Source organism: Rasamsonia byssochlamydoides (assembly GCF_041956645.1).
Source record: "Rasamsonia byssochlamydoides strain NRRL 3658 unplaced genomic scaffold VTN77scaffold_49, whole genome shotgun sequence".
NCBI classification, from domain to species: domain Eukaryota; kingdom Fungi; phylum Ascomycota; class Eurotiomycetes; order Eurotiales; family Trichocomaceae; genus Rasamsonia; species Rasamsonia byssochlamydoides.
The window spans coordinates 1-109,334 of NW_027192432.1; the positions used below are offsets into that span (position 1 = coordinate 1).

Consider the following 109,334-nt stretch of genomic DNA (forward strand, 5'->3'; position numbering starts at 1 on the left):
ATCGGCTTAAATGTCCTAATAAATAGTGCCTTTTCTTTTATATAGGAAAATATAATAGATTTTGTTGCAATAATCTTTAAGATTTTCGGTCGCGTTGGGCTGCAACTCTTGGCCGAGGACTGACCAGCTCGGTGGTGGATTACGTTACCGGCCACGCGCTTAGTCAGCTCCGTTGGCCCGTGCGCCCAAACCTCCTCCTACTTCCTTTCTCACCACCAAGTCGTCTAGTAAGAGAGGTTCAATATAACGGTTCTCAACGGCTTCATTCTTTCCCTTTCTAGTAATTCCCTCACTGAGCGTTGCCGGACGCGGCAACATTTCATTTTTTTTCCTTTTAGTTATTTTTTTTTGTACCAATGTTGCAAGCAAGCATGTATATATGACAAACGACATTATATGACATGACACGACATGACGTGATATACGAGGACTAAAAACGATAGAACGATCATCATTCAGAGTTGAGACAACATTAGTGAAAAGAAACTGGTATATGATTAGACTACTGCTATTCCGACTATCTCAGTATTCCATCCAATATTCCAGTAGTTCAGCATCGTATCAGTATCAGTGTTCCTTTAGCCAATCTGCCAGGTAGCCCCTTTGCACTTTTCACAGGGTTGATGATTGATGATAATAATGATAGCCTTCGTTGGTATAAATAAAACACGCTATTCTTCCAAGTATGTGCACAAAATCGAATAGATCGGTATTAAATCGTGTAATCCTGTCCAATCTCCTTGCAATATATGTGTTCTGTCGGGTGATGTCGATGTCGATGTCGACTGTGACGAGAGAGAGAGTGACATCGAAAATATGTGTCGAATTTGTACACAGCTAGGCGCTAGACGAATAATAACGGCGGAGGCCGTAAAGAATAGAGTAATGAAATAAAAGTCAGCTGCAACATGCTCAGACGAAGCTGACGGTCGTCCCCGAGATATTGACCTCCGCCTTATACATGCATCTCTCGTTGCTGTTGTTGCAGAACCCGTGGAACAGCATCCGGTCGCCACACCCGCACACCGTGCCTCCTCCCGGCGACGTCAGCCCGTAATCGCCCGTCTTCACCAGCTGTACCCCCGTCTTCGTATACGGGCCTGTAATTGACGAGGCTGTCGCGTAGCGCACGTCGTATTTCGGATCCGTGAAGCAATGCGTCGAGTAGAACAAGAAATAGGTGCCATCTTTCAGAATGAGATTGGGCGCCTCCACCAGAGGACCGTCGCTGTCGTCGCGATCAAGGATCTGCACGGCATCTCCCACCGGTGTGATGGCGTCATCTGCAACCTTCTGCAGCATGATCGGCGTCGGCACGAGCGGCGCCACGCCGTTGTTGCAGTTGCCGCCGTGGCCAATGCTGTTTCCGTCAATCTTGTAGACGACGTAGCGAGAGCCGTCTTTGTCGAGGAAGCCCGCCGGATCGATGGCGCCACCCTGGTCCAGGTGGCACGCCAACGGGTTCTCTTGTGGAATGTACGGTCCCTTCGGATCGGTGCCTTGTGAGACGGCGACACCCACGCAGTGATGTCTCACCATCTGCTTGGCCTCGCCGGAGTAATACATGACGTACTTGCCGTCATTCTAATTGAAATTCAAATTAGCATTAGCAAAGGACAATGATGAGGAGAGCGACTAACTCGTCGAATCACGTCAGGTGCCCAATGGTCTACATCCGTCTCCCAGCCCGCCAGCGTTGGCAGGGCGTCGACATCCAGCAACGTCCAGGTGTGAAAGTCTGGAGAGGTCGCTACCTGGATATGCTTCCCGTTGCCGTTGGTGCCAAAGGCATACCACGTCCCGTCCGTATGTTGGACGAAGCTTGGGTCGGGGAAGTCAGCATTGATGGCCAGCTGTGGCCCGGCGCGCTTCGTCAAGGGCGAAGCCCAGACGGCCGGGAGAAGGGCGGACGCCAAGGAGGAAAGAAATATCGCAGGCCGCATGTTGCCGGCCTCTCTGTGCAACAGGCAGAATAATAAACAATAAGAATGAGCGGCCACGCAAAGGAATGAGACGATCCTGCTGGCCGCGAGTCTAGAGATAGATATATCTGTGATGAGATTGTCTAAACTTGGTCGTCCATCGTGGGTTGTATAGCCTTCCCTTGCATGGCCTGCTCCTTCCAGATCAGGCGGGCGACTCCTGCTGCAAACATCAGGAGCAGCTCTACACATGTGATGGCAGTTCCGATGTCGGTTGTTGGCCATGCAGGAAGTATCCTGAACAGAGGTCTGTAGAACGCATTGAGCAGGCTGACCTCCGGAAACAACCGCCTCTATCAGTTATTCGCGATATTCTTGCGGCAACATTATTTCTCACGATTTAGCTGAAGTCGCTTCAGACCTCCACCGTTCGCAGAAATCTCTCTCCTCTGCCTCTCCTTTTTGTTGCCAAGTTGGGTACCTAGGTAGTTTCCGGATTACTCCTGTACTGCCTTGATCTTCAGGTGAGACTGACAGGCTATGCTCTCTTCATGGTTGCTTCCCCGCATCTCGTCAATAAAGCCAGCACTAAAATCAGCTGACTGGCCGTGCACTTTCATCAGCCATCAAGCAGCATCATCATTCGACATGCGATGTGTGAGTAATTTTGGTTTGTTTGTATCCTGACAGGGAAGCTGAGGTGCGACGCAAGGGTGAAAGGTGAAAGTGGAATATTGGCACGCGATGGGAGACCCACCAGTCTCGATTCCAGACAATGCCATTGTTCCTGTTTCTGTTCCAAGGTTGCTCCCTTGCCATGCCGCTTACGATCCCCGGTTCCGGCGCAGCATAACCGGCTGAAAAGAGTAATGATTAAAGTATCAGCCAGTGAGATCGTTGCGGCAGGAAAAAGTAACTTTGATATCAACTGCACATGACCAAGGGATTACGGACTGATGTCAGTAACCTCAGTTCGGCAATCAAATCTTCAGCCTTGCATGAGAAACGCTAGTCTAGTCTATTCTACTTTAGTCTAGTTCAGTTCATTATTTATTAGCCTTGCTGATCCACAAACCTGGAGACTCCATACACTAAGAGTCTAAAACTGTAGATCTTACTCCACACTAGACTAGGCAATAGTGAGCAATGACATCAGACGCAAACAGCAAGTCTACCAGACCGTTTACACTACAGATCATCAAACTATTTTTAGTCGAGGGAAGACAGGACTCTTTCGAGTCAAGTCACCATCCGCGACCCAAGACTGCCTAGGGAAGTATTAGTTAGGTAAATGAAATAAGATGCTGTCTGCTCATTTCCACTCGATACGAGGAAGACAGAAGAAGTATTGCCATAACCGCGAACATATTCCTAGGTAGGTACACTAGGTAGCATACAGAATGGATGACACAAAACACAAGCTTCTGTATTCATTATTTCATCAACAAAACAAGTTGTTTCCTCTTTTTCTTCCTTTTTCAATCTAGGAAACTGAGCAATGCACGCAACACAATATACTATAAGATAGATACACCCTACCATTCTTGTCGAAGACGTACGTCCTAGATAGGTGGGTAACTGGCCTTGTTTGACGAAAACGGCAATCAAAAATCCACCGAGTATCAATCCTAATTAGGTAATTATTTGGTCTTTTGCTAAAAGAAGAGGAAGAAGAGCAAAAAGAAAAAAAATAAATAAAAATGCAGGAAAGGAGAAAAAGAGAGAGAGAGAGAGAAAAGATCTTCAGTCCGTCTGGAAGTCTGGTTGTCACGTTACCTACCACCTAACCATGGCATGTGACCGTGACAATGACTATCTATCCATGCTAGAGTCAAATCAAATCAAATAAAATCAAATCAAGTAAAAGTATATTTATGAGGTAGGAAAGGTTTTTTAAAAAATAAAGATCAGTTTCGATAGCTACTCACCTACCTACCTTACTTACTTGGGTAGTACAGTACAGTACAGTCACAGTCGACTGACTCACTGACTGACCGGCTGACTAACTGACTAGATTGTATACATACTCACTGTTCCAAGCTATATACCTAGGTAAAGACCGAAAGCTAATGGAGAACAGGCTAGTCTCTGCAGACCTCTTGCCTTGATCTAACTTTCCTGGAAAAACAATCAGAATGAAGCAGTAACAGATGCAAATGCAATTAGAGCACGAGAAGTAGCAGGAAGCATGTATTCATTAAATTAATTCTCTCTATGAATGCTCATTAGCTAATATTAAGAAGGAAGTGCCTTGTTTTTTTTTGTTTTGATTTCATTCAGTTTCTCTGAAATGAGACAACATATGAGGCGATTGGATGGAGTGGGTTCTGATCTTGTTAATTAATGTCATATTGTTTGTTGTATGTGCTTGCTGATTACTCTTGTCGTAATCATCATCGTCATTATTCTCATCATCATCATCCAGATCGTCGATAGAATAGAATAGAGCAGGGCATGGAAGAAGATCGCTCTCTTCTCCTTTTTGATTGCTTGCTTGGTCATACTCAGTCCTTTATTTATTTACTGCCTCCTGCGCCGCCTTCTTCGCCTTCTCCTTCTCCTCGCGAATAACCCGGATCCAGGCCTCGGCGCCGGCAATGGCCACTTCCGGCTCCCGCTTGTGTCGCAGTAGATAGCCCTGAATCTCGGCTGGAGTGAACTCTCCGCTGGGGATCAGGGAAGCGAACTGCTCTGCGAGAGCGACGATCTCGGTTTTGGGGAGAGTCTCAGATGATGAAGATGAAGGGGAAGATGAAGAGGAAGATAGTGACGACCATGACGAGCGAGACGAGTGGCTTCCTGATCGAGATGGAGTAGGCTTGTGATGGCTCTTGTCCGGCGCAGCGAACCCATTCTTGACTCTGGCAGCAGGAAGGTCGCCTTCCAGAGGGGCGTAGATCGCCAGGAACAGATCCCTAATCGTGACACGATCCGAATATCCAAACGCAATCATCATATCCACCCGACCCGGTCGTAACAGCGCAGGGTCGAGCTTCTCGATGTGATTCGTCGTCATGACCAGGATACGCCCCTCACTCGAGGCAACTCCGTCAATAATGTTCAGCAGCGCAGAGAGCGAGATGCCCTGCGGAGTCTTGTTGTTGTTATTGGTCTTGTCTTCTGTCGCCGCAGCGTTGACTGGATTCTGCGGTGGCGCGTCGGATGCTGCGTTCTCTCCTCGCTTGTTCGTCATGCCAGCTGCGTCGACGTCCTCCAACAGCACGATGCATCGTCGTGGCAGGCTCTGAAACATGGCCGCGAGTCCGTCCTCGGTCAGAGTCTTGGAATTCAGACTGATGAGGTAGATCCTCAGATGCAGTGCTCCCGCAGCCGCGAAACACAGACTCGATTTGCCGGTTCCTGGAGGACCATACAGCATGTACCCTCGACGGTACGGGATGCCACGGTTGGAATACCACCGGCGAGTTCGCGGATGCAGGTACTCCTTCACGTCCTTGATGAACGCCTGCTTCTGCGCCTCATCCAGCACAACGGTAGAGAGCGGACGGGGCGGACGGGCCATGCACCGCACCCAGTCGTGTTCTGCATCCACAGCGTTTCTCTGTCCCCGATAGATGATGGTCTTGTTCCCATCGCGGTCGACATACTTCCGCTGGGCCTCACGCAACAGCTCCTTCAGAATGGAGGGATCACGTCCCAGACACTTGAGATAGAGCTTTTCTGTCGGGACTCCCCATGTGATCTGCTTACTGTCGTCCCGACTCCTGGTGAAACTGATCAAGCGATACTTGTACCAGAACCAATGCTGGCCCTCGGCGGGGGTGATGCGAAGGGGCTTCATCTTGTCGAGGTTGATTCTCCTCGCCCAGTAGTCATCGAAATTATCCGGCATGTCCTCCTCCGCATCGTCGTCTTCGTCGTCTTCGTCGTCTGAGTCGTCGTACCAGAAGAATAGGCTCCTCGTTCTGGTCCCTGCGACGAACCGGGTTGACCTTTGAGAGAATCCCTGCTGCGAGATCCAGTACATCAGGTAGTTGAACATCTCGTCATCCATGCGGATCTCGACCCGAGACATGAAGTAGCTGTCTAGGAGGTCGAAGATGCCCGAGATGCGGAGTCGCAGAGAGGCTGCCACTGTCGTCAGGAGAAACACCAGCGACAGGTAGGACGAGACGTCAATGTGCAGGTATGTCGAGAGAAGGCGGGAGACAATCGAAAACCCCGACAGGTAGAAATCCAGCAGGGGAATGCCTGAGGAGAGCATCGATGCGGGTGTCTGGAAGGAGGAGTTGCCGAAAGGGTCCATGATGGAGAAGTAGTATGGTAGCAATCCTCGTCAGGAAAAGAGACAAGAAGACAGGAAAGAAGAACCTTCCACAGGAAACTGCACAATTTATTATCAATGCGGCGTAACCTGCAGCAACGGTTTTGCCACGCGGCTGCCTAGGCTTGTGTGCCTCCAATGCATGGTGCATGACCAGTGTGCCAGTTTCAAAGATCATTGGATGAGAAGCACGACCAGCATTCTGTCTGTCCACTGAAGAAACAAGAAAAATCATAAGAAAGTAAGCATATTTTGAGTCGTCTGGATGATCCAGTCCGTTGTCGGGGAAAAGAATGGGTTTGGTTATAATGTAAACTGGCGCAGCCTCGCTGGTGCAGATTACAGAGGCTGGGCCAATCATGCTGCTACTATTAGCGCAGTCAGCCTTGGACGGTGCAGTAATGATTGCCAGTCGATAAGCGCTGACTTTGTGTGCTTTCTTTGCTATCAATTCTTGTGAATGAACAGCATGAATTCAGTATGATCGTAGAACTACAACCTATTATTCTATACAGCAAAGTTGATAGGATTCATGCCGCAGTAGGCAATCATCGAGAGAGTTCCAGTATCCATGGATCACTCTACTCGTATTGTACTCTGATTACGCCGCAGTTCCCCGCAGGGCTGAAAAATAAGATAAGCGCGAACGTGCCAGTGACAGCCTGGTCAGCCCCGCCTCTTCGGTTCAGTGCCTTGAGGCTCTAAGGCATGTCTCAGGTGATAATGCAAGTTCGACTCATGGGAAAACTGTGGCACAGCTGGATTCTAAGCCACCAATATCACCTAAATTTGGCCAGGCGCAAACCTGCTGTACACCCCAAACTCTGACATCACAGATGGCACGGGACGGCATAAGCCAGCGATTGCCTATTCTGGAGAGGCTGTACGGTCTGCAGTATATATAGTTCAGAGAATTTAATTGACACGTGTCTACGTAGGCAATTTATTTATGATATTATTTTTTAACTTTACTTTTACTTTTTTTTTTAAAAAAAACAAAAATCCATGTTCCTTTTCTCTTCCTATGACTCAAATGCCACTTTGACAGTGACCCTGTGGCCTTGCTTGTTTTCCTTGTGGAAAGAGAGAGTGGACCAATATACATACCTACAGTATACAGATCTTTTTTTTTACGTGAGAGTTTGCAATGCAATGGGTTGTGTACACAGCTGTTTACGTTTATTTTTTTTTTCCAGAATAGATGCATATTGTCATGTTAGTTGGTGAGACTCTTGCCTAAAAATAAAATAAAAAAATGAATATAGAACTGTTGTGGTTCTCGATGAAAATCATGGATCAGGGTATCAATCATATCACATTACTTCGCTAATTATGTACAGTACATCGAAAAGCCACGCAGCCACACAGATGAAGTTTCAACGTAGAGCAGACAGACCACAACGAAGCAAGAAATATTACAGGGCAGACCGAACTACCGCTGTACCAAGAATGAAATCAACGCCAACACGCCTTGCTCTATAGAATTCTCGACAATGATGATAGTTAATCACGACGGCGGTCGATTGTCTTGCTTCGACTGCCAGAGCTCGCTGACCCATTCCTCGAAGGACTGCCAGGTCTCCTTTACTTGAGTCCACCATGACGTAGGTTTCGCTTCAGGTGCATCTGTACCGCCGTCCGATGAGCCAGGAGACTCAGGAACAGAAGATTCAGGGGCAGGAGGCTCAGGGGAAGGAGACTCGGGCGACGGAGACGGACGCTCTGGAGGATCCTCCGGGCTGTCGAGAGCAGGCGCGTCTTCGTCGTCGTGCAAGCCGATCGGTCTCAAAGGAAGACGGAGCGTCCCATTGTTCGGAAGCGGCTTGACCCCAATGGAGTCGCAGATAATGTTGTAGACTTCAATATTCTCTGTGAATTGTCAGTACTGACAGGGCAATGCCTGCGCGTCATCAGCGTGAACTTACGGAAAACCTCCACCCGGCTGTTGGGCTGGTGAGGAAAGGCGGGCCCCCGCGCAATGAAGATGGCTCGCATGAGCGGGTGTTCGTGATCGTATCCGTGGATGCCTCGCGGACTGTAGACTTTGCCCGTCTCGAGAGCCTCTTTCGCATCGAAATCAGGTCGCTCAACCACCGCCCAGCCTGTCTTGGGAATCACCCACAAGGGGGCTATGCGTTCGTTGTTCGAAAAGTGATAGCGCTCGGGCATCGTCTCCCGAGTATACACTTCGATGCCATCGGAGAAATTTTTGGCCCTTTCGGCCAGCTGGCCCTGCAGGATTGGCAGATCCTCTGGCCGTTTCGGACGCAACCCTCGCAGTGGCCATCCATCAAGATGCTCGACCAAGTCCAAGTCAACCAAGTCTTCCAGTTGAACGAGTCTCCGAGTGGAAGTCGTGGCCATGCCGTGATCGGACACGACGACAATGTTGACGAGCTCGGTCAAATTCCGCGCCTGCAGTTCACGGAAAAGCTTGGCAAGCATATCGTCGGCGTTGGCGATGGTGCTTCGTATTTCGGTACTGTTGGGTCCATATTTGTGACCGGCAGAGTCAACGTCTGGCACATAGAGAGCGATCAACTGGGGCCGTTTCTTCTCATCCTCCGAGTCACTCTCCTCGCCAGGCAGATCGAGGAACTGCAAGATCCGATCGACTTTCCGGGACAATGTCTCTGTGCCATTATATTTATCGTAAAACGTCGGGTCAATACCATTAATGTGCGCTTCCGACCCGGGCCACATGTGTATCGCAGTGCGAACACCCTGCTTCTCAGCTGTAACCCATATCGGCTCAGCCGTCCACCACTTCGGCTGCGTGACAACATGCGGTTCGACAACAAACTCCTCTTGAAAGGTGGGATCCCAGAAACTATTGCCAACAATACCGTGACTTTCCGGATAGAGCCCCGTGACAAGAGTGAAGTGATTCGGGAATGTGACACTAGGAAAGCTGGGAAGCATGTATCTTGGCGAGACGCCTTCCGCGATGAGCGAATTCAGGGTCGGTGTAAGCCCCCGGTCAAGAAAGTCAGCGCGAAACCCGTCCAGTGAAATCAATATCGTCGTCGGTGCAAAGAGAGCTGTGCCGTTGGAGAGGAGGGGTTTCTGGACGTGAGAGGCTCGGAAATCGCCGGACGCTTTATATGCGCCCAAAACGAGGATAAGGAAGAGGACAACGATTCCGGAGAAAATCAGGGTGAACCGTATACATGTCGCCCTTTTTGACTGGAAAATGTCAATAACAGGCTAGGACATATTCTTGTTCCAGTGTCACCTTGTGATACTCCCACCCGTCCAGTACCTGACGGTCAAGCTCCGACGAAGGCGTGCGGCTCTCGGGGCTTTCATCTCCACGGAACCCCTCTTCCATCTCGAACATCAAATCCCCTTCCTGGTAGGGCTTGTTGCGATCATTTTCGCGCTCCGCTTTTCTTTCTTTCCGCCGGTGTTTCCTCCGCTCCCTTTTGCCTATCCGGACCTTACCGCTCGTCGGACTGAAGATTCGGCGCAGCCCACTAGCCGGACCCTTTCGAACGAGCAGCTTCTCGGTCTCCTCCTCCTCTTCAAGGACAGTTCGGTCATGTCGCGCGAGCTCCAGAGTCGACCGAGAGGCCTGCAAAATCTCGTCGTCTTCCGAGTCGGAGTCCTGCTCCGATAGTGATCTCAGCGACGAGACATCATCGTCGTAGCCACCGGGCGAGAGAAGGGAAGGACTGGATGGTTCTTGTCGCGACGGCATGACGGCGATTCCTTTCGAGTCGCCGCCAAGGGCTGGCTTGACGGGGATTCCTGACACGGGAATCTGTTTGTTTGCAGAGGAGCTGCTGGGGCGAGATGAGATGAGATGCGATCGAATGGTCCGGATCGTCATCGGATCTTACCATACGTGACGATAGCGTTTCGGATCCGCCCCATCCGCCAAGCCAGAACCCTGTATGTTACCGTAACTTACATACAAGCAGTATAGGCCTAGGGCTCCTTAACGACCTCCATGAGAAACTCCCCAACATAACCATATCAATTGCTCGAACATAGTCTCTCCGGCTTCAGTTCTGGTCAATGGACTATACAAAAAGAGAAAAAAAAAGAGTCGTACCCGGAGATTCAAATTAGACTACGCTATACGACCATTAATATCGATCGATGGCCATACGCAATGTGATGACATCTGTGTTTATTCTTCTAGTGGAAAAAGCAGTTTACCTTAGGTCTCAGGTGTGATAAGGAAAACCCTCTGACTGCTTGAGGGTGCCTTAAGGGCTCTGAATTTGGTCGAGACAACACTACACCGTTGCTCAATGGAAAAGCAGAAGTCGGATATAGCTGGGTCTATCCGTGACAGGACGCTTCTTCTATCCCTAGCATTATCCTGCAAGTCAAGACCAGAAATCCTGATTCTTTATCCCATGCCAACAGTGTTCGAGGTGCCATTTGGACCCTGACCTATCGTCTGGATGAGCCTTCACGTGGAAATCTAGAAGGACAACATCGCCAAATCCTTTGTACTGTATATTCACTACTACCTCTGAATGCTGGTAGTTAAATACTCGCCTCAAGCCTATAGCTAGCAGAAAATCGTCCCCTCCACACATGTTATACCAAAAGTTCATGCGGCCATCAACTTATATCGCACTTCCTCTTTAAACTCCTCTTTAAACACTATAATTATGGACCTCTTCTATATTATCGACATTGGTTAATGTCGACATTACTCCTCTTTGTCTACTCAACTATCATCAAAATCTTCTTTTGAATCACAACTTGGAAACCCACGAGGGGCTCGTTTCAAGTGCCTTGTTCACGCGGAGTTCGCTCAATCTCCGTTTTCCAAACCCCCGTCCGTACATACGAAGTCCAAAAGACGAGTCACATATAGTCTGCCGTCGATTTACACACCACAAGATTGTGCTCAGTTCAGATACCAGAAGTGCTGGTCTATTGATCCGAGCAAGATCCTAGTCGACGCTGTTATGCTCCAACGAAATTATCTCAACGAAACGGTGACTGCTTATCCGAGCAGAACAATGCAGCAATCAGGAGATTGTTAAGGGTACTCTTTGGAAAAGGTCTTTGATATCTTCAAGACAGGAGATTTCCGCTTGGAATGGTAGGATGTATTATCATTTTGTAGAGGATAAGGAAGCTAACAACTTATCTAGGTTTCTTTCAGAAGAGTCAGGCCAACAATGCATCTATATGTGCCTGGTTTGGACTAGCACTTGCTACTGTAATTATGTGGGCCAAACAGGTTCCGCTATTACAGGAAGAAGAAAGACTTGTTCAGCAAGGGAATAGCGAAAGGAAGTTCGTTCTCTTTACAGAGGTTCCCAAAGAATGCCGAGAAAGGACTTACTTCCAGTGCCTGCTAAGTTCAGTGAGATGTGGCACGCCTCTATCTTTCAGGCCCTACAACGAATACGCTTACTTGTCTTACTTGCTGCCGAAGAGAGCCCTGGTTCGGAGGGTGGACTGAAGGTGGCTTTTGTCTTCTGACAGTATACGGAGCCAGAGATTTACAACTATGCCGATAAGACAGCTAGCTACATGGCTTCTTATGTATCTTTCACCAGATCCAGATATACGACTCCATGCGACGAACTTCGTGAAGCTGATTCGCATCATCTATCACCAGAGACATAGTGTTGTCCAAACCTGGCTATGGCCCTCTTGGTTCGCATAGGAGGCGTGCTGTTTTTCAGACGGCAGTGCTCTACCACGCCCACGCCAAGCTAGTATCCTCGAAGCTTTGGCTGCAGACAAGATCCCTAAATACCGGAGAAATGCTCAGCTGATTACAATACATTATGGCAACCGTAACAGGCCGGGAGCCCTTTGGGGGAAGGAGCCCACCTGGAAATGGTCCAATACGCGCCTGTCCTGCTTATCCAGAGGATGGCCTCGGTCTCTACAAGTTCTCCCATGTGGCCTCTCTGACCAATTTTGACTGGGAGAAGCTTACCTACATTTCTGGAGTCTCGGAATACTTTGGCGATACCAGTTCTCTGTGGATGCAACGTCTTCCAATCTGCCAGGTCGTGCCAGATTCCGATGATGCTCCAGGATTTCTCTCGGCTTCTCGCTTCTGATCTGGGGACAGCACAAGCAAGCAGTCTGTCAGCTGTAGACTTTGAAGCGGCCAGCACGGTAATTGCTTCGGTGATAGATCTCATAGACACTGACTACCTGGATACTTATGACATGGGTATTATGGAACCATGGTTAACCAAATGGGCCACCGCATCATTAAAGGTCATGGTAGTCAGAGGCATCATTGATTCACTTTCATACTGTTTCCAGGTGCAAGCGCCGACAGCTGACGCGCATGGACCCGCACTACTCAATGCACAGTTCTGGATACAAGCAGCCGAGGTGCAGAACCTCATGCTTAAAAGAACTGAGGTAGAACGAAAAATCTCGCTGAGAGACTTCGATGGGCCTGAAGCCACGTGGCAGGGAACAGAAGAAGCCAAAGCGATATATGTGGTACCTCGCGATACGATCAGACCTGGACTTCTCATATACATACTCAGGCAGTTGCAGCACCACTCAAGAATACATTTTTATGCTGCTGCAGCGCAGAGAAACTGTATTGTGTGTGTGTTATTCCATCTTGTTGATTACTGTTGATTACACCTATACTAAGTCTTCATCAGTACTATGCCAGCCATCGGAGAAGAAATACGAAGCCTCAAACATCCCCAGAAGCGTTGTCGATGGGGTGTGGATTGTCATTACACCACCAGTTCCCAGCGACAGCCGGTTATATTGCTGGATCTCAGCACCAAATCGACACCAGCTTTGGAGACCTCCATACATGCATTTCACCATGTTGCAGGCTTGACCGTGCCATTTGATGTGGAGTACTTATTGAGAGAGTGAAGAAGACGATGTACCTTTTTCTTTTCTTTTCTCACTGACTCACTAAAAGTAAAGTTTTCAACAAGGGCGTTTGCCGTGTGAACAAACACCTGGATTGACCGATACGACGGAAAATCGTGGGATGGGTTAGGGTCACTCACTCCAGGACGCTGGTTACGAAAGTGTAAAGACACTGGCGAATTGGCTACATTGATAACTACATTTCATCAGAAGCTACTAATTATATAACCTTGGCACTCCGTGATACAAAACGGTACCAGACAGGTCTCTAGCTGTTGATTCTGAAACTACCCTTCCAAAGGGTAGTTAGTGCAAGAAATCGCTACCAGCATGATGCCGGGGGGACTCCGGTTTGGAGCGAGCGCCATGGAAGCCTTACAGGAGGCAAGCGAGTCTTATCTTGTCAGTAAATTTGAGAGCAAGTAAATAATTCTTGAAACCATTAAATAAATGAAAAGAGTGCTAATATAGTTATCAATGTAGTGGCCCACCTTTTGACAATTTATGCGTGCTGTGTGACCATCCAGCGAAAGGATATAGCACTTCTTTGGCACTTAAAGATACCGGGGTACATCTCACCCTCTCACCTAGTTTCCTTCTTTTACTACCTTTTTCACTTGATCCTCACATTAGTGACTCCATAATAAGTATCATCCTTAGTAACACTCATCATTTCTTTATAATATTAACTGTTTTATGGTTATCACTTAATAATATATTATAGAGACAAAATTCCTCAAAATGTGAGTATTTTATGGGCTTTTTAGTTTTCTCTTATATAACAGACTAGAGTAACATTCCTAATAGCTTCAGGGTATCCATTATTATATCAGAGACGAAAGGAGCATGTGAGGGACCTTGCAGCCTGGAAGGAAAAACCTGCAAATTGGGCTGCTGGTGAACAGGGGAGAATAATCGAAGACTATGCCGATATTGAGCCGAAACTTATCATGAAAAAAGTGACTGCAAAAGAAAGTAAGTTAATTTTAGTATCCTTACTTTTTTTATTGGTAACAAACCATAGTAACAATTTATAGATGCAGCAAACGAAATCAGATATTACCAGCGTCCAATCGTCAGCTTCATCATTACCCGTGCACCAGCCCCTACAGCTGGGTCGCCACAAAAGCTATTTGGGCATAAAGGGGGGCGCAAAGAACTAAATACTAAAATTTTTTTTTAAAAAAAAACTTCAGAGAGATGAACATACCTACTACTGGGATGATGAATTAATGAGGGATTTATAAAGCATAGATATTTTACTTAACAAATGAGATATTGGGCGTGAAGTTAACACCTTAGTTGTATTTTTGTCAAAATACGAATTTTGGCAGAGTGGTCACTATCGTCTGCTGTAAAGTCCCCGATCATGGGAGGTTTGGCTTGTAAAAAGCCTATCTTTCTGGTCTTCTCACATCTTCCTTGTTCTGTGTACGTACTGTACTAGATAGTTAGCCAGTCGATATGAATGTCTTTAAACTTTGACAGATTTCTTCTCCTCCTGTTTTGACTCTCTTATTCGGCTCTTATTTTTTTTTTACTTCGATTTTTCAAAAACCAGCCTGCTACTTCTATGTCCCGTTCGTAACCCAAAACATGATATTATTTATCTACATGTATGTATATGTACTACAATGTTATATCGATACCTTCACGTGATATGCAGAATTGAAGGAAAGAAAAAAAACGAAAAACCACTGGCAGTTCTGCAGCCTTCAGAGCCTCGCAGCTACCAAGGTTGACTGCCGAAGATTTCCGTATTTGAAGCTGGATCCTGGACGCTGCCATCTGGATTTACCGCGTCTCCCGCTTCCGGAACCAGACAGAGAGTCGAGAAGATTTCTCAGTACTGCCAGCATCAGATGACGTGCCCGACAACCTTGGTGCCGCAGAAATTTTCATCGCATTCTACATACCCATTTCAAATCGAAATTCAATGGCTTGGCTCGAGTAGAGTCCTTGCTAGTGAGGTCTCGCCTGTTTTAGAAGAGTTGGCAAGGCAAGCGACGTTGGCGTAGGATTCTGAGGAGTCAAGTCTGTACATACAGTATCTTCTTCAGCTTGCCTTCTATTTTTGATTCCTACCTAACAATTTTCGGTAGCAGGATAATTCTGAATACGGCAGATTGGACTGCATACAGTACAAGCAATTCTCGCGACCTCGCAAGCAATCGCAATTCCTCGGAATAGCCGCAGACAGCTGCTCTTCGCGGCGATGTGACTTTACCGGATCCAGGAAGCGAGAACGTTACCTATCGCAATGCTTGGCATTATGAATATTTCCTGTCAAGCAGACTTCCGTTCTTCCGCTGTCGCTCCCGGCTGGAATTTCCAAATGCGGAAATCTGAATAGTGCAGTTTGTGGTCACGTGATTATGCACTGTCTACCCTAATAATAGTACAGAGTACTAGGGAGGTAGATGACTGTTCTGGATGAGGTCTCCAGACGGTACCAGATCCACTGCTTCTGCATGTAATTGCCACTCATCGACGGTTCACCTGTCGAAAAAGTTTTCACCCAAACAGCTGACGACTTCCGCATTCGGCATCCCCGAACGGTTCCAGCTCGACGGCAACGCCAAACCATGGAAGACGACTGTAGCGTTCGCAAGAGTTACCAGAGAATCTGCTCTCGTTTTTGGGAAGTTCAGCGTTACATTGGGGTTTGAACTTCAGTCTATAAAATGGCGACTCTGACTCCCCTGCATCGTCCATCCTTTGTTTCCATTCTCCATCACTACATAACTCGTCAGCGTTCGTTCGATATATATAGATAATATACTTAATATCTTTGGGTACGTGTACCTGACACAAGATTGATCCAATTGACTCTAGACTGACTGAAGAAGTCTTTGTCTCCTTCTAAAGGGCAAGCCACTCGTTTCGTTTCCAACTTAGTTCCGTCGCTATCAGCTGGTCTCCTCGACAAGAAACAAAACAAAGCAAAGCATATTAAACTAAATCAATCACAATGCACTTCGCCGCTCCCGCTGTCGCTCTCCTCGCCCTCGCGGCTGGCCCTGTCCACGCCGGTAGCGCTCACAGCTACACCGCGCCGAAGTCCACCGCGCCGTATCCCTCGTCCTCCAAAACGAAGCCGCCGGTCACTAACCCGACTGCTCCTCCGCTGGCCACTGGTTCTCCGGTCAAGAATGGCACCTCGACCATCATCTATACCAACACCACTTGCCCGCACTGCTCCAAGACCACTTTCTATCCAAACCAGACTACTCTGACCACCATCACTGGTCCGGGCGGTGTTCCTACTCCTAGCACTATCGTCATTCCTGGCGGTGCTGGCGGTGCTGGCGGTTCTGGCTCTGGCTCTGGCTCCGGCTCTGGGAACGGTGGTGCTGGTGCTGGCGGTGCTACTCCTCCTCCCCCCAGCGCCTCCTCGACCTTCCTGCCATCCAACCCTGGCTCCAAGCTGGCTTCTCCAGGCGCTACCTACGTCTCTGCCGCCGTGCTCAGCGGTGTTGTTGGCGCGTTCATGCTGCTGGCTTAGACGGCAAACTTTCTTGAACCGAGCTTGTCTGATTGACTCTTGACTCTTTTTTATGTTAGTATGTTGGTTCTAATGTGATGGATGGATTGGATGGATGGATGGGTATTGGTTGGCAATCTATAGATGGAGTTCAGTTCAGTCTTATAGATTGAGTGGGATATTTCTGCTTTTTCTTTTTCTCGATGGAAACTGGGAAGGCAATTCGACGGACAAAAAAGAAAAAAAAAAAGCAACAAAAATATTCATATTGTCTATCGCTTATTTACAACAGTACAGTACCTGTTTGTTTAAGAGATTAATAGCTAATATATAATAGATATTATTACCTTGAGAAAATAAAAAAAATAAAAAAAAGGACGCAGTTATTGTGTCTAATCTGATCTGACCTCATCTCATCTTATATCAGACTGCCTTCCTGTAGCCTTGTAATTAATGTAATTCGATAAATGAACGAATAAATGATAACAACAGTCGTCGTCGCTAAAAGAAAAGAGGAGGGATGGATTTTCTCGATTCTGGTCAATAGTAGTCTACTATTTGCCCCCTTTGCCCGCAGCCCTTGTTATATCTTATGTTATGATGGAGGTTGTTGTTGTTGTTGTCGTTGTCCCCAGTGGAGTTGGCATGCCAGCTGCCAGCAATGAAGCAAAAAAGAAAAAAAAAAGAGACAGAGAGAGAGAGGAGAAAGAAACGCTAAGCTATAAAGAATAGAAGTTAACCATACATATCTAGTGAGGTGAAAGGGAAATTCAATTACGGTTGGTTATCATTATCATCAGGCTTCTAGGATCTGGCGAGTCGTGGCCATGATAATAACAGCTGAGTTGATGTATAGCCATCTTGTATGTATGTACAGTACATTAATTTTTTTTTCTGCAAAGCGTTCAGCAGCATGACACAGAGTTCAAAATTATATATTTTGTGTCTTTCATCTAGATGCTTCGGGTAGTGGGCAGAGCCAAAGAATGCCAACAAACCATCTATATTATATACATGAAAGATAAAATAAATGGACAACTTGGTTATTAGTAAAAAAAAATATCTTGATATCGATAGAAATTCAATGTCTTTTTTTCCCCTAAGAGAGGAGAAAACAAAACCCTATTTCTCCGAGTTCTTATGTACAGTAACTTTATATGGCTATGGCTACTGCTAGGCCTATGGTTCCTAACCTAACCATAAAGTGGTTAACTGCGTTAAATAGAAAATATATTGCATTGCCATTTTTACGAGACAAGCGAATCATAACTAATTCACTCGTCTGGCAAACTCTATACTGCAAACCTTGTTGTCTCTGTCGAAGACTTTTTTTTTTGTCCCGTTCAGCTAAAAAAGAGTGCCATAACATCTGCGTTTTAGCTGTTAACAGGATTTCTTCTGGTTGACAGTCGCCTTGTCCTCTAGATTTAGATAGATACTTTATGTAGATTCCACGTCAGATAACTACATGTATGTACATACATACCTAGATAAACATATTTTCATGGTGGAATTAGATAGAAAGTTAAATTTACCCCATGAGGTCATGCAAACCTCACAGTATAAATAGGTCACCATCACATCACATCAAATGCAACGTTCGTATAGTATGTATAAACTACTGGCATCAGAACATACAATAAGTCAACTCAATATAGCTACCTACTGCTGCTGCTCATCCGGATCGACTGTATTACAGCATTGCTCTACCTTCAAAAAAACTGTATCCTGCCCTGCATTTCTTTCCTTCCTGGGCTGTTTATTTTTTGACTATGGCTCCTGAGGAGGTTTCAGCCGGCGATCAACAACCACAATCCCCATCATCCTCCTCCTCATCCTCCGATTCCAATTCCAATAATAATAGCACTCAGCAGTCTCCCATGGCCTGGTCCGACCAACCCGGGGTGATACAGGGCCGAACGCCTCCATCCGGACGATCCAGATCCCGTTCGCAGCTACGGCAACGCCAACGCCAGCAGCTACGGGCGAGGTCGAGGAAGGCGAAAGCGGAGCGTCCATAGTAATAATAGCCTAACAAGATCTGGCTTCCGGCGACGGATTCATGCTGAATATTCGGGCAAAAATATGATGCAATGGAGTTTTGCCGAAGGTACATGTACATACCGTGAGGATGACGTTCAATCTGTCGAAGATATAGATCATATTGGGAGGCTAACGACTGCTCTATTAAAAGTAAATAAGGAAGATAGAAAAAGAACAGAAACTTAAATCTTTTTATAAGCCAAAAAACCCATATTTGGTAGATTTCTATTATCTTCCTTTGTCGCGGGTAGCTGTGGGCTTCATAGCCAGATCGCTAGCTTCCAAAACGCCGACAGTTGTTGTTGTTCCCAGCAGGGTGAGTGACATACCATGCCATTTAGGTGCCAGCAATGGTTCACAAAAAAGAAAAAAAAAAGGAGGCGCGGGTTTTAAAAAGAAGGAAGTGAATCCTTCACAGTGAAAGGGGAAACGAAACTCAATCACGGTTGGAAATAAGATTTAGTGTAGGTCGTCATCATCAGCAGCAGCAGCAGCTGTAGCTGTATCTGTAGCTGTAGGTTCCTAGGATCTGGTAACTATGGTAAAAAAAAAACTCTTGAGTTGATGGATACGTGATCTTCTTGTATAGGGCAACTGTTGAAAGTGAGAAATGGAATTTTGATCTCCTCTCTCCTCTCTCACCGGCCTAGGAGTCAATACCCATTCTTACAAGGAAGAAAACAGGTAGAGTGAGCGAGGAGGGTTCATTTTACTGGCAAGTCAGATCGATCTACTATATGGAACCACCGGGGTATCAACTATTTGAAAGAAAAAAAAAGAAATTTCAACATTATAATGAAATTAAACATATATAAAAATTTTTCTCCTTCCTAAACAGCTTTTAAACATCTAATGTTTATCAAAAAAAAATAACGTTTATTTTTTTTTAAAAAAAAAACCAACCACTAGAATCCCACGTTTCTCTATAGAATTTAATACTTCTCCATGGATTCTATCTAATTTTGTGGTGGAGAGATAACTATAAAGGTCATAATTTTGGAGAAGAAAAAAAAACTGTTCTTCTAGATTCTAATATTCAAATTCTCACATTTTCTGGTGGCCAACTGTTAGATAACTTAGTATTAGTTTATTATTTTAAACGTTTGCTATGGTAAAATAGTTGAAAAGCCATGATAAATGCTGATCAACCGTTTTTCTTTTCTTTTCTTTTTTTTTTCTTTTTTTCCTTTTTTTTTTTAAAAAAAAGCCCCCCCCTCTGGTGGTCCCATATGGTATCTATCTATCTACGGATTCCAAGGCCAAGCTGCCTGCCTGCCTGCCTGCCTGCCTGGGTGGGTATGTAGAGTAAGCTTTCATCAATCAATCTATCCAGGTACATTACGCTGCTGTCATTAATTGGCTATATGGACTCGAATTCAGAAAGAAAGAAAGAGAACTCGGGACAAACAAAGCTATGTAGTTCCAGTTCTGGTTGACATGCATGTATGTAATTCACCATTCTTAGACGGATTTTCTTCTTTTATACTGTACCACATTGTACAGTACCTGTATCATGTCATGGTCATGTATGGCCCAAGGCAAGAAGATACAGATATCTGTCTGTTTATTCTATATGCATCACTCATCAGCTCATCACTCCATTCGTTCATCTAGATATCTATGGATTACCACGGTACCAGCCGACATAGTGTATAACTAGCCATGATGATAGTTACACTGATTTTTTTTTCTTTGGGGACTGTAAGAACCAAATCAAACCAAACAAAACAAAACAGAAAGCAATATGGAACGCCATCAATGCAATAAGAGTAAGTGCAGTACATCAAAGAAGAAGAAGCATTGACAGGGAATAATGATGGAGACCAGCCATGGAAACAAAAATACAACACTTGTAAGGAATGTATCAAGAAAGGGAGTCCAAGAATGGAAACTAGCATGCTAACCAGGAACTGCTACGCAGTCAAAATCCAATTCCTCCACTCACACGCACATCCGCCCGTCCCGCCATCAATCCCCGACTCAGAATCGCTATCCGCCTCGCCCAGGTCATCAAAAATCCCCGGAGCAGGGTTGACGAGCTGCCCCCCGAACCCGCGGTCCTCCAGCTCCAGCTTCTTCTCGCTCGGAATGATGTGCTCGTTCGCGTCCATCCCGTAGCAGTACACCATCTTCTTGGACGCGTCGCCGCCGTGGCGATCGAGTTTGATGGACGCTGGGTACGGGAAGGAGCCTGGTTGGATGAAGTCGTTTGCAGAGGAGCTCGTTGCGTTGTTCGCTGTCCCTGTCGCTGTCGCTGTTGGTAGGGCAGATGATGTCGGGGTACCACTGCTCAGCAATGTCATCCCAGATACATTGGATGGTTGCGTCCAGATCTGCACCAGAAAGCGCGTCTGCGCCCAGGTACATCGTACTTCTGCCTCGTCCTTCGGAGAGCCCCCGTTCTGGTCAGCGGAGACGTCGTCCGTTCCGCTGTTGTTCAGCGGGGCCGTCGATTTGAGAAAGATCGATTTATCGAAATATGTGTAGAACCCGTAGTGCTCGGTTGGCAGGCCGCGGTTGTAGAGACGCACAGGCTGGGAGACAGGCAGCGGATAGAGCGTCGCAGCTGCAGCCGTCCCGTCAGATGCTAGGCTTGGATCAGGGATAATAGATGTCACATTGGGAAAGCTGGTTTCATTATCGCGTTTGAGAAGCCGGTAAGCAGGAGCTTCATCGGGAGATAGTACGGTGATATAGAAGGGCGTCTCTTCCCCGGCAAATGGAATGGTATTGTTGTCAGTCGTGTTCCCCAGGAATGTCTGATCAGCGATACTGGGAGGTGAAGGGGAAGGATTAAAAAGATCGTCCGTAAAAGGATCCCTTGCCCGCAGTACCTGTCCTGCCGTCATGCCAGCCGAACGTTTCCTTGTCCTCAAGCTCGACGCAATCGTCGTGCTGTTTGGATATGTGCCATTCCGGAACCGGATCTGAATCCTGAAGTTTGGCTGGTTCGCAGCGTAGGGCAAGTTCGCCGCTTGCTGTTCCTTTGGCAGCGCACAGCTCCACAGGGTCGACGGCTGAATACAGCCATTGTTTTCCACTTGAACTTCCGGTCCGGCGATGGTCATAATCCCCGTTGGCATCGGTGGATATCCCGTCAAATTCAACCACTGCGACTGCACCGGCGTCGCATCACCTTTTCTGGTAAGGGTTGTTGCCAGGACTATCGCGACCACAATTATGGCAAGACAGAGGCTGCTAATAGCCAGATACCATCGTCTTCTTATTCGCCCCTCGCGACCAGGTCGCCCAAAGCATCCTTTATTGCTAAAGGGCCCCCTACCACGCCAGAGACCTCCGATCTTTCTGCCAACGGCATCCTCCTTTTCTAGCCTTCGTCGCCGATTCTCGATTTTATCTCGTGCCGTCACAGGATGTGTTATGTCAGCTCTGGTGATCGGGACGGGCGCCGGACGTGGAGGAAGATCAAAAGTATGGTGGATGGACACAGAATGCTGCATCTGCGACATGGGAATCGACCCTCTGCTCATGGCCTGCTGCATTGCCGGGGATTCGGGCCCTGGAGAGTGTGGCTGTGGCTGTACTGCATAATCCGAGAGTAAAACTGCTCTATACCGGGGTACGGGTCTAGAAGCCGAGTATGGAGGGGGTTCAGGCGTGGAAACATCGCGTTCTTGCTGTGGAGTCGGCACAGCAGGTGCGTTTGACTCTTCCACGGCCGAACCTGAATTCTCAGTCTGAGTAGCATGTACAGGACTTTCCGTTGCCCGAGTTGCAGCAGTCACAGTCGGCCTAGGAGACTCTCTGGTATTAGGCACCGCAGCTGATTCAGCGACGCTTTGTGATTCCGGCTCCGCCTCAGCAGTTGATTCCGTTGCAACATCTGGAACAGATCTCGCTGTATCCTGAAAGAACGGATTATTGGGATTGACCGTATCTGATCCAGAGTTAGGATCTGCCACCAGGGCCAACCCTTTCTCGTCATGGCCATTTTCGTTCTCCATTAGCCCCTTCTCACTGCGATCAGCTATATTCTGCTGGGAGCCAGAGCGAATGCGACTGGCAGGGGTCATTGAGCAAACATGGTTAATACATTCGAAATAAGGCTCTTTGCTAAATAAATCGTGTGCACAAGCCTGATAATATTCAGCGGCCGAACCATGGAGCTCGTAATTTGGAACGACCACGTTCGGCGTTTCGAAGAAATTCCCAGACGTGCTATTTTGAGTTTCAGGATTGACGACAGCACGTTGTCCAGGGTCTGGCCATGACACTACCTCGGTCTGTTTGGTGCCGGTGCTTGCGGGCGTATCGGGAGAGAAATGAGATATCTCTTTGTCTTCCCACCACTTCTCGCTCGATTCCTTGGATGCTGCAGAGAGTGGAGGGACTGGTGGACGTTCGGTGCTGACAGGGGTTTTTCGGCTGGCGACTGTATTAGAACGACTTAGCAAGGGCGACAAGAGATACGTCCACCATCCTTGCGATTGATGCCTGTTAGCATCTGTGTTGACGCTCAGACGGTGGGCAATTTGCCTCTTGCTCTCGTTCGAGTATGATTGCCCTCGCACAGCTGATCTTGGGGTTTCGTCCTCATCAAAGACCGTGACTGTATCAGTCGAGAACGAACGTTGTTTTCGTGTCGAAGGAATCTCTTGTTTAGAAAACACCTGATCTACGCCGTCGCCTTTCACAAACGAATGGAATGCTGGAATGGCAGGGACAGGTGGAACGTCCTGTTCCGAATCCTTGGGACCAAAATGAGGCGTCGGTTGAGAGTATACGCTGGATGCTGCGCGCGGTTGACGAGGTTCTGTGTTATCAAACGTCCATGGCGCATTCTCTCTCGCCGGGGTTATTACTATGGAAGGCGTGACTGGTGTAGCCAGTTCTCGCGAAGTGGAATTGTCCATCATCTCCTTCCGGTGCAAGGTTTCATCATATGGAACTGTGAGCCCGATGACAATAGGCCCATCGGAAGGGGATAGCTCATACTTGTCGGGAGATGCATGTTGCAATGGCGGAGGCGGTGGGCTGACATGTTCCACAGAACTTTGTAGTCTGACCTGGTCGACAGGCTCATCTATCAACTCTTCGTATCCGTGGCCGGTCTTCTTCCGCAGAGCACGTTTGATCTTCTCCGCCGATCTCTCCTTCTCACGAGCCTTGGCCAGTGACTTTAAGTCATTGAGATCCACGAAAGCAGGCGCGGCTGCGTCGGTTTTCTTCTTGTCCTCATTTCGAGAGAAGTTCGTCACCACGTGAAGATTAGCAGGACGGTCTCTCTTCTTCATGATAGCACTTCGTCTTGAATTCGCTTTCCCCTGCTTGCCACCAGTGGATTTGCGTGCCTCGTGTCTGGCTTGTGAGAGATCTGCATACAATACTCGGTCGAATTCATCCTGGTCATTGGATTGGACGGATGCCATGTGCTTGGACGGGGCACCAAGTCGGGGTGCTTGACTGTCAGAGGTTGTGCTTCCCAGGCTGCTTGCTTCGGATGAGCACGTTGGACTTTCGACTTCATCGGTTATCGGTGAAGAGAAGGGAAATTTAGGAGCCTCTGGGGGCCGAAGGCTGGCAATTTGAGTGTTTATGGTCAGGTTCATCTATGTAAGAGTCGAGGAAGTCTGCTTTCAAAGGTCTGTTAGCTTAGTTGATCGTCTTCACGGTAGGCAATGTTACCATATGCAGCTCTAAGCGCTGAAATTGAAAATGTATTGCTCGTTGGAGGTGCAAGTTGGTTAGGTGGAGATATATATCATTGAACAAACATAAAATAATTTGGACGTAGCAGGAGAAGAGTCTTGAGAAGTGAACAATGAGATTAGTAGTGACTGACTAGACAATAGCAAAGAGTAAACAATAGAACAAAGACACAAAGCAATAAGGAGATCCTTATTGACAACAGCACAAAAGATGACTCAGCCAAAAGACAGCATTCACACAAAAATGTCAAAGATGAAGGAACAGCAGAAGGAGAAAACAAGCAGAAGGTGTGCAGGATGCGGACGATTCTGCAGCGCCCATTGCACACGAATCCCACTGCGTCTGCAAATCCCTGTCCGAAACATTTTTAGATCTGAGATGAGACATCATCTTATCCTGTCTGACATCGTGCTCCAAGAAGATTCATCATCAAAGTCTCCGATTGGAGCTCGATCGAGCTCTACTGCAAGCTGGCCGCCAGGCTAGACCTGGGCCATCTTCGAACTGGTGCAAACCATCGTGGACCGTGACCTCCTCTACGGAGGTTTCATCGCGTCCGTGTTGACGAGTGATCGCGTCAGGATATTGGCTGGCATTAACAAGTTTGATGATGTGTAGCCGCCAGTCCTCGGCTGCGATGTTGTTTGGATGAAAGAGCTGCGTGGATAGATGTTGATAGCGGATGGTGGGCAGTTAGTCTCTGCCAATCACCACGCGCTGGCCGCGACCAGGGACGCGACGCTAGACAGATACAGCCTGCCAGCGCTTAACTGCTGGATGCTGTGTGGCTATCATTTATAGATACAGTACGCAGACACAAGTGTCTAGATCCTTCAGATCGTGAGCTGATGCATGTGGAGGCATACCCAGAGATGGCAGATCTCAGAGTCCGGAGCTAAGGAAGGGCAACGATTGTACCTGGCCAATTTCTACAAGTCAAAAGTCTACTAGTCCATTATAGATTCTTTTCATCAAGCATTGAAGAGTCCGTAAATTAACCATCGTAACCGACGTCCTCAACATGACAAGCAGTTTTCAGAGAAACTCAGAGACCGCCAAAACAAGCCGGGTTCCGACCACGAACCAGCAGACCAGCCAATGACACGTACATGATAGATGATGACTTGTAATAAGCACAAACCGTGAGGATATCGAATCGCAAATGACACGCCGAGCCCATGTGAATTTTTCTTTTTGTACAGCCAGTAAGAAGCGCTCAACTCCTTAATCAACAGGGGGGAAACAGAAAGCACCCCCCCCCCCCCCCCCCTAACCGAGCCCGAAATCAGAAAAACAAAGTATAAATATGTGGAGGTTACTCGATTCCACTTGGGAACTGAGCTAGTGTCCGCCTGACGTGACACATAGTATGGTGCTCGTCATGGCTGAAAACACAACAAGATTTGAGACTAGAAGGAGGCGAAGTGTTGGGATAGCAACATATGCCTGGACAAGAGAGTCCCAACACCAGGATATGCAAACAAAAGGCACGGTTCAATGCCAGAGACGAACGAGAAACAGTATACAAAGCCTCCTCCATGAAGTATCAACGTCCGGGACAAGAGGATCAACCCCGTCAGTGGTTGCGAAAAACTGCACAGAGAAACCAGCGATTACATCGCTCAGGATAGGTTATCGATAGTACTACCGCCGATCTTCGGTATACTGCACCCCTTGCATGGGGGCCACTGAGCCGTTGATGAGAGGTGGCAGTGTGCGTGCCTGGTCCTGAGGCATTGTTGATCCTGAGGCGTAACTGGGGTACACGGGCGCTTGGGACTGCCCGTTCGTCTGCGCAGGCGGTCCCGCAGTCGGATGAGCATCAAAAGGTCGGTGCTGCCCGTTCGACTGTTGCTGCTGCTGCTGTTGTTGCTGCTGCTGACTGAGCTGAGCCCGGAGTTCCTCCACCTCAGTTCGCAAGACGGCATTGTCCCGGCGAACTTGGTTGAGCGTCTTCTCCAGTTGGCCGATATAATCGATTGCTAGTGACGACAAGGTTAGAATTGATGGATTTACCACCGACGGAAGCTCAAAACATACCTCGCGTTAACGTCTCCCATTTACTGGACTTGTTATTCTGACTCTGTGGAAGCCGCATTCGCAACATCTCGAAGCAGTCCTTCATTTCGCTACGACGCTTTCTCTCGGCCAGTTTATGCGTGATCCGAAGCTCTGGAGTCCGGCTGTAGGGGGTGCTACTAGAATGGGATTCGGAATCTCCCATCAGACCGCGCACTTGCTTATGCTGCAGGGAGTGGTGGTGCACATTCTGCGGCAGTTCTGTGACAGTCGGTCAGTCAGTCTATCGGTTTTACGATGTAGAGCGGGCATAAGAGAAAGTACCATGCTGGCCCCGAGGGAGGCGCGAATCCGTTGAGAAGATGCTGCTATTGAGAGATTCTGCAACGCTCCCCTTACGGGAAAACGGACCCGACGACTGGTTGGTCTTCTCGTTGGAGGAAGCTGAACTGCCTCGAGCAACATCAGGGTCTGGAAAGGCGTATGCCAGACCTGCCGTTGGGGCTTCGGCATTGTAAATCTCCGAACGAGGATTCGATGAGATCGCAGGGGCCGTGCGACCAGGGGCAAAGGGTCGGTGCTCGCCCGTCCGGGGACCTAGCGGAGAAAGAGGCTGGCCAGAGTAGCGGGGCCCTCGGTACGTGTTTGACTGACTGAAATCGGATGAGATGCCGCGTTCCCTTTGCAGTCCGGAAACAATCGAGGACTGTGACGCGTTGGTGCTGTGATAAGGGGAGGCAGGATTGATGGCCAAGGAGCTTATGCCTTGATTCATCCGGCTGTCTACGCTGCTGCGGCGAGACTCGGGAAGTTCGACGATGCTGCCTCGCTGGGAGGGAGCATCGAAATTCTGATTGATCGAGGGAAGTGTCGAGGGAGGCTGCGTAGCGGCAAAACCAGGGGACGGATGAGCGCCGGCTGAGGAAGGGGTATTGGATTGGTCGTTGGAGAAGGGCGACCGCTCAGATACACCAGAATGACGGTTCGGGGAGGTTTGCGAGGACGTAATAAATGACAAGGAATTGTAGTTACCCGTTCCATTCGTTGTGGTCGAGTACGTAGACGATCCTGCCGGGTCAGTATAGGCGGTGTTAGACGGCCGTACGGGAGACACACTTGCACTCTGAGGCATTGACCAATTGCCCGAGTCCCGCTCGAGCGTATTCAGAGATGAGCTCGCAGGTGATTTCTCCGCCGGAGGAATGCTCACACCGCCCATGTTGGCGGTGAGTGTCGAAATCGAAGGCAAAGTCTGGGTCGTCGCGACAGGAGCAGACTGAGGACCGGGTTTGGAGTCCTCCCACGGACGGTGGGCGACCGAAGATTCCATCTTCAAGACAGGAGACGACTGGCGCGCTGTGACGGTTGAAAGATAGTAGTCAATCTTCAAACAGTTATCTCCTCGGTCAGAAATTATTTCATGTTCGAGGCCCGTAATCCTTCCCAGATTTCAGGGACTCTTGACGGCGGGGAATGAGACGATTAGGAACGCAATCGAGCTCTGGATATATGTCCCAGGATGTCCCAAACGTAAATTTCCGTTTTCTTATGCCTTGACTCCTCCCTGGAGGAGTGCCAACAACACAACGCAAGCGGGAGTATCGATCCAACGCGAAGGTCTAGCCAAGTCGTCCCGACGATATAACGAAGCGCCAAGTCGTCCCGACGATATAACGAAGCGCCAAGTCGACTCGATTTTTCTTAGGAAAACAAATTACTGTTTGGGGAAGTTGCCTGATTCGAGCGTGTGCCCTCAGACGGCCGCGGAAGCCATGAAATTCAGCGAGGCTAGGGGGTTGGAGATCGTGGGTAGGAAGTACGGGTCGGGTCAAACAAGGAGGCAGAAGAGAAGGTCTCAAGGTTCTAGTTTGGTTGGATTGTTAGCAGGCGTGATTTGCAAGAAGCGCAGGAATTGACAACTAGAACATAATTATTCCTGCCATCACCTAGGAAAGCCGTCGCACCGCAGCAGTTCGCAGCGTACCTTTTCTTCGCACCCTGCACGCAACGAACCCGGGGGAGCGATGGCGGTGGCTTAGCGGCAATTGGGGCTTTGATCTGGTGAGAAAAAGCGAGAAATGGTTTCAGAGAGAGTTCATCTGGGTAGGTAGTAGGCAACTGGAGAGAAATGTCGAGCGCGATGGCTGAGCGCCTGGGGAGGCTGGCGGGCAGGTCTGAAGGGAGAGCAGGAAGTACACTTCCAGGGTCGGAGCGGAGGCGGAGGGCCAGCAGCCAGCGCGAGCTACTGCCAAAATAATCCGGAGCCAAGAGCTGTCAACGGAGGGTCTCAAGAGAGTGGAGCGTGGTTCTTATTTATGGAAGGGCATCCAGGAAGAGAGAGTGTGGACGAGGGTGATAATCAATAGTCAGGTCAATAATAGAGTAGGTCGCTGGGGTCAGTCGGCGGCGGCAAGCGAGCATCGATCGAGGACAGCGCAGAAAGGGTGAACAACAGCAGGCAGTCTGCAACCCCCCACAAAGTTAACCACCATGGCACCACCAGCGTCTCCGGCCGGTTACTCGTCCCCAATATTGGCTCGTCGATGGCATGCTCTGTACTTTATTATTTGCTACGATTAAATCTAGATCTCTCCCTCCCTCTCTTTCTCCATTGGCTTGCGAAGCCACGTTGGACGTATATACAGTACAATCAGAACAGGTCACTGTGACAGATCTCTCCCTCGTCATCGTTCAGTGATACTATCAATTTATCTGATGATCTATTGACTCGTGGCCATGACAGTTACTATTCTCTTGATCCCTGCCTGACCGATTAATCTCCCCGCCAAGGACGTCCTCTACACGGAAAAAGCCGACAGGTGGGATAGTCAGTTGGCCAGAGCTGACTGTCAGCACTTCGGATGACACAGCTAGGCGACTGTGGAATGGCCAAGCAACGGAGTGATGTGCACTACTGCGCGCAAATCCTCCCCGGTTGGCAGAAAACCACGAGGTTCGTTCTGGGGGGAAGGATTGCGGGCCCGGAAGAGGCGTGATGCCGGGTCCAGTGGTCCACTGGCTTGACGGAATTGCACATTCCACAGGACGCGCCTAGCGTTCACTACGGAGTACGGAGTAAAGGGATTTTTATTTTGGCCCCAGTAAAATATTAAGCAACTGCAGTCGAAAGCAGGTGGCCGCAGACACAGAGCTACGGGCCGTTCATGGTAGAACTTTTGACTAACCTATCACATCGACCTACCTGCCTCAAGTAACTGCCCTGCAGATCTACTCCGTACGGAGTACGGATACCCTGTGCAGAATCGATGTTCTGATGTCAGTACGGACTACGGAGTCTCCGTAACTGAGAATGACAAATTCATGGTAGTTTAATAGAGCAGTCTGGTCCGGCGTTGCAAGCTGCAACAGAATAGCGCCTGCAGGAAAGGCGCCAATCGCTCGCCAGCCACCTCGAGTGAGTCGAGTCGTCTTGTCGTGTCTCATCTTTCGACCCAAGGGGGAGAGGGGGCATCAGAAAGGCGTCTTGTTGGGTAACGTGGATTGCCCAAACGGGGGATCAGATCGGTGGCCAAACGCAGGGAACGTCCATTAGCGAGAAAAAAACGATGGCATGGACTGGAGAGAGCCGACTCGAGACACGAAAAAGGAAGTGGGCCCAACCGCCACTCGCTCGAAAATTGTGTAGACTGCTCCAGAAAAGGTCAAACCCCGACAGGGCTGCAAATGAGATGGTGTTGTGCTCAGTCATCCTCGCGCGGCTGCTGGAACGCACTACTGGAGAAGTCCCATGGCTCGATGAAGAATCTCGGCATCGGGCAGGGAAAAGGCACAGCCGACAAAGGGACTGTCTGGCGGAACTGGGGAGACAATACCCTGGCATATCTGTCCATCGATCGCATAGTCGCATCCAATGCAGGCAGATCCGATTGTCTTATTACTCCCGACTGTCCCATTCTTATCAAATCTCACTGCCTGATGCTACTGTCGATTCTGCACGGTACATCATCGTAGCACGGACCAGTTGGCGACGGAATTAGAAATTCTAATCGTGATTGTTTCCATCATAGGCGTAGCTGCCCAGCGCTGGCGCCCAGCCAGCGTCAGCAGAATTCAGAGTTCAGACCTCGAAGTCAAAGTCTAAGACACGCGGAGGCACAGCTTGCAGGATCTGAGTGCCACAATTCTTTCACGTGGCAACGCTGAGAGATCGTCTCCAGGGGGGTAGAAGGTAACTCCACCGAGTTCCCTGGACTTCCCTCCTTGCAGAGGACTGACCTTGGCATGGCCAGCAGTTGCAGGAAGCGGCAAGCCCAGCCTCTCCTTCGCATGGCGGGTGCCAACTGCCACCTGGCATCCCACGCTCCTTGCTCGACGACACGCCAGAGGAATGACATCCCAGCCAGTCAGTGGAATTTCCTGCTGACACGATAGTAATAAACACGCCGCTTGCGGTTGCGGAAGCGGAATTGATTTCACTGACCCACCGGATCCCCAAAATTGGGTGCAACTGTAACCTATCATCCTATGGATTGTCGCGACACATGGCGACCGCGCAGATCACGCCCACTAGTCAGGCAGCGGAGGGGATTTGCCGTTCCCTGGTGAAACTTCAAACCAGGGAAAAGAGAACTGGAGCAGTGGAGAATAGGACCTTTGACCTGCCTTGCAGGATTGACTCTGGAGTCTGGACGGAGGAGGGCGGGTGCCACAATCAAGCGAAAAGCCGTGGCAGATGACGGACACGAACTGGAGGGATCTGATCAGTCGCACAGATCACATCAATGAAATGTGAGGTCGACATCTCCTTGGCAATGCTGTACTGTACGAATATTATGATGGAGCACCAGACGCCACCTGCTGACCGCCTACGCAGATAGGTATATCGCAGGGATGATGGATGGCTAGCAAGAAGCCAAGAGCAGGTACCTAAAAGTAGATACCTGTCTATCTAATTGGTGGTAGACCGTAGGGCCAGGGCTCTTATTGCGGAGAAGGTCAGATCGACATGACATTATCGTTCGTCCTTGACAGGTGGATGTCTGACTGCAGATGATGATAGATAGATAGATAGATTTGAGGACATGCATCCCCGGATATCATATTCCTATCCTACTACTGTACGTAAGGGAACCAAAAATCTGTATCTATCCAACTCTTCGGTGTGTAAAGATCAAGAATAATATCATGCGTGCCAAGAGGCATACATACGGAGGACATGCATTCCTTTCTTTTTTTCGACAGCTATTTTTTTTTCTCACACGATACAAAGTCCTCCATAGATACCGCCATCTTATTAGTGGTCTTGGCTTCAATTCAACTCAGTTCAGTTCTCCAGTCAACAACACAACACTCCGCGGTCTTTGCAGGCAGCAGCAGTTCAGACTGCATGGTGTGTAACGTTACTCCAGAGGGCGATCAATGTTGTTCCCAGTAGTTACGTAGGTAGTTGTATCCCCATGAAGGAATTGTTGTAAAACAGTGGCTTTTTCCATGAAAGTTGAACAGATGTAGTTCGTGGATCTATCTCTGCGCACATGCTCATCTCGTCTCGGTGAGATAGATATCCATCCGCAGTCGGAGCCCCCGAGGACCCCGACTCGGTGAGTTAAGAAAGAAAAAAAAGAGTACGGAGTCGGAGTCTCCGTACGGAGTACTCCGTGAGTCTGTACAGCAGACGGGAGACAGGAGACGGGAGCAGGGAGCGGGCTGCATACTGTACTCCGTACTGTACTCTGTATGTACATACATAGACTCTTCTAGGCAGACACATTACATGATTTACATCTGTATGGTAAATCGAAACGTGCGTTGATATCAGATCAGATTTGTTTCGATGCACTGATAGATCTGCAAAACATCCATCGGACGCAAATATCCAATATTAATGGATGGATGGATGGAGGGATTCCCCTGCTTCTCTTCCCCCGCTTCGTTTCGCTTCCATTCCATTTCGTTCCTTTCCACGTGAGGTGAGTCGATGATCACGTTCATGCCTCCCTCGTCACGACTAATCAGTCAATCTACGTATATCGTATGATTGATTACTGTCGTGGCAGCTTGAAAGCTCTGTACATTATTATTACATATTCGTTCGTAACCATAACCATAACGGCATAACCACGACCATGACCACGAGTCCACGACCACATTAAATTGACCAGATGCGGCACACACGTGTGGCACTGCACGGAGATTAAATTGGAGCCAGCTGCCCATGCCACATGGCAAGTACAGACTCGATATTAATTAATATGATGATGGAAGGTGACGTAGCAATAAGCAAGCCAGTGAGTGCTACGATCTAGTATCTGCCAGCCTGTAGTGCACTAATTACTGTCTCTGTTAAATGAAGAAGTGGAGTTCGCACGCGTAGGTAATTAAATCAATTAATTATCTACGACTTACCTAGGTAGGTAGGTAGTAACAGCTTCAGTAATTATTACCTAACTTAGTCGATTATTTCTGACCGGGATATCCATGCTCACTCACTCGACCTGGAGCATCGCTCACTCATCCAATTTCACCCAGGTCGGTTAGGTTAGGTAATTAAGTGCACGGGACGACTGAGATAATAATAACGGAGTACTCCGTACGCAGAAGAAGCAGGTGATACCGAGGGAAAGAAAGGGGGGGAAACTTAAGAAGAAAAAAAAGTACCTAGGTACCTAGGTAGGTAGGTAAGAAAGGAAAACCTTAGAACCTTTTGACTAGCCTAGCTAAATTAGCCTAGGTAGGTAGCTTGCCACATGGCAAGTCACCACGCAGTCAATCACCACGCGGCGGGAATTTTTCTATCCCAGAAAAAGAAGACGGGATAAAAAAAATTCCAGCATCGGCAATCTTCTGAGATTAATAATGCCGATAACTGACTGACTGACTGTTTGATTGAATTGAATTGACTGTACTGTACTCCGTACTCGTGCAAATAATAAGATAGGCATAAGCTCAAACTCACTCATTTCATGCCAAAACAAAAAAAAAAAAAGTAGAAGTGACTGGTAAAGTCTAATGCCAAAACAAAAAAAAAAAAAAGTAGAAGTGACTGGTAAAGTCTAATGCCAAAACAAAAAAAAAAAAGTAGAAGTGACTGGTAAAGTCTAAGTACACTGTCACAACTCACGAGTCATCCGTGGATCCAGATCGTACATAAACAAAGCTAGCTTCTACCTAGCTCTCCTCCTCCTCCTCTTCATCCTCATCATCATCAAAAACAACCCCAACCTCACCCGTAATATCCCACCGGTCCCCCTTCGCCGCCGCACTGACGTATTTCACAAACTTGAGCGTGCCGCTGTCGCGCAGGACAATGCTCATCCGATTCCAGCCGGCGGCCGTGCTGAAGAGGATTCCGTCGTCCTCGCCGGCAGCGGCTTTGTAGATCGCTGGGTCGGATTTGGACTTTTTGGGCTTGGGCTTGGAGCCGTTTTCCGCTCCGTTTGCCTCGTCTTCTTCTTCGTCTTCGTCTTCTTCGTCGTCGTCGTCGTCGCCGGCCATGTAGATTTCGTAGCCGCCTACGGAGGGCTCGTCGGGAGTCTCCTCCTCCTCCTCCCCATTCTTCTTCTTCTCCGTGGGCTTGTCTTCTCCCTCGCCATTCTCTTCCTCCTCCTCCTCGTCATCATTGTCAACCTCCTTCTCCCATCCAGGAGTAGGGGTAAGACCGATCGTGAATTCCAGCCGCGGCTCCTCCCCGTCATAGCCACTGGCAAGTGTATAATCCTGTCCACGACGGAACCGCCGAGCCAGCAGATTGTAACTGGTAAGCCGATCCAGGCCCGTGATCTGAGACAGCCACTTCCGGAACGGCTGCGACGGGAGAAGCTCGGTCAGTAACTCCTGGATAGGCGACTTCGACTTCGACTCCGACGACGCATGGGGCTGCTGGAAGAGATAGCGGTGTTTGTGCGGCGGACGGGCAACCTTCCACTCCGTGCTCGATTCGATCTCGTCTGAGGACTGCGGCAAGGTGGCCTTTTCCTGCTCCTCGATGTAGGCCTTCACCCGTGCCGCGAACTTATCTGATAGCACACGCTCCAGGCTGAGTGAGGAGTCGTTGGCGAACGTCTCCGACAGCTCCTCCGCAATGTCGGGCGTCAAGTACGACGGGGCGATAAATTTGAGGAGAAAGTCGAGATCCGACTCCGTGAACTCGTTGTCGTCAGATCTCACGGCCTGCTTGCCTTTGCCCTTGCCCTTGTCCGCGGTAGCATCCTCCCAGTCCACCGGCTGAGGTTGGGGCTGGTCATAGATGTCGCCTCGTCCTTGAAGTTGTGAAAGGCTGCTTCGCTCCGCCAACTTCTCCTCCAGACCCTCCTCATATCCGTCTTCCCCTTCCTGCGGGATGTGGTACCATCCACTGATGGCCATGCGCACCCGCTTCTCCTTTCCTTTCTCACTTTCTGCCGGATGATACACTTCCTCAACGTCATGGAAGCTCTCGCCAGGCTGGACAGTGAAGAAACTGAGCTGGTTGAAAGCTGGGGGAATTGAGAGGCTATGGTCCGGGCTGGGGATCTTGATATCCTCCCCCTTCTCGTCTTTGACGGTCTTAGTCGGGTACAGTCGCAACGCTCCGCCCCATTCTGGGCGCCATGGCGTGTCTGGGTCCGTCAGATACAAGATGTAACTGAGACGCCGACTGCCAATGACATCGTCATGGCAGAGAAGGTGGCACCCTTCCGTGTAGACGTTGATTGCCATGTCCGTCTTGCGACCGCTGAGTTTGCCGGACCCGGTCACGGAGGCGAGATACTCGCGAAATTTCTCCGAGTAGAGCGCATCACGCAGTTGTAGGAGCGATGGAAGCCGCGACAGGGAGGCATCGTCCAACCCATCCAGATTCGCAAGGTCCCCCGACTGGAAGATCTTATAGATATCCGTCTCTTTCTCGGTGAAGGACAGGTGCTCTTGAATTTCCTGGCGCACGGAGCGGAGAAGATTGGGCTCGATCAGCGGGCAGATTACGCCGTGTTTGTATCTGCAAGAAGGCAGTGTTAGCAGGCGCAATTGGGCTGAATCTTGAAAATCAAGAATCCTGGAATAGAACAAAACCTACGGCGCCGAGTTCGCATATTTCTTGGTGTACTTCTCGAGCTCTGCCGGCTCGAACAATCCTTCGCGGAAACGCGCGATAACAGCCTCATTTGTGAGGGCCCGCTTTTTGGCCCCTGGGAGGCCATTAGCGTGGTTAGAATCTATGCTGTCTGTCTTGCGCTTCATTGTGCCTGTATCGAAGCCCTGAAAGGCGGAGCAGGATGAAGCCTTGAACTTTTTTTTTTGCGGAGGTCGGGCGGTGAGAGAAAATCTCTCGGAGATCCGGGGTCAGCCCTAAGGTGTGGCCTGATCTTGACAACCGCAATTAATTTACCTTCTACCTTACCTAAGGCATTTAATATTATTATTGCTGGCGAATTAGCATATGCAGGTCAACAAGTAGTGCTGCTAAGTAGCGGCAGGAGGCTTTCCTGGATCTAAGCTCGTCAGTGTCTATGCAGTCCTGATTGAAGGAGTATAAATCCATCAAGATTTACAGTATTTTGATCAAATCATCCCACACTATAATTACTAGCGGAATTGTGCAGTTACAGGTTTATCCACTTTCTCACCATTTGTGAGCTCGGACTATGCTCAAAGCTCATCATAGTAGCCATAGGAATCTCCGTAGTCCTCTTGTGTGAACATTTGGCTGTCATGCCTGCTTTGGCCTCGAGTGTCACCTTCTATATTAATACGCAGGCTAATAAGGTGAAGTTTCATATTTCGGCTGCCCCTGTTCTTAGTGCTCTTGAGGATGACAGCTGAATGTCACTTTCCAGATAAAAAAAATAGCCAGTCGGAGAGCACTCTTTCGGAACGTCACAAGCGGCGCATACAGTCCACGGGGATGCCGATTTCTCAGCGACTATGCCGAAGATGGGCATTGCAGGTTACAAGGACACATTAATAGCCAGGTCAAATATGTAAATGCGTCAATTAATTGTATTTTAATCTAGTCCGGCCAGGGACAGTGCTTTGCGCAGGGTCCGTCATACAGGCCTTGATCTTGCATAGAAAGGTCTGGCCAGCAATGTTACCGATATCCCTGCTTCAGTTCTTCAGGAGCAAGCGAGTGTCGAGCCATGCAGGTAGGTACGGAGTAGTCCGTAGTCAGTGTCGGGTCTTGTTGTCCACGGTGTGGCTGTGTCGATGTCTGGTGGGGTGGCAATAGGAACCCGGAAAAGCCAGTCTAATCGTATGATGTCAGCAGCAGAATCAACAGCAGATATGATGCTTATCTAATTGGCATTAAGATAATATAGACGATTAGGAGATAGCCATCGTCCCGCATAGATGATGGATGTTGTGAAGCTTCTAGACAGCCTGATGAATAAGATGGCATCATCCTGATTATCTTATCTCGCTTGGCGCCCGTTTCGCGGCGGGGATTGCATTGTTTGCCGTCGGTTCGCCATCAACATCCACCTGCATACATATCGCCTCCCTGCACTGCTTTAGAGACTTCTCGTCTCATCCCTATGCTATCCAGTATCAGACGGCGGGAATGCGATGGAACAGTCCCAGGAAGAGATCCCAAACAACGAGCGGCCAGGCACCCCGCCACGCCCGCCGTACTCGCCAGTGACGCCGGTGTTTGCGCATCTGGAGACGGTGTCCGGTGCAGCATCGATTGTCCCCCCTGGCCCTGAACTCTCTCCGACAACAGTCCAACCGACACAAGGCGGTATCCCCGGTCCTTTCTCTGGGAGTGTTCCCCAGCAGCAGCCCGCGACTTTCGCACCGGAGCCCGCTCCGGTCCCGATATCAGAGAGTGACAATCCGGATGTTATTGCCCTGCGCTCTGCCATCTCCATCCTCCAGCTCCAGAAACAGCGCAGCCTGCAGGATATTAGGACGTTGGACAGGTTGAAGAAAGCGGCGGCTGCAGATCCGGAGAAGTTCGCGCAGGAACTGGTCGCAGGCCGTCTCACGTCGGAGGACCCAAGCGATCTGGTAGATCTTCTTCCTCCGGGTGAAAATAACGATAATGTGGACTCCTCCCAGACTGGAGAGAGAGCTTCGGCTTTTGACAAAATCCCCAAGCCCCAGAATGTCGTGCGGATGCCCCCGATCAACTGGGCGAAGTATCACATCGTAGGAGAGCCGCTGGACAGGATGCACGAGGAGCAGCGGCAACGGCCATCTCCTGGAGAGCCACGACGGGATGATCTGGCGCAGAGAGCACCAGAGCATGTGCTGGCGGCTCCTTACAGACCACTAACAGACAAATTGGATAGCCCGGCCAAAGGACGAGGCACGAAGAAGGAAAAGAAGACTTAAAAATGTGCATTTGAGCATGTCATTTCATCGTTCTCAGACATTGGTCCTTATTGGACGAGTGCTAGTTGCCTGCGTTATGAACAAAGAACAGGAAGGCATATCTTTGCTCAACTCATTTCCACCAGAGAAGACATGAGAACACAATCTGCAGAGCCGGTGTCAACCTCGATGCTTCCCCGCTGTCAAAGATTGTTCATTTAACAAGACACCGCCCTCTGCAGTTTGAAATGAGCTTCCTTCGAGTTGCTCCCTCCACCATAACCCTTCCGTTTCTGTGGGACAAATCCCCAAGAGACGAGCGTCCTCGCAACTGCAGAAGGGCAGATCGTACTCCGGGTCTGAGTATTCCTCAAGATCCCAATATTTCTCACTCAAGACGTTATCGTACGCGGTGGGAGAGTCGGGATTGGCCTTGTCGAGGATCTGTTCGATGGAATCTGCGGAAAGAGCTGGAGTTGCAGGAATCTCTTCTTCAGAGATTGACTCGTATTCGTCCTGCTGCTATCGAATTAGCAGTGCTTCTCTTTGACTTCATCGCCCTCTCTTTTTTTTTTCCCCTTACCGTCTTGCTCGATTCGCATGTCACCGATTGAAATCCCTCCTGCACCATCCGTTCGATATTCTTAGGAGGAACCGGATTGAACGGAAGCGGCGGAAGCATCGGCAGCTCCGAATCAAAATGATATTCTTCCTGGGGAGGATACATCCACTCGATGGGATACAAGAGAGGTCTTTCCCCCGTCGTTGTCTTTGAATTGATGAGGGGCTGGATCTCGGCATGGTGGACGGGAAGAAAGATCATGGAATTGTACTCGGTTTCGGTTTCTTCCATGGACTGCTGGTCGTCGGACGGATAAGTATCGTCGTTGTCATCGTAGACGTCGTCGTCGTCAGGATTGGATTCATCCTCCTCGATGGTCTCGTTGGTGTTTTCTGACTGATTGACACCGACGCCCATGAAGTGGAATTCGCTTTGGGGATTTTCCATCTGCTCGAGATCTGCCTGCTCCTGCCCCTCGCCGTCTTCCTCTCCATCTTCCGGCCTGCGAGAAGTTAGCTCTTTGAACTGAAGAAGTGGAGCTTGACGATCAGCATCCTGGCTGTCGTTCTCTCGACATTTTTGTTAAGATGTCTTGATCGGCCAGCCTGCTGGGTATCATTACCTTGGAGAACTCTCAGCTGGAGGAGTTTGGAATGGGAGATTTTCAAACGGAGGATTCTCGACTGGAGGAGTTTCGACTGGAGGAGTTTCGAATGGAGGAATTTCGACTGGGGGATTTTCGTGGATTTCGGATGGAGGACTTTCAAACGGAGGAGTGTGGAACGGAGTTTGCAGCGCCATTTCTCAGCAACTGGGACTTGGATTCTGACGTTGGATCTGACAGGAGAGAAATGAACAAAAAGAAGGAACGAAGCAAAGTGATTACTCTTAAAGAGATGAAGGACAAGTCTCATGTGATGTGATGTGATGTCTTTCACACCTGTTTGAGATGATGATGAAAGACCACTCCTTCAGATCGGAAGCTATATCCAGGAATCTGAGAGGATAAGACAAACGAGTGAAGGGATATTACAAAAGGAGTGAAGTATGAAGAACAAGAAGAACAAGAACAGAGACAGAAACGGAAGCAAGTTGTTGCTTGCTTGCTGTGATGAGAAGGAGAGATCAAAACATGAACGGAGATGTCATCAGATAGATGATGTCCTGGTATCGACAGGATGGGTTGGTTGTCATTGTAGGCAACGATGGATGCTATACTGCTACTGAACTTCCGATTCACTTGACCTGGACCCGCGTCATGCGCCGAGAAGAAGGACGATAGGATCAGGACACTGCGGTGGGGAGGACGATGATAGATTGAGATGGTCATGAGATCCAGATGGGTCTCTCTCGGCAGGCAGCGGAGGGATACCAGTATGAAAAAGAGGAATTTGATAAAGCTGATGCTAAACTTGCATCTATATCCTTCATGGAGATGGGGTTCGTGGATTTTGTCATCAAGCATGAGCATGATAAGAGCATTCATCCTTTGTGCAGTTGCACATACCAATTCTTGGTTTGGATTGCTACCTAGTTGTATTTCTGTTTTCTTTGGCTTCATAAATTCCTTCAGTAATTTACTTTAATGACCATGAAAGAAGACAGGGAAAGAGAATTAATAACGACTACAGTTTGGCTCCTCCCTCCTTACCCTGCTCTTCCCACCGCTTCACCCTGCTCAACGCCTCCTCAGAGTTAGCCTCCTTGACCTTTTCAATCTGCTCTCGCCAGGCCTGGTTTCCAGGCTCATCATCCAACGCAGCCAGCGTCTGCCTGTACAACCCTTCCTTCAGGGTCGTGTACGCCGGCGACTTCGCCAGCTCAAACAGCTTACGGTCATGAACGAGCTTGACAGCTTCGTCCAACCCGCCCAGGGCATCCACCAACCCGGCGCTCAGCGCCTCCGGGCCGGTGAACCGCTTGCCCTCCAGGATCAGCGACCGCAGCGTCGTCAACGACGCCACCTTCTCGCGGAAGATGCTCGTCATGGGCGGCTGCAGTGGCACGCCGAGATGGATCTCGTTCAGGCAGAGGAAGCCTCGCGAGGGGTTCTGCACGCGGTAATCGTGGTACATGGCTAGCATGAGGCCGCCGGCGAAGGCGTGGCCGTTGACGAGAGCGACGGTGGGGAGGGGATACCTTGTCGTTGTCAGCACATAATCAACCCTCTTTTCTACGAGCGATCTGAATAATGATGAAGATGAAGAGGAAACACTCACGTCAACAACCTCCGAAACAACCTCCACAGATACCTCTCCCAGAAACCTTCCGTACTCCCCACAACGCCCAGATCCAATCCATTGCTGAAGAACTTCCCAATCCCGCTCGTCGTGATGACGACGCCTTTGGGGAAGCGATGCTCGATGATATCCAGCGCGAAGATGAAGGCGTCGATGAAGGCGGGAGTGAGCCTGTTGTCGGGGGGTGAGGTGAATGTGAGGAGGTAGATATTATTTCCTTTGCCTTTGCCTTTGCCTGTCTCCTCTGTTGTAGTGGTAGTTGGCGTGCTGCAGACGAAGGTCCCGCCTGTGGAGATGGGGATGGAGAAGAGGGCTGTCATGTTGATTTCTCTCGTATCTTGATTTGGTGATAAGATAGATATCTCTCTCCTAGGCACTGTCACAATGAGGGTGTCTTCTTCTTTTTTTTTTCCCTCCCCTTTCTCGATCTTTATTTTTTATTGCTGTAGTAGTTGTAGTTGTGTAGGTAGAAATATTTTATTCGTTCCGGTCTAGAATCAATAATTAAATACTCCGTACCTAATTCATTGTCATTGCTTCCGAGGCTGTCAGATCTGCGAACCGAAATGCCGAGCAACAAGCGCTTAAATTAGATAGTCTTATCTTGTCTGGTCTGACAATAATCTGATTACTGATCTGATCTTCCCCACAAAATAAAGGACAAAAGAGGCGGTTGATCAATTAATTTAGTTGAATTGAAGTTAACTTAGTCTGGGAATTTTTCCTTTGTGAGCATGAGAGGAACTAACTAATTGGCTGGTTTGTCATCATATGAATTCCATCTTTTCTGTCGTCCTTATTCGGAGTTGACAGTTGTATGACTATTTAGGGGACTTTCACATGCTGAACCTGACCTCCAGCTGTCACCTGCGTTGAGTTACCTAAATTAGTTAACTTCTGCTGGGGCCCTCAAGAACGTCAACAGCAATCTAACCTTGCTAACCAGGGCCCGTCTGTAATATCTAAAAATTATCTCACTTTTAGAAGTGAAAAAAAAAGTGAAGTAAGATTTCAGTTCTGAATTGAACTGTGTGTAAAACTGTATGTCCCAAATCGGCGGTTATTGAATCTATCGCCAATACAATACGAACTAGCGATAACAAAGCACCTAAGTAGGTACTGTACTGTACAAACAGTACATATCTTCTGTATATGCAACTGATCTCTCCGCTAAAAGAAAACCATCATCTGAATGGTGCCAGACGATTTGACTTCAATTTCACTTACTTGCAGCGATATCACGAGTTGGTAGTATAAAAAGTAAAGCAGTGATCAACTTTTTGACGTCATCGGCATATCACTTATGACTGTACAGGACATTGAACTACAAACAACATCACGAACTGAAGAACGAAGAACATCTTTTGGAGAGAAGAACATCTCTTTGGAGACTACAGTTACAATTGGCTCTTGTGTACGATGTCATCAATATTACTTCTCCTCCATCTGATCTTGTGATTGCTGATATCGATTCATGCCTTGACTTTTCTGGACCCATTGCTTGATCAGACATATCGTCGTTAATATACAAAGACGGAGCGCATCAATTGGGAGACTCCTCAGACTGAACTACCCTCCATATTTCCTACAAGAAACACTTGCTCTAGGATCATTCGAATTCGGAAATGTCCTCCCCAACACCCCCCGACATCCCCCAACCCCCTACGCAAGCCGCCTACAACCAGCCCTTGAACCCCATCTCCCAGACCCCTGTGGAACAACAACATACATCAACCACCACCCGCCGCTACGGCGACCCTCCGCCCGCAATCCGCCGCACGCCTGACTCCCGCCCCTCCTCGGACATCCAACTCCTCCGTCTCGAGAAGGAACGTCGCCAACAGCGCGACGAAGAGGCCCGCCGAGCAGGCGATATCGATACCGAGTACGGCGTCGAACAGCAGCCGGCAGAAGGGTACATCGCTGCGGCGGTCGAGGGGAAGAATCAGTATAATCGTCTCCAGGCTGGCGCGCATGCGGGACCCGTGGGAAGTGCCCAGGGACCGGGGTTTATGGGGGAGCAGGAGGATACGGCTGCGGAGATGGATCGGAAGAGGGAGGAGCATGATCATATTTTGGGCCAGAGGGCGGGAAAGAGTCCTGCTTTTTCGGGAGACAGTGAGTCTGAAGGAGATGGTGGTGATGGGACGGACGTCGAGAGGCAGCAACTAAGGGAGAGGAAGAGGAAGGAGAAGGAGGAGTTGGATGTTAAGGGGTCGGTGAGTAGAGGGTCGGGGAATGTTGTCGTTTGAATTGATAAGATCAGATCGTGGTAATAGCGTGTCTCATCTTCGATTGTACTGTACTGTAAATACGACTGTTTGATTCCTAATTTATGGCTTCATGTTTGTCTGCCTCCTGCCATGCAGATAAGATATCACCGTTATTAGTGCCAGATAAGATACCAGTCTATTAGTTCGAAAACCCACGTAACCCACAATGCACTTCGTATACACAAGGGTATCATAGTCAACATGGTAATCAAACAATCTGCATCGTCGCCCCTGGTCGAAACTAACTTCGATGTGTCCACAGCTAAGTGTCTGCCTCGCTCTCTCCGATCGACGCCTTTTTCAGAGCCAAATCCTGCTTCAGCTGTTGCACGCGTTTCCCCAACTTCGCCCGCAAGATCGAATTGGTCTGTTTCTCCCACCGCGCTGTCTCTTCCCGGATGAGTTCCTCCATCTCGGCAATTTCTTCCCGTTGCTGTTGGAGCTCGCGCTGCCGCTCCAACTGCTCCTCGTCGAGCTCGGCCTCCGCACCGCCGTCCCGTTCGGTGTCGTCACTCTCGTCATCTGATGTATCCTCTGCGGCCTTGGTGATGGACGGTGTGCCGGCCTGGTCGGTCGCTGGAGCAGCGGCAGCGTCTGCGGCGCCAGCCTCTTCATCAGCCCCAGCTGCGAGCGCAGCCTCCATCTCTGCAGCGAGGTCATCCTCGAAGAGGTCGTCATCCTCCCCAGCTGCGTCTGCTTGCATGTCCTCTTCCACCTCCCCATCTGCGTCCTGCATATCATCATACTCCTCGTCGTACGCTCCGCTTTGTACCATCCCCTCCGCTCGTGACAGCGAACCGCTGTCAACCAGCTCGAATTTAGGCGGCCTCAGAGCGGCCTCATCCTTGGCGATCAAATCCGCCACCTCTCTCTCCACCTGTTCAATCGTGCGGGTGCTGATGCGGTCACGGAACCGGCGCTTTCTCACGTACTTCAGCGGTGGCGTCAGGCCATGCGGGTACTGGTAGGTTTTCTCGTCCAGGACGTCCACCTCCTTTGGGAGCGGATATTCCATCGCTTCTTTCTCGCTCTGGACGGGACCAAGGACGAGGAGCATCTGGCAGATGTCTCCAGACTTGTAAAAGCCGCGCCTGTCCCAGCTCTTCATCCCCTCGACGATGCAAGGCAGGTCCACCAGTGTGGCGGCGTATTGTTTATCGCGTATTCTGAAGATCGCGCGCCGTCCTTCCCGAGTCAGCGGCTTTATAGCGATCTGGGCGCGATCAATACGTCTCTCGTTGATCACCTGCCGGAGGTATTCGCAGTCTTCGCCAGGCACCATCCGTAGGATAAACTGTTCTTCAATCGAGGGGTCCACCTCCGTATCAGAGGCTTCCGAGTCATAGCCCACGCCCAGCGGCCGATTAGGTATCGAACCCTTATGCTTGATTCGTAACGACTGAAGGCCAGGTTGCTTGGATGGGTTCAGCTTGAGGCGTTTGGGACCTGGCTTTTCCTCCGTAGGCTCGGCGTCCGACTCGTCACCCGAGGCGACATCAGCGGGTCGTTTCTTGGGCGCTACAGGTGGAGCCTTGAGCAGGCGTTTCTTTATTTTATCGCCATCAGTACCGGCTTCAGCAAGTTTTTGCGGGCCGAACTTCAGCGTGAGCTTGCGTTGAGGAGGAGCTTCGGGGGTGGCCGTCTGCGGTTCCTGTGGAGGACCTTGCGATGGGTCTTCACCGGGCAGCTTCTTCTTGCCCAAGGTGAGCTTGAGGGACGGTCGTGGAGGGGCAGACATGGCGAAGGTAATCAGATGCACTCATACAGCAGCTGGAGTGGCTGTAGAGTGATCGAGGAGGAGGATGCGTTGAGTAGAGGCGAGTGAAAGAGTGACGGGAAATCTGGCGGTCCGAGGGTTGGCAGCGCGGATGACGTGCGGGAGCGGAAGAGAGAGCAAGCAGACAAGTTGCTCTTTTATCTCCTCCATACCGCTCATTCCTCACTGCGTAACTTGCAACATGGTTCTACACTTGTTATTCTGGACTTAGAGCTCCATTAGTTTATGTTCCATCTGCGAGGACATACTCGTCTGCGCTGCTGGTCTTGCCATCATGTCTGGGCATACCCTTCACTATGCTCTCCTGCGGCCACCAATCATTCAGATCCTGCGCGCCGCAGGCTTCCATTCCACGCGCCCGTCCGTTCTCGACACCATCGTTGATATTGCTGCTCGATACCTGATGCTGCTTGGCTCGTCCGCAGCCGGTCATGCCATGAATAGCCACCCAGACGACCCAGTGCCCAACCTGGACGACATCCGCCTCGCCTTGCAAGATGCAGGCGCGCTACGACCCCAGATGAGAGATACAGAAGAGACATGGCGCGGAGAAGAAGACCTACGAGGCCTCGAAGCGTTTCTCAGCTGGTTTTTGGGACCGGTGAATCGCGAGATCCGACGCATCGCGGGATTTGTGCCCAGTGAAGGCGACGTGATCGACGCCGACTCCCTCGAGAAGGAGGACTATCTGACGGCGCTGAAGAAGAAGCACAGCAAGACGGGCGAGGAGTCGCGGTATGCGGGGACCGTACTGGGGAAGGACGGCGATCAGCATCCGATCATCATTGAAGGCGGTGCAGCTAGCAGCATCCGAGATTGGGGCATGCAGATTCGGGCACGGGAGCCTTCCGCAGAGAGTGTGTCGTCCGCCATGAGCAGTGTGCCGAGCAGTCTTTCAGATGCAGAAGGGATGGATATATGAAAGCAGTGAAAAGACGATATCTATTTATGACCTACCAGCATGCGGAATGAAGATATACAACGCATATCGCCGTGTGTGAATTGCTTAAGGACATGTCGCTTGACGAGATTATCGGCAGACTTGGATATCAAGCTCTGAGAGGCAGTATGCCAAATTACTTCACCAAGTGAGGGCCACGAAGGACAGTTCTCTATCCGCCTTCCCTTCATTTAGTGAAAGAGCTACTGCATTTACAGGTCTTTGTGGCTTGAAATCCACAACAGATACTGAAGCAAATTCTCGGAGGTCCGAATCCGCGACAATTCTCCTGGCCGAGATGACTGATTGGACTTGCAAATCGCCAGGTGGAATCTAACAATCATGGGGGCTGAAAACACTACGTTGCGACGTGGTTTGAAGAGTGAAGATGTAGCTTGGTCTGATTGCTGGGGAAAGGACGGACTGAGCGTTTACGAGATACCCAGGATACATGTACTGTACATAGAATTCCGAAAGACGAATTGACGTCGTTATAACTGTGCATTGCTCAGAGGCTGCTTCTCGAGTGACTGTGTAGTTGTCTCCCATCGCATACAGATTGGTAAACTATTCTTGGCTCTAGCATGTGATGTTCCCCGTGACATCACCGCACGTGTCTTTCCACCATCAATTCAACCTGAAAATCTCTACTTGAGCCAAATTTCACCTTATATTTCACTTAAATTTACACTATAGAATGGTCTACGCCTTTCCCCTCCCAACCACCTCCCCCCTCTCCTTCCAGACCTACCTCTCGTCCAGCACCCACCCCTCTCTTCCGCAATCCGCCTCGACCGCACGACATGCCCTCCGCCTTGCGCTGAAGAGACACAAACGACTACCGCCCAGGGAACGAGAAACCCATCTCCAGACCGTCCTGAATGCTCTCAACGACTATCTGCCTTACCTCTTTGCCATTTCCCATGGTCTGAGCGGCAAGAGTGTCGGGAGCAGCGGTGGTGGTGGGGTAGGCGAGGAGGTGGAGATCACGCTTCGCGCAGAGATTGAGGTCGAATGGCGTCCCGTCTTGACGTCCAGTTCATCCTTATCCTTACTGAAAGGGATGCGGGATGGCGGGCGAATTAAGGGCCGAGGACTCGATTTTGAAATCGCTTTCGTGCTGGGCACGTTGGGATATGTGCTGTCGGGCCTGGCGAGGGTGGGGGTCCTGCGCACCTTGTACGCTGCTTCGACCCCGACGACAGAGCAGCGCACTGCCGCTGTCCAGGCGGCGACGAAGCAGCTGCTTCAGACCAGCTCTGTCCATTCCCTGCTCGCGTCGTCGTACAGTCTTGCAGAGGGTTCTTCTGCTACGGCGGTGCCCGATTTCAGCTCCGCGACACAGTCCGCGCTCTCGTCGTTGGCTCTCGCAGAGGCGACCCTCCTTGCTGTTCTGAAGGATGATGCCTACACGTTCGCCTGTATCCAGGCTCGCAACCCGCATGACAAGGAGTGGATGGTCCGGGCACCGGAGATTCCCAAAGTGCGAGCGCTGCTATTCGCACGGTTATGTGTGCGTGCGGCAGAGTATGCAGAGCAAGCTGCCGCAGGTCTTGGGTCTGTGGGAGCCGGTGGTCGGAACGGCAGCGCGGCAGGGAAGATCGACGAAGACCTTGTGAAGTACGCGCAGACGCTGGGCAAGGTCGCGCGGGCGAAAGCCTGCCGGTTCTTTGGAGTGGACGCGGAGCTGGCGGGCAAGGTTGGAGAGGGGATTGCATGGCTGAGAGCGGGGAAAGGCGCTTTGGGGTTCAAACGGGCGCTGGCGCCTGAAGAAACCACAGGCAAGGGTGGTACTATATCCAGGTTGAAACGAGAATGGGCCGAACGCAGGGAGGAGCGTAAGTTGGAGAAAGGCAATGTTGGAGGAGGAGGAGGGCACAACGGTGAGTTGGACCGCGGAGACGGTGCTGGGTGGGAGGAGGAGTGTCGAGTGCTCGACATGCTAGAGACGAAATGGGTGAAGATGAACAATACAGTAAGCAGACACTCCCCCCCTTGTTTGTGTTAGACGCTGGAGTTGTCTAAACTAGAGTCAAGGTTTCCACGCAAGTCATTCCACCATCTGCATCTCTTCTTTCGAATTTGCCTTCCGGTCGAGATATCCATAGTGCTCCCGGGCCATACACGCCGCCCTCGTTGGACGAAGATCAGCTTGTTCGCATGCGGGCTCCCCCGGATGAGGGGGAGCAGCAACTGCCTGGGCTGGGTGAGAACGATGACAGTGATGAGGAGGGCAGTCCAGGGGAACCCCCAGGGGCGTTTCCCTCGAAGCCTGTGACGACGGACAGTACCTATTTTTGATCTAAATGCTATCTATATACGCCTGATGATTGATTTCTTGAATGAGATAGATAGATACCCAAGATACAATTCATGACTGAAGTCTGTCGCGTGCATGCGAGCAGAGACAAAATGGTTCCCCATTGACTTAGGTAACTTGGAACTAAAAAAAAATCTGATACATATGTACAGTACATCTCCACCTTTCTTCCTCCATCCCATACAACGGACCACCTTGTAATAGCCAGCGAACAAAGCTGCGAGATCAGGAGAAGTTGGTTTGCTTGGACCAGTCAATGATGACATCATCGACGCAAAACATGTGTATGTCAGGTCAATTCATTTCGAGACGAGAAAAACGGTTCAGCAGTAGACGTGAAATGCGGATAGACCAGGTCGAAGAAAGAAATCCCCGCCGAATGAGAGGGGTGAGAGGTATGCATAATTCCACCTTGGCCTTCACGAGCAAGCCAGCGCCTCCTCCCGTTGACCCAGTAATTTATTCCATAATTTATTCTTTCCCTCCCGGGACGAGTTGGGTGCTTTATGACAGCTTGGCGTCCTCTCCGGCCTTGGAAAAGTAGTTCTTCTCCTGGAACAGATAACCCTTGATCTTGCGGTCCTTGAGAAGCTCAAAGTATCGTTCTGATGGCAGAAAAGTCAGCAACACCGATTCCTAGAAAGCAGAGAAAGCAAGAAAAGAAATCTTCTACTCACCCCGCAACTTCCCACACTTCTCGAGATGATTCACTCCCTCGCGGGCGTAGCACTTGCCCAATTCCTCGCCCACCAACCGGGCCATCATGCTCCGCACCCACTGCTCGCGGATGATCGCGTCTCGCGCATTGTGCACGGCAACGTTGTCCTCGAAGTCGACGCCGTCGAAGGTCGGAGGGACGGTGGGCTTCTTGGCCAGGAAAGCGGCGGATTCGGGGGTGGGCATGTCTCTCTCTCTCTTTCTTTCCTTCTTTCTTTCCCTTTGCTGAGAGGTTGGTGGAGGAGCAATTGGACGGACGTTGGTGGCTGTTCGTGGAATTGAATGGGTCGTTTCGCTCTCCTTCGGAGAGAAGTAAGCAGGTCCCAGCAATTGTCGTCGTCTCCTCGTCGGAGTTCCAGGTTGTTCACGGCTGGGTTGTTTTGGAGACGATGTGATTGGTCGAGCGCAAAAGCGGAAGGAGGGCTTTGGCGACTGGCTCCGCGGCAGAATTATCCTTGCACATCAACCACCACCACCACCATCATCACCAAGACAGTTCAATTAATACGGTCGAATCAAGTCCATTCTGAATATCGAGTTCATGAACTAGCAGGTTTATGTTCCGCGCTACTGAAATTTAATTGTTCTCGCCACGCCACGGACTGCGCGGCAACTACCCTCATAGCATGGCCGCCGTAGCTACAGCTATCGAGTATGTCGACGGGAATAGACTGGATGCAATCTTGCCTGTTGAGTGTCTGAGACAAGTCGTCACGTCAAGTTCAATGTGTTTGTTATTCCTGCAATTCCTGATCGGATGCTGAAGGGTTGATTTAACAGGCGTCACTTCACGCCTCTGGGCTGAGCCCATTAATCCTCGACATGAAGTCAGGTAGAGTGAGCCTCAGGTTTGACTACATACTTTTATGATCCTCTCATAAAGAAGCCGGCTTGGACAGAGTGATGGTCTTGCTGCTAGGTCAGGCTTTCGAGTCAAGTCGTGAAGCTCAGTTGTGTCAATGCTCGAGTAGTCCCAACGTTGATCAAACAGATCTGCTGGAAGAAAGAACAAATACCTCGCGACATATACTGTACATACGACCAGGATGGATGCATTTGTGCATTTGATACGTATAAGGATAATTTCTTCCGAAGATCCAAATAGAAGCCAGAAATGTTACAGAAGACTGATATCAACGACCGCGTGGAGCACTTGGTTAGTCAGGATTGGGAAGCTGAAGTTGAAAAAGCCTCCTCTGAAGAAGAAAATCCTCGAGATTCTTGTCGATAACGCCGATGGCATGTAGGTTGCTTGCTCATCCTAGAAGGGTTCCTACGACGTTGTTTGGATTTTACTTACAGCTGCTCAATATATGCGCCCAGAGTAGCAACCCGATATGGAAGCAGATCTCTGCAACATGCCTCATGGTTTAAATTCACCCGAATTCTAAAAAAAAAAAATACGGCAACAAACTCGAGCGTTTTGTGACGAAGCTTCCTTGGAGGTGTCTTACATGGGTCCACTGTCCTTTATGTTCAATAAAAGGCCATGGAATATGAAATGAGGGAATTACTCTGCACATCAAGAGAGTCTATTGGAATAGAAATTGAGCAAGATCTCTAGGATATAGAGACGAGGATGTAATCGAAGTGAATAAAATATGGGTTCATCCGACCAATCCACCACTCTATGGAAGAGTATATGTATTTTACTACATAGTCCCCAAAGCGCCACCCAACGGCAGCAAACACGGCACTCGCGACATTTTTAATTGACTCAGCCACTGCTCATATGGTGCTATCATGCTCCTGTTTGTTCCTATCTACTGTAACTCTGTAAGGCTTTCTTGACGCTGGACCATATAACAATAAGTACTTATGCTCTCTACCATCGGCTGCTGGCATGCTAACTCACTCCGGATAATAGCGCCTATTTCTTTGATCGCTACTTCTATCAAGTCAACAATATTTATAGATAAGGAAGTCCGGGAACTTGTGTAACGGATCATGTCGAGTAGGGGCAAAGCTTCGGCAGCCATAATACATACAATTGAGGGTGTTACATAGATAAAGCAACGTTGCTTCGGCAAGCTCTGTTATAATAGTATTATATAAAATAGATCGTTCCATAGCGATACGTTGCACTGCTCCGGCAAATCATCCCGGTTTTCTTGATGCACGAAGGCCTTGCTTTCTCCGACTGTGAGCTGGACCTGATAACATCACCCAACTCATTCAAGAAGGATCACGTTGACAGAGACCCCCAAAATCAAATCCCTCTTCACCATGCATCAATGGAAAAAAAAAAGGTCATCATGAACAAGGCAAAGACCAACGTTTGTTTAATGTTGGTCTTTGCCTTCAATCATACCGCTAGACCACTACTCCAGTTGAGGATTCGAAAAATGTTTAATTTTATCTTATGAGCCTACCTCATTACAACTGTATCCATACTCATACGACCTATCTATAACTCACCAATAAGAAATCAATCAAGAATTGGCAAGCATCCTTCATTTAATACAGTGCAAGAAAGATGTAAGCCATGGATATACCTTTCTTTAAGGCAATTGGAACTTTTGACCACTGTCAGTCTTCCTGCTGAATTTGCATAGCCTTATATATATAATGTTATAACTGTCTGATCTACAGGCAGCATAATAATAAATAAATCTCTTACCACTATACTAGGCTTCTCTCCATTATCTATCACTTGGCTTCTCTTTTCTTCGAAGTTGTTGTTGCATGTATATAAAATCTGAATCTCTTGCTCTAACTACCTGTCTATATTCTCATTGTATATCTCCCTATAGCTCTCGATTTTTTCCCATATAGATGCCATTCTTTCCTTAGTTATGAGTAAGTACCCCCTAAGTAAATAGAAGGACCTTGCTTGGCATAATGGTTGGTGTCCGCTTACATTCACCAGCATAGTATACTTCTATCCCATGGGCAATAATAAAATAGGGCAGGACCTAAGCATTTTGTGAGATTCTAAATCTGTTCAACATCCCATATTTTATTGCTTGGAGTCAGCCAATGGGTAAATATTTGCTTCACAGAGTAAATACAGTATCATCTCCAGAGACTTCTCTCTTTTTTTAAAGCCCCCCAAGACCTACATATACAGTAAAGGATAGAGCTGAGCTATATATACGGAGAATTAGGTGTCGAAGACAAAGAAAGACTTGCCACAATACAGCCTGACCTCATACATAACCTCGGTAGGCCTCGCCGGCACTAGAACACACGCATAATCTCGGCAGACAAAATGAGGAGTAGGCTACATAATCAAATGCAAAGAGACTTGCTGGAACCTGACCTCATGCGTAACCTCGGCAGGTCTCACCAACACTAGAACACACGCATAATCTTGGCGGACAAAATGATGAGTAGGTTAGCTGATTGAATCACATCAAGGGCCTTGCCAAGATCTGGAGATCTGGCCCAGATTATGAGGTAGAATATCTAGGTGTCTGATCAAAGGCTCACCTACAGATAGTCCAACACTAAACAACACGCATTATCTTGGCGGACAAAATGATGAGTAGGCTAGCTGGGGTCTTGACAGAATCTGCCCTGATGGATCAAAGGATTGCCAACACTAGACAACACGCATGATCTTGGCGGACAAAGTGATCAGTACCTTGGTAGGTCAGGTTACCTGATCGAATCAAAAGACCTACCCAAGGTTGGGTTTCCATGGCAGAATGAAAAAAGAAAAAAAGCTCAAAGAGATCAGATCAGATCAGATCTATTTCTCTGGTTCAAGGATGAGCTAGCTAATAATAATAAAGGGACTACAGTATGTACAAAGTAAAGTAGTAGGTCAGGCACTAACAAAGAGAGAGACCAGAACAACCTGCAGAAAGAAACAAGGAATACAAATCCTACATACAAAAGACAAAGGTTTTTTTAAAAAAAAAAAGAGGAAAACTTGATTATTTGAAATTTCTGCTCTATCAATTTTGTCTATCATGTTTATTTAAGAGTCTTATAGTGGTGGTTTTTGGATAGATAGACGTCTATTCTATTCTATCTTCAATCAAAATCCGACTGATCGATCATCAGTCAGTCAGTTATTACTCAGTCAGTTAGTCAGACACAGACACATTTGTTTGTAGTCTGCAACTGTATAGTGGAAGATGGGATGGGATGGGGTATGGTATTTCAAAATGTCGCCTCGACAGAAACTCAACCAACCAAACCCTCTACTCTACGCTGTGCTGCCTTTTTTTTGTGATTGATTGACTGACAGACTAACCGACTACCTACGTCAGATGTGCTGTGTTGTGCTGTGTTGAAAATTCCGACAATCGTCGATACAAGTCATGTCCGCGCTTCGGCTTGTCAGAATCGAAAATCGAATGATCCGGAGAAGTCACAAATATTATAGTATGTACAGTACAGTATATGTATATATACTAATCGAGGATGGGTTGCATTTGGATGACTCTCTCGATTGCAGGGCGCGAAATTCCCGTAGGGATCTTTGACAGGATCTCCGGCGGAGCGTTGTACAGATAAGTAAGAGAGGGAGAATCAAAAATTTATGTAGGTAGGTAGGTACTAAGCTACTATCCACGCAACATCAACACCGATACCAAGACCAAGACCACGAGAGATAGAAGAACTTATCCATGCCCGTCATAGATAGATAGATAAATTTGATATAAGAACAAGAACAGAAGAGAAGATGAGATAAGATAAGATGAATCGATCAATACCGGGATCACGCCTGCGAGGAAGGTTTGTACTGTACATACATACATACCTCATACTACCTACCTAGGTAGGCAGCAGGCAGCAGCAGGCAGTTCAAGTCCTCTTGCGGCAAAATCCATCCATCAATTAGTCAAATCAGTCAAATCAAGTCGCAAGAAGAAGAAGAAGAAGAAGAAGAAGAAGAAGAAGAAGAAGAAGAAGAAGAAGAAGAAGAANNAAAAAAAATATAATAGTACAGTACATACATACATCCAAAGTAAGTACATTACGTACGCAAACACTGGGTACATAGACCAGATCAGATCAGACAGATCAGACAGACCATTAGAAACATAACTAGTCCGTTTCGTATAATGTAATGTAGTCGGACAGACAAAGAGATAGATCATCTTTCGCCTCGTTCGACACGACACGACATCAGCCCTGGGGATGAGGAGCCAAGACGGGAGAAAAGAAGGGGGTCCAAAAAAGAAGAGAGAAAAAGAAAAAAGAAAAAGGGAAAAGAAAAGGGAAAAGAAAAGAATTAAAAAGGAAAAGAATAAAAGAAAAAAAAAGAAAACAAGGTCTCTGTTCTAACACTCAACTGTATCACAAAAGCCAACGCCGTTGCGCGCGCACAAACACTAGTAGCCCAAATCATATGAATGCAATGCATATGAAGTGAAAAAGGCATAGTCGTGAACGCTGAACACGTAGAAAGTTAGATAGATAGATAGATAGAAAATAACTCGATCAAAACATCCAGGCGTCTGCTGCTACTGTCCTTGTTGTTGCTCTTGTCCCTGCTCTTCCCGCTTGCCGAAAAACTTCTTGAACAGCGCGCTGAGCCCGTCCTTGAATCGCTCCCATCGCGTCCGGTTCAGCCAGTTGCTGAGCTCGCGGTACCTGTACATCTCGCCCCAACAGTCGCGGCCCCATTGGCATCCCGCCATATTAACCAAAAAGTCGCGGTCCTTCTCCTGGTAATGGATCCCCAGATCGGTCCCATCACCGCACGCGCCCGGCGGGAAGGAATTAATCCGTCGTTGCGGGATGAATGCCACCCCAGGTCGGATCCACGGTTGATTGGCGTACAGATACTCGAGACTGTCTTGCTCCTTGTGTTCCCATTCCATGTGTTTCTGCTCGTACAGCACCGGGTCCCACCAGATGTCCAGAAGACGGTCGGTCCATATGGAACGTCGCACGAAGAAAGAACCCAGGTTGAATCCGCCACAGTCCTGGGAGATGATGAGGTTGATGGAGGAAGGGTCCCCATCCCCTTCGGCGGAGAGGGATATTGGATCCAGGTAGAAGTCGGTTGGGGGGTGAGAGATGTTGAGAGGGTTGTAGACGTTGATGTCGCGGTAAGTGTAGGGGCCCAAGTGTTTGAAGACGTGGTCGTGGAGGGAGTACGAGTACTCCATGATAAAGGTATGTAAATCTAACCACCAGAACCTGCTGACCGTTAGTGATGAACTAGACAAGGAAAAAAAAAAAGAACTAGCATACCACTCCGCATTCGGGTACTTGCGCATTGCTTCCCGGATGACGTCGACCTTTTCCCAGCTCTCGCGCCATTCATGGGCATATCGCTTTTTGGCCACCATGTTGACGATTTCCAGCTCGTGTCCCCAGCGTTTGGCGTATTTCTTCTTGTTCCACAGGCTGACTCGCTCGATGGCCCATTCTCGCGCTCCCTTCCACTCCATGACGCCTCCCTCGACATTGGACTCTACGATCATCACAATTTTCCGTCCACCTCCCAAAGACGATCTCCGATAGGTTTCGACAATAGCTATAAAGAACAACTAGATTAGCGAGTTCCAGTTCGCAGCTTGCAACCCGCGCAAAGCGGCAACCTACGCGTCCAGAAATTTAAGTAGCAGATAAATAAGATGATGGCCACGAGTAATAGCCTAAACCTCGTCCGACGTAAGATCGCACCCAGAAAAGAGAACAGACGGCCCTTCCAACTGCCGCCACTGCCCTGCCATCGTCCCCGACCCAGTTTCTCTTTCTCTCGGTAATCGTGCGACGGGGTGAGGCTGAATCGCGGCAAGCTGGCGGAGATCTTGCGCTTCTGGCGCGAGAAGAAACCACTGTTTCGAGTAGAGAAGGAGGGATATCCGCGCACTTCGTCGCTCTTAGCTTTCGCGGCAGCCCAGGAGATACCGCTGGGACCGGTGGGACTGTGAGAGTAGAAGTGAGGATCGCGAGGACTCGCGCTGCCGCTACCGGGGGTCAGACCAGGACTCGCCCAGCCTCCTCCCGGGAGGGGCGAAGGCGATCGCGACAGCGACATGGGCGACCGAGAGGGATCGGCGGGAGTGCCAGGAATGGCGGGCAGCGGAGGGCGGCTGAAGGATCCCGCGGAGAGGCCGGAGGAGCTGCCCTGGGCCCTGGCCTCGCGCGCGGGAGACGCTTGTTGGAGGCGGAGTGGAGGGACAGAAGTCGAAGAACGGCGTCGATGATGGGATCCCGAGACGACGGAGGAGGAGGAGAAAGGATTGATTGTTGAGGAAGGATCCAGCATGAAAGTGGGAAGTTGAGAAAATGAGGGAGGAAATTTGTTTTAGAATTAAGAGGTGTGGCTGTTCTCGGCGGCGTCGGGGGCGCTGCAGCTGGGTAGATGCGATGATAACAGCAAGAATGCGGAGTGGATTAGTGGCTGCTGTCAGCGCTGTTCCCGGGTCAAAACGATTTGATGAGATTTCTTTGACACCCCCAATCGCACGTTCTGCCAGTCAGACAGTTCCCTGTGCGCTCACAGAAAGGCGAGAGGTGAGACACAGCAGCCGGTCAGCTCTGATCGGGAACCGTTAGCGGGGGTCCAGACCAGTAAGCAGCAGCAGATGATCCTGTAATTTCGCAGCAGAGAAACAGACGGGCCAGGATCCAGCGTTGCCAACAGAATATGGCAGTCAACCACGTAGAGAATAAATATTGCAGTCGGTCCAGAACAGAGCAGAGGCAATGGGGCCGCGACCCTGACTGCATCAGGGAGCCCATGCCGAAAACGGGCAAAGGAACAGAACACCAAGACGAGAACAATCACAGCTATTAATTAGCGCCCTTTACGCCTTAGCTGATTCGGTCCCGCGAAATGGTCCGTGTCAGGAAAAGGAGGGTCAGTGTCACTGTCTGTCAGACTGGCAGCCTTCATCGTCGACAACAAATCGCCGGACAGAGGAAGTGACGAGGTTCCTGCCAAGACTGGAAAGTGAGAGAACAGCTCCAGTTTCCCCGTCAGAGGACCAAATGACACGTGCAAATAATTCATATTGAGGAGATCATTCATAATGAGGACAATTGGGCGGTAAATCATGGACTGTAGGTCAGAGCAAGAATGATCCTAAGGCGTTGAGGGAGCGGGTCACGAGTTGTATACAAGGGTATGCAGTCATCATGACCATCGAAATGACGGTTATACTGCTAAACGAATTGAATTTCCAACAGACTTCAGCCTGGGACTGCCAATATGATTTGCTGGCCCGTTTTGTTTATTTTGAACTATTATCTAAATTCTAATCCTTGATAAGACCAGCACTAAGCGACTCTGTTTAAGCCTAAATTAATATTTGATGCTGTACGACATAAAAGCGCCAGGATATGATTCCTACCTCTCGTCCACGGTAACATTATTAACCAGGGCTGGTGCGATTCGGCAAGCTTATCCGGCGTCGTCCTCTATACGGCTGTTTGCAAAGCCTTTGTTCCTATTAGGAGAAGATTCCTTTTCTAGCCTTAACTGTTACTAGTGTTTAAGCATGGCAGCGTTCCCTACAGAGAATGTATCCTCAATATATCTACCACGAACAGTCCGGGTAATAGTCTTATTTCCTCCTGAGTAGAGCATTCATGAAGAGTGGCTATTACCTGTCACTCAAATGAAGGGAAGCAAATTGAAAAAGGGGCCAGCACAACAGGGAAATATAAAACATGTGTTATGCGGCCATAAATGTTACCTATTAACCCGAAGTAAAATGTAACTGATTGTTGCACCGGGCATATTTGACTGCACGTGTCGAGGTTGGAATTTGACCATTCAATGGAAAGTAATAAAAAAGAGGTGTGACAGATGCAACAGTTTACCCTAGACTGCGGCAGCATGCTGTATTTTTTTTATTTTCATTTTCATCTACCCTATCGAGTGCTTATTTCGTCAAAGATTTCGCATCTTCTGATGATGCAGTAGTGTACAGTACATAACAAACCAAGAGACATAACCAGTGAAGGATGGAGCAGAATAACCGTGCCAAATATCAACCAGCTAAACAGTCCAAATTGTCGTAGTTTTCTGCAAGAGTAGAGATACTCTGCATATCCCGGAGAAGACATGTGGTATCGCTATTCAGAATCACCAAATTGGGAGGCTTTCTTCGCTGTGCAAATGAAAGACCAACCAAAACATGAAAACAAGATAAGTGGAAATTGTAGGCCACTGCCCAATAGCAGGTCATTTTGCGACCCTTTCTTTCTCCTTGTCTGCTGGCTGCTGGTTCCGGCTCGAATCCTTCTTGGGCGTCAGCGCGTTTCGCACGATAAACCCCTTTTCGCTCTCTGGCCGTGGACGGGCACTGTCGCCATGGTAGAACTCGCAGCGAAACTTGAGGTACTGGTCCCGATGCTGGTACACGGTGATGATGTCGCCGGTGTACAGCTTGCCAAACTGGAAGCCCTCCCGGCCGCTGTCCCTGTCCGGGCTGCGCCGAAGTTCCACCCCATTCACCCAGATACACTTGCGGGTCTTCGTCGAGAGGATCGCCATCACGTCCGGGATCGTCATCCAGTCCTCGCCCGATGCGATACGAGCTTCGATGCCAGGCCTCCAGAATGTCACCTCCAGTGCGTACGCCGGAATGCGTGTGTCCATCGGTTCCGGGTAGCACACCGTCGCCTGCGGCCCACGGCCCCACGAAGTCATCCGGTCTTCCAGACGGAGCGTCAAGTCGAAGATAGAACCGGGTAGCGTCGTCAATTTACCCAGCAGAGGGCGAGGTTTGATGAATGATGAAGGGGACAGGGCATTGGAACTGTGCTGCCGAGGTCCCGAAAAGTTGTCACTGGTTCCCCCATACGTGGTGTCTGGCACCTCTGGTACCTCCTTTCCCGTGCGAGCATCGATGGTTGTCGCCAGTTCTGCAGCTAGCCGGCTGTCAAGTTCTTGCTTGTGATTATTCTCGCCATCATCTTTGCTGGGCACATCCTGGTTTACCGAGCTTTCGCTGGCTGTATCCGGAAGGGGAAGCTCGATGCGACGACGGAACGGAATAGCTTTCGGTGTCACCTCGTTAGGATTCGACTTCTCCTGGTTCGGTTCTGGGAGATCCTGATTAGCAGGCGTCGCCTCTCGGCACCGATGGCTACGTGGTGTAGCCGAAGTGTTGGCAGCAGGAGTCGCCGGATTGGAAGGGCCGTTGTCTGAAGATGACATTTTGAGCTGTCCAACGAGGGCTTCAGCTCCCATCAAGCTGGGCGCTGAGCCTCCGAAGTCGGGCATGGGGGAGGAAGGTACGGCGGCCAAGCCGTGGACGTCACCCATCGACTCACCACTAGAGGAATGGTAGCTGCTGAAGCTGGCATTATCGACTTCAGAGAACGCGTTCGGGTCGAGATCTTCTAGGATCCCAGGGCCCCGCAAGGCAGATGCGGTGACCTCCCCAAATAAACGCTTGGGAGTTGGCTGGTGGTGAATGTCGGTGGCTGGGAAGTTCTCGATCTGAGGGAGTGAAGGGTAACGAATTTCAGCTTCCTCCAGTCGCGGTCTTTTCATCTCGTTTTCATTGAAGCTACTTTTCTGTGCGTCTCCCTCGCCGTCGAAATCGTCGTTGATAGAGAGCTGGGATGCATCTAGCTCCTCCTCTACTGTCTCTTGGATCATGTCTAATGGCTTCTGCTCAGCAGGGAGAATCTCATCATCCGAATATTCATCGACGTCAGGAACATCGGCAATCCATGGATGCTGGAAGCATTCATGTTCCTTGGGACGAGCCTGGGGATCCCGGTTGAGAAGCTTCGACACAAAATCAATCCCCTCTTCAGATACACCCTCTCTGCGGAGAAGGTCCATATCCGCCTCTGTTGTCATGATGTTCCGCAGCATTTGCGCGCCCCTGTCATCTCCTCGGCCCACGTAGGGAGGCGAGCCACAAAGGATGTGGTAAAGCACCGCTCCAAGGGACCACATATCGACGGATTGATCGTAAGGGGACGTTTTGGGAGGCCTAGCAGAACAGAGTGTTAGCTGAATCCTCAATTTCAAGTCGAAGACAAAGGAACACTTACGGATCGCCCAGACGACGTCTTTTCCTGACAGCACCTTGTCGATAGTTTTCATAATCCGGGTAGACCTCTGGGGCACAGTATAGGAGCGTTCCGCAGAAAGTCTTGAGGAACGTCTCTTCCTGAACGACCTTGGAAAGGCCGAAATCGGAAAGCTTGACTCGGAGTGGATCGAGGGACGCAATGAGGATATTGTCTGGCTTGATATCGCGATGGGTGATCTTGCGCTTATGGAGATACTGTAATGCGTGCAAGATCTGTCGGGCAATAATCTTGACCATGTCTTCGGCAATCTTTCCATGGCTCTGAAGGTACGTAGAGAGCTCACCACCGGCAACGTACTCCATGATGATGTAGATCCATCGATCGTGTTCGTGGTGGTCGACATATTGAACGATGTTGGGCTGAAAATGAAATCAATGAGCTGATGTTTCAATAGACAAGAGAGAGAAGTAGTCAAGGAAGGGTAGGGGGAAGGTGCTACTTACGTGCCGCAAACCTCTCATAATTTTCATTTCGTTATCCACCTTTTGATCCAGGATCCCATTCTTCATGAACCGCCGCTTGTCAAGCTCCTTGGCTGCATATACAATACCATGCTGCTTGGTCGCCAATTTGTAGACGGTCGCAAACGCTCCCTTGCCAATCTGCCCAGTTACATTATACAAGGAACCTCCTGTCCAGTGCATTCCATAGGGATTTCCGACCGTCCACTGGAGCACCGGCTGCGAAGGAGGGGCACGGACCTGCTGGTGTTTAGCATCGGCCTCGTGCTTCTGGACTCGCTTCAGGTAATCGAGAAGATTTTGTGTGTACTGTACGGCAAAGCCATCTCTGGAAGGTATTCTCACGACAAAGCGCACTTCCGTTTTCACTATATTGTCTGAGACTACCGTGATAACAGATCCGTTGGTCAGCATTCGACTGGTCTGGTTTAAGGGCTTCCACAGGCGGCAGCCATCCACTACTGTGCCATTCGTGGAGATGTCTTGAAGCATCAGAATGCCATCCCTGTTCAAGAAGATTCGAAAATGCATATTCGAAATGTGTTTCGAGTGCTGTTGAGGCGTGAGAAGCACGTCACAACGCGCAGGATTGCGGCCGAAGCAGAATCCCATCCCCAGGTCGCGAACGGATGAAGACAGCCGTAGAGCAATGTCCCGTGCAGATGTATCCGAGCTGTCGTACTCCAAATCATCCCGTTGAAGAATATGCTGAGGGCTTATGCGCGCCGTCGCAGCGACAGCATCATGGGCGGCCGGAGAGTTGGGATGGAGGATGCAGATTATATCCGACACGTCTTGGTCCTGGAGACCCGAGTTATGGGAACCCATCCGACGGGGGTCAGAGTATGGCTGAGTAGATTCCTGAGTTGGCTCCATTGCGATGGCACTGAGTAAGAGATGTACGAGAAAGACGAAGAAAGACCAGACACGTGGGAGCTCCCTGACAGGCAGGAGTGCTATTTTATGAACCAAGCGTCTTGGGGATATCTGAGCCATCCAAAGCTGTGTGAAGTTTAGGATTGGGGATGTCAACGGACGCAGCCTGGAGTTGTTGTCTATCGCCAGCGAAACTGCTTCTAAGCAACGAAATCAACAACAACATCAGAAAGGGCAGCTTGTTTGCGTGCACGTACGTGAAGTGCAGTCAAATTGATGCCAAATAAACCTCCTAAAATCCGGCTGTTGCCTCTCAAAACTAAAACACCTTAATCCAAACAATAGCTGCTGTATTTTTTGTATCCAATTCCTGCAGGCAGCAGAGCCAGAAAACCAGAACAGTCTGTCCCAGGCTCGTCAATGTCCACGACACATAGGTATGGAGATATATCACCTTGCGACACCGCGTATCTAATACAAACTGTCTGCGCAATGTTGGGGTCTGGCAGACATCAATGCCTCCCACCCGTCTCTCCGAGATTCGCAGAGATAATTGAGAACCTCCAGTCGCCTGTGAGGTCGCTCAATTATTCAGCCGCCAACGATTCACGTCTCCTGCTAATGGTTCCAGCGCAAATACAAGTCCACCGGTTCTGGTCCAAAGCCTGGAGTCGGCTAAAACGTGGTATTTGTCTGAACTCGAAATGCAAGTACTGCGATTCATTGACGCGTAAAGGCCTGGTCGACGGCAGGGAAATCATTCCAGGAGGAAACATTCATCGCGCGACTATCCAGCATCCCTTTCAAATAATGGTCAGATCCATATTTCGCATACTCTGTCCTTCGAGAAATAGAGAAACAACGTACCTTGTACTCTTTTTCACGGTCACGGCGGCCAAACTTCCCTGCCAGCCATCCAAACACGAACGCAACGACTTGGGTCGTGATGCGGATATCTACATTCCCGCGCCAGAGCAATAAGTCGGGGCACGCGGCTGTCTGGCAGGGCCGTCGTCCGAGAAACGACAAGGCGAACTACTGTTATTCATGGAGGGGACTTCGGTTTTATGCCATGAGGCGACGCCGTCCCCAGGCATCAACATCGCCTGGCCCGTGCGTCTCCGCGGAAGCGGTTCCTGGATCCTAGCGACTGCACATCTTGCCTGATTGGTCTTCCTGCAGGGAACCATCCATGGACGGAATCCGTTCCTTGAATTCTCTCGTACCACAGTTAATGCTATCTTTTAACATCTATAGCAACTATTAAGTTTAATACAGAATGTAAAGTCTATTTCGACCCATATGGTTTACTCGTATCGGTGCTGCGCTCAAACTTCCCGCTGAGAGCCACATCAAACACTTCCCCAAGTCGGCGCAACGCCTCATCGGAAACCTCTGTAACTCGTCAGCCTTGTTCTACCTTCTGCCTAGGAAGTATTATTAATAAGATCGCAAGGCACTTACGATAGTGAATGATGAGTCTCCCGCCTAGCAGTTTGAGTCCTTTCTGCTTTCCAATTTCGGCCAAATCATTCGGCCCCAGCCCGGCGGCCTCCAGATCCAGCCACACCATGTTTGTCTCAACTGGGTTCGCCAGCTTGCCGCCTCGAGAGGTCCACATGTCTGCGACTTGCTTTGCCTTCACATGGGTGTCCTTGAGCTTGCCTCCCTGTCCGTTGGGATCCGGCCCGAACGTTTCCTCTACGGCAACTCTAGCGGCGGCGGCGATAATACCGGCCTGACGAGTGCCGCCTCCAATGGACTTGCGGAACCAGCGTGCTCGGTCAATGAACTCCTTTGAACCAACAATGATGCTGCCAATTGGTGCCCCTAGACCTTTGGAGAAACACAGACTGACGCTGTCGAAGAGGCTAGCGTAGTCCGATAAACTGCCAGCGCCCGATACCACTGCCTCCCACAACCTTGCTCCATCCAGGTGGACCTTGATGTCGTTGGCGTGAGCCCATTCTACGATTCTCCGTGCCTCACTCAGTGGCATCACCATCCCATCAAGCGTGTTCTCCAGGCTGATCAATTTGGTAGGACAGTAGTGGATGTTAGTTCCAGGCACGAATTTTGCCTGCAGATCTTCCAGCGTGAGGTAACGTCCATTCTTAGGAACAACGCCGTAGACTGTTGCTCCTGTCCACATACTGACCCCACCAGCTTCATATTGGACTATGTGCGACCGGTGGTCGCAGAGGATCGAATATGGAGGCTGTGCCAGGTGCGTTCGAATCGCAACCTGATTTCCCATCGTACCAGACATGACAAGCAAACCGCTCTCGTGTCCGGTTCGCTGTGCTACGTACTCTTGGAGGGAATTCGTGGTAGGATCTTCACCAAACACGTCGTCCAGCAGGGTGGTGTGAATGATTGCTTCCAGCATGGATAACGTTGGCTTGGTCATGGTATCGCCTAATCATGTGACAGTCAGCAGCACTGGACTCGTATATCATTTCTATGCTTACTTCGCAGGTCGAACTCAGCCGCGCCTGCCCCATGCCACGGGTTGGTCTGGCCATTGGCTTCATGGGGGGAGTTCAGGACGTTCGACGCCATGGTGAAGCTCCGAAAGTAATTTCTTCGCCTGCCAACAATAAAGACACTTGATAGCGCTAATCGGCGAGGGATTCCAAGAACACTTTTCATGAAGATCTAGGTAGTGAATACGTATGAAGCGACGCGTCCCTCGTGATTAATTCCGAGTAATTATTATTATCATGCTTACTGCGGGGAAATCAACTTAATTCGCTGTAGTTGAGCGATAAGAGTTCTCCGATAGGAAACGCGGATCGCGTTTTAGTCAGCTGCCCAAGGTTGCTGGGCAGCAACTCCACTCATTCTGACTTGACGCTGCTGTGTCAGTGCCAGTTCTGCTGATACCTCCATCATCTTCAAGCAGTCCGCAGAAGGGATCAGGAGACTGCACAATGATGGATCTCTCCCATCTGACACGCCCCTCGATCTTGTGCCAGTGTTCGCACTGCTCCAGCTCGCTCGCCGCCTGCGAAAATGAGTGGGCGAAGCTGTCGAACACGTACTCGACCGTTGCGGGGTGGCTCAGCCTCGACAGGAATAGGATTAACATCTCTTCGGAGAAGAAGCAGATCCCTCAGTCGTCGGAACTGAGCTTCGTACGGGGATGTATTGTGCAGGAGATTATGTGTAGGCTCTGCCATCAGAAGCTCGGGGCTCTCGCGCACTTGGAGACGGGGTAGGTCCCAAATGGCCATCACTACATTCACTTGGTTTGCTGAGCTATTTGCTGAACTGTACAGAGTCAAGATCTTCTGGAAACTGTCGAAAGTCTCTTTTCGAGAGATTATATCGATGAGAGAGACCCAACCGGTCTTCAAGGAAGGCGCATTACCTACTCTCCTGGAACCCGAGTCCACCTCAAAAGCTGACCCACAAGCCACCCTGGAACAATCCGACGGCGCTCTTCACACATCCTCTGTCCGGCAACAGATACAAAATCAGGGAGTGAGCATCAATCGGATTTCAAGCTCCGTCGACGAGCTGCACGATACTATGACCGAGCTAAAACATGCCTTTACGGCCTTACGGATCGAATTGAACGCACCAGGCTATCGTATGCAGGATATCGAGAAGGCGGACGGGAGGCTAGACATGATTAGGACTGTGCTGAAAGAGCTCAAATCTAAAGCAGACGAAATCGAGAAGCTGAGGCTGGAAAACGAGTCACTAAAGTTGAAGAACAAGTATTTGGAGGAACGAATGGCAGCATCCCCGGCTGTATCACAGCATTTGGATAACAGAGCCATGGCTGAAGTTCACAGCCCTGGTCTTCTAAATGAGAATGGGAAGCGCTCGTGGCCTGAGACAGCCATGGATAACCACCAGCAGCAGATCGCGGATTCGTTCGAGGATGATGAGAATCAATCCATGAACCATGTGACCATGGAAGAGTCTGCGCTACCTTCCGTCAAGGTTCCTTTGAAGCCAGCAGATGATGGTTCTGCTGCCAGTTTGCGTCAGTTCCAAAATGAAATCGCGTCGTGGGCGCAGAATGGAGATGGGTCAGGTTATACAGGAAGTCGACGTGAACCGGGAGAGCCTGCCAATAAACGCCCGCGACTGTCAGAGAATACCGAGAGCCCTGGTAGTGCAGGAAAAGAAAAAAGGAGGCCAGGGAGACCTAAGGGTTGGCGAAAGTCTACGGGTCAGACACAGCCATCTGACGAGCCACAGACCCCGGTACCGACGGTACTGTTGTCCCAGCAGGAGACCAACGTCAGCTCCAGCGCACAGGGAGAAGAAGTCATCACCAACCCCGAAGACGAAACTGCAGACTCTGGCGGGCCTCAAACGCGGAGCCGCCGACGGGGAAGATCCAGGGCTCCATCCAGGGCTGCATCTAGGGCCCCATCCAGAGCGCCATCAGCCTCCCCGATGGTCACCAGATCCGCCCAGAAAGCCCAGGAGAAGGACACACCACTTCCAGACATCGAAACCAACGAGCAAAATCCCGATTCTGTGCGTATAAACACAGATGAAGCGGCTGATGCCCAGCAGAATTCCTCCTCCTCGGAAAAGGAGAACAACAACACTACAGATGGCATCGCAGTCGAACTCACCTCCGATCAACCCTCTTCCAACAACACGCGCAAAGCCCAAGTCGCTGCCAGAGACGTCCTGGCCAAAGTGACGATGGAGCGGGAGGAGGCGATGATTACTGATGGGTAGGGTAGGGTAGACTAGAGTAGATTTACTAGTAGATTAGTAGATTAGAGATGGTTCGATACAATATAGTACCAGTTTTAATTTAATAGAATTTAGATACAGAGGACAAGCGTCTGCTCGACTGGCCCAAAGAGCATATCCATACATACCTACCTAGGTGCAATATAATAGTTTTCTTTTAGTGTCTACTTTCCGGGCGGGCTTATATATACCCCTTGGTAGGTAATATTTGTCTCTCTTCACTTGACTGAAGCATATCCCCTTGCTACCTTGCTATTATATATATTATTTTTTTTACCAATATGCAATCAGTCCCTTTTTCCAATTTGGTGTATATATATCTCCCTTGATAATAGGAATAGGGGGGAGCGGGCAGATTTTCATGAATTTCTTTTCTCTCTCTCTCTCTCTCTCTCTCTCTTTCTTTCTTTTTCTTTTCTTTTTCTTTTCTTTTTCTTTTCTTTTTCTTTCTTTTTTTTTTTAATATAACCACGTGAGTCGTGACAGTGTGCGAAATGGAAGTTGAGGTTTAGTAATATAATATGTAGAATAAAAATAGAACAATGCAGGGATTCCTTTCCCCTGATTTGCTACTGCTACAGTTTTCCTTTTCTTTTGCCCTTTTCCCGATGAATCGAGTATTGGAAGTCGCAGGTTCATGATGTTCATCACCTAGGGTATAGTATATCCCTATCACACCGCTATCACACCGTATGCCCAGGTGGGCTAGGGTAATCACCTGAATCCATCCATTAACGTTGGGGACTCTAGAACTCTATCTGGATAGGAAACAGGAAAGGAAAGGTTGTATCAGATACATGCATGCCCAGGTGCATCCCAGAGAAAAACCGAGTAAAGCATAAAGGTACATTAGTGATGAGTCGTAGCAGGGGGTTTTTTTTTATCCATACACACACATAGAGACACACACATTTGGTACCATGCCATACCATACCACCCATTGCTACCATAATATCTCTAGCCTATTAGGTATCTAGGTAATAAGTATACTTTCGCCAGGGAATAGGAAATAAAAAACAATAAAAGTGAGAAGAAGAAGAAACAAATTCCCGGTGTATCACATATCACTTGCTTGCTTGCTTATTTTACTTCACACACAAAAACCCACACCCTTCTCTCGCCTTTTCGCACGCTCTCTTGAGCGCTTGCTCCTCCCGATCTGTCCACTTGACGGTCAACTGGTCCCAGGGCTTGCGGGAATTGAACTCCTCGCGGTAGATCTTGTGCATTGCTTGCAGCCGGCTGACTTCGCGCGGGTCGCCGGTGCCGGAGTAGACGATGAAAATCGTGCAAGATGGCAAAGACTCGTAGATCTGGCGGATGTGGGACACGGTTCGGGACACGGTCGCTGCGAGGGTGGAGGTGGATGGGGAAGTGGAAGTGGTAGACGGTATAGATGGACCAGGACCAGTCTCCACTGATGCTGTCGGGGGAGTCTCCGGAGGAATAACTGTCGTCGACTCGTTGGCGTTGTTCGGGTCCGGAAGCCGATTGCACCAGCCCCGGAGCACTTCGAGCTCTCGAAGCCGGGCCCAGGCGAAATCTACGCCTCCTGGTGGGATGCTGGGATCGGATTCATCGCCACAGACGGCCCTCTCGATGCCTTTGACGACTTCCTCGTCATTGTTGCATCCGATGGCAACAGCCGCCTGGGATCCAAACCCCCGCTCGGGACTGCCCCAGTCGATGACAGCGCCGGTGCGTCCTTCGGTCTTGCCAGCCTTGACTGACCGGCTTAATCGCCGAAAGATGCTCTCGTTCGACGCGTCGCTCGTGCCCCAGCGCTCGCCTTTCTCGCATTTTTGCTTCACCAGCTCGAGCACGGCACGGGCATCCTCGATGGAGTCGTGGCCCGTCTGGCCTTTCTGGATCTCCTTTCCGAGGTACTTCTGCGTCAGCCATTTCAGACTGCATTTCAGGGGCGGTCCGCGCGGGTGAGGGTAGATGATAGCCGTGTCGATGATGAACGGGTGGGTCAGCTTGAGAGCGTTCAGGTCGGAGTTGAGGGAATGTCCGACCAGAATAGTTCGAGGTGTGAGGATCGTGAGGAGTTTCTCTTGAATATCAGCGAGGGTCGTGGTCACGGGGTCCAGTTTCTCTTTGGTAATTCCCGAAAATCGCGTTAGATAGTCAATCACCGGTCGTTCTGGTTTCACAAGCTCATCCATCACCACCTCTCCATCCCATCTCACGAGACTGATCCGTGTCAGCTCGGACTTGCCACCCTCGGTGATGCACATCTCACAGTCCAGGGCCAGCACTTCTCGCCCGGCGGTCATGCTGCCCTGTTGGATCTCTGCGTCGGGAACATCACCCTCTGACAGCGACTGGACATGGGTGTCAACCCATCCGTCTTCTGCGGTTTGACCACAGTGCTGGCGGATTGCTGCCTCAGCCAGCCGTTCTTTTTCAGTTTCAAAGAAGGCCGGATGGAGTACGTAGTCATTCTCGCGGAGCTGCTCGCGCGAATTGATAAAGGTAGTGATGGGCGTGGGTTTCGACACCCAATGCTTGTCGCCTCTTGGTGGCCGAGGCCCCTTGCCCTGCTGCTCGCTTTCCTTGGACTTTGGTAAAGCGGATAGTAATATTGCTTGCAGAGGTGAATGGACCTTGTTGTATTTTGAGTCCCCCGGAGCCTTCACGGGCCAGACATGGGGAAACATGTCCGCCAAGGGTTGGAGCGGTTCTGGGAGACTCTCTCGTGAGAGAGGCCGTGGGTTGAATTTCTTAGATTTGTCCGCTGGGGGAAGACCTTGCTTCCACCTCGTGAAATCATCTTCTGCCTGCTCTTCTCCGGCAGTCTTTGAGTCTACACACTCTGCGCTGACTGGCTTGTCCTCTAGTGGTATTGAGCCGTCAAACATGCCCAGCTCCAAACCAGGGACCATTAGTACCACGATTTTGCGGACGTGGCCGGAATGCTTTATCGAGATCCATTGTGGCGCGATACCATCCGCAAAGCAATAGAGCAGCAGACCCTGAAGATCAGAAATGCGAATAGACGACCGCAGACGACCCTCGACATAGGTCAAACTGGGATATTTGGTCTTCTCGCCATCGGCGTCCCTCCTCCTCTTCTTCCCCGCACTAATATTCTTCTCAACTGTTTTCCATTCCGCAGTGGTCTCTACCCCGGGCTCAGCCACGTGAGTCGTGCCCGACGACGCTGTGGGAGCAGGTACCGGTGCAGAAAGATCAGAACCCTGAATAAGCGACAAAGTATGAGCGACGCCGAAGCCGCTCTCTGTGGCAGTGGAACCTCTTATCGGATCATCGTCATCAGACCGGTCAGAGGTTCTGCGCTTGCGTTTCTTGCCTAAAGGCATGACTGGCAGAGGCCAGCGAGTATTCTCGTAGTTGCGTTTCGGTCAGTAGCAAGTGCTTTATTGTTGACCATCCATTTCTACGACTGATTCAGTCGTTTTCGCAACACTTTGTTTAGTTGGGATGCTAGGCAAGAACGATAAGAGAGCATCAAATTCGCGTCGCGCCACGGCAACAATCGTTTTTATATGTCACGTGACACGTTGCCTGATTGGCTGAGTCCCGCTCCATACAGTACGGTACAGTACAACTACAGCAAAGCTGCAGTGTTGAAACATGCAACCAACCAGCCCTAAATTTAAAAAATTACTCGTTTGATTCAAATTGCAGTCCCACTGAAACATTAAATAATTAGATCTTATTAGATTGATTAGATGATGTTTATCAGTAGTCCCCAGCGTACAGCAATCAATATCGATAGCTTGGCACATTGTATGTATGAACTGGACTCTCTCTCTGTAGGATTCAAGGGACTGCCCCCTCTTCGCTGCATTATGATCCCTTCAATAAATGATCACTAATATAATAATACTCTAAGCTTACAAATCGCCACTTCCAGCAACCACACCGTCTCTTATTGGAAAGCTGCAGGAGGGCCCTTCTTAGGACTCGGGCCGCTGCGATGGCGTCACCATCGTATTAAAGCTTTTCCGGACTCCGGGCATGCTTTCCCAGCCGATAAACGGAGAACGGCATCGTCAGGTTCAGCAGGAGGGCGAACGATTAGAAAACATTTCCTTTTCCCCCCAATTCCACCCGGTTTTTTGCCCAAGGGGAAACCAGATTCATCGCGAAAGAATTCGCTTTTTGGGATTGTTGAACGAAAGGACTATAGACCTTTTTTATTATCGACTGGAACAGAGCTAACCTCTCTTTTTTCACCCCTCGTTTCCCTCCCCTCCCCCGCGCAAAAGCTGCCTCCGCCGCCACCATGTCGACCCTCAACGAGATCACCTCCGCAGCCGACTTCAACTCGCACATCTCCTCTCTCTCGCCCTCTACCCTGCTCGTTCTCTTCTTCCACACTCCCTGGGCGGCACCATGTGCACAGATGCGCACCGTCCTCTCCACCCTTGCCGCCCAATTCCCTGTCACGTCCCCGCCGACGGTCTCGTTCGTGAGCATCAACGCTGAAGAACTGCCCGACATTTCGGAGGAGTACGATGTCACGGCCGTCCCGTTCGTGGTTCTGGTCCGCGACAAGAAGGTGCTAGAATCTATCAGCGGGAGCGACGCGGCCAAGGTCCGCGACGCTGTCGAGCGTCATGCTGGTCGAGGCGCGGACGCCGCTACCGGTACCAAGGCCTCTATTCCCCCGCCTCTGAACGCCGTGCCTCGAGAGGGCACGACCTCCGGTGCTGCGACGGAGGCGCCAGCGACAGCAGCAACAACGACGACGAACGGAGCTGCTGCCACTACTACTACTACTGCCGCCACCCCCGAGCAGAGCAAGGAGGCCCTCTTCGCGCGCCTGGCAGAACTGGTCAAGGCTGCGCCTGTCATGCTCTTCATGAAGGGCACGCCCAGCGCCCCCCAGTGCGGCTTCAGCCGGCAAATTGTGAACATCCTCCGCGAGCGCGGCGTCAAGTACGGCTTCTTCAACATCCTTGCCGATGAGGACGTCCGACAGGGCTTGAAGGAGTTTGCGGACTGGCCGACTTACCCGCAATTGTGGGTCAACGGTGAATTGGTTGGTGGACTTGATATTGTACGTTTTCCCCGGACTGTTTTTTCCCCCCCATGCAGCATGCCAGACTGACAGGTTGAATCCAGGTCAAGGAAGAAATCAACGCCAATCCCGATTTCCTCAAGGAGTACACCGTCCAGGCATCGGCTACAGCAGCATGAACCGGCGAAGTAGATAATAAGAAACGAAATGCAATGCTTCAATTGTTGCACCGTACGCTAGATACCTTACGATTGATTGTTTTCTCACGTCACTTAATGACTGCCCTGCAAAGTTTTCTGTCATTTCTCTCTGTCCATTCAATATAATTCTCGAGCGTCAAGTTTTCGTCATTTCACGCCTTTTTGTTATATTGTATCACAACGGTCGCCGTCTGTACGCTAAGCATTGAATAGAAAAGGAAATCAGGACTCTCAGACCAATGGTAGAAATAATATGTCACTCATATATACAGAAATCATAAGAAGTGGTGAGTAAGTAAGGACGCTTATTGTTTGGAGATGTTGGTCATGAGCCAGCTGCGAGAAAGATAAGATCGGAGGATAGTATGTACCCGCGGTTACTCGCTTTCTTCGACACGCACCCTTCTATAATAGTTTTTAGCACCCCGAGCTATTTTCGATGTCTGCGTCTCTATCTTCCTGTAATCATTCCACTCGGGCCGCTCGCGTCGCAGCACTCCAAACCGGGATAAGACGGCGTCTTCATCGACGTACGCGCCGACCAGCCATCGCTCCCCGGTCGTGGTGTCGAACGCCCGCCGCGCGTGCGCGACACGCCGGTTCTCGAAGATGGCACACTCCCCCGGTTTCAGTTTCAGTTCGAAGATGCGCTCCTCTTTCTCCAGCTCCTTGACAAACGCCCGGAGAGCGTTCTGGTATTGACGAAGCTTCGCGGACCATTTCATATCTGAGTCATGCTTCATGGACCACACCGGAAATGAGTCGGGGGTCTGGAATGGCGCCTGGAACGGCGGTGAATAGTTGATGTGCTCAATCACACGTTTCTCTGGGCTAGGGTACCCTTCCCTTGGGACTTGAATCACCGGCAATGTATTGTGATAGATATGATCCTGGTGCTCGTAATGGTAGTTCAAATTAAAGCGCGTCAGAAGCTTGAAGTCGAACTGTGAGAGGCTGTAGGCAGCGTCAAAGGTATCCACAAAGAGCGATTCACCGCCCTCGCACGAGTTCTTCAAACAGTGCAGCAACTGGTAGCCCGGAGGATTCTTCATGTACATCAGATCCATGTGAAATCCCAGAAACTGGTTCGTGTAGGCGACATTCTTGGCTTCAGGGACGGTCCGCACATCCCACGTCAAGCCGTAGAAGGTATTTCGCAGAGGTCCCATCCGCGTCGCGATCCGCTCCACCATGTCCCGGGAGTCGGGGATATCCTTGACGAAAATGAGGCCTTGCCTTGCCAGAATGCGCATGGCGAGCGCGAATTTGGCGTCGTCGTTCATGTAGTCCTCGTACGTGATCCAATGCTGAAGCTTCTCCATTATTTCCCGGTTCCAGAGAAGCCGCTGCCTCTTCGGGCTGGACGAGCCGAAGCTATACGTCTTGGGCCGTCGGAGGTAGTCTGCCTCATAGGTTGAGACGTGCGACTGGTCAATCCCGTGGATATCATGTTTCCATTCCACCACGAGCTTGGTGCCTTCCCACCGGATGCTGCGCGGTTTTGTCCACCCGGGAATATCGGTGGTCCGGATGTTGCGTTGTTTCGAGTGTGGATCAACACAGAGCGGGCAGGTACAGGCATCGCGGAGTTGAACATAGTCGAGAACGAGTGGTTCCTCACGATTTTGGTCCGGCTTAGTCGTTGGCAGATTGACCTTGACACTATGTTCCCCGATCTCCCTGATGCGGCCACGTCTACCTACTGAATTGGAAGGCCCCGCGTGGTTGTGGTTGTCCTTCTCGGACCGGGGCGTTGACACTCGTTGCGAGCTGTCAACAGCGTAGCCACGGCGATCAGGGAGAATTCGAGGAAGAACTCTCCGCGAGGAGCGAAGAAACAGTCCCAGAGGCCGAGACATTGGGACCGTTCCTGGCCTGTTATCAATTGTGATGAGGATCCAGGGACGAAGCTTTTAGACGGGTGCTCCCGCGCTCCACATGCCAGGAAATATATTACGCGACCCGTACACGACGGATACCAACGTTGGAAGATAATAATACACGACGTCACCAGCTGCATCTCGCTGTCACCACCAACGATTCAACTACCACGCTCCTTTCTTTTTCTAGCAGTCCAATGCGATAAATTATTTCTAATATCGACGCAGCAGCCACCATATGTATGTCTGCTGGGGGTGAACGCCTCAAAGATGAAGTACGTCGCATCTGACAGCACCCGCATTCAAACACACACCTGACAGACTACTTCGCAGGGCACGAGGACGCAGGTCGTCATCGCTGGAGGCATAGCCGGCCTTGTCTCACGGTATGGTTATTCTCCAGCTCTCATTCCTTCATAATTGTTTTTCCTAAACGACTTGAGACAGTTTCTTCATTGCGCCTCTTGATGTCGTGAAAATCCGATTACAGCTTCAGATCCACTCGCTTTCAGATCCTACCTCGCACCATGGCGTCAGAGGCCCGATCTATAAGGGGACGATCCGGACAATGAGGGCCATCGTTCGGGAGGAAGGGCTCACTGTACGTTTGGAGGACTTGTTGCTTTTTTTTTTCTGCCCGTCAGGAGGATGGAACGCTGACTCGCTTTTGATTTCATTCTAGGCACTTTGGAAAGGAAACATCTCCGCCGAACTCCTCTATGTCTGCTATGGTGGCGTCCAATTCGTGACCTATCGCACCACGACCCAGGCCCTTTCGCGTCTCCCGCGCCGTCTTCCTCCGTCCGCGGAATCCTTCATCTCGGGCGCGGTGGCCGGCGGCGTCGCGACAGCCGCAACATACCCGTTCGACCTCCTCCGCACCCGCTTCGCCGCACAAGGGAACAAAAAGATCTATACATCCTTACTGTCGTCTGTCCGGGACATTGCCAAGCAGGAAGGACCCACGGGCTTCTTCCGCGGTTGCTCCGCCGCCGTCACCCAGATCGTGCCCTACATGGGCCTCTTCTTCGCGACGTACGAGACGCTCCGCGTGCCCCTGGGCCAGTTCGACCATCTCCCGTTCGGCTCCGGGGATGCGGTGGCGGGTGTAGTAGCCAGCGTGCTGGCCAAGACCGGCGTCTTCCCGCTGGACTTGGTGCGGAAGCGTCTGCAGGTGCAGGGTCCGACTCGGTCGCGATACGTGCACACGAACATCCCCGAATACCACGGCGTCTTACGGACCATAGTGACAATCTTAAAGACACAAGGAGTGCGTGGCCTGTATCGGGGGTTGACCGTCAGTTTAGTCAAAGCAGCACCAGCCAGCGCGGTGACGATGTGGACGTATGAACGGGCTCTCAAGATCATGCGGGAGATGGAATCGGGCAAACAATAACTCATAAATTAGACAGGGGTTTGCGGCGTTAAACAGGATCATCTACTTTTTTTTTTAATAGAAACATTATCCCAGCGATGGGGCTTGTTAGAATAGGAAACATATAATAATGAAGATATTTTTTTCTTTCTTTTTCTTGACTAATAATTGATTGGTTGTTTAATCTGTCATCAAACCTGTATTCGAAAGGAAAACCAACAGTTGCTTGCTTATTGCGCACTAACAGAAGGGGTTGTCTCAAGAAGCACAAAAAAAGGGGCGTTATGGGATATGTGCGAAATATAAAGCGAGTCTGTCAAGGAACCAGACACGGCGGTGGAAAATAGGGACACAGAAAAGTAGACAGGTGGAATAACATCGATCAGGGACGGGTCTTCCTTTAGTATTCAGCGCCCTCCTCGGCTTCCGCCTCGATACTGTCGCTGGCAACCTCTTCGTAGTCCTTCTCGAGCGCAGCCAGGTCCTCACGAGCCTCGGAGAATTCACCCTCCTCCATACCCTCGCCGACGTACCAGTGCACGAACGCACGCTTCGAGTACATGAGGTCGAACTTGTGGTCCAGGCGGCTCCAGGCCTCGGCAATGGCAGTGGTGTTGGACAGCATGCTGACGGAGCGGTCGACGGGCGCGAGCTCGCCGCCAGGAACACGCACGGGCTTCTGGTAGTTGATACCGAGCTTGAAGCCAGTAGGGCACCATTCCACCAGGTTGAAGGAGGCCTTGGCCTTGAGGGAGGCGATGGCAGCAGTGCAGTCACGGGGCACAACGTCTCCACGGTAGAGGAGAGCCACCGCCATGTACTTGCCGTTGCGAGGATCGCAGACAACCATCTGGTTGTTAGGCTCAAAGCCTAGAAGATAGAAAGGTCAGGAACGTCGCAGAATATAGGCTTTTACGGGAATACGTACACTGGAAGGTCAGGTCGTGCACCTTGAAACTCTCGTGGGAGCTGCGGTTGCTGGACACAACCGGAGCGTAGGAGATCAAGGGGTAGTGGATACGCGGGTACGGGACCAGGTTGGTCTGGAACTCGTTCAGATCGACGTTCAAGGCACCGTCGAATCGGAGACTGGAGGTGATGGAGCTGACGACCTGGGCGATCAGGCGGTTCAGGTGCTCGTAGCTGGGGCGGGGGATGTCGAGGTTGCGACGGCAGATGTCATACACAGCCTCATTGTCGACCAGGAAAGTGCAGTCAGAGTTCTCAATGGTGCTGTGGGTGGACAGGACGGCGTTGTAGGGCTCGACGACAGCGGTCGAAACACGAGGCGCCGGGTAGACAGAGAACTCCAGCTTCGACTTCTTGCCATAGTCGGTCGAGAGACGCTCAAGCAGAAGCGCACCGAAACCGGAACCGGTACCACCACCGAAGGAGTGGAAGATCAGGAAACCTTGGAGCGAGGAGCAGTTGTCTGGTCCCTCATTAGCGAAACTCTCCTGACAGGAGGATGACTTCACATACCAGCAACACGACGAATGCGGTCAATGACATTGTCGACCAGCTCCTTTCCAATGGTGTAGTGACCACGAGCATCTAGACATCCCATCAGCATTGCTTCAGACCGACTTCATCTATGATTTGCGGTGCCTCATACAGTTGTTGGCAGCATCCTCCTTGCCGCTGATCAGCATCTCAGGGTGGAAAAGCTGGCGGTAAGCGCCAGTACGGATCTCATCAATGGGCTGCGCTAGTCAGCGAGGTGGTCCCTGCTTGCTCTTTCGTTCAAGGCGGTACGCACCGAGGGGTCGAGATCGACGAAGATAGAGCGGGGCACATATTTGCCGCTGGCAGTCTCAGTGAAGAAAGTCTCGAAAGAGCCAGTCTCGCCAAGGTCGGTGGCTTCAGGGTCGACGCGACCGTCAGCCTTGAGACCGTGCTCCAGCAAGTACCTGATGAGATTGTTCAGTATCAATTCGGAGGATGTTGCAAAAAGAGAAAAGCGGTGAGCACGTACAGCTCCCAGCAACTGTTACCCAGCTGGGTACCAGCCTGGCCGATGTGAAGGTGGCAGACCTGGAGGGAACATGTCAGCTAATAGGCCAGACAATGGATGATGGAAGCGTTGTGGCAGACGGCCACGGCGGTCATGGGGAACGCGTGGTGATGGAGATGGGGATTCAGGAGAAAACGAGAACTGGCGGGGAGTAAATAAAGTAGACACGGGTGCGCACCTCGCCTCTCATGTTGATAGATCAGCACACGACTTTGGGAGGAGAAATAGAAGCAAGGCCGGATGTCGAGAGAACAGCCTGGACAAGAAATACAGGCACGGATACGTGTTAAGAAGTGGACACTGGGGGGAGAGAAGAGGTCGAAGATCCCACACGCGGAGGGGAGACACACGGGGGTCGGGCGTCGCAGCGGACGGTGGAGGGAGCTAACCCGACTCGGACGGCGCGGTGGCTCTTTCTTCCGCCAGCCAATCAGCTCCAACTCTCGTGCCCCTGGACCACAGCTCCGTCGCTCTGTCCGCGGACCGCCTCAGGCACGCCCGATTTGTACACAGAACAGAAAGGAGATCAGACAGTCTGTACTCCGTACTCCGTACTCTAATTACTTCTGGATTAACTCGATGATTTTTTTTATTTTTTTATTTATTTACTGCTGCTCGTGGTCACTGCAATATAAATGGCAGTCTCCACTGGAGAGTGCGGGGGCTTCTTTAGGTGCTGCAAGCAAGTGCCCAGTGGATTAGCGATGGTCCATGCTGGCGCATGGCCAGACTCCATATTAAATTAGCTAACGACCTCAGCAGGCCAATCTTTAAGATTGAAGAGACGCAAAAAGATACCAGTCATCCAAGACCGAAACCCAGCTGTTGGAAAAGGCATACCTAAGGAGATGATCTTATTCGAATGGAATTGAAACATACCGCTGACCTACGGCATTTCTACCAGTAGTGTGATTCCTTTCCATCACCTTCATTCATCCTTTGCGACTCAGCCAGTTAGGACGGATATTAGAGCCCGCCACAGATGCAGTGATCATCCTGTATTCAATTCATTTGGTATTCTGAAACGACTATTTTCTTTCCAAATTAATATATGTCTCAAGGGTGTAAGGAGACGTAACAGAGATAATAGACTTGATGGTCTGTGCTTGGAACATTCGATGACTGGACTATTTCGACACTAATCTGAGTCTTAATACTCCGTACTCAGTGATAAGTCGCCATCCACCGATCATCGATAATCGATAGCAAAGTCCCTTCTATCCCCTCCGGTTTTAAGCTTGATCCAACTCTGCGTATATGGCGATCAGTACGAAGTACACGCCAGCACGTGCTAGGCTTGTGTCTGTTCACGTGGACGGTAATAATATGGTAAGATCACAATGTGAATACTACTATCCTCGTAGATGGGTATTTTCATTTATCTTTTTTTCTGTCTGGTGGGAGTCATTATTATAAGTTCCAGCGTACATGCTAGCAAGTCTTCATTTTTTTTTTAAAAAAAACGGGCATGTCCTATTCCTGATTTACATGCAAGTCAACGGACTTTACCACGGAGAGAGTAGAGCCTACTTCTCCGTCTCAACCAGGGACGCCCTAACAAGAGCGAGCAACTTGGCGACTAGAGTCGAGTATGGCATATGCTGCACCTTTGGAGAATAATGTCTGTCTGACGATAGAATAGAAAAGTCATTGAGGTACGTATCTTCTAGCTTTTCTTCGAATACTGTACAATACATATCGCTATTAATTTGCGAATTCGCCTTTTCAGATATGTGATCCATTCCCTTATGAGCATCTAGAAAACATGATTTCTAACTCTAAAATAAATTCCTTTTTTATGCCCGACACGGAAGAGGAAAATAAGCCAGAGAAACTCCTATGGTACAATATGTGTCGTCTACGTTGAAATGGTAGTCCCAACGGAAACAAAAGAACTAAAAAGACATGTCGCCTCTAGCAGAGACAGGAATGAAAAAAAATGCAAATCAGACAGAAATTGCCCGCAAACCAAGTTTACCCGGCCGAAAAGATGACAATGCCGATGTGGCGTAATTCAGTCCACTCGGCCCTGGACGCTCCATCTGTATCAGAAGAAACCGATCGGGATCAGAGATGAGCCACGAACATGGGAGGAATCCGGAATTCGGGTTTGCCGACATTCGTGTTCTTCTCCTCGAGGCGTCGGTAGATGCGATCGCTCACCTGCCATCCCAACGTTCTCGCGGTAGATACCCTCCCAGACCCCAGAAAACGTTGACAGGATCAGGTAGAATAGCCCAAACAGATAGGCCATCTACTGTACAAAGCGATCACTTGGACGATTGGCTGAGTCACCATCAGCCGGAAGGCCGGACGACTGCATTTCCTGAGGATGTTGCACGTGGTCTTGTCAGAGGAGTCGAATTCTGCGTGGAGTGCTTCATCTCCGCTTTCCTTGCGCAGTCGTGCTGCTCGCCTCTTCAGAATGATGGCACGTACGTTTCTTGCAAGAGTATGACCCCAGACAGTTAAATAAGGGCAGCCACAATACTCATGGTCCAACGACAGGTCCCAGAAGAGGAGCGTGACTAAATCCAACCGCATTGCTTCGCTGATCCGGATTCCAGCAGTCACTGTCGTGCCTAGTGAGTACATAATACGAATCAATATCAAGGTGACAGGTATCTCATCTCAACACTTCACCCCTCACCCCTGATGGCGAAGGGCGCACTCCCTCTAATTCTACTTAGGAAACGAAACACGATCATCTTAGCAAACCCGCAGCCGAGGTTCCACTCTAGATAAAACAAGTCACTGAATCGGAGGACGCGAACCTGCCAAAGGTCTGTGAGATGGGGGATACGACCGTGGTGACAGCCCATTTCTCCTTCATAGACCGGTTCTTGGAGTTTTCTGGGTCGTCGGGACAAAACCATGTGACCTTCATATAGAAAGGTTTTTGACAATGTCGCTGTCTCGGAAAAAAACAAAAAAGTTCAATATAATTCGTACCAAGTTTAAACCGTCCTTGTTCTTCTCCTCTCCAGGTGCTTCTCTTCCACCTCAGAATGGCCCTGCCTTTCTATATCGACGTTCTATGCACTATTTGCTGGCATTTGCTGTTGCGAGTTCATAAACTCCTCCGGATTTGGATTCTCTCATACAAGGCCTTGCTGGTATAGCTAGATGGTCAACTCAACAGTACTCCGTATATTCCCTGTTCCAGAGCATTTCCTGGACCTAGCTACTTTTAATAGTATCGCGTTACTGAGGTGGGGATAATGTACTCTGTATCTCTCTACCTCCGTAAGGCTGTTGATATCGTTCCATCCATGGATGACTTAGATAGGTAATGCTCCGATCATAGTCATCGGCATAATATTAATGCATAGTATATGATTGGTCAGATTGGAAGGTCCGGGGGCTGCCCCTGATGGTGGCGTCCACGCGGGTGGGTTGGAGTTGGGTCCGTGGCTTGCAGACACTAAGCGACACGCCTTCTAGGGTTAACAATAAACAAAGAGATTGCATGGGTTCCCCCCTTTTTTTTTGTTTTTTGAAGAACAGGAATACTACGGCTTTACCTAAAGAGAGCATTCCGTAGAGAGGTACTGAACACTAAACACAACAAGGACAACAGGATATCAGATTATCAGTGTACGGAGTAGTCGTGATTGCCAAGCTCTGGACTGGCGCCAACCTGCCTAATTTATAACTTTGATTTCACTGTTATCCAATCAAAGCAGAAGTAGACAATTGACTGCGTTATCGGAGAAAAAGCCTTAACCAGTCTTTCAAGAAAAGCGTCTGCAAACTGACAAGTCGAGACTCTCTCATCGCACCGACCAGATACTCGAGTCTGGAATGCGGGCGCAGTTAGTGGAGCAGAGTCCGTAACTGGGCCCCGGAATTACCGATGGAGGACAAGGCAGACGTTGAAAAAAAAATTCCAGATGGCAAAGAAGGGATCCATAATCTCCATCAAAGTTTAGACGTGCGTCGACGGTGCCCGCGCGGCCCACCGCCAAGGCTCCCAATCAACCAATTCATCTACCGCTTCCCCCACTTTTAGTCCCATCTTGACCAAAGCTCTCCAGGATATCCTCGCCATGCTGCCGATCTCAGGGCCTCTTTCTGGCCACTGGGTGGTTGGAGATGGGGCCCCTCCGAGTCGAGATCTGGGATGACCATGGTCCTTGACGGGCACAGCCGGCGTCAAACGGTCAAACCTAGTGCTCGTGCTGCTGCGCAGCGCGCTCCTCTTTTTTGACTGTTTGATGTTTTAATCTTCATCTTTACTTATCTTTTATCTGTTAACTTGATTAACAAGAAACCTGCAGTCTTTTTATTGACTGGCTGCTTCGGTCGTTATCTCTACCGAGGACCGTCCAATCTAATATCATCCAACAGTCGTGACTGTCATCTGACCCTACAATACGATTCGACACCGACGGAGAAATATTCATACCAATTTCCCACCAGATTGCTCTTTCCGGTCCTCAGATGCTCACTGGCCTGGTGCCGGAATGTCGACTCCAATCGAAGAGACCCTCGAGCCCACGTATCACGTCGAGCCGCAGACGACGGATGAAGGCACCTTTGTCAACAATGGCACCGCCGAGCCTGGTCGAAATACCTTGAATGTCGATACCTCCCACGTCGAACCGTCACTGCTCGAACCTTCACCGTCTCGAGTTCGCGAACAGGCAATGAGACTGGATGACGACTTGGCCGTGCTGGAAGCGGAGCGGGTTGTCTCCAACTCGGAGGAGAAGAGCGAGAAGGAATCGTTGAATAGATCTCGCTCCCGTCGATCTGAAACGGTCGACGAGTTTGACGTGGCTACCAATCCGTTGCACGAAAAGGCAGCCATCTATAAACCGCCCGAGAATCCGAGCACGAGCTTGGCGAAGATCGTCAAGAGAATCCACAGCTCGAGCTTTCTAGTCCGTTACTTCACCTACATTGCGCCTATTGTGTTGATTCTGCTCATTCCGCTCTTGCTCGGGGCGCTGAAGTACAAGGATGCCAGCGTGGGCGGGGTTCAGCTGGTGTGGTTTTCGATCTGGCTCGAGATCGTTTGGTTGACCTTGTGGGCGGGAAGAGTATGTAGAAGACATGTCGGAGAGAATTTCTGACTGGCTGACTCGGAACAATCTAGATTGTCGCCAAGTGCATCCCTGTTCCGTTGGGAGTGTTCATGTCGCTGTTTACCAACAACTCGAAGAAATGGCGGGACTTGGGCAGAGAACTTGAGCTGCCGGCCACGCTCTTCTTCTGGTGGCTGGGGGTGGAAATCTCGTTCCTGCCAACCATGAAGAACCACCATGTCGACGGCAATCCTGCGACGCGGGACTGGGAGGTGGTGGTGAACAAGATCATTGTGTCGGTGTTCGTCGGGACGATTCTCAACCTTATCGAAAAGCTCATCATCCAGTTGATTGCCATCAGCTTCCACACGCGAACATATGCGGACCGCATCGAGATCAACAAGTTCCAGATCGGCAGCCTGACCAAGCTTTACGCTTATTCCCGGGAGAAGATCTCGATGAAGGATGAAGAGTTCGAGGAGCGTCGCCGCCACTCGGGGACGAGGACGCCTCTCCAGTATGCCAGTGCCGCCACCAGGGTAGCCAAGAACGCTCTGCACAAGGTCGGCGATGTGGCAGGTGTGGTCGCCGGCGACTTCACCGGGAAAACGATCAACAAGAGCAACCACCCACACCAGGTAGTCCTGACCCTGCTCAACACGACGTCCGGCAGCCAGGTCCTGGCGCGCCGATTGTACCGCACCTTCGTCCGGGATGGCTTTGAGACGGTCTTTTCAGGTGATCTAAAGGCCGCATTTGACAACAACGAGGAGGCGGATGCGGCGTTTACCATGTTCGACAAGGATATGAACGGGGACATCTCGATGGAGGAACTGGAGGCCGTGTGTGTGGAAATCGGGCGCGAGCGGAAATCGATCACGGCGTCTCTGAAGGACTTGGACTCTGTCGTCTCCAAGTTGGATGATGTCTTGTTCTTCATCGTCCTCGTCATCACCTTGTTGGTCTTCCTCTCGCTGATCTCGACGTCCGCGGCCGGCGTCCTGACTTCGGCGGGCTCCACCATCCTTGCGCTCTCCTGGCTCTTTTCGGCGACGGCCCAAGAGTTCCTCCAGTCCGTCATCTTTGTGTTTGTCAAGCATCCATTCGACGTCGGGGATCGGGTAACCATCTATGGAAACACGGGTGACAACATGACGGGAGACGACTACTTTGTCAAGGAGATCTCGCTCCTGTATACTGAATTCAAGAAGATGCAGGGCCACGTCGTCCAGGCCCCCAACAGCTACCTCAACACGCTCTTCATTCTCAACCAGCGCCGCTCGGGAGGACTGGCGGAAGCTGTGCCGATCGTCATCAAATTCGGGACCACCCTGGAGCAGATCGATGCCCTTCGTCAGCGACTCCTCGAATTTGTCCGGACGGAGAAGCGCGAGTATCAGCCCAACATCCTCACGGAGCTGCGGACCGTCACGGAAGCGTACTCCATCACGCTGAATGTGGTGTTCTTTTACAAATCCAACTGGCAGAACGAGGGGCTTCGTCTGCAACGCCGCAACAAGTTCATCTGTATGCTCATGGTCGCCATGCAGGAGCTCGGCATTGAGGGACCACGCCGGAACCTCCAGGGTGCTGGCGTCGATTTGCCGTTCCACGTCAGCTACCATGGCATGCCGCCCAGTTACTCTGCTGCCATGGACAACAACAACCCTCGTCCATTCGCACCGACGCCCATCCCCGAAGAGCGAACCAGCATACCGGAAAACTCGGCCATCAGCAGCGCCAGCGGCAGCGCCAGCGGCGTAGGAGTCCGCCCGTCGCACTCGATTTTGCGCAAGGGCTCTACCATTGCGGCGGCTCGGGCCCGTGGTGAGTCGCTCTCGCGTCCCAACCGACACGTCGATTTCTCCCTGGGGATGTCGGACGTAGCCTCAGGCGACATCATGGGCGACGTGTTCGACAACCGGGGGCCGTCACGACTCGAGGAGGCTGTGAAGAACGCCAACCGCGAAGCCGCGGAGCGACGGATGCGGGAAGAGGAGGCAGCATCTCGCGCGAGCTCGACGGCGGTGCGCGGCGGTCTCGCGGACGGGCGGACGTCGATCGACTCGCGGAATTCCACAACGGGACGGACGAGTTTGTCGTCATCGGTCCATCAGAATCGCTTCTTCGGACGGTTGGGCTCGCAGTACCGCGCGTCGAGAAACCATGAGCAGGAAGAGCAGGACCTGATGGAGCAGGGGCGATATGAGCCTGCAGGCACTGTCGAGGCGCAGGTAGGCCAGCAACCACCACCACACGACCGCATCGACCCACGAAGTGGCAGTATTTCTCAAACCGGCGTTCACGATAACCATGACATGCCCCGACCCTAACCAATAACGAATGATCTTCTTCGTCAATTTCTACTAACTTCGGCGGACATCTGATTTACCTTCTTGTTCGATTTCTTGCTCATATATACTTGCCATCTTACCTTATCTTACTGTCGTACATATATATGATGTACAGTGCTGTACATTACATACCCCGACTCCGCATGTCTTTCAATTTCCCGTCAGATCTCGATCTCGTTCAATCGATATCAGGTATATATATCTATATATATCTATATTTATTTTTGGTTTTCCACAGCATGACCTGAACTGACATGTAACTGAACCATTATGGGCGGCATTTTTTGTTTATTTTGGGTGGTTTCTTGTTTTTTTTTTTCCATCTACATAACTTACCCCTTTTGGGGGTTTTCGAAAACGAGGGAAGCAGATATCTATCTAGATTTCATCATCATCATCATGATACTTCAACCAGGATCTCCAATCAGGGTTAGAAGTGATGATGATTGATATGTCGACGAAAGACTTAGCGATAAGATGACTGAATATTGATATTGACTAGAACACTAGAAACTCCTAGTATATATAATGCGAAGAAAGAAACAGTGATGATCAAGAAAAGATGAAGAAGATAAGAAAAAAAACAGGCTGATCTTTTTTTTTAACCCCGAACAAAAAAAAATCAATACCTATGGTCGATCAGCTTTTCATCTCCTTCATTTGTTTGTTTCGGGTATTTATTTATTTATTTGCTTTGTTCATTCATGGTATGTATGGATGAGAGCACTACCTAGTACCACCTAGAACTACGTAACTCCCTCCTAGGCGCTGACATCTATTATCTTGTCTACCTACCTACCTACCTACCTACCTACCTAGGTAGACTAGATACAGGAGTTAAAAAAAGGGGGTTGAAAAGAAAAAAAAAGGTCAAAGTTGGTTGGTTACATTACATGACTGCATTACCTAACTACCTACCTCACTTCATGAATCCTTGAAGTAAAAATATAAAAAGGAGCTGGGAGTCTGTCTAAAAAGGTCTGATTGACGGACTATTTATTTATTCTCTTCGGTTCCTTTCCTTTCATCTCATCTCATGAGTCTCTTCTCCTCACAGTGAAACCAGAACTGATGTTTTATTTTACATTCACATTCACATTGGCATCGACGTTACATTGACATTGACATACACACCACACCATACCATACCATACCATGCCATACTATCATACAATATCATACCATACCAGAACAAGCTAAGTACTGTACCTACCTAGGTAGGTTCATTCAATAGACTTCCTGGCTGACTTCCTGACTGAACTAACTTCCTGACTCACTGATTGATCAATTGATTGCTAATTGATGCTGGATAGACAGATAAACAGATAAATAAAATACCTATGTAGACAAGACAGGACAAGACAGGACAGGACAGGACTTTCAGGACTGATGACTGATCTGATCTGACCTGGCATGACAAGAACAATAATAAAAAAAAGGATAAGAGTCGATCGAATGATTTGATGAAAACCAAACCTAGAACACCAGACACAAAAGAAAAAAAAGAGCACAGGCAGGCACAGTTCACAGTTATGATGATGAGGAAGGAAAAAAAAAAGAGGAGTTTCAACAGGGACGGACTGATTGATTCGCTTCGTATGAAAATGGAATGAAAAAAAAATAACTGACCGACTGACTGACAGACCGATAGACAGACAGACCGAACGAAACACCACCCAGCCAAACGAAACAATACAAAACAGAGGAGTAAGTAACTTAAAATCCGTACAGCAGACGAAAACTCCGGCTAATCGATCGATCGTCGACATGAAACAAAAAAGAAAAAAAAAAGGAAAGGAAATGCTAAAAATAAGAACACAAGAAGTGGAGAAGAAAAAAGGTTCTTTTTGGACACGTAAGAACGGAACGGACAAAGGAGAGGAGGATAATCGACGGTCTCGTAGTAGTGGTGATAAATAATGATAATAATTGACATAGAATAGAAGTGAAGTGAGGTGAAGTGAGGAAGTAGGAAACTCTCTCGGAAGAGCAAGGAAAGGTCTAGCCAAGGGCCACCCGCAGGGAAATGGTCACCATCAAGACTGCAGCGTCAAGACTGAAATGTCAAGACCACCGCCTCCTCCAAGGCAACAGAGTCGATAGATGGTGCTCTGTATCATGCACGACCTTTTCCATCGGACGGGGTGTCAGCTCATCTGTCTCAGAAGACGCCGCAGACGCAGGAGCAGGAGTCGGTGCGGGCTTGGGAGTGGCATCCGCGTCAATATTCTTCTCCTCTTCGACGGTGTGCAGGTCGCTCGAGGCATGTTCTGGGATGACAGAATCTGACTCGCAAGGTTGAGGTTTGGCGGCAGACAGTTCTATTATGTCTTCGGCCGCCTCATTATCTTCAACAGATGGAGTCATGCTTATTGTAGGGGTCTGGAGAACAGTCTGCTTGTCATCGGCAGGAGAATGGATTTCCGTGTCATACTGCCCGTCCAGAGGGAGGCGGTCCGGACACTTTAGATATTCCATGTGTAGCGGTGTTGACTGCGGTGATGTCAATGGTTCATCTTCATGCCCGTCATCATGTTTCTGCTCGCCCGGGGAAATTTCCTCGTCTGGAATCCGGAATGCCTCGAGCTTTTCTTCAATCTCGGACGTGCTTGCATCGCCAGTCGCTCCCGTATTGCCAGACTCCATCGGGTCCGTCACCTCTTTCTCTTTCTTGAGTAGCTCCTCGCTCCCACTGACGACACTCCCCTGGCTGTTCGTCCTCATCATCTCAGTGCCCAGTTTAGAACTCGATCGAGGAACTTTCGTATGCGGACTACGCGTTCGCACTTGAAGGTTTCCAAGCTCCTCGTCCTCATCATCCCCAGACTCCGCACAGTCATGCCGCCTCTTCTCCAGTGACTCTCGCTTGGCACGAATGGCTTCGCTGGACCGTTGTTTGCGGGGAGTCACCAGGCCAGGTACGCCCGAAGTAGGGGTTGCCGAAACGGTGGGATGTAAGTGAGGGAAAGTGATCACGCCGGAATTGGCTTTCGAATCAGTCACCCCAGCCGCTGCTGCTGCTGCGTCTTCTGAGATACCCAACCCCCCTGGGCTACTGCTCCAGTCGTCGGTATGGCGACTGATGATGACAGGGACCTCTTCCGGCTTGATCGAATCCATATCGCCAAAGTAACTGCTTCCGATGGAATCCTCGCGACTGGAGCCCCGATAAGAGCTGGACGGCACCTGCGGGAAGCCTGAAGACGTCGAACTGGGACTGTCCTCAGCACGTCCAACGGCGTGGCGCACAACGGATGGAGGGATCGTCAGGGGGTGCGACGGAATGTCATCTTTCGACGGCGGCTTCCACTGACAGAACTTGCCCAGCGTTTCGATCAGCTTGGTCAGAGTAGGAGGCTTCTCGATGAGTGCGTCAAAATGGTGGGTTTCCGGCAGGTCCTTGAGGTAACCCGTGACAGCGATGATGGGAGTGTGTTTGTTTGCGCTTCTCGTCTCGCGCACCATCCGGGCCACGTCCGCCCCGTTGATCTGAGGGAGTCTGAATTCGGTCATGATGATATCGAACTGGACCTCACTCAAAGCATACCGGATCGCCTCGGCCCCGTTGACCGCAGTTATGGTACGACAACGGAGCTTCTCGAAGAGTCGTTCCATCACGATCCTCGAAACTGGATGATCTTCGCAGATGAGAACATCAAGCGGCCGGAAGAATGGCCCATCCAGCAGATTGATCTGAGAAAGCCGTCTCGAGCTTTGACGCCGCCTCTGCACCTTGAGAAGGGCCTTTGTGCGGGGATCTTCGTTGTCAGAGGACGATGGTGAAACGTCGAACAGTTGGCTTCGGCGTTTATGGTGGCCTGGTAGATAAGCCTCCTTCACAGGCTGCACGTCACTCTCCTGGGAGCCAATGGTCTGTGACCTCGCACGCGTTGTGATCTGACGATGGCCAGGGCCTGTCTTGCTGTCCGGGGACTGTGCCGGGACCCTAGTGGGCCTATTCGGTGACGGAGCGGAAGATGCAAGCTTGACACTCGTCGTTAGGCGAGGAAGTTGCTCGCCGACTTTTTCGGGGGGTAAGGATCCACTGGACGGGTGAGACTGCGACGACGAAGAGCCAGACGTCTTTCTCCGTTCGTGATTCTGCCCGGTACTGAATTGTACCAGCAATGGTGACGAAGGCTGCGAGGGTCGACTGGGAGATGAGTTGGCCTGACTTAGGCTGGATGGAGAAGAAGGTCGATTGTTGCCCTTGTTTTGAGATAGGGTGCGTTGAAGTGGCATAGGAAGAGGACTGCTGTCGAGAGCTGGTCCCGAACTTGTCGACGGCGTTGATGCAGCTGCTGATGATGTAAGGGCCCTTTGTTGTGCCTGCATAGCCTCCTGTCGCAACCGCTGGATAACATCCTTGTTGGCTTTCTCCAACATGGGGAGGTTCTTGAAGTTGAAATTGCCAAAATCATCAGCTAACATGGGCTCGCTCAGCCGTCTGCTGCGCCCATCACGGACATGAGGCGGTATGTGCAACGGCATCAATCCTCGCTTGAGGGGGGAGTTCACCTGGGTACGGACCTTGGAGAGCGCGTCGTGTGGACGGTCTGGATACTCTCCTGCACCCATCGAATATTGAGGAGAGATTTGATCCTCAAGTTCTTCCTGAAACGATTGAAGGGTGGCGCCACGAGAATCAAAATATTCCGTGTCTTCTGGATTCTCAGTGTTCGGTACGAATTGGGCCTGGTCTTCCAGCAAGGTATCCCAGTTGATGTCCGCAAACCATGGATGGCTGCGAATCTCGGCACCTCCATTGGGGAATTTCTCCTCAGCATTGGCACCAAGGCGTTCTTCAGGGTTGAGCGTCATCAACCTGTTCATCAAGTCCTTCGCCTCCGGAGAAACCAGCTCATCAGCACCTTCAGGCCAGTTGATTCGTCGGTTCAAGATATTATCGAAGACCTCGTCTGGGGTGGGGGCATTGAAAGGAGGATAACCATAGAGAAATTCAAATAGAATACAGCCCAACGACCACCAATCACTCATCTCATCCTGTCCCACACCATTAATCGTCTCAGGTGCGAGATAATCAGGCGTGCCAACGAATCGTCTGTTATGGTCCTCGGGATCGAACAACGCCATCGGAGGCGGCAGCATCGACTGATGGGGAGGGGTGCCGTAGTGAGTGGAAGAGTGGCTGATAGTCTGATGCAATGGTACAAGGTGGGGAGAATCGCCTCCTTCGCTGGGGTACTCTTCTTCAGCCATAGCGCTCTGCGGTACCGCAGTTTCGCTTCCTTCGTTGAGGGAGAAAGTTCGAAACATGGCATTCAAAGTATCGCTGCTCCCGCTGTCACTCCGATATACGGACGCGCGTCTGGAGGTTTCACGACCGAAATTGGGCTGGTTGAGACTGAAGTATGAAGGTTGGCTATAGCTCCCCGCGGTGTCTGGGGTAATGACCGGGGTCGAGCTAGGTGAGTGGCCGCCCTGAAGATCAAAGGACGCAGAGCGCGACGAAGCGAGTGACACGGGCCTGGGAAACGGGCCTTGCTTGAGAAGATCAGGGGCAGATTCGTTGGGACTCTTCAACACACGTTTCTGACGGCCGACGAGACCCATCCGGGACAAGCCAAAGTCAGTCAGTTTGAGATGTCCCTTCTGATCGATGAGGAGATTATCGGGCTTGAGATCGCGATGGACGATCCCCCTGTTGTGGAGATGTTCGACCCCAAGAACCACTTCTGCGATATACTTCTTCGCCCAATCCTCTGGAAGTCCTCCTAGGACCTTGATGAGAGAAGCGCAGTCACCGCCGTTCATGTACTCCATTACCAGATACAGATAGTCCTTGCTCGAGAATGTCCAATACAACTTGGCGACGAAGTCACTTTCCCCCTGCCACATCATGATGGCTCGTTCCGCCTTCACATTCGTCACCTGATTCTTTGCAACCATATCCGCCTTTTTGAGGACCTTGATGGCGAAATACTCCCCGGTAATTTTCTTTTTCGCGAGATAGACGCTCCCAAAAGCCCCCTTGCTGATTGGTTTGATGACTTCGAAATCCTTGATCGACGTGGGTGCGGGGCGTGGTTGAGGCTGGCTGACCGAGCTCAAATGCGGCGAAACTGGTGGCTTAGCAACATCGGAGGAGGTTGCGGATGACTGTCTGCGATGATGATGGTAGTGGAGGTGGTGATGCTGTGGTAAACTATGGGCCGCCACGTCGCCGGAAGACGTCAATGGAGAGATGCTCGGAGAGGGCATGCTATCACCGCTAGGAACGCGAGGTTTAGACAGCCGCAGGGGGGATGGGGGAGCCGGAACCCGAGCAGGGGACGGCTGGCGTCGTGGAGAGCTCGACAAGCCCGGTAGAATGAGACTTTTCCGCTTCCCTCTGGAGCTGGTTTTGCGAGAGAGACCCTTGTCGGAGGAGGGAGAGTCTGTCCGCATCCCTCCCGTCAAGACCGACGATGGCACGCTGCTGTCACTGTTCTCTCCCGCATCGCTCTCAGCAAGCAGGGAACCTCGCTTGGATGGCTGAGACGTGCCCAGGAGACCAGTGACGCTCTTATGGGACCGTGGTGTGGGACACTCCATTGGGCTGGCTGATCGAGTCGATACGGCAACCGACGAACCCCCTCGTGGTGATTGAGACATTATTGACGATGGATCCGACGAAGTTTGCGCCGCCCCTTCGATCGACGTCTCTTGAGGTGCAGGAACCACCATAGTCTGGGAGGAGTCCTGCAGCAGCTCCCCCTCGGCATCCTCCTCCGGCAAACATTCCTCTTCATCCTCGTATGAGTCCGTGGACGAATCGGTCAGCTCGCCAGCCGCAATGCGTTCAGCCTTGCTCAAAGCAGCGTCGATACATTCCTCTACCATCACCGTGTACTCAACGCGGATTCGTTCCGCATATTCGACAATTCTGCGATGCCGAATGACCGCGTCGACTTTGGCTTTCGCGAGCTGCTCCGTATCCGCAGACAAGGCGGCCAGGCCCTGCTCTTGGTCCAGAGTGTTACTGCTGGGAGACTGCCACTGCAGAACCTGGGAGATGCGGGACTCCGACTGCGGCGATAAGGTTCGAAGATCGTCGCCGTCTGCACGGGTCTCCTTCAGCGCCGGGGTGCTGATCTCCAACGCCGTGTCGCAGAGATCTAGAATCAACTCGACGATACGGGCGAGAGGTCGTCGCACTGCGAAGGAGCGACCTCGTCCATGTCCAAGCCCGGAGGCAAGCCCAGAAGTCGACGGCTCTCTGGATCGAGGCGGCGTCACCGGAGACGAACCGGAGGTAGAGTTCGGCCCCGATGATGCAGGAGACGGTCCAATGGGCAGGCCTTTGTATTCAGGCTGGAGCATCTTGCTATCGCCGGGATGCGGCCGTCCCTGACGGGCTTCGAGAGCGTCCAGGACCTTGACAATCGCGTGCCGATGCTCATTGAGGTTCTCCTGCGCGATCTGGACATCCATTTCCGCCCGATGTTCCTGCAGACAGAGCTCCGAATGCTTCTCGAACCACCAGGGGGTGATCTGGCGTTCGCAGATGCGACAGAGGACTGGAGCAGGCATCAGCTCCCTTGCCGAGTTGACATCGCTGGCTCCCATCTCCGCCAGTTTTGTCAGATGATTTGCCAGGACCTCTGCTCCGACTCCCAGGGATTCCACGAGTAAAGGAGGAAGATCAATGGTCACTTCCTTCGGCGGCGTTGACGGTCGCAGCATCCACATCGTCTAGCCAAATCAGTATCAGTAAGCGTCCAGTCGGAATCCTATGCAGCTTCCCACTTACATGTCCTTCTCCATCGGCTGAACGGTCATACACCATTATCCCTTGCGCTTCCATGTTGAGCACGTCTGTCGGCCTCTCCTCCTCTAGCTGCGCCCGTTTCTCGTCATCGGGGGCCGCCGTTTCAATCTCGCCGACTGGTTGATCCTCGTCCGGCGGAGGTTGCTCTGGAGAGTATTTTAGCACCGAGTTGGGACCCATGCCGACTGTGAAGCGGATAAAGCGACTGTGCGAGTCGTCCTCTTTCATCGACTCGACGGCATCGTGAAAGGCGGTCTTGTTGGTGAGCAGGATGTCGGAGATGGCCTTGCCTTCGACCGACTCCGGGGAAGAGCCCACAACCTGCTTCCAGGACGGGCTCACCCACTTGATGCGGCCATCGAGACCCAGGTCGAGAATGACGTTCAATGTCTGCTCCGCCGCTTCCCGGAGGTCGTCGCGTTCGGCCCGCATGTCATCGCTGAAGGAGCGTTCCATCGACATCCTCGGGGATTCTGAGCCACGAGCCTCCTGTCTCAAGGCCGTGACAGTCGGAGGGGCAAGGAATCGGGAGGATTCTCCGTTATTGCCCGCCATGCTGGGCGAGAGTAAATTCGACGGCCGGTGCCCCCGGGGGAGGACACCTGATCACACGTCGCCAGTAGGGTGGAGGATATTTCGTAGAGCCTGCGAGGGTACCAAGCAAAGCCGGACCGTCTGCCAGGCAGAGCGGGTGCCCGTGAGCAGCTTATGGCTTTGCCGGCAGCATCAACAGGCCATGGCGGGGGGAAGGGTGAGAGGGGGGCAGATGAGGTCGACAGTCTCACTGCAAAGCGGAGAGAATCAAGCGAGGGCCCAACGCCCTCTGAGAAAGACGGGTCCCCTGGAAGCGTGTCGCGTTATTCAAGGTTGGAATTTGGACGTCACGGAGAATCCGCGGGTAGAGTTCAGTCGAGTTGAGGACTGTACGTCAGTATCCCGACGTGACTCGTTCGCTGGCCGGGCGGTGGGGAGCGGAGGCGAGGTGTCGCAGCGTCAATCCACACTAAGCCAGGTGAGAAGGCGAATGAGGGGAGCCCACCTCGAGGAGGTTGACAGGGACGGTTCTCAGGGAAATGGCATGCACGGGCGGTATATCGATAGCCTAGGGACGACGAGGAGAAATACTGATGACCAACGTGCCTACAAATAGAGAGCGCGGCGTGCGGGACGGGGAGGTTGGAGATCCGATTCACGAGACTAGCGGAGGCCGCTGCCCTCAACTGCCGATTAATTAACAATTATGGCCTTGTTAATTGTTAAAGCGCGGTGTCGCGTCAAGACACGCAGCACCTGATGCCCGAATAGAATCGAATTGAGATGAAGACAAGAGTAGAAATTACCACGCTACAACTACTACGATGACTGTAGATGCCTTCAAGCATGCTGAAAGATACGCCGTTGCTGATCGGATGGCTGGATCCGATGACATAAAGCAATCAATCATATGGAGGAGCCTGTTAGGTACACTGGAAGTCGTTCAACGCTCAGCGTGAACGTTGGGCCAACGAGGCTTGCTATCCCTTGCCTCAAGCCGATTGTGTGTTCTTTTGACTGATACAGTACAACCATCACATGATCATACACCGTGGGGAGATTGCTGCGGCGCACAGCGTCAGTTTCATCAGGATCCAGCAGTGTTTAAGCGGTGTGGGTATCTGATGATGTCGTACGAATAAATAACTTTTTTTTTCTTAATTTTCCCCTGGTCGATAAACTAAACTACGTGTCTTTGTGGAGTCGATGGCAGTGGTGGTGTGGTGTGCCTGGGTCAGAGTACATACTGTACTGCGCATGGAAAACCTGCTCAATAATAACCGCAGCCCTGCCTTCCCCACTAACTTAAGACGAGATTCCAGCACTCGAAAGAGAGCAGGGCTAATCATGACTCTAGCAAATCATGACTACCTCACTACTGCTGCATCCTGCAGATGGCCTGTTCTGTCGCATCGTTGGCCCGTTTTTTCTGTTCCCCCCTTCATACCTGCTGGGATTCCTGACTCTCCAGCCAAAGAGATCGCAGAGATCCTGTTCTGGCCTTACGCCACTGTCTTATCTTAGACCACCGGGCTCTTGGCCCCTGTCCTGGGAGCACAAGAGGAAACTCGAAACAAGAGCAGCACGAGACCTGACGCCTCACCTCAACAGAACTTTTTTAGTTCTTTTTTTTTGGCTTTTGTTTTTTTTATTTTTTTTATTTTTCTTTTTTAAAAAATTACCATTGCACATACGTAAGAGAAATGGTTGAATTTCTGCTCCCACCGTTGCATCCCACCTACCGGTACAGTATGTACTGTACAAGTCAGGGAACTAGTTCGATACTCGATTTTTTTATATACAACAAAAAAGTTTAACAAACCACAAATCACAGCCCTCGTAGTTATGTTTTTAATTATTCATTAATACGATTATTCATGGAGGGTGTACTATACCGTGTGGACTTGATTACTAGTTGACAATTAGCTAGCTACCTTAGGTATGCCTTCCCACCCATTTCGGCTCCCAGATTGCGGGGAAGACATTTAATACTTTGTCACCCACCCACGCGCACACACATCAACCTAATTGATATTCTCTCTCTTTTTTTTTTTGCGGAAACATCCCCAACGAAATACTGGTAGACATAGGTAGGTATGTAACTAATAATAAAAGCCAGCCAACCCTTTCTCCTCCTAGTGCTTGTTTGGGATATCCCACGCATCCGTCCACATCCTTCCAACCTTGACATCTTCCCTGCAGGTGTTGTGAGCGTGCATCTTCCAGTCCAGTACGGGGCACTCCGTAAATACCTAGGTAGGTGGTAGTTAGTAAGGGGTACGTCAGTGGTGACCATGAATTGAATTGCTATATACTCTTGCTCCGCCTACTGTACCTACATAACCGATGGATTGACTTGCCAGCTGACATTGAGGACACTACTATGTACTATCCTAGTATATCCTGGAAGTAAGTGAGAAGGGAAGATTTGCATCCTATTTCCTTTTCTTCGCTGCCGAACAAGCCGTCTCTTTTTTTTTTTTAGTTCTCTACTCTCGAGTACCTAGGTAGTGACTCTACGCCAGTACTTATACTAGCTACCTAGGTACATACATGTACTGTATGTATGTACATATCTAGCCAGCCAGCATTCGAATGCATGCACATGTACATACATGTATGTATTCTGTATGCGCAACCAACCGGGGTTATCCCCTCCCCTCCCCTCTCCCCCGTCCGACTAGTTACGGTCACGATTGAAATTTCCTAATCTTTCTACGGTGATTCTTTTCCTAGCCCCATGTCAGCGGGGTAAAAGAAAAATGTGGGGGTTAGTTATAATGTCATTGTTTCTTATGATTAGCTGGTTGATTAATTAACTTATATATTACCTACCTAGGTAGGTACCCAGCCTTGATAGTAATACCAATACCAATAATGATATTAAAATTAATGTAATTAATAAATATTAATTAATAAATAATGACCGATAAAAGATGGTTTCATACTGCTTTAGTTTGCTGCCTAATATTTTTTTTCCCCCATTTGCGCCAGAAGCTGGTTTTTTTCTTTCAGTATCATGCAATCATGCATATATATATCTGCATGTCTTCTCCTACGGTAGGTACTTCATTTATTATTAATTAATCAATTCTAACTAATTAATAGAATGGCATTGCATCAAATAACAATAACCTCCAATACCTCCAACCAACCCATAACCCATAACTAACCAATTGGTGACCTAGAACGGTTTGTTCTAGGATATGTTTTAGGATGTTTTTTTTATCCATCAATCCATTCGGAAAAATCGGTCTTGGACCTGGTCTGGAACTCTGAAGCTGAGAACATGACTTTATTATGTATGTACATTACAGTACTAGGAATTAGGTACAGTACTTACGATTCGGCAACGATGGATGGCCCTGATAAAGGTTTTTCGCTCCCACATGCCCTTGGGAGGTCCTCTCCTCGTCTTGATAACACACAGACAGCCTTGACGGTCTTCTCAAGTCTCAGCGGGATGGTCCACTTAGTAAGTAGTATCTTTCTGAGATGAAGAGTCTGGTCAAATCGGAGTGTTTTGGATAACTAGAATAAGTACGTATATCAGAGAAATATATCTTTCGAGGTACATACATGGCCTCGAATAAATTTCAACCCCTGCGAACACGGGCAAAAAAAAAAAGTGACTGGCGACAAAAAAGGAATTTTGATATGCTAACAGTCTAGTTCACGGTCAGGAAGACATCGACGCCTCTTATGCAATGAAGAAAGTTGAAGACAACAAATACTAACAGTATTGATAATATGCTCTCATGTACAGTACATCCACGGGACGGCATATCAGTATATCAGGAACTGACAGCTTATCAAGCCGCCTTCGAACCGTCCTTCTCCTCCTCGCTCTTCCTTACTCGCAGGTCCGCCAGACACGGAGCGTAGAACAGCTTTCCGGAAAGGACGCCCTTCACCGTTCCGACGGATACGACGATCCACAGTATTGTGACGGCAATGGAGAAGATCTGTCGGCAGAATTGTAAACGTTAGCTACAGCACATCGATAGACACTTTGCAACGTTAAGTTAGGTAGGTATGATGTAGGTGTAGACGCACCGTTCCGAGCACCAAGAAGAAGCGCGACGGCAACTCCCTCCCGAGCTGGCAGGTACTCGTCGCGAAGACGCCCAGCGGGAATGTGAACCCCCACCAGCCAATGTTGAAGGGGAAGTTCCTGGTGTGGGCGATCGATGCAGACGCAAAGAACAGCCACACCAGCCCGAAGGCCCAGAGGATGAGACCGACTAGCAAGCCCACGGCGTAGAAGATCGATCCTGCGGGGCCTTCGAGGGTGTGTGTTTGCGGGAATATGGTCTGCGCGGCGGCTCCGAGTTTCATGATTCTGGATACAAGATGATTGATGTGTTAGAGATACTGTAATAGACTGGTCTGATGGGATTGACTTGACTTGAGTCAACTTACCCAAACCCTCCTTGGCCGAGAGGCCCCAGTGGCAAGAAAACGCTTACAATCACCGCTTTCGGAGGCAGCTTGTGCAGCGTCAGTCGCTGGAAGTAGATGACCATCACCATCAGTGCCATGGGGACGCCGATCCCCCAGAGGATGTAGCTGGCGATGATGGTCCACAGCGCATGCTGCGGGTTGGGCAGGACATCGGCCACAATGGCCCCGGAGGCCGCGGCCACGATGCAGCTGACGATGGGCAGCAGCCAAATTGCTGTCATCGAGGAGAGCTGCATCTCTGCCATGTGAATCATCCTGGATCAACCCATTAACAAGGATCAAAGAAAAATGAATACATCCACTCGAAAGGGTGAAGTTAGGCATACAGCAGAGCAGGAAGCGACAAAGCCGTTATAACAGAAACCACAGCATCAACAATCCACATCCCCCAGACAAAATTCCTCGCCCAGTCGCCCCAAGCCGGGACACACACGAAACAGAACATGTTGATGATAGTCGCGAACCCCATCGGAAAGGTGCCGATAAACATCGACTGCACTGGGTGACGGATCATGCTCATGAAGATGGAAGGGTAGAGGATGTACCGCAGCAAAGTGACGAGGCAGGCCGCTGCGAAGAGGAGCACGTTGAGAGCAAAGATGACTATCGAGATCCAGTACAGCCAAGGGTCATTGTAGGGCAGGGTGTTCAGCAGGATGGAGACGATTCCTGTGCCCATTGTCACGGAGAACCACCTAGTATGGGAAGTTAGCCATGTTCTTGCAGGCGTAGATATCCCCCCACTGCGAGAAAGAGGAGTATGTCCTGTACATACGACGGTGTAAAGTGTCGAACAATCCGTCTCCAGCCAACATCGTGCTTTGTGAGCTCCGGTTGTTGCTGGCTGAGGCTCGTTATTAGCCCGTCTCCAGTTGCAGATGAATTCTCACTTTCTTCTTGTGGAGAGTCCATATTTTTCTTCTGAATTTTGAAAGTTCAATTGCGGAGTTTTTAAAAAAAAGGGCCTCGCTCTTTTCTTTCTTTTGTCTTTTGTTCTGATCTCTGGTCCTTACTCGATGGAAGGTTGGCGGTGACAATGTAAGGGCTTGACTTCCTTTTTTATATATTACTTAGGTATAGCTCTGACTCAGAACGATACCTACGTATGTTTATCTATCCACCCACGTCCATGACTACTAATCCATTGAAGGTCAGTCATATGTGACTACATCATCAACGCCCCTTCTCTTTCTTCTCACCCTTCAGTCGGCCGGAAGGAATGTAGATTGATTTTTCCTTTTCCTTTTTCTTTTGCCTCTCTACCCTTTCCGGCCGAGAGAATGGATACGCTTATGTATGTACTGTACGTACACCATTAGGTAAGCAGGAACTTGCTGACATAGAGGGATTCAGATTCAACATAATTCAGCTGTTGCTATAGCGAAGCAGATGTAATTAATGCATTAAGTGCTTTGTACACTGACGTCACTGACTAATTTGTGCATTTTTGCTTACGTTGTCAAATTCGATTATTCCATTTCAATTACGTGGTCGCAGCGTATATTTTTTTTTTCGGCCGACTACTTAAAATGGCATTTACTGTAGCCTCACCGATGATAGCCGCGATACAGGAATCCTTAAAATAGGTACCTAGGTAATTATTCTTTGCATACGTACAGTAGACCGGTATGAGTCAGAACAAAGTGAGGAAGACAAGATAAAGAATGCTTACAGCTATTATTACCAGTAACTATTGTAGAGGTTCAGACTTCGTAAGGATTAAGATTAATCTACCATGCATTAAATAATGTACTGAATATAAACGCTGAAAAATGAACCATGTAAAGATCTACAGAATCACTCTTCCCCCCTGTCGACATTTACAGCTCCTTCTTCCCCTTCGTGGCGGCCTCATTCGCCAACTGATACCCCACCGCCCTCGCGAGGCCTTCCTCGACGGATACGACAGGCGTGTACCCCAGCCTCTCCTTGGCCTTATTGCACGAGTAAAACCGCGTCATGCACGAATAGCGCACCATCCGTCTTGTCAGACGTGGCGTCTTGCCCAGCAACGCGAAAATCGTCTCCGTGATCGCGCCCACGACCGTCAAGAAGCCCTCTGACAGGACAAAGGCCTCTTGCGGCTCGATGACCTTGCCTGCCAACGCCCATGCCGCTCGCGTCATGTCCCAGAAGTACACGGGGGCGTCGTTCGTCACGTTGAATGCCTCACCGTCGACGCGCTCGTAGTCCAAGGGGGCGCCCTGTCCAGCCTCGAAGCGTGAATACGTTGCCAGAAGACGCTCCGCCGCTAGCATGTGAGCGTAGGAGACGTTGCCCACATATGTAAAGTCGAAGAGATTGTTGTTGTTGCCAATTTGCATGCGAAGCGTAGTACGAGACGCTTTGGCAGCGTGTTCCAGGAGCTTGAAGGTAATCGTCGTATCTCTCTCGCCGTAGATGCCCGCCGGACGGATCGCGCACGTCAACATCCCAGAGGGAGGCGCACGATTGTATTTGAGGACAAGCTCTTCCGCATCAGCCTGAAGAAGCATTCCGTCAGCATCGCAACATCATCCCAGAAGAAAATCAAGGGAGCCCACCTTCGTCTCGGAATAGTATTCCTGTTGCAATGGCCCCCGGACATAAGGCCACTCTTCATTCACGTTGATCAGGTCGCTCTGTGTATCATGCACCACGGAGCTCGAGCTCGTGTAGACGAACGCCTTGCACTTCCCACCCCAGTCACCCTTGGCGCCACCGGCGACTTCGAGCAGAGTCCGCGTCCCCTCGACATTGACCTTGTGAAGCAGGGCCTTGTTCCCGTCCAGCATCGATGGAGAGGCCGTATGGATCACCACATCCGGCTTCACCTTCCGGAAGACCTCCAGCATCGATTCCACCGACGTGATATCGCCATCGTAGTACTCGGCGCCGGGCAGGCGGTTGTGGACCGTCCGCAGATCAACCACAGCGACCTTGGCCGCATACTTGGGGTATCGCCCCGTCAGAGGAGGGTACTCGAATCGCGAATCCCCTTGGATCTTGGGAAGGGCGACGCTGGGATCGTGTTCTGTGGGGAAGTTGAGCAGCTGGTCGACGATATTCGAACCCAAGAAGCCGCAGCCTCCGATCACGAGGACCGTGCCCAGCTCAATTGTACGTGGTTGCTTTTTTTGAGCCATTGGAGGGATGGGAGGGGCTTCTCTATGGCCCCGGAGAGAAAAATCAAGGAGTCTTGTGTAAATGTAGCTGTGGGAAACTATGGTACTGAACACGGAGACTTGTCCAAAATTCAAAGGGTCTTGCGGAGAGCTCGATGGATCACGGGAGCTGGATCCAGCTTAGTCCGGTGGGCCAATGCGGCTGGGCTTGCTAAGCTTACGTGCTCCACGACCAAAAGCGAATGAAATATGACCTTAAAGCCAATCGGAATGTCCCTGACTCCATATCTATCTCCATGATAGCATGTTGATAAGTCGTTGATTGAACAGAGCAGTTGGACGTGCTGTCAGGACTCGAAACTCACCAGAACAGGGTCCGCTCAGCTGCGTCTAGGATGCGTTACAACTGAGCTTCCATGGAATACTACCAAGCTACCTAGTGAGGCAATCATAAACGATTTAATAACCAGCTAGATGACGTCTTCATGAAGTCTCACACTGATAAAGAGATGCGTTACACTACAAGATATGCTGGACACTACAATCGGCCCAGTAAAAGACTCGTCAGCTGATCATTTATTATTGTTCACAATTTGGGCTAACTAGTTAGAAACCTGATTGATCATTAAATTAATATGTCCCGAAAAGTTCCACGACTCCAGCTATTATGTTGCCGAACGAGAATGCAAAGCCGTCCAAATTGAAATCGTCCTTTGCCCCGCAAACTCCGAGCCGCCCTCCCTTCAAGGTATGATCTCAGCGCCAGAGAAGAGTATTAAGAAAAAGGCCTCAGCGAACCCTGCAAGTTTGTGAATGAGATGAAAGATGAACAAGAGAAATAGAACGTAGTAAGGCTAGAATCGCCATGGGAACTCTTGAGATGAAGGTAGCTCTTCCTATGGCATGCAAGACTTGCTGCTAGCTATGCCTCTCTGTATGCGTACGTCAGAGTTTGGATGCTGTGCCAATATTCGAGCCAGACCACTCACTCTGTGCTTCTCTCCACCGACCTTCTCAGTGCACGGTTGTATTTCTTTTTCTCCTCGGCTGAGCCCCAGAAGAGCTTTGATGCCTCCGGATTCACCGTTGTTCTCGGATCGTAGGGCGGAGATTCTTCTTCCAGGGCCTCCACGATCGCCTCGATATGATGCTTCATCTCTTCCGTGCGCTTGGGCAAGTAGCAGAGCACCCCATCCTTGGAAACGCGGTGATGGAAGATAGGAGTTTCGACGAAAACGCGGGGCTGCTCATCGGGGAAGCGGGGGCTGAGGTGAATCTTGATCTTGAAGATTCCACCATCGAGGTGTGTCATGGGCCGTCCAAAGTATGTCAGCTCCCAGACAAATGGGTTATCATCCAAGATCGCCAAGTCAACAGCAAAGGTCCTTTGGTGTTTAAGATCTTCGACAACCTGCTCATACTGCCGCTGCAGATTGACCGCAATTCTGGATTCACGTTTCTTCGCTGCCAGGCCTTCAGTCGCCCAGCTTTTGGTCTCGTTGGCGATGGTTTCCTTGATGAAGACTATCCGCCTCTTCAATTCCGGGTAGTTAAAGACGCCAGCCATGGTATTGTCTCCACCCTCAAAAGACATTTGCTCGAATTTCTCTTGCGGTTTGACTTTCTGCGACGCGGCTTCGATCGCCTGCATGTAGGATTCGTAATACCACAAAAACCTCCTCTTGCGAAGATCACTGAAAGGCTCAAATGCCACTTTTTCGTCTTCAAACACAAATCCATCATCTTCGTCGTCTGTTTCACTTGCATTCCTAGAAGGGAGGACGGTTCCGTCCAACTGAATCCCGAGAGAATCCTCAAGAGGTTGGATCACCGCAATCCGGAGTGTTTCGTGTTGAATCTAGCATCTATCAGCAGTCAAATCATGGATTCTGATCGGTTATAGTACGCTACCTTTGCGACATAGTGAGCCATCATTACCTTGTGCTCGGGAGACTTGGCATCTTCGTAACCCGGTTCATTCTCGTAGGGATTGGAGGACATCAGACTCTGAATGGAGATCAAGATCGACTCCAGGCCTTGGGCCGATGACCATTCCTCGCCCCTCTCGCCACGCCATGTACTAGAAGAGTATTTAGCATTTTTATGCTGTTGCTGTAACGAAACCAAGTGCATTACCCGAGAATTGATCTGCAAGGAAGGCTCTGGTCAGCGCGTTTCTCAAATCTTGTGACGTGCAGGTACTTACAGGCAAACTTTCCCATTTGCGTAAATGTTAGGATTGAATCGACATCGCCCCCCGTTTGTGGTTGTCGCTCGCACATTTGGCGGGCTTCCCGGGTAATCTTGGACGGAGATCATTAGTTACGCCGTTCACAGATATGAGAAGGATTAGAGTACCAACCCTTGGGGAATTTGATCAAGAACTGCGGTGTCGATCGCTGCCTGTCAGTATGTCGTCACCACCAGGCAGACCATTCTGGCCGACATACCTCAAAGAAGCCGAACTCATATGGAGTACCAGGAGGGCCAACAATTAGCGCTTTGACGTTACGAATGTCCGATTCCTGGCAAGCCACTGCAAGAGCTTCTCAATGGATGAGCAAACTTTCTGTCAACGGGAAAGGAGAGGATGTCTTCTGATCCACCTACATAGATCAGTTCCTTGCTGAATCTGACGGATCTCCTATATACCCCACCACCCCGCCCGTTGTCAGTGAGTAATTAATTAGGTGAAACTCGCCAAATCACCAAGGCGACAAATGAGAGAACATACACGCGTGATGCGCAGGATAGCCTGGTCCGACATCTCGACAACAGGAGCGGATGCTCAAAGTAGAGCTCTCCTCGCACTCTGCTGCGCTGCAGTGTGAGAGGTGCAGGTCAGTATCTGCAGAGGTTGGATAATATGCTCATAATATAATAATTCACTTGGAGCAAGGCAGAAATGGGGTCCCTTTTGGTGCGTACCTGGTACAATGCAGCCTTGCACCAAGATAGTGCCAGATGTTGAGCGGGAAGTGAGAAGTTGGAAAGTTAATGCGCTGCAAGAGTTGCAAGCAAGCAAGACTTGCATGCAGGTAGCCAGCAGTCAGCAAGCGCATCTGCGTTACACAGTGATAGGCAGGAAGACAACGCTCAGACAACTGATTTCTAATCTCAAGGATCCATCACTGGGATTTCAATTGAAGGGTGAATAAGCCATCTGGGAAGGCTCTTTCCAGTTTTCAACATTCATTGTCTCTCCCCTCATACCTAAGTCAACCATGGATGGTTCTGCCAGCCAAGCCAGTGACAGCCGCCCGCAAGACTGCCTCTGCAGAACTTTATCAATGTTGAGTAGATGACTAGATCGCACATATCTATTACCTCAGCTGATCCAAATCGACTATATTATAATTCCATCTAACCCCGTATATGCAGTACCTAGGTACTTTACAGCTATGTTTATTTTTAGTAAACAGAAACGAAAATAAACTTGATACTCCACACTCATTCACTGGGATATCAGGGTGGCTGGAGTACGGAGTACAGGCAGAAATAGAAATACCCGCTCGGAAACTGGTGCATCCCCGTAGCCATGATTCAACAAAAGAACACGCCTTGTTGTACCCACATGATTAATTCCCCATCGTCTTCTCTTCTTTCTTGATGCCAATTCCCTTCCTTTGACCCTTTCAAGTGCTTTTGCTATGGCTCAGCTTCACCGGCAACCCTGATCGTCGATCGACAGAGATTAGCGGTCACCAAGGCGGTCAGGGAGTCACATGATTGACCTACAGTAGGAACATTGAAGCATTTAGGTAGGTTGATAGGGGGGCATCACCTGCATCCTGTCACTGGAACAACCACCACTACTTTGTGCCTCCCACACTCATCACGTTTTGTTTGATTTCTTCCCAGAAATTGGTGGCGCATTTTGTTTCTTCCAAATAGCCTGTGCCCGCCAAGGAGGCGCTCTCTGGGATTGCGCATTGGCATGAATACCGGGAATGGTTGATATCGTGTTGGCCAGTGTGCTCCGCCGCCTGTTGTGTCTCACCTTGGGCTCTCACTTAGGGAACTGGGGAACAGCCTCCCCATCACACCTTTGCATATTGTCCAGCCTTTAATCAGTGTCGCATTCACATCGACCGTTTTGTCCTCCCGTTGACTATCGATCGAATCGGCTCTCGTCCTCCTGTGTTTTGCCCCGACACTCCTTGGCGCCGATCACCCGAGGGCTGTTTCACACCTACATGGCGTGAGACTGAACATACCTACGCAAAGCTCATGGTATTGGGAAGAAATACTGGAGGATCCATCTCTGGTTTATGGCTTGAACCTGGAGATACACGTACGTGTTGACGTGCCCCTCACGCTTGCAAGATACCTCTCTGTCTACCCATAAACGTGTGTGCAATCAACCTCGACGACAACAGACAGGCACCTCTTGTTTTGAGAACTGTAACCGGAGTCTTTCACGGCTGAGGATTTGGAATAGCTTTCAGAAACTGTACGACGTGCCGTGGACTTGCCCATCATGCCTCCCGATCGTTCTTTACCAGACATCCTGATGCCTGGGGGCGGAGGCCCAAACAGCCCTCGTAACTGGGCGAACCAGAACAACTCTCAAACACAATCTCCCATCTCTCCGTTGGATGAAAGTGTCCCCCTCGACTCGCCGCTATCGAGAACACCGGGTGGAAATGCGCCGTGGAATGGAGGAGCTCCCTCTTCTCGTGACGATACCCAGCAGCCAGACGGTCCGGGTCTCAGAAGACAAGACACCCTGCACTCAGATGCTCCAGGTCTCAGAAGACAAGATACCCTGCAGTCAGACACTCCAGGTCTCAGGAGACAAGACACCCAGCAGTCAGACACTTCGGATCTCAGGAGACAAGACACTCAGCGATCAGACACTCCGGGTCTCAGGAGACAAGACACTCAGCGATCAGAAGCTCCGGGCCTCAGAAGACAAGACACAAGTCGTGAACCCCGGGACCGTGATCAGCCGGATCAGCACGATCGATCGACTCCACGAGAGAGGTCTCGACCAAATACACGAACCAATACCAAATCTCCAGGGAGCACGACTCGCATTTGCAAGAAGTGTGGCGAGACTCTCACCGGGCAGTTTGTTCGAGCTCTGGGAGCTACCTATCACCTGGAGTGTTTCACGTGTAATGTAAGTCGGCCTCACCTCAGCCATTTCTTTCTTCTACGCAGATTTCTCTGACCGAGCATTGATTGGCAGGATTGCGGCGAGATCGTGGCATCCAAATTTTTTCCTGTCGATGCGGAAGATGGAAGTGGACAGTATCCATTGTGCGAGACTGATTATTTCAGACGCTTGAACCTCCTTTGTTACGCGTGCGGCGGCGCCCTTCGTGGCTCTTACATCACCGCTTTGGATCGCAAGTACCACATCGAACATTTCACCTGCTCAGTCTGCCCGACCGTCTTTGGTGCCCAGGACTCTTACTACGAGCATGAAGGAAATGTCTATTGTCACTATCACTACTCGACCCGGTTTGCCCAGAGATGCAATGGCTGTCACACCGCCATCCTCAAGCAGTTCGTCGAGATCTTCCGCAACGGCCACAACCAGCACTGGCACCCCGAATGCTATATGATTCATAAGTTCTGGAATGTCCGACTCGCGCCCGCAGGCCAGCCGCTTGAGAGGCCCGAGGTGGGTATCGAAGCGACGGATGATGAGCGCGAACGCGTCCGGCAGGAGGAAGATATGATGGAGGAGAAGGTCTACAAGATCTGGAGTATTCTCTCCTCGTTCGAAGAGTCCTCAGCCGCTTGCATCTCAGACATGCTTTTGAACGTGAGCAATGGCGCCTATATGGACGGCGTGGTGGTCGCAAAAAAGTTCATTTCACATGTTGAAATTCTCTTTACGGCTATTGACATGTTGACCGCGATGTCGAAAGAGCAAGGGATGAAGGGTTAGTACTCCCAGTCATGTGGTATCCTTTGCAGTGCTAATTGATGTATTAGATCTATCTTATGGACGCGAAGCCAAGCTCCTATGCAAGAAAATTGTGGCCTTTTTCTCATTGCTTTCGAAGACTCAGGAGACCGGAGTCAGGAAGTTGGGTGTCACCCAGGAGTTGCTCTCGTTGGTAACTGGGCTCGCCCACTATCTCAAGTTGCTGATCCGGATCGGCCTTCAGGGTGCGCTGAAGCTGGAGCGCGAGAAGGATGCCTCTGATGGACTGTATCGGTTTCTTGACCATCTCGGAGACCATATCGAAGAACTGAAGGCCTCTGAGGAGGAATCAACCGATCTCATGACCGGAGTCGAACGCCTGGCAGACCAGTATTCTGACTGCTGTGCAGCATGTAAAGAGCCAATTGACGATGCATGCGTGATTCTGGGTGAGAGGAGATGGCATATTAAGCCACCACACCTTGTTTGCGGTGCGTGTCAGAAGGATCTCACAGTTGATCTCCAGGACGGTCTGTGGAGTGAGAAGGATGACCGTCCATTCTGCCGCAACTGTGCCATTCAAAAGGGCCGTGCCCCGGCTGCGCAGGGAGGCTTCGCACACGTTAGCAAACTCCAACAGTATGTATTTCTACTCAAGGTCGCTCTGGCAAGGCTGCTCTCAGTTCTACGATCCAGCGGGACTATTCCCCATACGTCAGGTATGTACATCTATTTAACCGCCCTGTTTTCCTCGGTGGGATCTGAAACTCATTATTCAATTGCAGATGATCCCAACCTTAACGAATACGATAACGAAGGTCAACGGGTCTCCCCCGCCGGCGAGAACCCTCGCAAGTACAACACACGTTCAAGATCGTACACCACCGCGGCCAAGCATGAGGAGTCTTCTTCACTGGAACAGACCGTGGGTGAAATGCGGAGACTTCGTTCGATCCGAAATGGACGGACTGTGTCAACCACCTACAAGAAAGCCCGCGCGTCGAGAATCATCGACGGCCCCGAGGGGGGTAGTGTGCGGCCTAGTTCATCCGGTGGCGACGGGGTTGACGCTCGAAACCAAGGTTTCCAGATTGTGGAGGAGAAGGACGCAAATGGCGACACCGTGAACTCATTGACATTCGGTAATCAAGATGCGCTCACCCTGGATGATATCCCCAGAATTGTGGCCGCCGAGCAAGCGAAGGAAAAGCGTCCCAATGCATACAGGAATGCCGGTGCTAATCCCGGTGCGCCAGCGAAATACAATCCAGGCCATCACCGGGAGGCGTCAGGGGCGGATGCTCTTCATACTGAGCCTGGAACGACGAGGACTAAGAAGTACTTCTCTGAACTGTCAGCGTTGGAGTATTTTATTGTTCGACACGTTGCTGTTCTTTCAATGGAGCCGCTGCTGGAGGGTCACTTCAATCTGGAGGAACTTCTCTCTTTGATTGAGTCCCGAAAACCTACCATTTGGAACATCTTTGGACGCGCATTTAATAAGGAAGGGAAGAGACCAGGAAAGAAGAAGGGTGTCTTTGGAGTCAGTCTCGACTACCTGGTCGAGAAGGAGGGGGCAGAATCCACGCATGGCGTGGGACCGGGTGCATTGCGTGTCCCTGCCCTGATTGACGATGCAGTTTCAGCAATGCGACAGATGGACATGTCCGTCGAGGGGGTTTTCCGGAAGAATGGCAACATTCGTCGCCTCAAGGATTTGGCTGATATGATTGATAACAAATACGAGCAAGTCGACTTGAGCAAGGAGAGTCCCGTCCAGATTGCTGCGTTACTGAAGAAGTTCCTTCGAGAGATGCCTGATCCTCTTCTGACCTTCAAACTTCATCGCCTTTTCGTGATTTCTCAGAGTAATTTTCCTTCCCCCCCCCCAGTACGGATGATCGCTAACAGTTTTCACAGAAATTTCTGATCCAGAGAAGCAGAAACGGATCTTGCACTTGACGTGTTGTCTCTTGCCAAAGGCTCACCGTGACACCATGGAGGTCCTCTTTGCATTCCTTAATTGGACGTCTTCGTTTTCCCACATTGACGAGGAGTCCGGCAGCAAGATGGACATCCACAATCTTGCCACTGTGATGACTCCGAACATCCTTTACCCTAACACGAAGAACAGTAGCATGGACGAAAGCTTCCTAGCCATCGAGGCGGTTACTTCGCTGATCACGTATAATGACACAATGTGTGAGGTAAGCTTAGGTTATAACTATCGAAGATTCTTTCATAGACTAAAATCCGTCCCAGGTCCCTGAAGATCTTCAGTCGATCCTCAATGATACCAGTTTCTTTAAGGACAGCGCCGACATTACCACGAAAGAGATCCTTAGGCGGTATGGTGACTTTGGCAGGGGTAACTTTGCGCAAAAACTCGGTGACACGCCCGTCAGCACCGGTTCTACTCGTGGTAACAATGCTCCAGCGACCGCACGAATTGAGACGGATCCTTCGCAGGCGGCAGCTTGGCAGATGCAGAGTTCAGTCCGGCATGTTCAAGCTCCGGGGGCGTCGAATCAGCAGAATACAGAGCATGCTCCGCCACAAACGCAGCAGGGCGACTATCGTGACCGAAGCGCCAGCTCTGGAAGCCAGCAAGGCACGGGTCGGCCTCCTCAGTCCGATGGGCAGCAGCAACTCCCATACAGACCTCATGCTGGCGGAGGACCTATGGGGGTTGCTGGCTGACTTAGCGCAATCGCAATCGCTCTTCATTGGATCAAGGGTGTTTTGTTTCTTGCACAGGTGCAATAATTCTTTGCATACGTCGGAAGGTAACCAAAAAAAAGGAAAAGATGGTTGTCCAATATCAAACTGTGCAACAGGGCTAGCTGGTTTGTTTGTTGGACGTGACGTTTTATTCTCTCTGATTGACATGAGATTCTGTCTGTCTTCTCAGATGGTTGCGCTGGTCGGTTGCTACTTTCGGATTGATGATGAACCCCTGCTTTTGCTTTTTGTCAGGCTTGTCTTTGAGTCATGTCACATTTTTCCCCCCTGTTCGATTCCCTGCGATAGTCTAGCTCTGGTTTCCCTGGACGTTCGACGTCTTATGTTCTTGCATTCTCGGACGGATCGAAATATCGATCCCGTGCATGGTATTCATCGCGTCTACAATTCAGCGTAAAGCCTATTATGACATCCACATACATCCATTCGTCTGCGAATGCTTCTAGCAGTTCCTTTCTTTCATTCTTTTCCCCTCCTTTCTTATTCTTTTTCTTCTTTTCTCCAAGGTCGGCTTTTACTTCTACCCTTTGATTCGATTTCGCTTTTCGATTCCCCCTTATTCTTGTCCGTCCGTTCTCGCCGCCCTTTTCGAAAACGATTCTATTTGCTTCAATACTATCATATGGCCATGGCATCTCATCCTACTCTTCTATGCGTCTTCCCAACAAAAACCAATGCTACTTTTTTTTTTGTTTTCTCTTTCCCCCCGCCAGCAAGCCATGCTATCCATCCATCAATCTATAATTGACCATCATCATCCTCATCATCATCGTCTGTCCTGGAAAAGGTGCAAGCGTCCTTATCTTCTTTCTTCCTTTTTTATCCCGGACCCGGTTTTTGGCGCATTAATTAAACTGAGAAATTGGCTTTGATTCTTTCCCCCCCGTTTGCTTTCTGTTGTTATTTCTATTCTTATTTGGAGTCCTTGTCGCAGCGTCCTTTTGCGATGAGGTATTTGTCTTTTCTTCTTTTCCTTCACTCCCACCCTCACGGTAATGTACACGCCGTGCCGTGCCGTTTTGATTAGGATTCAAAGCTCTAAGCTGAATACTAGCAGGAGCTTTTATCTTCTATCTTAATTTTAGCTCTTTTTTTGTAATTTCCATAATACCATTTTCCAATATCATTCATACCATTGATTCCATACCAGATCATAGGTAGCATATCATATCATATCATATCATATCATTTCATTATCATTGCGCCATTATTAATTAAACTAAATTCAGTCAAAATTAGACCCATACCATACCATACCATTACCCACGGCCAGTTATGGCAAATTTTCAGCTTTGTAGCACACATGCCTTCTCTCTCTCTCTGTCTCTCCGTTGCCCCTTGTTTACTAGTAAAACACAGACAGAATGGGAATGAGATGGATGGATAACTTGTTCGATTCGATTCGATCCTACTGGGTAGGTACATACATACCTCGACCTTATTATTAAAGACTTTGTCGGCGCCTACCTAGGAGCCGAGTCCTATTAGGTGGTTTGGTGGTGATCTCACTCACCCGTGTTGCTTCAGCAAGCAAGCACGTATTATTAGATATATTACCCGAAACAAAAACGAAGGATGGAGCATGTTGATTATCATTTTGGGGGGGGG

At 50.0% G+C, this 109,334-nt stretch overlaps 34 protein-coding genes across 34 annotated transcripts; 13 read left to right on the forward strand and 21 right to left on the reverse strand.

Annotated features, from left to right (window-relative positions):
• Positions 1 to 912: 912 nt before the first annotated feature.
• VTN77DRAFT_6304 (uncharacterized protein) lies at positions 913 to 1,943 on the reverse strand (the record flags this gene model as incomplete). Its single annotated transcript, XM_069422568.1, has 2 exons — positions 913 to 1,584; positions 1,641 to 1,943. 2 exons carry the CDS (start codon positions 1,941 to 1,943, stop codon positions 913 to 915), a joined length of 975 nt encoding a protein of 324 aa, XP_069276117.1.
• A 2,491-nt stretch (positions 1,944 to 4,434) lies between these two features.
• Positions 4,435 to 6,189, reverse strand: VTN77DRAFT_6305 (uncharacterized protein; the record flags this gene model as incomplete). Its single annotated transcript, XM_069422569.1, has 1 exon — positions 4,435 to 6,189. The coding sequence occupies one exon, from the start codon at positions 6,187 to 6,189 to the stop codon at positions 4,435 to 4,437; it is 1,755 nt and encodes a 584-aa protein (XP_069276118.1).
• A 1,525-nt stretch (positions 6,190 to 7,714) lies between these two features.
• VTN77DRAFT_6306 (uncharacterized protein) lies at positions 7,715 to 9,907 on the reverse strand (the record flags this gene model as incomplete). Its single annotated transcript, XM_069422570.1, has 3 exons — positions 7,715 to 8,076; positions 8,133 to 9,393; positions 9,443 to 9,907. 3 exons carry the CDS (start codon positions 9,905 to 9,907, stop codon positions 7,715 to 7,717), a joined length of 2,088 nt encoding a protein of 695 aa, XP_069276119.1.
• A 6,111-nt stretch (positions 9,908 to 16,018) lies between these two features.
• VTN77DRAFT_6307 (uncharacterized protein) lies at positions 16,019 to 16,552 on the forward strand (the record flags this gene model as incomplete). The annotated part of the gene is made up of 1 exon (XM_069422571.1): positions 16,019 to 16,552. One exon carries the CDS (start codon positions 16,019 to 16,021, stop codon positions 16,550 to 16,552), a length of 534 nt encoding a protein of 177 aa, XP_069276120.1.
• Positions 16,553 to 20,487: 3,935 nt separating this feature from the next.
• VTN77DRAFT_6308 (uncharacterized protein) lies at positions 20,488 to 24,144 on the reverse strand (the record flags this gene model as incomplete). Its single annotated transcript, XM_069422572.1, has 1 exon — positions 20,488 to 24,144. One exon carries the CDS (start codon positions 24,142 to 24,144, stop codon positions 20,488 to 20,490), a length of 3,657 nt encoding a protein of 1,218 aa, XP_069276121.1.
• A 1,744-nt stretch (positions 24,145 to 25,888) lies between these two features.
• VTN77DRAFT_6309 (uncharacterized protein) lies at positions 25,889 to 27,593 on the reverse strand (the record flags this gene model as incomplete). The annotated part of the gene is made up of 4 exons (XM_069422573.1): positions 25,889 to 26,226; positions 26,285 to 26,524; positions 26,588 to 27,331; positions 27,380 to 27,593. 4 exons carry the CDS (start codon positions 27,591 to 27,593, stop codon positions 25,889 to 25,891), a joined length of 1,536 nt encoding a protein of 511 aa, XP_069276122.1.
• Positions 27,594 to 29,947: 2,354 nt separating this feature from the next.
• Positions 29,948 to 30,365, forward strand: VTN77DRAFT_6310 (uncharacterized protein; the record flags this gene model as incomplete). Its single annotated transcript, XM_069422575.1, has 2 exons — positions 29,948 to 30,221; positions 30,292 to 30,365. 2 exons carry the CDS (start codon positions 29,948 to 29,950, stop codon positions 30,363 to 30,365), a joined length of 348 nt encoding a protein of 115 aa, XP_069276123.1.
• Positions 30,366 to 33,391: 3,026 nt separating this feature from the next.
• VTN77DRAFT_6311 (uncharacterized protein) lies at positions 33,392 to 35,440 on the reverse strand (the record flags this gene model as incomplete). Its single annotated transcript, XM_069422576.1, has 2 exons — positions 33,392 to 35,198; positions 35,277 to 35,440. The coding sequence occupies 2 exons, from the start codon at positions 35,438 to 35,440 to the stop codon at positions 33,392 to 33,394; spliced, it is 1,971 nt and encodes a 656-aa protein (XP_069276124.1).
• Positions 35,441 to 36,766: 1,326 nt separating this feature from the next.
• VTN77DRAFT_6312 (uncharacterized protein) lies at positions 36,767 to 37,537 on the forward strand (the record flags this gene model as incomplete). The annotated part of the gene is made up of 1 exon (XM_069422577.1): positions 36,767 to 37,537. The coding sequence occupies one exon, from the start codon at positions 36,767 to 36,769 to the stop codon at positions 37,535 to 37,537; it is 771 nt and encodes a 256-aa protein (XP_069276125.1).
• Positions 37,538 to 38,009: 472 nt separating this feature from the next.
• On the reverse strand, positions 38,010 to 38,525 carry VTN77DRAFT_6313 (uncharacterized protein; the record flags this gene model as incomplete). Its single annotated transcript, XM_069422578.1, has 1 exon — positions 38,010 to 38,525. The coding sequence occupies one exon, from the start codon at positions 38,523 to 38,525 to the stop codon at positions 38,010 to 38,012; it is 516 nt and encodes a 171-aa protein (XP_069276126.1).
• A 487-nt stretch (positions 38,526 to 39,012) lies between these two features.
• Positions 39,013 to 39,564, reverse strand: VTN77DRAFT_6314 (uncharacterized protein; the record flags this gene model as incomplete). Its single annotated transcript, XM_069422579.1, has 1 exon — positions 39,013 to 39,564. One exon carries the CDS (start codon positions 39,562 to 39,564, stop codon positions 39,013 to 39,015), a length of 552 nt encoding a protein of 183 aa, XP_069276127.1.
• Positions 39,565 to 39,703: 139 nt separating this feature from the next.
• Positions 39,704 to 40,162, reverse strand: VTN77DRAFT_6315 (uncharacterized protein; the record flags this gene model as incomplete). Its single annotated transcript, XM_069422580.1, has 1 exon — positions 39,704 to 40,162. One exon carries the CDS (start codon positions 40,160 to 40,162, stop codon positions 39,704 to 39,706), a length of 459 nt encoding a protein of 152 aa, XP_069276128.1.
• Positions 40,163 to 41,943: 1,781 nt separating this feature from the next.
• VTN77DRAFT_6316 (uncharacterized protein) lies at positions 41,944 to 42,570 on the forward strand (the record flags this gene model as incomplete). Its single annotated transcript, XM_069422581.1, has 1 exon — positions 41,944 to 42,570. One exon carries the CDS (start codon positions 41,944 to 41,946, stop codon positions 42,568 to 42,570), a length of 627 nt encoding a protein of 208 aa, XP_069276129.1.
• A 283-nt stretch (positions 42,571 to 42,853) lies between these two features.
• VTN77DRAFT_6317 (uncharacterized protein) lies at positions 42,854 to 44,329 on the reverse strand (the record flags this gene model as incomplete). Its single annotated transcript, XM_069422582.1, has 1 exon — positions 42,854 to 44,329. One exon carries the CDS (start codon positions 44,327 to 44,329, stop codon positions 42,854 to 42,856), a length of 1,476 nt encoding a protein of 491 aa, XP_069276130.1.
• Positions 44,330 to 44,642: 313 nt separating this feature from the next.
• On the forward strand, positions 44,643 to 45,290 carry VTN77DRAFT_6318 (uncharacterized protein; the record flags this gene model as incomplete). The annotated part of the gene is made up of 1 exon (XM_069422583.1): positions 44,643 to 45,290. One exon carries the CDS (start codon positions 44,643 to 44,645, stop codon positions 45,288 to 45,290), a length of 648 nt encoding a protein of 215 aa, XP_069276131.1.
• Positions 45,291 to 46,005: 715 nt separating this feature from the next.
• VTN77DRAFT_6319 (uncharacterized protein) lies at positions 46,006 to 47,609 on the forward strand (the record flags this gene model as incomplete). Its single annotated transcript, XM_069422584.1, has 2 exons — positions 46,006 to 47,283; positions 47,346 to 47,609. The coding sequence occupies 2 exons, from the start codon at positions 46,006 to 46,008 to the stop codon at positions 47,607 to 47,609; spliced, it is 1,542 nt and encodes a 513-aa protein (XP_069276132.1).
• A 523-nt stretch (positions 47,610 to 48,132) lies between these two features.
• On the reverse strand, positions 48,133 to 48,531 carry VTN77DRAFT_6320 (uncharacterized protein; the record flags this gene model as incomplete). The annotated part of the gene is made up of 2 exons (XM_069422586.1): positions 48,133 to 48,233; positions 48,306 to 48,531. The coding sequence occupies 2 exons, from the start codon at positions 48,529 to 48,531 to the stop codon at positions 48,133 to 48,135; spliced, it is 327 nt and encodes a 108-aa protein (XP_069276133.1).
• Positions 48,532 to 53,765: 5,234 nt separating this feature from the next.
• Positions 53,766 to 55,525, reverse strand: VTN77DRAFT_6321 (uncharacterized protein; the record flags this gene model as incomplete). The annotated part of the gene is made up of 3 exons (XM_069422587.1): positions 53,766 to 54,447; positions 54,502 to 54,787; positions 54,856 to 55,525. 3 exons carry the CDS (start codon positions 55,523 to 55,525, stop codon positions 53,766 to 53,768), a joined length of 1,638 nt encoding a protein of 545 aa, XP_069276134.1.
• Positions 55,526 to 57,448: 1,923 nt separating this feature from the next.
• On the reverse strand, positions 57,449 to 60,776 carry VTN77DRAFT_6322 (uncharacterized protein; the record flags this gene model as incomplete). The annotated part of the gene is made up of 3 exons (XM_069422588.1): positions 57,449 to 59,216; positions 59,278 to 59,678; positions 59,763 to 60,776. 3 exons carry the CDS (start codon positions 60,774 to 60,776, stop codon positions 57,449 to 57,451), a joined length of 3,183 nt encoding a protein of 1,060 aa, XP_069276135.1.
• A 1,168-nt stretch (positions 60,777 to 61,944) lies between these two features.
• VTN77DRAFT_6323 (uncharacterized protein) lies at positions 61,945 to 63,218 on the reverse strand (the record flags this gene model as incomplete). Its single annotated transcript, XM_069422589.1, has 3 exons — positions 61,945 to 62,051; positions 62,121 to 63,074; positions 63,128 to 63,218. The coding sequence occupies 3 exons, from the start codon at positions 63,216 to 63,218 to the stop codon at positions 61,945 to 61,947; spliced, it is 1,152 nt and encodes a 383-aa protein (XP_069276136.1).
• A 374-nt stretch (positions 63,219 to 63,592) lies between these two features.
• VTN77DRAFT_6324 (uncharacterized protein) lies at positions 63,593 to 65,366 on the forward strand (the record flags this gene model as incomplete). Its single annotated transcript, XM_069422590.1, has 2 exons — positions 63,593 to 63,873; positions 63,938 to 65,366. 2 exons carry the CDS (start codon positions 63,593 to 63,595, stop codon positions 65,364 to 65,366), a joined length of 1,710 nt encoding a protein of 569 aa, XP_069276137.1.
• A 1,103-nt stretch (positions 65,367 to 66,469) lies between these two features.
• Positions 66,470 to 68,710, reverse strand: VTN77DRAFT_6325 (uncharacterized protein; the record flags this gene model as incomplete). The annotated part of the gene is made up of 1 exon (XM_069422591.1): positions 66,470 to 68,710. The coding sequence occupies one exon, from the start codon at positions 68,708 to 68,710 to the stop codon at positions 66,470 to 66,472; it is 2,241 nt and encodes a 746-aa protein (XP_069276138.1).
• Positions 68,711 to 69,639: 929 nt separating this feature from the next.
• VTN77DRAFT_6326 (uncharacterized protein) lies at positions 69,640 to 70,556 on the forward strand (the record flags this gene model as incomplete). The annotated part of the gene is made up of 2 exons (XM_069422592.1): positions 69,640 to 70,416; positions 70,482 to 70,556. The coding sequence occupies 2 exons, from the start codon at positions 69,640 to 69,642 to the stop codon at positions 70,554 to 70,556; spliced, it is 852 nt and encodes a 283-aa protein (XP_069276139.1).
• Positions 70,557 to 70,954: 398 nt separating this feature from the next.
• Positions 70,955 to 72,436, reverse strand: VTN77DRAFT_6327 (uncharacterized protein; the record flags this gene model as incomplete). Its single annotated transcript, XM_069422593.1, has 1 exon — positions 70,955 to 72,436. The coding sequence occupies one exon, from the start codon at positions 72,434 to 72,436 to the stop codon at positions 70,955 to 70,957; it is 1,482 nt and encodes a 493-aa protein (XP_069276140.1).
• Positions 72,437 to 72,699: 263 nt separating this feature from the next.
• On the forward strand, positions 72,700 to 73,853 carry VTN77DRAFT_6328 (uncharacterized protein; the record flags this gene model as incomplete). Its single annotated transcript, XM_069422594.1, has 4 exons — positions 72,700 to 72,732; positions 72,791 to 72,843; positions 72,905 to 73,058; positions 73,140 to 73,853. 4 exons carry the CDS (start codon positions 72,700 to 72,702, stop codon positions 73,851 to 73,853), a joined length of 954 nt encoding a protein of 317 aa, XP_069276141.1.
• A 379-nt stretch (positions 73,854 to 74,232) lies between these two features.
• On the reverse strand, positions 74,233 to 76,036 carry VTN77DRAFT_6329 (uncharacterized protein; the record flags this gene model as incomplete). Its single annotated transcript, XM_069422595.1, has 7 exons — positions 74,233 to 74,702; positions 74,761 to 75,264; positions 75,315 to 75,386; positions 75,448 to 75,535; positions 75,592 to 75,742; positions 75,808 to 75,866; positions 76,025 to 76,036. 7 exons carry the CDS (start codon positions 76,034 to 76,036, stop codon positions 74,233 to 74,235), a joined length of 1,356 nt encoding a protein of 451 aa, XP_069276142.1.
• A 50-nt stretch (positions 76,037 to 76,086) lies between these two features.
• VTN77DRAFT_6330 (uncharacterized protein) lies at positions 76,087 to 76,548 on the forward strand (the record flags this gene model as incomplete). Its single annotated transcript, XM_069422597.1, has 1 exon — positions 76,087 to 76,548. The coding sequence occupies one exon, from the start codon at positions 76,087 to 76,089 to the stop codon at positions 76,546 to 76,548; it is 462 nt and encodes a 153-aa protein (XP_069276143.1).
• A 1,371-nt stretch (positions 76,549 to 77,919) lies between these two features.
• VTN77DRAFT_6331 (uncharacterized protein) lies at positions 77,920 to 78,502 on the forward strand (the record flags this gene model as incomplete). The annotated part of the gene is made up of 2 exons (XM_069422598.1): positions 77,920 to 78,281; positions 78,355 to 78,502. 2 exons carry the CDS (start codon positions 77,920 to 77,922, stop codon positions 78,500 to 78,502), a joined length of 510 nt encoding a protein of 169 aa, XP_069276144.1.
• A 1,810-nt stretch (positions 78,503 to 80,312) lies between these two features.
• VTN77DRAFT_6332 (uncharacterized protein) lies at positions 80,313 to 83,209 on the forward strand (the record flags this gene model as incomplete). Its single annotated transcript, XM_069422599.1, has 2 exons — positions 80,313 to 80,891; positions 80,948 to 83,209. The coding sequence occupies 2 exons, from the start codon at positions 80,313 to 80,315 to the stop codon at positions 83,207 to 83,209; spliced, it is 2,841 nt and encodes a 946-aa protein (XP_069276145.1).
• A 2,085-nt stretch (positions 83,210 to 85,294) lies between these two features.
• On the reverse strand, positions 85,295 to 91,556 carry VTN77DRAFT_6333 (uncharacterized protein; the record flags this gene model as incomplete). The annotated part of the gene is made up of 2 exons (XM_069422600.1): positions 85,295 to 90,925; positions 90,984 to 91,556. 2 exons carry the CDS (start codon positions 91,554 to 91,556, stop codon positions 85,295 to 85,297), a joined length of 6,204 nt encoding a protein of 2,067 aa, XP_069276146.1.
• Positions 91,557 to 95,347: 3,791 nt separating this feature from the next.
• VTN77DRAFT_6334 (uncharacterized protein) lies at positions 95,348 to 96,911 on the reverse strand (the record flags this gene model as incomplete). The annotated part of the gene is made up of 5 exons (XM_069422601.1): positions 95,348 to 95,500; positions 95,592 to 95,877; positions 95,958 to 96,254; positions 96,326 to 96,694; positions 96,775 to 96,911. The coding sequence occupies 5 exons, from the start codon at positions 96,909 to 96,911 to the stop codon at positions 95,348 to 95,350; spliced, it is 1,242 nt and encodes a 413-aa protein (XP_069276147.1).
• Positions 96,912 to 97,819: 908 nt separating this feature from the next.
• On the reverse strand, positions 97,820 to 99,124 carry VTN77DRAFT_6335 (uncharacterized protein; the record flags this gene model as incomplete). Its single annotated transcript, XM_069422602.1, has 2 exons — positions 97,820 to 98,482; positions 98,543 to 99,124. 2 exons carry the CDS (start codon positions 99,122 to 99,124, stop codon positions 97,820 to 97,822), a joined length of 1,245 nt encoding a protein of 414 aa, XP_069276148.1.
• A 901-nt stretch (positions 99,125 to 100,025) lies between these two features.
• On the reverse strand, positions 100,026 to 101,870 carry VTN77DRAFT_6336 (uncharacterized protein; the record flags this gene model as incomplete). The annotated part of the gene is made up of 9 exons (XM_069422603.1): positions 100,026 to 100,035; positions 100,093 to 100,961; positions 101,015 to 101,183; positions 101,240 to 101,251; positions 101,310 to 101,406; positions 101,466 to 101,487; positions 101,554 to 101,648; positions 101,714 to 101,747; positions 101,838 to 101,870. 9 exons carry the CDS (start codon positions 101,868 to 101,870, stop codon positions 100,026 to 100,028), a joined length of 1,341 nt encoding a protein of 446 aa, XP_069276149.1.
• A 1,713-nt stretch (positions 101,871 to 103,583) lies between these two features.
• VTN77DRAFT_6337 (uncharacterized protein) lies at positions 103,584 to 107,684 on the forward strand (the record flags this gene model as incomplete). The annotated part of the gene is made up of 6 exons (XM_069422604.1): positions 103,584 to 104,228; positions 104,298 to 105,000; positions 105,053 to 105,703; positions 105,770 to 106,852; positions 106,905 to 107,191; positions 107,247 to 107,684. 6 exons carry the CDS (start codon positions 103,584 to 103,586, stop codon positions 107,682 to 107,684), a joined length of 3,807 nt encoding a protein of 1,268 aa, XP_069276150.1.
• Positions 107,685 to 109,334: the final 1,650 nt, after the last annotated feature.